At 45.5% G+C, this 101,566-nt stretch overlaps 4 protein-coding genes across 7 annotated transcripts; 2 read left to right on the plus strand and 2 right to left on the minus strand.

Annotated features, from left to right (window-relative positions):
- Positions 1–28,674: 28,674 nt before the first annotated feature.
- On the minus strand, positions 28,675–38,351 carry HIF1AN (hypoxia inducible factor 1 subunit alpha inhibitor). Of its 2 annotated transcripts, XM_021547857.2 has the most exons (8): positions 38,058–38,351; positions 36,857–37,107; positions 35,478–35,626; positions 33,636–33,781; positions 33,044–33,150; positions 32,575–32,638; positions 32,237–32,347; positions 28,675–31,067 (listed from the first exon to the last, which is right to left on the minus strand). In XM_021547857.2, the coding sequence occupies exons 1-8, from the start codon at positions 38,298–38,300 to the stop codon at positions 31,023–31,025; spliced, it is 1,116 nt and encodes a 371-aa protein (XP_021403532.1). In that variant the 5' UTR covers positions 38,301–38,351; the 3' UTR covers positions 28,675–31,022. The 2 variants fall into 2 exon arrangements, with proteins under 2 accessions (XP_021403532.1, XP_021403522.1); XM_021547847.3 differs by lacking the exons at positions 28,675–31,067; positions 32,237–32,347 and having other exon boundaries at positions 32,379–32,638; positions 38,058–38,330.
- Positions 38,352–41,146: 2,795 nt separating this feature from the next.
- NDUFB8 (NADH:ubiquinone oxidoreductase subunit B8) lies at positions 41,147–44,933 on the plus strand. The gene is made up of 5 exons (XM_021547836.2): positions 41,147–41,256; positions 41,427–41,553; positions 42,167–42,266; positions 43,846–44,001; positions 44,708–44,933. The coding sequence occupies exons 1-5, from the start codon at positions 41,157–41,159 to the stop codon at positions 44,798–44,800; spliced, it is 576 nt and encodes a 191-aa protein (XP_021403511.1). The 5' UTR covers positions 41,147–41,156; the 3' UTR covers positions 44,801–44,933.
- A 2,178-nt stretch (positions 44,934–47,111) lies between these two features.
- Positions 47,112–82,054, plus strand: SEC31B (SEC31 homolog B, COPII component). 3 transcript variants are annotated; one of them, XM_021547823.3, is made up of 27 exons: positions 47,112–47,161; positions 51,435–51,516; positions 53,466–53,589; positions 54,390–54,585; positions 55,322–55,417; positions 56,497–56,637; positions 57,127–57,269; positions 57,506–57,605; positions 59,560–59,721; positions 61,572–61,724; positions 62,464–62,694; positions 64,081–64,155; positions 64,719–64,799; positions 65,722–65,830; positions 66,202–66,380; positions 67,024–67,150; positions 68,223–68,368; positions 69,750–69,923; positions 70,536–70,718; positions 71,418–71,631; positions 72,006–72,329; positions 73,377–73,415; positions 76,214–76,269; positions 77,511–77,657; positions 78,080–78,196; positions 79,581–79,652; positions 80,186–82,054. In XM_021547823.3, exons 2-27 carry the CDS (start codon positions 51,438–51,440, stop codon positions 80,363–80,365), a joined length of 3,648 nt encoding a protein of 1,215 aa, XP_021403498.2. In that variant the 5' UTR covers positions 47,112–47,161; positions 51,435–51,437; the 3' UTR covers positions 80,366–82,054. The 3 variants fall into 3 exon arrangements, with proteins under 3 accessions (XP_021403498.2, XP_077640735.1, XP_021403479.2); XM_077784609.1 differs by lacking the exons at positions 47,112–47,161; positions 51,435–51,516 and having other exon boundaries at positions 53,273–53,589; XM_021547804.3 differs by lacking the exons at positions 47,112–47,161; positions 51,435–51,516; positions 73,377–73,415 and having other exon boundaries at positions 53,273–53,589.
- Positions 82,055–86,730: 4,676 nt separating this feature from the next.
- WNT8B (Wnt family member 8B) lies at positions 86,731–98,591 on the minus strand. Its single transcript, XM_021547691.2, has 6 exons — positions 98,456–98,591; positions 92,505–92,538; positions 91,415–91,553; positions 89,924–90,049; positions 87,792–87,934; positions 86,731–87,288 (listed from the first exon to the last, which is right to left on the minus strand). The coding sequence occupies exons 1-6, from the start codon at positions 98,512–98,514 to the stop codon at positions 86,731–86,733; spliced, it is 1,059 nt and encodes a 352-aa protein (XP_021403366.2). The 5' UTR covers positions 98,515–98,591.
- Positions 98,592–101,566: the final 2,975 nt, after the last annotated feature.

Below are 101,566 nucleotides of genomic sequence, written 5' to 3' on the forward strand. Positions count from 1 at the left end.
ACCAGGGCCCGCAAGCCCTTGTACCATCTCCCTGATTTATGGCCACGTTGGTCGGGACTGACGCCCTAATGAAATCTGTGACACTGCATTAATGGGGCTGTTTGTTACCACCAGAGTTCAGCAGCTGGCTGTAGTCTCGGCGCCGTGCTCAGGATGGTACACGCAGAGTCTATAAAACCCACGCAGTGGGCAGCAAACCTACCCTGCTGCACACACCGTGGCACCAGAGCGCAGGAGCTGCCTGGCCGGCCCACTGGACCCTGGAGGGTGCAGGTAGGGGGTCACGCCTCTGCACCTCCCGCCGCAGCTGCACGAGCACACGGAGCGCGTGACAGGCTCGAGGTCTTCCCCGGCCCACGGCTGCACACACGGCCACACGGCTCTCAAGCGTGTAATTAACAGCCAGCCCCCGGTGCGGAGTCATTGAGTTGCACCAGCCACAGCCACTGTGCACCATCAGATTAGCCGCTAACAAGCGCGTGCGTATGGAGTGCATCCGACACACATCCCTTGCACCTGCAGCAGCCCCGCAGCCTCAGCGCGACGCGTGGGCGAAGAACCACTGCCCGCACCTCTCCACCATCCTGCCCAGGCCTGCCTCCCTCTGGCTCCAGAGCAAAGCCACAGGCCAGCACCAAACACCCTCCTGTGATTGTGTGTGCTTCCCCTACGTTTTACAGTGTGATCTACTTCCATCGACTGAGACATCTAAGTCAAATGGCCACCCAGTTCTCATCAGCTCTGATGGCAGTTTGGAGCATGATTCATGTCCTCAGCTCAGAAAAACTGAGCCAGCATGTATGCAACGAAGATCTTTCGTATCCACTGCACAATAAAACACACCTGCAAGACAGTTATTTTAATACCAATATGCCGTGTATAGAGATACATTATCGTGAGCTCAATCTTGGACTTACCACAGCAAGCAGAGAGAGCTCCAGCTTTCTGTAAGCAGGGAGTGTTGGAACCTTTCCTTGGGCCAAGTAATCACCCTGAAGTTTTTACCACAGGTATATGCTTGAGTATCTAGGTCTAGTAATAGACCGATTGAATAAGCCCTTTTTTGTTGCAATCAGCTACCATCAGCATATGCCTTCTCTTGAGTTTTATTTGCTCTGTTCATCTTTGTTTCATTTTTCCTTTTTTAAAATAGTGTAGGAAACTAATGCAAATATTCATGTTCATGCAATGCAGACTCCTATGCAACAGGAAATAAAACATGCAAAAGTGAATATTTTGCCTTAATTCTGCCCTGGAATAAAACTCTGTCAGCTGCTATAACTGTATATTACCTATCAAATAATTCAACACAGTACACACTTTCCTCCACCTTAGGTACATACAAGGAAGAATATTAGTTCCTGTGTGCTTTATTTGACAATTTTAAATGCAGGTCTATTAATTGAACTGAAAGCCTTCTTCGGAAACATTTTGATGTGAAAAATGGCAATGTTATGTAATATATTGTTGTGCCTTTAAAATGCAATGCCTTTTTTCAGGATTGCTTCTGTAGTATTTTTAATAGTCAAAATGCCTTAACAAAAAAATGGGTTCAACCAATTCACATCTTCTGGAATTATTAAGTAATTATATAAATAATAAAGCATTGAGCTTAAAAATGACAATTTAAAATCAGTAATATTGATATGGCTGAGTTTCATTTATACTGGAAAGGAAACAGCTTTGACATGATCATATTTTTTAATAAAATGAGTGTGATATTTTTCTATCAGGTCTCTTTAATTCCAGTATCATAAAAATGTGGTATATCTTTATTGATAGACTTTAGATGGTGCATTCTCTTCTCTACAGCATATATATGTTAATGATTTTCTCAGCACTGACATACAATATGTTTAACCAGATGATTTTTCCTTTCACTCAGAGTTACTTCTCTGAGCAGTAATTTAGTGGGCAGTTCTCAAATGACAACTCTGAGAAATACACACACCATGTCTTGTTAAAAATGTATTTTAATGATATCTTGCTTGACCATGTTTCTTTTTTGTAGAATTGTAAATAATTCCTACTTTTTTTTTTTTAATATGTAGCTGTAGAGACACAGGACTGGAGGAGACCAGCTATGCAATCAAGTCCAGTGCATTTGCAATCACTGCAGCAGGTGTTTAGTCAGAAAGAAACCACAATTCCCTCCCTATGCTGCAAACCTCAGAATAACTCAAACCTGCTTGTGCTAAAAAGACACACACACATGCACACAAAAACCCAAAACCAAATGCTAAAGCCCCTAAGAAAAGTAATAACACATCACAGGAAAACAGCAGAAGATACCTGGAGCCAGAGCATCACCCACTGCTGGGAGCTGCATGGGCAAGGGAGTGTGGTATGTGAATAGGCACAGCTGATCTCAGCACATTGCAAATGTAACTCTAGTCAGGCAGTAGATGTGCTCTCTTTAATGATATTACTGAACAGATTACATAAATGAGTGAGAATTTATGTACAGAATTTGCATGTGTTTGCAACTGATCTGAAACTTATAAATACATTTCTGTATTTACACGCACAAGTAAATTAATATTGATTTCCAACCAGCAAGCACCACGAGAATAGCATTCAAGTGCATGTTTCCAGGTGCAAAGTATTTAGCTGGAGAGCAAAGCAAGCAAGTTTGCAATGAGAACAGTGAAAATGTGGATGCACTTCTGGAAAGAATAACTTGAACTGTTTGTGTTGCAGTGGTGCTGGAGGTTGCAGGCACCCTGAAGATCTCCTGGGCACAGCACTCTGCAATCCTACTGCAAAAGAGCTTCTCTCCAGCCTGTGCTAGTGAGACACGTGCCTCAGTTTAGCAACATGGATCTAACTCCCAAGTGGCTCATTCCCTGCCCAGAGAGCTTTATTGGTGCACAGCTCAAACCTCTGGGTAGGCCATTGAAGGTTTACAAGCCACTGGCCTGAGCTAGCTCTGGGACATTGTGGCTATTGCACATACCAAGTCTGCTCCTACATTGCTTCATTTTCAAACCCCTGCATAGCCTCCATCTGCACACCCTCAGCACCCCTGACCCCCAGCCTCTCACTCCCCAAGCTATAACACATTGATGCATTCTCCAAAGAAGAGACTCTCCTTGACTACCCACATTCCGGAGCCTGTATCCACTCCTTCCCTCATCTCCCAGCACTGCCTCCTTCCTATGCTAGAGCAGGGCCACTACCCTGGGCAGACATGCTGGGTTCCAAGGCACCATTCCTCACTGACCGCCCGCAGAGTGCCCAGTCCAAATTGAGGATTTTGGGCCAGGGCTGTAGAGGGTAGGGGGCAAAATAGCTGTTGGAGCTGCAAGAATCAAGTCTAAACCCTTCTCTTCACCAGAGAAGGCAATTACTTTACCAAGGATTGGGTTTTTAACCAAGGTATTACCATATCTCTCTGGATTTGCTTTTGTTTTTTCCTTCTCCTTTCCCTGAAACTTCTCCTGATGTTTGGTGCATTTTTCTTGGGTATGCTTTGTTGTTTTGGGGTTATTTTGTTGCTATTGTTGCTTGCAGCCACCAGAGAGTTCCCTTCCGCTGGTTAATGGCTCATTAACTAGCTCTCTCCATGCAGGAGTAGGGCCTGGGAAGTGCTGAATTCTGGAAAATCCTCACCAGGAAGGAACCATTTGCCAGCAAGAAAATCCTCTTTTCAGAGGGGGCCCTGTGTCATGGGGCAGCAAGGGGAGACAGTCCGTGGATGGGAGGGACAGGGACAGAGCCCACAGGAGTGTGGGGCACAGGCATTGTTGCTGTTTCTTGAAAAAAGGCACTGCCTCTTGGGAAAAGGGGGGAGAAGAGACAGGAGCTGGATTGTTAGAGGATTCAATGAGCTGTGCCCAATGTATTCGAAAGGTGCTTAAGACAGCCAAAGCTCCTCACCAAACATTCACTGCTGTGAGCAGCACAGCAGTGCCCACAGGCTGCAGAGAGGCAGCCCAGCTCCCCCGCCCCTTGCACAGCACAGCCCAGACAGGCACCATCCATCCATCCCCTGCCCCACACCGCCACGGCATGGCAAAGCTGTCAGAGCTTCCACACATGCTCACACATGCTGGACTTCTGACTATCCCAGAAGAGGTGTCCACCTCAAACCCTCCCCATCCTTCCCATTTGCACCCTTCCAGGTAGAAAATTACTTGCAGCTTTAGATTGCCCCAATCAAGCAACCCAATGGCTAGGCCAGAGAGGAGGTAGAGGATTTTCCATAGATATAAGAAAGAGAATTCAAAGCAAGTCTTGGGACTGACAAGACTAGTAAAACCTGTTTTCTGATAGCTTTGTGTCCTGATTCCTTTGTCCTCCCTCCATCACCACTACAATACCTGCAGAGGACAAATTCTCCAGTGCCTCCCATTGCCGGAGGAGGACTCTCAGCTTGCGTGCTGTCACTAGCTCCAAGCCTCAGTTTGGTCACTGGGCATGGAGGGGTGCTGGGGCAGGAGAGAAGACCGAGTAGTCCTAGTGCTGACATCAATGTGCCAGCTTCTTTACCCCATCATTAATTTAAACACATTTTGTAAGCATAGAATAGTGGTCTCCATCCGTGTGTCAAGTATGGCTGACATTGACAGGTAGGTTAAACATTATGGAGAGGATGGGGACAAGTGACAGACAGTGCAATTGCCTCTGCTGGGTTACCTGAGCTTAAACTTAAAAAAGGTGATAGTTTCATTTCATCAGTGTCAAAAAGTACCCTCACCTACAGCTGCAGAACAAAGCACAGCTCAGGCTCATGAACATTAGCAATCAGTTTGTCACACTTTAATCAGGTAGCTCCCATCAGCAAAACTGCAGAAATCACTTTTCTTGGGGGTCTTGTGGCTCAGCTTCACTGCAAAGATGAATTTTCTTCACCCACAAGGGCTGGCACCTCAGGGCCTTCTGAAATACCCTGGGGCAATCAAAATTGAACCTACTCCCAGAGTTGCTCAGCTTGCCAAGCGAGATCCACAGACACAGTAGAGATGTTAAGATCTTGATGTCACACATGCAGTGACTGTGGCATTGCTTATGACCAAGCCCTGTGGCCATAGTCCCAGCAAGGCCAGTCACCTTGTTACAGGGCATTTTTAGTCTGTGTGGTACCAGCTCACCTACCAGATTACCACACCTGATAAAAGCAACAGTTTCTCACCATGCATTTTTCATACACCTCCAAGTTCATTACAAATGAAGTACTGATGAGTACTGCCATTTTAAAGGCAGGGAAACTGAGGTATTGCATGATGCGTGACCCAGTGTCTCCCAACAGACAGGGAGCAAAGATACAAACAAGTTCCCTAAATTTCAGTGCAGGAACTAGATTATCATGTGGACACTATTCACTGTGTGATGCTCACACTGGTCTCAGGGGAAACTTTGTAAGACCAACTTTACACCCAGGGTGGTCTAGGACTTGAGAGTGGCAGGGCAGGAAGGAGACATTCCCTGTCAAGCTTTTGCCTCAGAGAAAGACTTGAAAAAAGTTCAGCTCAAGGTCCTTGTAAAAAGGACGCCTGCAGGGCCACCTGCACCGCTCTCTAGTTGCTCCCAAGCAGTGAATTCATCTGGCCAAAGTTCTGGGGAAAGTGAAAAAAAGTACATATGACGAGACAGAAGCTAGCCCCATCGACCACTCACACTGTTTGACATTAAAAAGTGCTGACAGCAGAGAGGGAGGAAAGGAATGGACGAGGGGACACTTTCATCTCATGACAGTCTCCTGCCAGCCCCAGCCACTGTGTCTCCCTCTCACCCCCCCCTTCTGGCCCTTTGCTTTCCTAGGCATTTTATTAAATGGGGTCACAGCCTGCATTAGAGTCCCTCCCACAGCCCTGGCAAAATGAAAACACTCGCCCATCCCCATGACCCCCACCCTCCCAGATCTCCGTCTCCTTCACCGTTTCCCCCCACTCCAGAACTGAGATCTCCACCCCACAGCAACCTTGGCATTTCATAGCCAAACATCAAGGCTAAGGGCTCAGGGGAGGATGAAGGTCTCCCCCCTTTATTTTTTTCCCTCTACATTAATTATCTCATTTAGTTGAAAGAAAAGTCCAAAAATTGAGCTTTACCTTGGCAATTTATGACGCTAGATGAATAATTTATGGCTTGATACAACTTTATTTTGTTCCTTCTTTACACACACACACACACACACATACACAGACACACAGACAAACAGACACACACAGATAAACACACACATACATACACTTAAGGAGACACTGAGCTGAATTTATCACATTAAGTACCTGCCTGCTAAAAGGACAGGGCTGGACATAATTTACAAGGCAGGATAGGGAGGGGTTCACATGTAGGGGGAAACATTTAGAAGAGTTAATGTTTGAAAGTTGGGCTTTGAAGGCAGGAGGCTCCTCTAGACAGAAAAAGAAAACCTAACTAATTAAAACTGATGTATCAGTTTCAGAAGAAAAATGTGCTGGGAATGAAACTGTGCATGGGCAAAAACAACAGTCAGCCGGGTTAGCCACGACAGTGTAGATACCCCCAGGGAGAAGGCCTCAATTCCAGCATCAAACCAACAGGGTGTGAGATCTCACTTGCTGGGGCAGTGGCCAAAGCCCCCTGCCAAAGTGGCTGGTCTGATGCAGGACACAACTTAGGTGCAGAAGCAAATGTGGGTCATCTGTAGGGTTTGAATCATGGCCATGGCATGCCAGCAATGTGACCCACTGAGCTCTGCTTGGAGGAGGAGGGAGGGGACCTTGGGCCACAGATGTGCTGCCGGTTGTTTCATTAGCAATCCAGCACTGTGGATGGCCAAAGGAGAGGACTTGCCTGTCCCAGAATGCTGACCAACTGCACAAGCACCAAAAACAAAGGAGGGCACAGAGGGGTAAGTGACTGGTCCAAGGCCAGTGCACAGCCACAGCTGTGCCAGCATTCACACCTTCCCAGCCTCGCTGTGTCTCTCTTAGTGAGTTCAAGCAGGAACATCCTGGCTCCATCTCTGAATTTTACAGTATACGTTCCTGAAGCATCCTCCTCCCACTTAGGGATACCTGGGAGGCCTCTCCTAGCACCTTCCCCAGTTCTCCAAACCTCTGTAACTGAGGTCTAGGGGGGAGGTGCCTCCAGACACTATCCAGGAAAGGTGAATTTCAAGTAGCTAAGTATACTGAGATAAGAAGCACATGCAGAGCATCTCAACTGATGTATGATTCTCTTTTGTGCATGTGAATTTCCCTAATTTCACAATGGATCCCTATCTTCCACATAGGAATCTGAGCCATTGAAGACATCCAGTGACTTGGACCTGGGTCACAGTGCAATTAAATCTGTCAGCCAAGTGCCAGGTGAGCCCCCTGCAGCCAGCCAGTTCTTCTATTCCAGGGACCTGCACCTGATATGGCTGGGCACTGACTTTAACCCCTCTTCCACTGCCTTTGTCCAGGACTGCACACGTTATTTTCTTTGAGTCATACAATTCTATTACTTCTACAATCCTCAAATCCTTTAAATTATTAGGAGGAAAAGTAAGTATGGGTGTGGGGTAAAGAGGCAAAAAAAAAAAAAAGAGAGAGAGAGAATCATAAAAGTATTTCAGAAATGCCCCTTACCTAAATGCAGATTCTTTAATTCTTTCCAAAATGTGTCATGATGAAAACTGGTCAAGCTGCGAGTTCCCTTTTATAGTGCTGGGTCTGTGCATCAGGCAGAGGCACACCAGACAATAAACAGCCTCTGCTTGTCAGTCCACATAGCAAATTTCTGGAGCCCACTGAAAAAAGCCCCAGAAGGTGATTTGTATGTAAACACAGAATACCCACTCCCTTTGGTAGGGAAGGTGTTCTTTGTCTTACAGCTTTCCCTGTAGACATCAGCTTGTTTACAAATCTTACAGCAACCCACAGCCGTGGCATTAAACAGGTGAAGAGAATAACGCTTTTTTCTTATTGATCTAGGGTCGGTTTCATTTGTAAGCAAAAGGGCAGCTGTCAATAGACTGCATGATCTAAGGCACCAATCCAGAGAAATCTTAAGCACGTGAACGCCAGGGAGCAAGGATGGGATTCAGGGTTGTTGAACTGGGGCCAGGAGCCTAAACCAGGCTTTATTTCATGTTGCATCATAATTCTATTGTGTGAATGAGAGGGAAGCATTAATAAATGGGAGGATGGAAGGAGAAGAAGAAAACATGTCTACTTCTTGTCCAATAATGTTAGCAGTGTATTTATAAAACTGAAACAAGACTAATCTTCACTCCTCTGTGCCTCTCAGGGAGCCTTGTCTATGTTGTCTGTTTTGTTTAGATTGTGCACTTTTCATGACAGAAATTATCTGCATTTTGTGTCTCGTAAAGCACTGGGCACTTTTATATAATAGTAATAATCTATAAAATGCACAAATAAAAATATCAGAGGCAACAAATGATGTTGCAGAATTGTTTCTGCCTAAAAGGAGCAGCAAAATTCCAGTTAAAAATACCCATGTCTACCTTGATAATAAAATGTGTGTGATTGTGCATGCACATGCAGACACATAGGTGCATACAATATGGAAAAAGAGTCAAGGAAGGAATAAGTTCATCAAATCTGTAAGTATGTGGCACCTCAGCATCATGCAAGCTACCCTGGGTGCAATCAAAGCCTTCCGACACTCCGAGGGACTCAGTGGAAGTGTGCAGGATATTAAGAGTGACAAGCCATCAGGACTGCACTATCAGACCAGTAGGGAAGGAAAACTGAAGCAGGGTGTCAGTTTGAATTGTTATTATCCCTGTTCAGGAAACAGCATTGGGCAAGGCAAAGTAATCGCAGGAAGAAAGGAGGTTGGGACATCTGGGGACTAATCCCCCATCCCCCAGGAATTCTGCACCCATTCAGGACCCAGAGCTAACTGACCTCTGCATCGCTCCCTGTCCTGCCTTTGTCATCTTGAGAAGGGGGGTGACTGCTCCCGGGGTGCTGGGGTGGAAGAGCAAGGGGGCAAATGCATCCCTGTGCCCAGGGAAGGGTGTTGGGGCAGTGGGAGGAACTCTGTGGTGCAGTGGGAGTGTGCAGCACTGGGCAACACCAGGGATGGAGGGGAGGAAGGGAGGGTGGGGAGGGAAAGGCCTATAATCCCCTTGGTAAATCCATGCCTGAACTATAAAAGGATAATCCATGTGCAACCCTGGCCCCACTTATAGGATTTAGCTCTTAGTGTAGAATACTAATATTTGGCTGTTTGTTTACCCCTGTGAACTAATTTGGCAGATTCTTATGATTCTCACAGGGAGAATTTATTTCGATTTTGATATTACTCAAAGCCTTGGGTCCTGGAGTCATAGGATTATATGCAAAGCTCTGAGCAGACTTTTTTAATCCTTTTTCTTAAGAAATAACTATTTGTTGTGGGTGCAGCAAAAAGCTTGAAAGCTGGCCTGCTGTTCCACAACACAATGGCATCAGAAAAGAAGCCACTTGCTAATTCTCTCTTTTTTTTTTTTTTTTTTTTTTTTTTTTTAACATGGTGATTTTTAAGCCAGTTTTGCAACTGTGAAAGGTGAATGGGGATCAAGCCCATGATTTTTGTAGAGTCGGCACAGTCAAGCCGGGCTCTGCTTGTAGATTCACACTGGCTTGGTGAGCTTCAGTGTCCACTTTCCTGCTCTTAACCCAGTGGCACTGCCTTGGGAGAGAAGTATTGCAGGCAGAAATTAGATCCTTGAGCAAAAAATAATGTGCAGAGTCTGGGGAAGAAAAAGAGTATGTGTTAGGATCAGGAATTCAGCCTTCAATTAAAAAGTAACTTTCTAACATTCGACAATGCAGAGAATGGCTTGAAAATGTGATGCATGCATCCCCTTTGCACAGAAAGCCAGTACAAGAATCCCAACTATGTTATTTTTATAATCTTGCTGGTTTGAGGGCTTGCTCTAGGATTCTTGAACAGTTAAAGTTGTTAATACTAGAGGAGAAGTGTCCTTTATTTACATGCCAGCTTTTTTTTTTTTTTTTCTTTACCAGCCTTTGTGGTAAGGTCTAAAGAAACAGAAGGAAAACAACAGTTTTCTCTAAATGTATTTGTGGCTGTTCCTCTCCCACTCACTGTTCTGAAAGAAATTAAAAGCTGCAAATGTAATTACAGCTAGGATCAAGGCAAAACTGGATATGTGATGAAGATTTGACTCTCAATTTATGAAAATATTTATTTTAAATTCTGTGCCCAAGATAATTTCTTCTGAGATGATTTAAGCACATGCCTGGAGTGGAGTAACTGCAGAGGGAGTCCACCAAATCAGGGCCTTGAGGAGAAAGCTGACAGTAAACCCAAAATTTATTATAAGAAAAAAAATCTCTCCCTCAGTAAAACCAGAAGCAATGCCTAAAAAACCCAAACCTTCATAAATCAGGCAAACAAGACAGGCAGATGAGAATCTTATCAGGCAGTGGAAATGAGGCAAAAATAATTCAAATTATTCACACATTTTGAAACTTTGCTGAACTGAGAAGAAAGGGTGAAATCTTGGTGAATAAGAAAACAAGTGATATTTGTGCCTCACAGTTTAAGCTGGAAATGTACTAGGTACAGATCCTGGAAGTCCAAGAGCAGAAAGTTTTTAGAGGATGTATGTGCATCATTGGTAGCTGCCTGATTTTCCCCCTTCTCAGGTCCTGCTGTGTCTGACTCTTGCACAAGCCCAGCTTCTCGGGCTGCCTCCCTCCCGAGCCGAGCGGAGAACAAGCTCAGCTCCTCAGCTCCGCCAGCTCTGCCACAGAGAGGGGAGGCCTGGGCACTGCACAACCCCTCCTGTAAATCCTGACAATACCCTGATACCTACATGTGCCTAAATACACTGATTTGTTGTCATTTTACCTCTCACTCAGATGCTGATGGCCAGTTCTAGCTCTGGTTATAGCTGTTAATAATTAGTCTATAATTATAGAGATTGAGAAAATATCTTTTAGATTAGTGGTATTTTCCTAAATTTGTTTCAAAGATAATAGGAAGGGAAACAATGTGTTTATGCACATTGAGACAAAGAGAAGGGAAGGTTTGGCTATCTGATTTTCTAGTGGTTTGGACTCATTCCTATGTCCCCCTCTTTCTGTTTCAGCTTGTATTCTGGTAACAGGATAGAAGAACCCCAAACATTACCCATACCTGGGGGGAAAATGCACTGTACCAAAGGGAACCATTTACTGAGTTTATTAAAAGGATCAAGAGGTGACTTGCTTTCTATATATAAATGTATTTCTAGGAAAGAAATACCTGATACTAAAAGAGTCTTTAATCTGCCAGAGGAATCTGTAATAAGAGCCAATGAATAAATGCTGAAGCCAGACAAGTCCAATTAAAAATAAAGTGCTGGACCTTTTAAAATTTTGTTTCACTTTGTCTGAGTAAGTCAGGGTGACTAACCATCAGAGCAGCTGTTACGGGAAGCACCGGAGTTTCCCTTTCTCAACTTCTTTGGCTCAAGACTCATATTCTTCCGGGAAGGAAGTTATTGTATTCAATAAAGGGGTAGCATGGGGACAATCTCTGCTCTGTTTTATGCAGGCAATCCAGTCAAATCATCAAAAAATGTTTTGTAAGCTTAAACTGAATAAACAACTTAGCACCCCTCAGCTTATTTTTAAGCAGGAGGCTTATTTTTAAAAAACTGGGGAAGGGAGAATAAAAATCCTCATCAATCGAATAATTTTTCTTGTTACAGAAAAAGAAAAAAAAAGGTGAAAATTTTGTAGAAACAGAGGTATCTGGAGCAAAAAGGATACCAGGATCTGGGGCAGAGCAAAGCTGAGGGCTCACTGCTGGTTGGGGCTGGTGGGGTTCTCCCCCAGCACCGCGAGCCTTTGGGGAAGGAGCTGCTCAGGCTCCATGGAGAATCCTCCCTCGCTGATTTCCAGCTGAGCAGCTTTCCACACTCAATGGCCGTCCCTGCTGCTTTCATGCAGGGATGTACTGTAGCTCGGAAGAGAGCGGTTCTGTTTAGATAGCCCCCAATCCTAGCTTTACCTCATCCCTTCCAGCAGAGTCACTGTAATTAAGATTTGTTAAGGTTTGGAAGAAATCTCATTAATCAGATAAGATCTGAACTTTATTTTCTTTTTAAAGACCCAATTTGATCTCTCTTGCTTGTGGTAATTGCTCTCCTCTTCTGACATGGAAATTCATTTTCCAGGCACATAAAACACAATAGATTTCCATTGTCAACAGCAGCAACCCCAGGAGATTTGAAAATATTCCTCCAAAGGCTAAAAAGAGTATTGGGAGCAAATCCAGACACAGGCAGGGAGAGGAAGCATGAGACAGGGTGCTGTCAGAGAGATATGGGGCAGAAGAAAGGGGTTTGTATGGTCCAAAAAAGGATGAGGGATGCACCAGGGGCGGGAGGGGCAGCAGGACCCCACTGTGACCCTCAGTAAGTCAGGCTGAGCTGGCAGGGCCCCTGCACAGAGAGGAGAAAAGTTGTTCCTACTCCTGGTTCCTGACCTGGGTTGGTAAAAGCATCTTTCTCCTGAGTTTATCAGAAACCAGTACTTCAAAGAGCCATCAGAAAAGCGTCCTGGACGGCTGACATTTCACATGAGGTAGCACCAGGATAAATGACACAGTGTGAAATATACTCCACCACATCAAATCCTATCCATCAGCAGGATTCCTGGTTTCTAAATGTCAGGTATAGAACGGGAACTCCTCAGGAACATCTGACAGAGGGTGGATTCCTTCTCTGCCACCTACTCCCCAGCTCCCCAGCTTCTCATGGCCTCCACCATGCTTTGGTGAGCTCTGCTTTTTCTTCCAGGCCAAGCCCAGGCAGCTGGGTGCTGCTGCCAGGCCGGGAGATGTGTATGGATAAGGCACACACCCTGAACAGGGCTGGGTGTACAAGCAGCACTTCTCACCTGGGAGACCGCAGTCCTCAGGAGAGACAGGACGGGGACACATGGCAGCCCACTGCTGAATCCTTCAGCTGGGTCACAGCATGTCAGCCCAGTGTGTGGCCATCAAAATTGGCATCACCATTTTCCCCCTGCCCAGGGCCCCATACCCTGCCACCCCTCTCGTTCCCCCCAGCCCCTGCCCTGCTGCTTGCACCACACTATCCTTGGGTTTGACCTGACCAGCAGGGGCTGAGCCCCAGCTGCACCATGAGGCCAGTGGCTACAAACAGCCTCCCTTGTCCTGAACTCACACAGTGAGAATAAAGCTGAGCCACAGTTTCCCAGCACTTTCAGGGGGTCACACAATCCTGCAGCAGCAGCAGTCCCTGTCACAGCTCAGCCTGGCCACCTTCCGGAGATGCTGAAACTTTGGTGAAGCAGACAGAGACAGGAACCACTACCAGGCACAATGTGGGCTCCCAGAAATGGGCAGTCCTGGGCAGCTGCCCCACAAGGATGGCTGTGGGTGACTGGGGTGGCCAGAGCAGGGAGAGTCCCCTGCACCGCCGGCCACGTGGAGGCACAGACTGGGCACAGTGAGTGCATGCAGAGGTACTAATAGAGACCTAGAGCGAGCATCCCAGCCCTGCCTGCCTCTCTCATTCTCTTTGCAGAGAGAATCTGCAAACATATTAATCTCATCTCACACACAAACCCTCCGTCCTGATCCCAGAATCCATATATTAGGAGATTTACATAAATTACCAGCTATCAATAGGGCACATGAGGTGCAGGGGCTGAGAGCCAGCACCCTTGCCAAGAATACAGTACAAGAGGATTGGAAAGAAGGGAATGGGAGGGGGCTGCAGAGGAGGGTTAGGAGCACAGACCTGGTGAGCAGAGGTCTGGAGTGACAGTATCTGGCTGTGCTCTCTGGGTCTCTGAGTAACTCACTGCCGCCACTGTATTGCTTGGCTGCAGTGGTAGGTACATAACTAGCAGGGGAAAAGGTATGAGCTCTTTCACAGCACTGCTTTGCTTTATTTGGGGCTTTGCATTTGCAGCCTAGGTCAGAGCTCACCTTAGCCACTGGCATCCCCAGGTCTCAAGAGCATTTGGGAATCAGAGCTGTGTGGTTCACTGCAGAATTCAACATATCCCTGACTCCCTTGTTTCCGCCTGAGGGGCTTTTCCTCTGCAGAGAGAGGAGGAAGGCACGAGTTCAGCCACTGACCACACCACCTGGCCAGAGTGAGGATGCTCTCTCTTTAGATGCACTGAAAACGGCATTCAGGCTTCTCTGAGCCATCAGAAATACAGGTGATGCTTAGCAAGCATTGTGAGAGCCACGTACAGAGCCCTGGCATGCACACGCAGAGAAAACCACCAAAACGAATTTCCTTCCAGTGTGTTTCTCGGGACAGATCTCCTCTGCACAGTGGGTGATGGCCAAGCATAGGGCAGACCCAGACGTGCTCCAACTGACACCAGGGCGAGGACACAGCCGTGTAATGCTGCGCATTTCTAGATCCATCCCCTTGACATCTACCTGGGGCACAGCCCCATTCCCATGATCCGAAGTCTCAGCCCCTGGGCAAGCCTGGGGCGAGCCCTGGTCCCAAGAGATGGGTCCTTCCTTCCCTAGACAGGCAGTGTGCCTGACCTTTTCCGCAGCATCTTCTGAGCGTCCTAGGCAGCAGTCCCGGACCCCCCTGCCTGTGAAAAACCCCGAGTCGGGGTCCCTTTTGTCACCAGCCCGCGGCCACCTCGGGCTGAGCCCGCTTCTCCCGCAGTGTTCTGCTGCCCTCGTGGGTCCCGAGCGCTCATTGCAGCCCCGTACCTGCCCTGCAGAGCCGGCGCGCAGGGTGTTCGCTCCCCTGCCCCGAGGAGAGCAAGGCGACACAGGCAGGCAGCTCCCCGTTTTGGGTCTGGGCCGAGGGACGTGGGGCAGGGAGCACTGAGAGGGGCCACAGGACGCAATTCCAATCCTGCCGGTGGTGTAAAAAAGGGTGCAGAACAAGAACCCCCTGCACCGGCAACAGTGATCACAGTAGTTAGAGCAACCCCTCATCGGAAGGGCATCACGCGTCACCTGTCCCTCCGCCTTTCCTGGACAGGCAGACATCACAGCTGAGGCCAGTGTGGCCACAGTGCTGGGGCTGTTCATAGCTGTGAGTACAGAGAGGTACTGGAAGCTTTTTCCAAGTTGAGGTGAGGCACACACCAGTGTTTTTTTCCAGTTCAATTTCCAGTGCAGAGAAAGATAGAAAAGTAGCCAGTGGGCCAAAGAAAAAAAGACAATGCAAGCCATGGAAAACACGTCTGGATTTGATTTATCTGCTAGAGAATTTGATTAAACAGAGGGAAATTTGTCTTTTGCTTTATGATAGTGGCGGGGGGGAGGGGGGGGGGCGGGGGGAAGAGGAAGGGTGGAATAAGGAAAATGGAAATAACAAAAATTAGAGTTCACATATACCAAAATTAGATACAAGATCTGGCAGTGTGACTAGAGTACACACAGACCTCAGCAGGTTTGGTTTGTGTTGGTATATGACAACATATGTGGCACAATGAAAATACGACTTGCACCATATGCTTGTATTTGTACAGCATCTAGCACAGCAACCAGCATCCTTCCTAATGCCAGTGTTCAGGTGTAGGCGCCTGGTCTCACGTACATCCCCAGAAACTCTAGGTATGGTTGAGAAGAGGCAAGTCCAACCCAGGACTAGCAGATAAATTCCAAACTGAGGCTGAAACTGGATTCAGATTCATGCCTGGTGTACCTGAGGCGAGGGCTCTGTGCCAAGGGAGAAGATTTCCATGGGAAAAGTGCTCCTAAGGTATCTCGGCTCAGAATTAGGTTTTTGACCCTCCTGACGGCCCAGCCTGAAGCCCCTGCAGCGGCTGGCGCCGCTCGGCAGCCGAGAGCATCGCCGCCGGGCGGGCGGTCCCGCGGCAGCCCCGGGCCGCCGCACGGAGCGCGGGCTCCACGGCGCGGCCGTGCCGCGGCAGCGCAGCGCAGCTCGGCCCGCGCTGCGCTCCCCGCCGCTCCCCTGCGGCTGAGCCGCGCTCACCCACCGCCTGTCGCTGCACGGGTCCCTGGAGCTGCCCGATCCCTGCCCGCTCCGATCCCTGCCCTCGCCGTCTTTCTTACAAGGGGTTGGTTTGGGTTGGTTTTGTCTGTCTGCCTTGCTTTTAGCCGGGTCTTTCCATTGCTCTCCCCCTGCACTTACCTCAGACACCTTCATTAACACCATTGTCCCCAGATTAGATCACAGTCCAGACACTTCAATAACCTGGCCCCTTTGGGTCTGAGCTCTCTTTCGCATGCACAGGATGGCTCTCTATTCACTAACTGATTATTTGTCTGCCGTAAAGCACTTGGCAAGCACTGCCACTGTCAGATCCCAGGGCTTTCATTTTCCACCCCACCCCCTTTCACTGTAACCCTCATGCAGGGCCAGAACATGGGAATTTGCTCACCCAACGCTGCTTTTTTGTTGTCCCAGTATGCATAGGCACTTGCAGACACATCTAGCATCAGGTAGATACATTTTGTCTAGTGCCTGGGAACGGCTGGGCAGCGTTTGTCCAGCTCTGCCTTGGGTGCAAGACCAGTATTTGACAGAACCCTTCCAAGGCAACATCTAAGAAACCAGCAACCACCATCCAGTCTCTTGGATGCAGGAGGCAATCCCAGCATCAGCAGGCATCAGCATCAGCTCTGTCCTGCTGGGGAAGGAGCGAGGGAGTCTGACAGCTGTACAGCAGCTGCCAGAGGTGACAGCAATGCCTTGGCCACTGCACCAAGAGAGAGCTCATCACAGCTGCTCCTGAGGAGTGAAGTCCTCCCTTGCAGACCTGGAGAGTCACTTTGGGAAAGGCAGGTTGTCATCATAGCATCAGAGACTGCAGATATGGAAAAGGCAGCAGCCAGCCTGATGGCAAATTCTCCTGCAGACAGGCCAGGCCAACCAGCAAGGTCTAGCTGCTGTTCAGCAAGGGCAACTGCAGCCCAAATAAACAAAAAATCAGCGCAGCAGCTGGAGCAGCACTCAGAGGTCAAAGGCAGCTTGAGTATTGGGCGCCAGGGGAGTGTGACCCTTTCCATACAAGTTTCAGATGCTGACAGAGAAAGATAAAAGCCTATAGTAAGCACAGACAAATTTCAGTCAAAAATGGGATTCGGTGATGGGTTTTATATAAAGTGACGGGAGCCTTTCACCTCTGCAGCAAATTCTTCAGAGCAGCAGTAGATTTTCTGTCCCAGTGCCTTCAAACCCTGACAGGAGCCCCTTTGGGAAGGAGGGGTTTAGACAAAAGAAACAAGGAGAATTCCCTCAGTTATCCACCAGCTTACACCAAGTGACTGAACAGCTGCTTTTTGACTTAAAGCTCTCTCCCTGGCTGTGCTTGAGCTGCACAGCTCTTTCAGGTGTGACAGGCAGACCTGCCTCAAGTACCATAGCTTCCATGTGAGTGGGGACAATGGGACAAGTGACTCAGGTGGTTTCATAATCTGTCACAGCAATAGCCAGCACATGCACTCTAGCAATCCTACCATCTCTAGTTTGCCTGTTGAGCATCAAACCACCTGCTACAGCAAGCAAGTAAAGTTTGCTGAGGAGTATCTTTCTGTTCTTGACCTGTGTAAATGGCACCACCATCAGTTGCCGGTCTCAGAGAAGTGTTTGAGTCACAGGAGCAGTGGAGATGACTGTACCTACTCAAAGAGAGCAGTCTTCTGGTTCAGCTGATAATTGCAGTGTCTCTCACACAATTACTCATGGCCTTTCTCCCCTCCTGGGGTCATAAAACAGAAGGCAGATCCATGGGTCATCCTTCAAAGGACCTTCACCAGGGTGACAGCAACAATCCTTGGACACAGAAGCAGGTGCCAGTGCAGGTAGGACCTTCAGGGCCAGGACAGATACCAGGTGTCCACTAGGAACCATAAAGCCTTCCCTCTCTTAGTATTCCTCAGAAGCACCTCCCCTTGTAAGCAGCACAGCAAAGGATCTCCCGACTAAGCCCACATTTTCCCAGCAATTCCCTGGGGAAACTGTGCAGGGTCCTGCATCAGCCTGTAGTTCATTTGCTCATGCTGAAGAGCAGTTCCATGACTGAGAGCTCACCTGGAAGCCTCCTCTGATGCCAGAGACCTCTATCTAGGCCAAGGCATGCCTCAGGCAAACACATCATAATAAATACTTACAAGAAAATCCAATCCAGCCATCACACATTTACTTCCATCTGCACTTGAATCCGCTCAACCCGGGACCACAGCTCTGTTTTTTTCATCCAGAGGCTTCATACCTGATCTGACCCAGGGCAGGATGAATGAAATTACCTCTGATGCATCTGAAATCCATCTGAAGCAAACACAAACCAGAGTGGGGGGGCTTTGAGTAGTCCACAGGTCCTGAGGATAAGTTTTCATCTAACACCATGCATGCAAGGTTCACAAGAGTATTTATGGGTAGACAGAGAAGAGAGCAGAGAGTAGCAGGACTAATGATACCAGGGTACCCAGAGAGGGAAAGCCTTAGTGTTCTTTAGTCCTGCCCTTCCCCATGGAAATTGGATGGTACATCTCCACCCAAAACCCAGCAGACATGATCCTCTCTCCCAGCTGCCAGGAGGTAAGGGTTGCTGTTCTCAGCAGAAAGCTGACGTAGGTAGGTAGGCAGGTAGGCAGGTAGGTAGGTAGGTAGGTAGGTAGGTAGGTAGGTAAAGACTTTGCTGCCCTGGACATCAAAGGTACCTGATCTAGGAGACCTCTGCCTCCAGATCCATGTGCAGACTGATGACATCAAGCTGGCAAAGGACAGGGATTAGCAACCCCTTCTTTCATGTGAGGGAGGGAGACTCAAACCCACTGGGTTTAGTGCTGCAGGAGCATGGAAATACCCATGCCAATACTGCAGCTGGCAACAAGCTACAGCCTACAGATAATGAAGCAGAGAGTAGAACAGGCAGACAACTAGTTCAAGAAAATGCAGAGTCTTTGAAAAGGGATAAATCTTGAGAAGAACTTTACATTCAAAACAGACCACAGCAGAGAGCTTTGTGAGTTTCCTGGACAATCTTTGGAGGGCTGGCTTCATCTGATTGTTATAAGGACAGGGGAAATCTGTAGGTAAATGTATCTGCACTCAGTAGTGCTAGACATGCCTCATCAGCTTGATTTCCTAGTTGTATGACTTCCCTATGGTATTTATGTACCAGAAAGAACAAGAATGCTTACAGATGTAAACACCACAACTGCGTAAACCAGCAGGTGACACAAGGCAAGAAATACAAGCTTTCTTTCTAATACACCACATTTAAAGAGATAAGATTAAAACCAATAATGTTTTAAATGGATAAAAACATATACTGAAAATAAACTTTATTTAATAACAATTCATTAAAAGCTTCTCCCACCATTATTTTCACCAATTTTATACAGAGTTGAATATGCAAGTGAGGCAGGCATGTTGCCTTACCAAAATCCAGCCCTAGGCAGCCTGCTAGATGAAGCCAAGGACACCATCACAGCCCACTGTGTTACTTGGATTCCTGGAAAACAGCCACTTATGGCCAAGAAAAACTGATTTTGTCTATTTTTATTTCACTTGGGTTACTCACAGGTTAGTTTGAGAAGATTTCTCCCCAGACAGCATTGGAATCAGCCAGGCTTTGCTGGGCCAAACTGCCAATATCCTTGGTTTTCCTAGTTGGTGCCCTCTTTACCCTTTCAGAAGCTGTTCTCCATTAACTGCTGTGCAATTTTGTCTCCCAGATCCAGGACCTCAGGGCAGTCAGTAGAGCCACCAAAGCTATATTCCTCCTAGTATTCCAGCTACTTTCCTGTGTCCTTTGGGAAAAGTACAGCCAGGTGACACTGGCAAGGTGCTTTCCTCCCCCTACTCACAGGTAACTTTTTTCCTGTCAGAAAAAGAGGAGTCAGCATTTGGCAAGAGAAGAAAAACACCTTTCTGGTACTCCTGTCACTCAGGTAAAAATCATTTTCACATGCTGGCATGTTCCCTGTAAGTGGTGGGAGCAAAGCAACAGGTTTGGAGACAGACACCCTCTTCAGGCAGCGATTCCCATGCTTTTAGATGTGCAAGATCCAAGTGCAGTTCCAGTAGATGACAGAGCTCCTTGGCAAGATGGAAAATAGTTGCCCTGAGGAAGGATTTGGACTGCTGTGTTTTCTGCTGGAAAGGTACTATCCTGGGCAGCATAAGCAGATGGAGCCTGAAGGCATAGGAGATGAACAAGACCCAGCTCTCCCTTTCTGAGGGGCCAAGACAGCCAGTGACCTGCAGTGCCTTCACAGCTCCCAACCTGAGCCAGGCCTGATCCACCTCACCCATCAGTTCTGCCTCATTGACCACACACAACCTCTTCCAACTGCTGCTGTAAACAGCAGGCTCTTGGAGAGGCTGGAAGGTGGCAATGGTAAGGTTCATGAGCCACCTCCTGGCTCTCTCCTCTCCAAGCACTGCCATGTGGAGGAAACCTTTGGCAGCTGTTTTGTGCTGGGAGACAGGGCTTGTTGAGCTTGGCTGAGTAATCCCAGCCACTCCTGTCACTGCAGCTGCATGCATCCTTGTTCTCCCAACCCAAGGATCGCTGCCTCGCTGAATCACCCCATTAAATTGCTAATATCTTATTGTTCTTTAAGATTTTGAAACTTGCTGCGAAACGTTTACAGATAATTTTTTTTAGCCTGCAGTCACTGTGCCTAATGCCCAGTCATTGAGTGCCATATGTGTTTATATGCACTGCAATTTTCCACTTGATTACATTTTACCACAAACACTTTCATCCACTCCGCAAAGACAGCAGCAACACATCCATAATGCTCAGAGCAGCCCAGACAGACAGAGCTCAGACACAAATGTCTCCACTGGATGGACACTGCAAAATGGGAGATTCTTAAAATCAACTGACCCAGTTTCCAATTCTGAAGTCTCCAAGGGCACAAACACCTCAGTCACCTAACAGAATGTGCAAAGTTAATGTCATGCTCCAGCTTTCCCATTAAGCACCAGGTGCTGCTTGTAAGTCTGGAACAGCTATACAACATGGACATGCTTGCCAATAACCAAGGGTATCTCAGATTTTCCAGGAGACAGGGGATGCCTGCTACAAACCCAGACTGCTACAAAGTGCTTAACACCTAAACCTGAAAAAATCCATTGGGACAGCAATGGGACAGCAACGGCACAGCACGCAGCACAGACAAGTTCTGAAATTAGATCCTGAACCTCGAAAAGTTCTCCTTCAGCCTTCAACTAACTGGACATAGTCCAGCTTGTTCATTGTGGGGGATTTCAGCTCCTGATGGCTGCACCTTCCCATTTGCAACTAGGCAAGTCACCTCGTCACCTCAAATAGTACAAAGCATCCTGGCCAGAAGGTCAACCTCTACCTGAGGACAGGGGTCCACTTAATTCTACCTGGCTCAGGGCCACAGCTGTACTGGTGCAACCAGGTCAGTCTTCCAGGAGAGGAGAAGCAACATGATCTACACAGCAACAATGGCATCCCCGTGTGAGCTTGTACTTTTCACCAGTTCAGCACAGCACAGAACAGGGAATGCTGGCTCAGCTGCAGCAGCGAGCCAAGCCTCAATACTGTGCTGATGTGGCAATAGTGCTTTTGCTTCTACAGTCCTTGCCCTGCCATGTCCCACCCTCTCCACTGCCTGGTGTGGGCACTCACTGTGGGGAAGTGGCAAACATCTGCCATGTAATGATCAACAGCTCTCAATCCATTACCATCCACCTGAGCCTGCATTGCTGAGCAGCTCTGCTGACAGACATAAGGCTAGTTTGATGAGGAAGCTCTTCATAACTCTGGAGACAAAAGAAAGTAGCCTACAACATCCACAAAAAAATTTTACATAGAGAAATAGAATAACCTGGTACTTTCCTTACATCCTGGGTTATCTGGGATAACCTCTGCCTTCAGATCTGTGTTCTGCCTTCAGACAGTTTCTTGTGTTATGCCCAAGAAAGAAATGTTACTACCTCTTACTGGATGCAAACTGTTCAGGGACAGGCCAGTTTGCATGTCTGCTGCTAATGAACATCCTTGATCGAACTCATGGGAGCAAACATAACCACCCTACACTGGAGAAGAGGCACTAAAGCTGTTAGTGGTCACTAGTCAGGCAGCCCAAAGCCAGTGTTCCTCACCCTGGACCCATGAGCACAAGTGTGCAGAAAACAAGGCAAATGAGTGAGTCTAGCTGCCAAGAAGGGCCACCATTGTTCTGCCAAGCATTTACAGCCTCTTTTTCAACAACACTGATTAGCACCACCAGCACAAAATCAATATTTACTTGTGAGAAATGCTGGTTGAGAGAAACCCAGCAGTGACCCTGGCAGAGGCCACTCCCAAGACATGGGGCAGCATGTCTGTCAGAGGGAGCACACACTGCCTGCTGGAAAGTGCCTGTTAACTCCTCTTTTGTTTGAGACTTCCTACCTTCCAGACATCTGATTCAGTCAGCCCTCAAGGGGCACATGTGTTTATTCTAGATGAGCTCATTGCCCTCCCTTGGGACTCAGGTTATATCAGTTTTTAGGTCCTTACCTAAAAGGCAACTTTTTTGAGGAGAAAACAAACAACAAGAGGTGTAGGAGTGAAGATTGTGATTTTTTCCTTGGCTGCTTCACTGAACCCATTCAGCATGCTGCTAAAACTCCCATGCCTTTCATGCAGGGCAAGAACTCAAGCTCACATGGCAAATAGTAAGAGGGTCTGAGCTGCCTAGACTCAGTTGAGAGCTACCACCTGCCTGGCTGTGTCTCACAGAGGAGAAGCTGCATTGAGCTTTGGGGTTTGGCCCTGTGTTGTTGCCTCCATCCCACTGCAAGATGTGGTGACTTCAAAGCACAGCTCGTTCTATCTACCACGCTCCTTGGTCTAATAAAGAGTTGGAACAGTCTCATGCTGAAGTCTTTTATGTGGGATGACCCTATTAACTCTCTTCTAGGCTCAACTCAGGGCTTATTGACTTGTTTAATGCACGAGACTAGAGAGGATCCCTTGAGTCACTGTATTCAATCTCCTGCCTTATGATACTTGACCACTTTGTCCCAGATCTTTCTATCACATTCCATCTGAATTCTAGCACATCACCTACAACTTCTTTCTCTCATTCACAATCTCTTCTACTTCTGTAAATGTTAGTTACAATCCATCACCCTGCACAAAGGGTCCCTAGACATCCCCAGAGCCCTAAGGAGAATGGTTATTATTATTTCTCATTCCCACTGTGGAGGATATCAGCTTTCATGCATACAAGGGAAAAAATTAATTCTATATGTACAGCTTCCATGCTGATGGGACAGTGGGTACTGTAAAGCTTGATAACAGCAGATGATAAAATCCTTTTGGGAACATCATGCATCTGATATACCACATTTTCATCCTAGTCAGGTGACAGGGCATTTGCAAGAGCAGGTACTGTGGCCCGTGAGCTTCTCAGGCTGCAGGTGAATAGAAGGCATCCTTGTGACATGACAAGTCCAGGTGACTCATGACAGAGACTTAGAAGCAACTTCCTTCCTGCACATGACAAAAGGGAGTTTTCCAGGAATACTTCCACATCCATCTGCAAAATCATCCCCATCCTTTTTCACTTGATGATCTCAGCCTGCTCTTCTTTCTCTTCTGGCAGCTTTTCCCTCCAGTCACACTGTTGGAGGCTGATATTTTCCTGAGAAGCCAAATTTCTTCTCAACTGCGTTTGCACTGAAACCAAGATTTGAAGGGGAGCCTCAGGAGAGTGAGGGAGCAAAGTATGACACATTCAAGCTATAGTGAAATGACATATTCATCACAGCTAATGGGGGCCCACATGGCACCCCAACTGGATGCTGCCCCACTGGCCATTTCCCAGCTGACTCTGCTGGAGTTTCCCCCCTGCTCCCCTCTCCATGTTTCTGACGGTGTCACTCCAAGCGAAGTGGCTGATCTGACTGGCGAGAGAACACGAGGGGTGTCAGAGAAGGTGCTCACAGACATTTCTTGGCTGCCTCAAGGAAATAAAGGCCATTGCTGAGCCTGTCAAAATGATTAATCGCTTACAGAGAATGAGGGGGAGGAGGGAGAGGGAGGGAAAAGGAACGGGAGGAAGGAGAAGAGATAGACAGATGGGATGGGGAGAGCTATAAACAAATAGCAAAAGCAGGAGACACAGGATTGCTTCTGTGCTGGAGAGGAATTGGAAGCAAGAGGCCCCAGGCTGTGCTTGGAGTGAACTGGTGGCAAATGAATGGGTCCTTCACAGCCCCCAATTCCACTTGGAGATTTCTTCCTCAGGTGTGCACCTCTCCCAAACACAGGCTCAAAGAGCACTAAGGCCTGCTCCACCAGAGCAGTGTCAGACCTGACAGCCCAAGTAACACGGTCCTGTGACACCCGAGTTCCACAAATGTCTGCAGTTCCCGTGATATGACAGACCAGAAACTCATTACCTCAAATGCCAAGCAAGGCCTTGCCTCCAGCTCCACAGCCTGTAGTGGCTGGCATTTGACCCAAATACCCACCAGCACCAGTAATTCTTTGCTGCCAGAAGGATTTTAACCCAATGAAACACAGATGGTTGGGAGCAACTTCTGAACATCAGAGGTCCTGGCAAGGGAGCTTGTAGCAGAATCAGCCCATTGCCTGTGGTACTAATCTCTTCCACAGAAACTACCCCCTTGGATGCTATTATAAGCCTGTGTGCCCTCTCTGTGGACATGGGGACTGTCCTTTTATAGAAGCAAACAATTTGACCTCACCCCTTTAGTTGCTTTTAGCTCCCTACATGAGGCCAGTACGGCTTAAGCAGTTCAAGGGGCACAGAGCATGCAGCAGATCTTGTAACACAGATTACCTACACACAGGAGATCCTCCCTTCCTGGCTTCCCAAGAGGTTAAGTAACATTCAAAGGTCCTCCACATCAAGGCATTCAATGGGAAATCCTGACTATCCAGGAAAAAAAAAAAGCCCACAGCTGACACTGAGACAAAAGTCACACTTGTGCTCCTGCCATCCAGTAGTGACATTTCTTACAGAAAGGGCAATGCCCTGCCATGTCAAAGTCTGGGATTGCTCAGGGTTTGCTTCAAGTTTGTGAAGTGAATTCTGACTCCACTACCTACTACACCACAACTTACCTTCCCTCTCTACAAAGAGCATAAGGTGCACTCCAAATGTAAACACACATTTTAAAAAGTCCTGTAAATGAGAAACAGCCTTCCTCTTGTGTTCAAGAGGGAATAAAAGACACTACCTGACATACCATCCTAAGCAGTGTGACCCTAACTGCTGTCATGATGAGCTCTGGATGAAAAACCCTGTTAGATCCTGTCCTGAGATCTACTGTTTTCTCTTTCATTTGAGTTCCTGTGGTGAACACTAGCCACGGGAAGAGGCTGAAAATCCAAGCTGCTGTCATTTGTCTGAGCTAGAGCCAGAGCCAGCTGGGAATGAGACAACATGGCTTCAGTTCTTCCCTTTTGTTCTGGTTTAGGGCAAATTTGGGAGAAAACCTTGAAAGGGGTTCCTCTAGAAAGCAGATTCAAATAAGCCCCTCCCCCAACTGGTCCAGGAAAATATTTCCTTGGAGAAAAGTGGAAAAAAAATGTTTATTTAACAGGCAAAGTATTCACCAGCACAAAAATGAACAATACTAAACATCAAAACCTCTTGCTGCTCTGAAGAGATGGCAAATTCAGAAAGTCCTCTTCGTGGGGCTATAGCTCAGCTCACTCAGTCTGTTAGTCCCTCCCGTGCTGGAATGCAGTGTCCTGGGCCCCATGGGCCACAGGTGTGAGCTCTGGGGTTTTACCTTTGTATCTGCTTTGATTCCCAGTCACAGAAAGAGTAATCACCCTGATGGAGACCTTCACCTCAAGTAAATGACCCAGCCTTGCAAAGACAGGAACTGCCACTGAAGTCAATGGATCCAGTAAGCTTAAGTCTTCAGACGAACCAACCAACACTGTATGCCCCGCAAATCATCTGTCATGCCCCCTCCCAGGTTAGAGCTGTTGATTTAATCAGAGGCAATGCCTCTTCGTGCAAACTATACCAAAGTTTTTAACCTGACAAGACCATGAATGACAGCTGTAGGAAAAACAGGTAACATACATTTCATAGGTACGATAGTTTGATCAAAGCCAACGAAACCCAAACAAAAGCATATAGTGGATTGTGCATGACTGGATGATAAGACAGCAAATGACAGACACAGAGAAGTCACCATTGCCTTCTTTTCTTTACCTGTCATGTAGTCCATCAGGTTCTTCCTCACTCTTGTAGAAAATGACATTATCAGGAAAAGAGCCTGAAACTGCTTTCATGTTGGCTATCTATCCTAAGCTTTCTGTGTGCCAGTCAGCTTTCTTGCCTGCTCTCTTCCACACCACAAACTGCAGGCAAGATGTGGAGAAAGGAGACAGAAAATGTAAGATGTTGTTTCTATGTTTTTTGCTGTCAGTTTGTGGCCAGGCACCGAGATGGAAGTGCAAGGTGTCAGTGGGGAAAGGATTGGTCTCCCAGATACGCTCTCTCCCTTACTAAGTAGGACTGGAAGGATTTTGCTATGCTGCCTTCCTCCCCAAGCTTTCCAAGCCAGACAAAACCCTCTTTGCTGCTCTGTACCTAGGCAGAGATGGCTCTGTGGAGCAACATGAGCACTTAGTTATGCATCTTGTGGACTTGACTGTGGCTCTAGTGGCTGCCTCCATTGTTTGTGGGATATTCTCCCCCCCTTCCCTCCTAACAAAGATTCTGATTAATGATCGCTCATTCCTAATTGTCAAATTTCTTTTCCTTCATCCTGTGTCTAATCACCAGTGACAGAAGCCATTACGCAAATGAGAGCAGACGACTTCCCACAACTGTTCTCGTTGGTAAAAGCCTTGTAATTTAAAGCTCTGATTTGTAGAGGAAAGCTGCGTTTCCCCAAGGCGTCCGGGCATCTGTTCCACTTACACTCCAAGAGCCTCGACTTCCGCTCCCTCCCCCCACAATTAGTCCTCTGCTTGCAACAAATATTTGACTTTTCAAGGCAGTAATTAGAACTTACTTTGCATGTGTTTGTCACAGTAACAGCATCTTTCCCTTTCCGTCTAGGCAGAAGCAATGCAGAGACGTGCCCAGGGAAGATGGTGGCTTCATGGCTTCCAAGGACATTGATGGGAGAGGTGCTTTCTGTTCCAAAACGGGAACAGAAGATGAAAACAAGAAGCAAGAATGCAAGGAAGCTTCTCGCACGCAGGGCAGAAATGCATTTCTCCAAGTGCAGAAACACATAAGCAAAGGCAGTACCTCTGCTGCAATTGCTGCTATGCTTCCAGGGCTGAGACCGTGCATTAACAAAGGCCTGCTAGGAGATTGCTGAGACCCTGAGAGCACTACCCCCATTCTAGGCTTTACAGCACAGTTGGCTGCGTTCAAGGTCAGCTTGGTCATTGATAAGAGCCCTTGCAAACAAAAGAAGTCTCGGCCTAAGCCTGCCCCTCTCTCTCAAGAGCTGCTTTGATGCCAAGGGTGACCCCTTGCCCTCAGCTGAGTTAGACTGCACTGCAGCTGTGTCTGATATGTCCTCAGCCCAGGCCTGATCCTCACCTCCTGGCATCACCTTGGACCTGATTTATCACTCCAAATTTCCCTACAATGAGCATGACCCTGCTCAACAAGGATGTGAACAAGTGGATCAATTCAAGAACCCATGTGCTTCTTTTTACACAGGAAAGATTCTGCAGCTATGATTTATAAGAATTAAGACTTCTCCTCAGAATAATTCCACTTTTTAAAGAGCAGGGAAATGAGAAGAAAAAAAAAAGAGAAGAAAGGTATTAAGGGACCTAAGTTAATAAAAGAAAACAAGACTATATGTAAAAGTGAAAAATCTTGGCCTCTGACCTAGTTTTCAAATGACAACATTCTCATCCCTCAGTTTCCTCTGCTCTTTGCACCTAAATATTTCTAAGCTCTGTGATGCCACCTGTACATTATCCAAGAGGCAATGCAGAGCTGAAAGGATCAGACATAGCAGAACACAAAGTTCAGCGGAACACAAGCAAGGGTGTTCAGAGATGATGATCCCAGCAGGCACAGCAGGGAAGGGTGAGCACTCACAGTCAGGCTTCCTGCCCTTGCCTTTCCTACTCCCTTCACATTCACCCTGTCCCCCAAGGGTCTGAGGAGAGTGTCAGTTGCAGTGGCCCAGGCTGAGGCATCTCTCTCTCCCACAACACCAAACATCCCTCACCTACTATTCAACTCTTCCCTGTTTTACTACATCTTAGCCATTTGCTCAATTTAGTCAACATTTCACCAATGGTTAATTTCAAGATCGCTGTGGAGTTAATATTACTGTAAAATAACTTCTCTTTACTAGGTAGAGAGGACTCCAGCTCCCAAGGCTGCTAACATACAGCACAGCACAAGTACACACAGGAAGCTTCCCCCACAAAATCTCTATGACAATAATTGAGTTCATTAGGCCTGCTTGTGTAGTTTGCTCTGTCATCCAGTCAAGAGTATGGTGACACCATTCAGGTCAGCAGGGAGAGGAATTCTTCCCTTCCCACCAACACTTCTTGTTGACAGGGTACAAGCACACCATCTTATTCCCAGCTTTCCTTTCAGGCTTCTGAAGTAGCTGGAAAAAGTTGTGAAGACACATAATATTGCAATTGGTATTGCTGTATTGAAGGCAATTCTGGAGACCAACAGCCTTCACCAACAAAGAACACAAGTGAAGTTGTCAGACTGAAAGGTAGCTTTATACACACATATCCTTATGGAACTCTTCTACACAGCCACTACAAAATAAAAGCCACACCATTCTGTTGTTCAACATTGGTTGTATTTAAGAACTACACTTCAGAAGGTACCATGTGTTTGTCACACCCCACCCCCTGCACACACACCCCTAGCAGAGAACACACAGCTTCCCAATACCATGGCAAGGGGCATTGAAAGCACAAGGTGAAAAGGGAAGGGGGAGGGAGTCAGTCCATCAGTGCATTGTAAATGAGCTTTCACAAAGTCAAGTGCAGCAAAACCTGTTCAGACACTTTAAAAGTTAGACCTTTGGCAAATAAAAGAAAAAAAGGGATCCTAAAAGTTCTGCAAGTACCATTCTCTCTCCACATGGGATATAAACTCCCACCCTGAGCTTCAAGAGTTGATGGTGTCTAACAAGCAGTACTGAAGACTACCATGTGCTGAATAAATAGCACAGAAATGGGATTTAATTTGAGCATCTTTTACAAAGGGCATGTGCCCAAGATTCCTGGGAAGGCCTTGCTTTTGGCTAGTCAGAAGGCTCTTCCCCAGTGTCCAAAGGCTGAGCATTAATAAGCATTCAGCTGAGTGACCTTCGTCTGGATCTACCCACAGCTCTGGAGAGACTGTAACATGACAGTCAGACTACTCAGTGACACACATTTCTTGAACAAGGACCCTGTAGCTGCCAACTAAACTTCATTTATTCTGACCAGTAAAGCAGCCAGAAAACTTGCCTCAGGACCTCCTGTTTGAGAAACATTTCACTTTTGTGAAACACAAGCCCACTGCAAGTGGTACATGAACTGTCCCAGCAAAAGATGGGACCTGAGACCAAAGATGGAGCACTTCTCAAGTAGCACATTACACTTTCATCAGAACCCACATCAGAAAAAAGCCCAGCACAACAGGAAAACACTGGGAAAGTCTCAACAACACAAATTTTACATTTTCTGGGATGAGATATGTGGGCTATGAAACAGCTTCTCCCACCTCTAGCTTTTAGAACCCATTACAACCGCATCAAAAGTACAAGACCTTTGCACCACCCCCCAAACCAGGGACAGCAGTGCAGCACACCTCAGGGAATAAAAAGCCAGCTTCCACATGAGCCTAAGGCTTCTGCATGGAAGAGAAGGAGAGCCAAGTTATTTTTCAGAGTGATTACTGAGGACTCAAACAGAGGCTTATCTGGTTCCTGTGCTCTGGTCTTGTCACTTCCCAGTCTGCCATGTCAAGTCCCAAAACACAAAAAGGATCAAGATAAACTTAATCACATTTAAACAAAAAGCCCTGAACTCTTTCACATGACTGTACAAGGAAGAGAACCACACACTGGCATGGATTTAACTGATGGACAGGAGCCTCACAAAATCACACAAACATGTGCACCAGTGCGCAGCCACACACACTTGAGTTCTTGCAGTTTCAGTAAAAAGGGCACTTTCCTGTATTAGTCTCAGGAGCCAGCACCCTGCTGGGGAGAAGTGAGGCTCTGTACCTATCTGACACTGTGTTTTGAGCTCAGCATCCCTTGGAAACTTAATTTAAAAATGTGGCTTAATAATTCAAGACTTGGAGAGTGCCCTGGCATTTATGCATCTCCCTTCATAATGCTACATCCTCTTTTAACCATACTGCAGCTTCAAAAGAGCAGGAGAGAAAGCTTCACTCCCCAGAAAAAGCTGTCAGAAAGGAGGTTTATCTAGACTCATAGAAGACAGATGTTATTTGGACAGCATAGGATTTGGTGCTCACACACAAGATAAATTCATTCTAATCTCTACCCTGTACCACATCCAAAGCATTGATGTCTTAGGTTGAAGTAACTGAATCATTTGTCCAGTTGCTCAGTACACACAGGCCATCTTACATGTTCATTTCCATTAATAGAAAAAGGTGCCAGAGTTGAGCAGGGACAGGTCCTCTAACAACAGAGGACTGTGAAACCTAACATTTCCCACCTTATATCCACTGCCACCACCAACACACAAACCCAGCCAAGAGGTCCAAACCCCATGAGGCTGAGGAAACAATATTGCTCCTGGTTATCCTCCAAGCTCTTCTTCATATGCCTGAAAATCCTGAAGTAACACATCCAAGTGCCAGAAGCCATGCTCCTTGTTGTGGCAAACAGGGCAGAGGGAAGAAAATAAACAAGTTAGTGAGCATGAATCCAGCTTCCAGTAAGTGCAGACTCTTTCTTGGGAGGTTCAGTTAGATGAGAGTGGAGGATGAATAGGGTACTAATGGTTTTGCAGTTCCAGTAGCCCCTGTAATGTAGTGGGGCCAGGATAGGCCAGGAAACCCATCAGTCTGTTAAGTGCTGCGTGCAATACTAGCGCTCAGTATCTTCCATTGCTTGTGAACAAAGCAGCTCCAACATCAGCCAGGGGCACCAGGCATTAGTCATACCGGCCCTTAATCATCATATTCAACAAGGGACCCACCTGTTCAAAGCAAAAACAGGTCATTAGCCAGGACAGTTACACAGAAATGACAGTGCAGAGCCTGCTCTCTCTGCATCACAGAGGCCCAGGATACACCTAATCACTTTCAAAGTATTTTCTAGAAAAACAGTGGGACACCCATGAACACATTCTTAAAATACCCTACCAAAACTGCAGGGTTCTCTGCCAACACCTGACTTCAGGTCACAACAAAACATTCCATCCAGAGTGGAAACATGCTTGAAACATTTTCACTTGCCACCCAACATTTGTGATTTCTAAGTAGATGCTATTAAAAGGAGTCAATAGTCATCATGGGTTGCTTTTTTCAGGGAGAGATGCAATGTTCTCACTCATTGAATCCTCTCTGGTCCCTGGGGTCAGTAAGAGGTGGGGGCTACAACTGATGATTTTGCTAAGGGGTTTTTTTCGGTCAAGACCATTCCCACGTCTCAGGACTGCCTAATCATGGAGGGAAGTTCAGAATACTATGGCAGTAAAATAATCTCAGGGGAGAAGCTAAAAAAGAAGTGTCTTCACAGCGGTAAGGATTACAGACCATGAAAGTATTTCTATCCTTGACCTGCATTCCCACTTTCAGATGATCAGATCTTCAAACACATACTCTTAGTACCTCAGTCTTTATAGACTTAGTACCTCAGGGCTTTTTTTTTTCCCCAGATAGTTAAGATTGCAAAGAAATCAGAGATGAGCAAGAGATATGCTAAAGATGAAGCACATGAATTAATAGAGATTTCTGCTATTTAAGACACTTGGATTCAACAGGTGAAACAATTGGGGTTTTTTTGTTTGGTTGGTTGTTTTTTTTTTTTTTTGCAAATAATGGGTATCATTGCTGCACAGAAGACTAAGGAGTGTTTGAAAACAACACTTTCCTGGAAGTGTCCAAAGTCAAAATACACCTTTTCCCATATACAAGAACAACTACTTCATTGTTTGTAGTGGTCCTTCCCAGAATTATAATTTTAAGAGCTTGCATTTTTGTAAGCAAATGACCTTTAGAAGACTGCAGGAGGAATCAGCAAAAGAGCAATCCTGCTTTCTCCCACCCTCACTGTGGCACCTAGAGAGCCAAGTAGCTGTCATCACAAGTTTTGCATTATGCCTTAACGATTTCAACAGCAGTGACCACGTGGTTCTTTCCATACCTCTTGTGGATTTCCTAAGGCTTCTCCCAGCATCTTCTCAATGTTCCTCATTATTGCCACTTTCTGATGAGCCTTTAATGGATACTCAATTCTCTTTGGGGTTGGGGCACCCTGAAATATCAAAAAGAGCTCATTTGCATGCTTCCTGTATTGGCAGCTTATTCCACTGTACCCCAGACACCCAGTTCTTCACACACACAACTCTGAAGAGGAAAAAGAAGCTTCCAGAAGCAAAGGACTTGGTGCCATGAAGTTCTCATATTGACAATGTGCGCCAATACATCTCTACCTGAAAAAATCATCTGGAACGGAGCTATCCAAGCTGTGCTTGTACTCACCTTGTACCAGAAGTTCACAGTGATGGTAATCCCCCCATTCAGGAGAGACTCAATGTGGTGCCACCTGCATGGAAATCACATAAAAAAAAGAAAAGAAAAAAAGAAACTATTGCTGAAGCTTACAGTGAAATACCTTGGATGATGAGTTCAGACAGCACTAGACAAGTCTGGCCCTATACCTCCTGCATCAAGACCTCAAAACTTCTGGAAAGCTCTCCTTATTCAAATATAGATCCTTTTATCACACATGTTAGTGAGTACATGTACAATTAAAGTAGATGTTAGGGAGAATTACTATTCCCATCCAACAAACAGGAATTAGAAGCATGCTGGCCCAAGATATCACAGAAAATATCACAGTTGCTGGAGAAGTAAAAACAAAATACTCTTAAGAGCCAACCCAGCACTAAGTATAAAACATTTTAAACCTCTGGTTTTTTTCACAGTGCAGTCCTGCCATCCTTCTTACCAGTACATAGGTATGTACAGCACGTCCCCAGGACCCACCACTGTCTCATAGCCAACCACATTCTGGAAGTTTGGAAACTTTTCATAGTCAGGATTGTCAAAGTCCACCTAATAGAAGAAAACATTAAGAAACTCAGAACAATTTCCTGCAATGACAGTCCTCATTATTGGCTCTCAGTGTCAAATCATCCTGGTTTTCCTTACATAGCTTTTACATTTCTGTTTGTATCTAAACTTTATTGTGAGGTCCTGCAGTACCCTCCAAGTACCATGCAGGTAGGATCTTGCAATTTGTCTGTCAGCTAATCTGTGTTTGACCAAATGAGCAATGAAACAGAAGAGAGAAGGTAGCCAACTGCAGACTTGTTGTGTATCAGTAAGAAGGTTTTTATGGCCCTAAAACTCGTGAGTCGGAACCAGATACAAACAGAAAACCACCAATGCATTCCTCACTTAACAAAACTGAGCAGAGGTTTTGCAAATGCTCAGCAAGTGTTTTTACAGCTTTAACTCCAGTGCAGCTTCCTCCCACCTAGCATCTTTACAAATGCCCATTTTTGGCATGGAGCAGAGAACAGATCTGCTACTCTCACCTGGCTCTGTCTGTCACATGGATGGTGCACAGGATAAGGGTAGAGGCATTCAAACTGATCAGGAGGAAACAGGATACACCTCTTGTAACCCTTAATCTGAGCAAAGAAGTTCTGTTGCTCGTCATAATGAGCTGGTGTCACATTCCCTACACAGAGAAAAAAGATAATCAAGACACTTTCAGGTATGAAAGAGAAACAAGTTATATTCCTTGCTGAAGACAGAAAATATACTCCCACATATTAATAAACTAAACAAGGAAAATGACAATAGGAATGTTACAAACACCCTATCAGTCAGCCTTTATTGAGGAGTTGCTACTCCACTTAATTTCCATTCTAAATCCATACTCAGCAATTTATGCTCTACAGGATTAGGATTTCCAGCTTGTTTCAATGAACAGCAGATGCTGAATGTTGATAGGAAGCTTTTTCATAAAGCACTTTGTTTAAATGACAAGTTGTGGAACAGACTGTCTAAGATTATTAGTCTAGAGAAAAGGAGTTCAGTGGTCGGATTTGAAGTCCCAGAAGTTTTTCAAGAAAACAAGTAAACAATCTCTATCACTGGAGCTCCCAATAGCACCCGCTCAAGTCTGATTAACAGTGCTTGACTGTTGCCACTAGATCTTAAATTTAATCAAATCTTTAAATACAGTGGCATCTCTTTTGTACCCCTCACAACTGTTTTTCAGGCTGTTTGCCAATTCAGATATTACTCTCTTGGCCTGCAAGAATTAAAATAACAGCTAACCCATTAACTGTAACTTCATTAAATAGATCATATGATCACATGCTGCTCTAAAGACATTCCTCTTTCTAGCACATGCTGCTTCAAGACAATTCCTTGGTTCTTGTGCTAACCTGTTAATAGGATTTCAGTGATTATATGGCCTGTAAGGAAGTGTTGGTCCACTGATTTTATATTATGTTCTTTCAGCTAGTAAAACAAGTGGCAAAGACAAATCAATGTAGGTTGAGTATGACTTGGTGCAAAGGGAAGAAAACCACCCAAGGTGTGTAACTGAACAATTATAATTGGATATGTTGGCTACATTGAGTATAGGCCCTCCCACTTCACAGAACAGTGTACATTTCTTCCCCAGTTATTGAGATTACTTTCTAAAAGAATGTTCTCCTTGTCAACAGCCTACTGGTACCTCTGTCTTCTGAGGCATCTGCCTCTAAGTCAGGCTCCACATAAATTTGGAATTCTATTCTATCCAAATACTTTTAGAATTTACCCATCTTCAAGTTTCCTACTGTCCTCTAGCCGTTTAAGAAAAAAAAAAAAAAATCAGGTCTTAACCAAAAGAGAATTCTTCCTCACAGTGTACTAGCTCAAATAAAAAAAAAGCCTTCACAAAATAATCAGATTTCCTCCTGGGCAGACATTGGACATACTCAGAAAAGCCCAGAAGTCTAACACTGTTCAACTTGCAAACCTTTCTGCATTTGAATCTGCAGGCTTCAAATCTACAGAGCTTTTTAAATCTATAGTGCCTGAAGCATGCAAGCAGCAAACAGATCCCAAGGTATGATTACCAGCTACTAGAAACACAGTCCCACCAGCATCACACAGAGCCTTTCCACGAGCACTTTACATTCAGGCATTCACAGTACATCCCTGGCAAAATGCAGATTATTCCTTTCTTTCTTTTCTCTTTAAAACCCAAGTTAAGGTGTGACAACAGTCTCCTCCCAGCACAAAGCTTTACACCACCTCCTCTTCAGGAACACAGAGAAACTAGGGGAAAATCCATTTGAAAGACCTTCTGGAACTAAAATACAGAACTGCTGATGCAATCTTCTCTCTTTCTCCTCCAGTCTGAGGAAGCTATTTACCTTCCATGCCAATAAGAAGCAAGTTAGAAGTCAGTTGACCCCAGCCACGTTTCCCTTGCTGCTTGTTAATCCAGTTCCAGTTGAAGCCAAGGAAATCCACTACAATCTTCCTTCCAACTGTGTCATTCAATGTTTGCTGTAGATATAGCCTGAATTGTCCAAGAGAGAAAGCAGAAATCAAGTATTAAACTTTGTCATGAGCACAGACATACTCCGTCTCTTCAGGAAGATTTCAAAACAGAAAAGTACTTCCTAGAGATTCTGTTCTATCACTACACAGCTTCAACACCTGTGGAAGGAAACAGTTTCAAAAAGTCTACAAACTTTGCTGTAAAGTTCCCCAGTACAGAAGAGAACAGATCTTGGTTCAACTTGAACAATTACAAGGGAAAAACATAATTTTAAGGAAGAATAACCCTCTCACAGGGCAGGAGGAGAAACCTCTAAACAGATTGGCCATTATCAAATATCTACTCCCTAGATGAATCCCTCTAACTCATCTGCAATATCAGCTACCTCTTCTAGCAGAACTAAATGAGGGCTGAGAGGGCTCAGGAGAGCCTGCATATTTCAGTATCCAGTTACTTAAAGCCATGGTTACATTCAGACATAGAGGATCAGAGCAATCTAACATCTGCAGCAACAATCACAGTATTACAGACTGTTGTCTGCAATGCGGGAAGAAAACACATTTTTAAGAACAAGGACTGACTTCTATCTTGGAAAAAACACACCCAAACCTGAGAAAGAAGAGAAAGGCATAGATGACAAATGGGCATGGGTACAGTGCTGCTTCCAGTCAAAACACAATTAAGCACCTGTAAGTCCTTTTAGAGGGCTGTGACTGGAAACACTAAGGGTTTAAGTACAGCTGCTGATAGTTATATTCCATGTCCAGTTGAAGCTCATCTCAGTAACCTACAGCTCTGTTAGCTGTGAGTGGCACAGGCCATCACCCCCAGTACATGGCCCGTGCACAACCTGGCCTCGTATTTCCCAAAGAGGGTTAGCTCCAGCTGCCCTGGGATTCTGTGGGAAATGCCATAGCCTACACCCTTTACATCAGACAACAAGCTTCTCTACAAATACCACAGTCTGCCAAAAAAAAGGTGAAGTTTAATTCTTTCTCTATACAAATCCTGGCTCACACAGAGGAAAAAAAAAATCCCACAGCCAGTGTAAACAGTTTGTTTGGTAAGACTTTCCTAATATGGTAATAAGGCTGCTGTCAACTAGAAGCCCTGCAGGAAAAGCAGGATTATTAACAAGAAACAAACAAAAGTCCAAAAAGTTCAGGATACTTTAATCATCAACACCCACTGAAGAGAAACTTAGGTTTGACAAAAGAAAGAAACCTCCAGACTCCACTTATCACTTACCTCTCAGCACTCCCTTTTTGTTGTATTTCTTTGAGTCTGTCCACAAATTCAGCAAACTTCATTTCTTCCCTGCTTGACTTGGGTTTGAAGTTCTTAAAATTGGCCATTTTTTTCTCATCGTAGTACAAAAACTTGTGTGTGCTGGCACTATACACTGAGAAGTCCCCATTGCCAATGTTTTCCTGGAGGTAGTCCAAGTCCCATTTCAGGGCAGGATAAACCAGATTTGTATCTGTCAGCACCACTGGCTCCTGGAGAGAAACAGGAAGTTTATTAATTCAAAGACCTCTTGAACTGAAGAGCAAACACATTCATTACTGCACCCACAAAAACTCCCTTTCAAAATGGGGAATTGGAAAAGGCATTTGAAGTAATCATATACCTTGTTCTGGGGAGAAAACCAAGCAAGACATGATAGGAAATTTTAAGAAAGTGGTGGCCTGGGGCTACAGTCAGCTCCTGGTAGCAATGGGACGACAGATTATATTATCTACTTAGCCAATCTCTATCAGCAAGATTAGACAAACAATAGCTGGCAACACTTCTGGGCCTGCTTGGCCCTGCCACGTAGCCAGGACACACAGGAGATTCTGGCTGGTCACTTCCAGCCTCAGCTGTGAAGGGGTTCGTGCCAGCAAAAAGATCCCTCTGAATCCAGAAACAGGACTCATCTTTTTTCTCACAGGACTGCAAATAACCACCATCAAAAATCTAACCATCTCTTCTACAGCAAAAGAAGAACCTTTGCAAAGGGAAGACAAAGTACATTACCTATGTCCTCATCTCCCTAAGCAACCTAACCGAGGCAGCACTGTGTTTCCATGCTGTGCATACACACCTTGCCTTCTTGCGGATTTTTCTCAAAAAAACCAACTACCAAACCTACCAAAAGGAGATAGAGCTGGTATAGAACCAATACGAGAGCCACCACTGCAAAGCAATATTTACATGTGTGGTCGCTGGCACTTAGAAAACAATCAGTATGTGCCCAGGGCTTTACACAACGTTCCCACAGCTTCCATCCCGATAACAAAGGGCTTAAATCAAACGTTTCCTGCAATTTCACAATTCAACGCTGTAGCACCGAAGAGAAATGTCCAGTAGAGCAGAGGAACGGGAGAGCGCCTACACCAGAGCCCGCGCGGTGCCCAGGACGGACAGGGCCGGGATGAGGAGGTGACCGCCCCCGGGACCCCCTCACCTCGTTCTCGATGAGCTCTTCGGCGCGGGGGTCGCTGTGGCTGAGCCGCGGGATGGGCCGCGTCTCGAAGGAGTAGCGGCGGAACTGGGAGTCGCTCCAGCCGGGCCCTGCCGCCACCGCCGGGCCCTCCCGGCAACCCGCGTGGGCCGCCGAGGAGGAGCAGGAGGAAGAAGAGGAGGAGGAAGAGGAGGAGGATGAAGAAGAAGAGGAAGAAGAGGCGGAGGAGGACGAGGCCGCCGCCATCGCCGCCTCCACCGGAGAACCCGTACCAGGGAAGCCGGAAGCGGAAGTGCGCACCCATGGCAACGCCGGAAGCGGAGGGCGAAGGCGGAGGGCAGAGTGCCTGGAGAGGGAGGAAGGGAGGGAGCGAGGGGCGGCGGCGGCAGCGCCCCCGCGCGGGCGGAGGCTGCAGGGGCCCCGCTGCCCTTGGCCCGCTCCCTTCCCTCGGACACCGCTGGGAGCCGGGGGCGCGGCAGGGCTGGCCCCGCTGCAGGAGCAGAAAGGATGGTTCCTGCAGGGGCCCCGCTGCCCTTGGCCCGCTCCCTTCCCTCGGACACCGCTGGGAGCCGGGGGCGCGGCAGGGCTGGCCCCGCTGCAGGAGCAGAAAGGATGGTTCCTGCACTGGCCCCGCTGCCCTTGGCCCGCTCCCTTCCCTCGGACACCGCTGGGAGCCGGGGGCGCGGCAGGGCTGGCCCCGCTGCAGGAGCAGAAAGGATGGTTCCTGCAGGGGCCCCGCTGCCCTTGGCCCGCTCCCTTCCCTCGGGCACCGCTGGGAGCCGGGGGCGCGGCAGGGCTGGCCCCGCTGCAGGAGCAGAGGATCGTCCCTGCAGGGCGGCGGGGCGGGCGCTCCATCGGCCCGAGGGAACGGCGCTGCCCCGGTGCGCCCGCGGGGCTCTCGCCTGGGAACCAGCGCCGTCATTTACACCTGCTGAAAAACCAATGCAGCACTGCTGCTGCAACCCACACCCGGCCTGTGATAGCGGCTATATCGTTTTAGCAGGATTTCGTGAACTGTGTGACTGAAGCTGGAGCTGTTGAATTATTTTCTTACCGTGAAAAATGCCAATCACTTGGTTTTTAACATTTTTAAAGTTTAATAATGATAAAATGGTTATAAAAATAGTAATACAATTAGATAAATGAAGTTTAGAGTTAGGACAATTGTAAGACAATAAAAAGCAAAGAATTACGGACGTTTGGATGCTCTTAGATACTAAATCACGAAAAGCATACTTTGTGAACAAAGGAATAACTTTAAAAGCAATAGTCTGTTGCATATTCATGCATCTTTCATGGTTATGCATACATTTATTTAAAACAAGAACTCTGTTGCATGTCAACTGTTTCCTTTAATCCCCAAGGCGTCTTTGAGTCTGAACAACGCCTGAAGAAATTAGCTTCTGATAAGAAAACCATAAATTCCTTTTCTCTGGAAGATTTAGGTGTTCTTTGAAACGAGTATCTCATTCCTAAAACAAACAAACAAACAAACAAAACAACTCCCCCCACATACATAGTATCTATTTTGACATTATATTAAAGCCTAAAACTATATTTAACACACTACTTAGGAGAATTAATACAACATAACTTTCTAACATTGCACATATAATATTTATTGTAATATTTACAAAAAGCCAATCACAAAATATACATTTTTCACAATATTATATGTTTAGTAAGTGAGAAAAAGTCTACATTTGGCTTTTAATCTGCAAACAGCAAGACTGATGATCGCTGTTTCCCAAGAATGCGCGCCACATTAGGCATCAGCTCTGGAGAAAATTTTGGTCTCTGGCATACAAGGGTTTTCATCTTACAGTAGCTGGGATTTGTTCTGCCTGCATAGATCTTTGCCTTCATGAGAATAATGCCGTTTCCCTTTGTCCTCGCAAAATTTATTAATATACTTAATTTCTGGGGAAATGAATGCCCTCCCATCTTTTAAATCTACAGCATTTCTGCTGTACAGGTTAACAACATTTTTACTATGTATTTGCAAATATATTTGGGTGTTTAGGAAACTTGAAACACAGCTGTGGAAAACTCAAACATAATTTAGAAAATAAATACCCAGTGGTGAAGAGCTGATGTAACCCCAATCGAGGCACCAAATGCTGCTCCATGGAAAACAGCAGCAGCATCTGCACGGGAAGGTTGGGCTCTGACTTTATTAGATAACTGAGTAACTTCACTGCATACTCGTTTGTAAGGGAGTTGGCTGAATTAAGATACTGTCCCTAAATTGACATCAATAGGCCTTTCTTTGGGGTAAGTAAAAGGATCCTCTTCTTTATCTGCAACAAAGCCCCCACCTCAGGCAAGCTGTATGTCAGCTACAGTTTTATGGTTCATCACTATCTTCCTTCAATTGTTAGGTTTAAAAGTAATGTTGTTATTAGAAGGAATGGCTTAAATGACAAACTGTCTGTGATAGTTTTTGAGCTGCAAAGCTTTATAATGTAAATCGTTATAGAGACATTACCCATAACAGCTGATGCGAATAACTGAAGGAAAATGAGTTCAACTACCATAGAGTTTACATAATGAAGTAAACTGCAAAATCCTTTAATGCTCATATTGATTTTATTTACAAAAATACATCGCTTACATTTGAAGAATCCCATTGCTAAATTAACATGCCATTTCTGCTGCCCACCATGGAGAAAAGACGATTACATTTGGGTATTGACTTTAATAATACTGATGCCGATACAAAGAAGGCGATTTGCACAACGCCGCCGGGCACGGCATCGATCCGATGGAGCATCGGCGCGGCTGCTCCGCAGTGGGCTCCGCGCGTCTGCAAGGCAGTTCCTGCCATACATTCCTGTTGCCCCGCTCCAGACGGTGATCCACAAAGCGGAATATCGCCCCGGTGCCTTTCCCGTCCATTCGGCCCCCGTCAGTGGTACACCCACGGCCCGCTCACAGCCGCCCCGGCGGGGGCGAACGCGGCCCCGGCCCGAGCAATGGCCCCGCAACGCGGCCCCGCCCCGCAACGCGGCCCCGCCCCGCAACGCGGCCCCGCCCCGCAACGCGGCCCCGCCCCGCAACGCGGCCCCGCGCCGCCCGCGGCCGCGCCTGCGCGCTGGGGCGATGGCGGCGGGCGCTCTCCGCGGTGTCCTCTGGCCCCGGGCGGCCGCCGGGCTCCGCGCGGCCCGGGCCGCCTTGGCGGCGCCTGCGGGGGCGCGGGCGGGTGAGCGGGAGGCGGCGGCTGGAGCGCAGGGCCGGCGGCGGGTCGGGGTGTCTGGGGCACGGGCCGGTGGTTGCGGGGTCGGGGCGGGAGGGCGGCGCGACCTCCCCGGCCCGGCTGGGCCCGGCTGCCGGCGGGGCCCGCGCCCACTGTGCCGCGTTGCTCTCTCGCAGCCTCGGAGATGTCCAAGGACATGATGCCCGGGCCGTATCCGCGGACCCCGGAGGAGCGGGCGGCCGCTGCGAAGAAGTACAACATGCGGGTGGAGGACTATCAGCCCTACCCCGACGATGGCCTGGGGTGAGCTCTGTGGTGCCGTTGTTCCGCAGCCGGGAGCGGGCCGGGGCCCGTAGCTCCTGGCTCTGTGGGGACGTGCTGGAGGCTCGTAGCTCCTGCTGAACGTCTGCCTTTGCTGTACTGTGAGCTTAGAGCTTTGAAGACAATTCAGTGTTTTAAAATAGGAACGAATTGAATGAGGCTTGTGTGAATAAAACACAAGAGACTTCGTGAGAGAAACTTGAGACACTTCATATGCTGTTGTACCTTACGGCTAAGTTGGATGAACTGAAAGCCGTGTCTAGAATAAAGGTTTCAGGAGATGTTTAAATGTTGGGGAATACTTTGACATGTGCTAAGATAACTACGGTTCCATATTTTAGTTAAGCTTGCATTTTCTTTCATCTAGTAGAGCCCAATAAGGCCAGTTTGGCGAATGCCATTTGTTATGGTGTCTGGTGTCAAGGTAATTACTGTTGTGCTAGTTGTTCTAATGCATTTCGGAAATATATATGCATAAAAGCTATAAAAACAAAGTAGTGTTTAATTCTATTTTCTGTCTTATCCTGTCTCCTACGAATTATATCTAAATTAGTACAGATCTCTTTATGTTTGGTCTTTTGTTTGTTTCTCATAGGTATGGTGATTATCCCATGCTCCCGAATAAGTCACAATATGAGAGAGACCCCTGGTACCAGTGGGACCAGCCAGACATGAGGCACAACTGGGGGGAGCCGGTAGGAGCAGCAATTCTACTTCTCAAGTTGCTCATCAATACTCCTGTTACTAAATTCTAACATGTGCCTCTCATTAGTGCTTTCTGTTGAATCCTTTGTGTAATTTCATCACCAGTGCTGGTGTGTGTTTCCTGTGCAAGCAGGGACAGTCAGTTCAAGGCAAAGTTAGGCCTTGGCCATCTGGGTAAATACTGTGACAGTACTGAGGACAGTTAGCTATTACATATGAGAAGGGAGACTTTACAAACTTAACTTTCCCTGCAGGAGTAATTTTATTTGTCTGATTAGACTCAGTACGAGAGCCTGGTTCAGAATTGTTTAGCAAAGAAGCCACTGTTTGAATAAAGTCCTTTTAGTGCAATGGAAGTAGCTACTGTTGCTTTATTACTCCAGGGCTTTTTTGAGGTAGACTACAAATAAGGATGTCCTCTCTAAAGGAAGTTTGCAATTTGTCTTTAAGATAAATGTGAATAGATCATCTGTGTTAACTTTGAGCTTAACTTGAAAATCTAAGCTCCTCAAAATCCTTTCAGGAGTAGCTCTTCTCCTAGTGCATGGTCTTTTTGTGAATAACTGCAATCTGACTGCAGTTATCGAGCTTGGTAATTGACTTATGATCTCTTCTACTAAAAACAAGAGTTCATCTAAGTATGTGTGCTTAATATAGCGTAGTAAAAACGTGTCAGAGCATTTCAACATGCGTATCACAGCAAAGTGCATGTTATAATGACTATAAAAGCACATAAAAGAAACCATGTTGATCCTGTGTTGTTGTAGTGATTGCTGCAGGAAGGCTTGTGTGCAAGCCCTTGCACATGGTGTGGCAATCAGGAACACAGAGGACTATACTGGTGTTTTCCAGGTGTCAGCAGATGCCTCTGTTGAGGCAGCTTTGATTTCTGCTCATTCTAGCTCTGGGTTTGATAGGAAATGGCTCTGGAAGAACTAGTGCTGGGAATCTGGAAGCAGTACTTGAGCTGCAAATTAATAAGTTCTCTGCATTTATTAATGTGAAAGGAGACTATGGGCAGAAGATGCTTGAAACTTTTCTATTTATAGTTCTCAGGGCATTAGCTTGCTATTAACCTTGCTCTTGTCCTGGAGTAACAGCAGCAGGTCCTCTCCCTCTTTTGAGGGACCAGCTTCCAAGTGTCAGGTAGTTGCTTCTTTGTTTGAAATAGCACCACTTCTGTTTGGGTATGTGATTGAGCTTCCATTAATGAGGGTTCCAATTAATACCATGCCTTGTGGTAATTAATACCACTGCTCCTGCGGAACAAAGCTGAGGTGGAATGATTGACTACCCATAGAAATAAAAACTGCTGCTAACCTATATTTCAGTATGTTGTGTGGTATAAGCATAGGATTAGGTGTAGAGTCTTTTGGGTTTTACTGTAAGCAACATTTTTTTGTGACTGTAGGTAAACCATATACCTCCTCTGTGGCTTTATCTCTACATTTGACGTGGAGATTAAACAGTTTCTTGCAGTTTTGTGAATGCTGTAATGTGCTGCTTCCCTTGAGAGAAGCAGCTTGACCACTGTTGGTAAATGTGCACTTGTTTTCCTTTGTTTTTTAGATGCACTGGGATTTTGACATGTACATTCGGAACCGGGTTGATACATCCCCCACTGTCGTTCCCTGGCACACCATGAGCAAACATTTCTTTCTCTTTTTGAGCATAATGCTGATCATGTTTGGTCTTGGAGAAATCTACCCATCCTACAGGCCTGTGGTGAGTGAAACTTAAGGGTAAAGGGAAGAAAAGTAGCTGTATTTCTTGTCATTGCCAGTGCCCATAAGAGTGGTTTTGCTGAAGTGATGGGTGTGAGTGCAAAAATGCTGCTGGCAGTGGATTGGCCAAAGGATATCCCTGTGGCCTTATCTAGCCTGAATTGTTCTCTTGACTGGCCTGGCTCAGTTCACAGATGCTGCTTCATAGTGTGCAGTTCCTGTTCACAGGGAACTAATTTGAACTATGCTCTTACAGTATCCTATCTGTGGTCTAGGTATTCTCCTTCCCTATGTGTGCATCTACTCAAGTGAGATGCTTTAATTCTTCTCTTTCTCTGTGTTTTAATTATATCTCATGAGCTATATCATTTGGGAAATGTGCTCTTGAAAAATGTGTCTGAATACACAAGCAGCTTTTGCAATATATTATCCTCATACTGTGAGATAAAATGTTGATTAAGATTAAAAGCAAGACTGCCTTGATGTTTCTGTTAAATAAAATAATGTATGCAAGGAAGCCCATATTTCTGAATTAACTTTCCTTATACTCTAATACTCTAGCTGAAGCACTTAAGAAATAGAAATTTAGGTCATAAATTACAAGCCTTCATTTGGGTGGGGATGAGATGGGATGAGACATTTTCCTCTTACCCCTTAATTTGCTTGGTGAATGTGGTGAATTTACCACTCTTTGTCTCTCCTTATAGGGACCGAAGCAATATCCGTTCAATGACCTGTATCTGGAGAAAGGAGGAGACCCCAATAAAAAGCCACCAGCAGTGATACACTATGAAATTTGAAAGTTGTTCAAGTGCTACATTTCCGTCAGTTCTGCTGGGGAAGAAATCTTGTCTAGTGTTCACTGGCATATGTTAACACTTGTTCTTCAATGTTCATCTGCTAACTGCAGTGAAATATATCAATGACACCTACTGTGCTAGTTGTCTTCTGTTGGTTTGTGACAGCTGAATTATAGCTAATGAAATGGAGTGACTTTTGCTATTTTTCTAAATGAGAGAGTATCTATAGGGCAAAGTTATGAGTGCAGACCTAGGACTGCTGGTCATTTATGTATCTTGTGCACAAACATTCCTCAGCTGTGCCTGTTTATGTAGGCAATACTGCCTGTAACCAAGGCATTTAATGCAGATGCTGCTGGGATTTGAACTGGAGTGTCACTGTATACTGTAAAACGACAGAAATAGATTGGCAAGTGCCAGTCCTTGGGAGTCTGGTACTGTGTCTGCCCTTACTGGGAGCTGACTTTGATCTCTACCAGGTCTAGAAGCCCTCTCAAGTGAAGTTTGCATAACCAGTAGGAAGCACTTGAGAGGCACAGAGCCTTGCAGTGTGTAGATGGAAGCTGCCAGCAGAGCTGTGTGGACAGCAGCTGTATGAAAAGGCTAATGAGCAAGTTCACTGTGGCCAGATCTGCTTTGATACAAGTGTACAGGTGCCCATAATTGTTGCTTTATGGCCTGAGTTCATCCACCTGGCCTGGAGTTATATCTGACCCATGAAATTTGCCTGTTTTGCTGCAAACCACTGGTCTTGGACCTCCTATAGCTTCAGCAACAGTGTGATTGGGAAACTTATACATACAGTTATATTAAGTTCCTAAATTTGTCCAGCTCCACTCTAACATAAGGGTTTTTCCTCTTGTTGCTGGAGGAAACAGTACCTTTAGTACTAATTTACAGTGAATCTTCTCTCAACTCTGCCATGCGATGTCCTAATGCCACTGTTGAGTTGCAGGAGTGGGTGGTCACAGAACGCTGAAGGCTTGGGCCATTCTAGGTGCTTCCTATAAACTGGGTGCTGTGCTCTGCTCTCTGCACCCTGTCACAGCTCATAGTTTTGTGCTTTAAGAGAAGCAGGTGTATAAAGGCAGTGATTCACAGTTTTTCCATCTGTACAGATTTTAAACCCTAAATTCTAAAGAGACTGTTAGCTTGCTTTTGTGTAGGGGTTTTTATAAGGATATATGTTAAAGGGAATTACAGAATTGAATGCTAGGACATACTTTTATTTACACCTAAATATTTACAACTCCTTTGGAGGTGGTGAACAATCAACATTCCTCATAGTTTTTGTAGTGTGTCACCTTCTCTCCTCGTTACAGAAATTCTTGCTTTTAAATTATAGTCAAGGATGTTTTATCTCAGAAGGGGTTTCAAGTGTTTTTTATGAGCTATGGGGACCTTAAAACTGATTTCTGTTTTGCAGGGTAAAACACTCCTTAGGGACGCTTGAGTCGAGAATTACCATTCCACAGCACTTACATGACAGCACTGTATACAATGTTGTGAGAGTGGTAAGAGTCTTAAAGTAAAATGGAGGTGATCAGAGCAGTACTAGGAGCCTTGGTGTGTGTGGTAGTGTAGCACTCGCATTGGCAGGCTAGCCCCATCCAGCTCATTGTGCAGCGTTCCAGTGCTGTTTGCCGCTGTCTGCTTTGGGGACTTCCAATCCCAGTTTGTTCTAAACTGTAGCTTAATGATGGTTTTCATCATGGGGAAGGAATAATGGGTTGGGCAAATATGCCTCAGAAATCCTAAAAAAATTGAGTTTGTAATGTAGGCAATTTTTTTCTTAAAGCAGGAGAGATGTGAGGGAAGAAGGCCTATGTCCTTCTGCATATTTTTTCCTGTCAATTAAAATACTTTTAGAAAAACACGTTCCATTCCTTTCTGCACACCCTCAGCCTGCATTACATTTGTAGCTAAGGCAAAGTTCTGAGGGGGGTCATGGCAGCCGCAGCAGAGCCCGGCTCCAGCAGTGGTGTCCTTGGCCTCCGGCGTGAACCAGCCGGTACCGATGGACGGAGCCGATTCGGGTACCGAAAGAGGGTGAAGCTGCTCGGGGCAGCGCCGGGCCGGGCCGGGCGCGGAGCGGGGCCGCGCTCCAGGACAGCGCCGTGCCGGGCCGGGCGAGAAGCGGGGCCGCGCTGCGGGGCCGCGCTCCGGGGCCGGGCGCAGAGCGGGGCCGCGCTCCAGGACAGCGCCGTGCCGGGCCGGGCGAGAAGCGCGGCCGCGCTCCGGGGCCGGCGGCGCGCAGGCGCGGCGGGGCGGGGCGGGGCGGGCGGCGCTCGGGCTCCCCGCGGCCACCGTCGGAGCGCCGGGCTGCGGAGCGAGCGGCGCGAGAGGCACGGCAGCCAGCCGGTAAGGGCCGCCCCCCGACCCGGCCCCCGGACACCGAGCCGGGACTGGCCCTGCCCCGCCGCGCCCCGTCCCCCCAGCCCAGCGCTGCTGTGCTGCCCTGCCCGTCTCGCTGTCGAGACTCCGCTCCCGGTTCCGTAGCCCCTCCTTGCCCCGGGAGCCGTGGCTCCCCTCTCCCGTGTCTCCTCCGCCGGCCGGCGGCGGGGAGCGGCCGGGGGAGCTCAGCTGTGTGACCTGGGCCGCGGAGAGGCCTCTGGCGTGGCCCGCAGCCCGCGTCTGACACCCGCTGTCCGAGGTCAATGCTTTCCTCCCAGACCCTTGCTCTTTTTCACCGTCCCACGGGGAAATGCTGTTGTGCGGACAAGCGCACTTGAGACGTGTGTGCGCCGCCGTCTGAGCAGCGCTGTGCAGTGGGCAACAGCTGCTGAAACTGCGCAGAGCGCAAGAAGTTTCTTTATATACCACTGGAGCTGTCATGGAGGAATGTGCTGAGCCCTGCCCTGCAACAACCCCACCTTGCACACACCAGTGATTAGCTGAGATTAGCTGAGTGTGGCTCTGCCTTCTGTAATCGGGGTTTATAATAAGCACATACGAAACAGCCTGGCTCTGGGGTGTTGGGGAGCTGCAGAAGGAGCATGTCAGAACAGTGCAAAGGGAAGGGACAGTACAGAGACTTTAAATCAACGCTGGGATGTGGAAACTCTAGGGACAGTTTGTGTCTTAACCATTGTGTCATGGCTGGGAGATGTTTTTCAGGTCTTAGGGTGTCTACTTGTCACCCAGGTGACCTTGGGAAAAAAAAATCTTTTTTGTTCTGCCCAAGTTTCACTTTTTCACTAAGTGTGGGGAGATCAGCCTTTCAGGTCCTTTGTGTGCAGTCCAATATCAGCGAGGAACGGTTGAGTGCCCTGTGGAAGGAGGAGGACTGGGAAAGTCAGTGGGAGGGGATTTCTGATTGACAGTATTTGGGTGGTGCAAGAGAGAGAAGGCCTCACTAGAGTGCTATCAGGGATAATTATTATGGCAGCTTTGAGGGTCAATTAGTTCATACAACAACCATGGTCTTATTATAATGTTCTATAAGTATTTCAGGTTAGCAAAGGTGAGAAATTTTTGCCTCAGATGGCATTATTTGCATGCTCTAATGTAATTTGGGAATTTTCACTGTTTAGCTGCATGCTCTCTATTTCTCAGTGGTGAGGTGTGCTCTGACCTGTCAGGTTTTGCTTTGCAGTCGTTGTTACCCTTTGAGGTCTGTGGAGGAAGCCATTTCTGAGGAAAGCCATAGGGGATTGCTACTTCTGTCCACTCCCTTTGAGGCTGAGATCCATTAATATATTGGATCTGTAATTGGATGGATGTTTGTAGAAGAAGGGTGAGGAATTGTTATGATTAATTAATAAGAAGTCCTGAGAAAAGCATGAGAATTCTTGGAAGTCTTAGATGCTATTTTGAGCGATGACAGCAGGTGGCAACCTCTCCCTAAAAATTCTACTGTGGAAGAGTTCAATACTTGCAAATTTTTCTCGGGCAGCCAGAAGAGTTTGCTAAAGAAGGGTTTTTTCCTTATTTAAGGATTATGAGTACTTTCCTGGATACACATATGCATAGTGTATAGAAGGATCACTTCTCTAAAAGCAAGACTCAAATCAGGCTTTTTTTTTTTTCTTTCAAACTCACTGACTTAAGGAGGAGGTGCTGCTGTATCTCTGCAGATCCTCAGCTGCAGTGGACCTAAACTGCTCGGACAGTCTTAAGACACAGTGTGATACTGTGATCCTTTAGCTTCTTTTGCATCCTCTGTGGGCCTCCTCAAGTCTGTTGGAAGCACTGCTGGTTTGCATTTAGGGCCAGGGACACCTCTTTGGTACCTATGATCCAGCACTTCTGCAGTTGTTCTGTTGACATTGAGCCACTTTAAATGGAGTGTTGTTTGGTTTCCTCCATTTGGGTGGGTTACCATGACCAAGACACTTCACCTTCACATTCTGACCAAAGTTTTCGAAAAGAGAACAGTAATTATGCAGGAATTGACTTTCTTATGTAAAATGCTCTATTGACAAGAAAAGTCAAACAATTGATCAATACTGTTCCGCACAATTTTTGCAGCTTATCTTTATTTGCACATTAAAGGTAAATTATTTCAGGCATGCAGTCAGTCCATCACAGAGGTAAGGAGGGGGAGCTTGTGCCGTTTACCCAATTGAGTTTGTGATAGTTGTATTCTTCACTGATTCCTTACGAGCTAATTTTGTGTAGGGAAGAGGTCTCTTGGCCATTGTCTATTAATGTTATCAGAGAAGTTGCTCTCTCAAAAGCCAAGAAGCAGTGAGGCCTGAGTGTACAGCCAGCTCCTACAACTCACAGGTTGTAACTGGAGGAGGAAGAGGCAAGGAAGGGACTTGTAAGGAACATGGCAGTTGTCCTGTCCCCCATAGTGGTGGAGTCGGCTAGAACCTTGTGCAATTGACTGTTGCTAGAAGATTTGCCTAAATTCTGTGGATATTTTCACTCGCCTCTGCCAGCGAAGGGGGAAGACCTGGACAGGGTTTCTGCAGTAGTATGGGAGGCATGAGTAGGTGCTGGAACATCTAGAGATGCACCACAGAGAAAGTATGGTAGACCCCTAACGAGTACCCCACAAAGTGTGTACTGGAAGATTGGAAAGTAAGCTTTAGAGATTTGTTATAGTAATGAGGAGATGACCTTTCTACCTCTATTCATAGGGGGCATGAAGAAATAGTTGCACTTCACTTTTTTTGTACAAGAGTTCTGTTCAGATTCTGTTGAGCCTTAACTAAGTTGGGATAAGTTTAATGTGTGAATAGCAGTTGGCAGTTTGAGCTTTTGGAGCTACTGCTGCAGACTAATGCTAAAAAAGCATTAAATAGATTTTAGTCAATCAGCATATCCTAATAGTGCATGGAGGACAGAGAGAGAGGATGTCTTTAACTTCTGACTCGTGAGGCAGAAGAAACCCTAAAAAGAGGTGTAGAATTATTAGCTAGGGGGTCCAAGGCCAAGAAGTAATGCTGACCAAACTTCCCCCTTTTGTGGGCCCTGGGAGGCCACTGTTTCTTATAAGCCCTGCATCTGAACAGAGGGCCATGTGATGCACGTTGTAGTTTACAGTGTCAAGTAATCAGGAGAGGTTAATCACAGCAAACTGACAAGATGCAGAGAGTTTTGCTGTGCTGCCTGCTGACAGTTTTACTTTATTCAGCATGGTATCATCTAAGCATACAGTTCTGTTTAGCTAGAGTTAAAAGACTGCAGTGCAGCCAACCTCAAAAAGTTTAGGCACTGCTCATGAGAGTGACCCCACTAGCCTGTGAATGTCCACACATCATTTATGATGCTTAGAAGGCCTGTTTGTAGTCAGGAATGGAGCACAGGATACTTTCTCCTTAGTAAGAATGGGATCTTGCTCAGAACAGTCATTATTTGTATTGTATTTAGTTGACTTTATACTCAGTTTTGCAGCCTCCCAGCTGCCTGCTGTTGATGTTTGATTTTCAATTAGCCTGCTATATTGTTGTCCAACTAATCTCTCTCCAGAGACTTGGGCAAATTTTGGTCTTGTTTTACAGGTGTCACTCCATCTATCCTGAGTAAATAAAGAGTTGCTGTCAGTGCTGAGATTGAAACTCAGTAGTTATTTGTGGATTACTTCTCACCTTGTACCATTTGCTGGCTTAAGGAGAAAGTCAAATGATTTTTTTTTTCCTTTTGCTTTTTGGAGGAGCAAGAACAAAGTACATTAACTGAATTGGCACACGATAGCATTGCACTTTGTTTTCTGTTGCCACGTCACTTTTCTGCTTGGAATTTAGCCTGCCCTGAGATTCTTTCTGCTCCCTCTTTGCTGATGTATATACATAACATTAGCTTGTTTGGAGAGAGCAACTAGTGCTAGATCAAAATACATTTGTTTAAATAATTTCTGCAGCTGATTTAAACCAGCCTGCAGTGAAGACTTGAGTATGTTAATTTAGATCCCCTTCTTTTTTCTGAAACTCTCCTGTAAATGGGACACATGAAAAAGAGAGCTGTAAAATCTGGAGTCAGACAGTGGGATTTTGGGTGGGGTTTGGGGGGGTTTTAAAGAATTCTTAAATATCCTGATTTATTCCAGTATTCGCTGCCTCAAGAAGTAGCAATTAACTTCACTGTTTTGAGAGCAATGTGTTCTCATCATGTTTCTGATGTGAATATCTTCACATCAGCTGTATCTCACTGTTCTAAACTCTGTAAAATTTCTTTCAGAGTCTAGAAAATGAAGCTAAAAGAAATTGAGAGAACAGCTGTGCAGGCATGGAGTCCGGCAAACAACCACCCTATTTACCTAGCAACAGGTAAAGTTCTTCACAATTTGTGAGTATTAGAGTATGAATCACAGAAAAATTTTATGTAGAGTTGTATGGATGTTAGCTTTCAACAGTTTCCACCTTGATAGTCTCTGGAAAACTTACAAGCAATATACCAAAAACATTACAGCTTTTATGTTTTTTTAAAGTAAGTGGTAGAGAATTACTTCTATGCCCAACTTTGACATTTTAAACATGAGTGATTTTTCAAAGGTTGAATACATGATTTTTTGATTTCTAATTAAGACTGTATGGACTCCAACACTGTTTGCTGTTCTGTATTACACATATCCTGTGCCTGTGGGGGAAAAATGTTAACACAAGTACTGTTTGTTTAAGGTCACTTGTAGTTGTCTGTCTTCAGTCATAATCATGTGGCTTGACAATCAAATACTATATACCTCTTCTCCCCTAAAGTTGCCTGTTTTGGTTAATATTCCATTTTCAGTACTTTTACAAGACTTCAAGTTTTATTTTGTTGATTTCATTAATTAATCACTCCTCTTACAGCAATTTTATTTCCTGAAGCAGAAAATGAGCCTGTTCACTGAGTTGGCAGTGGGCAAGTTTTTCTGTGTGGAGCTGATGGCCCTGGTGGTTTGGTTGGGTTTGCATGGTAAGGCTTTGGTAGCTGGGGTGGCTCCTGTAAGAAGGTGCTAGGAGCTCCCGCTGTGTCCACTGGTGCCAGTGCCAGCCTCCTTCCAGATGGACCTACTGCTGTCCCAGGCCGAGCCCCGCAGTGGCAGTGCCTCTGGGATAACATAGTTAGTAAGAGGGAGAAAAAATGCCATGTGCAACTGAAACACAAGAGAGGAGTGAGAATATGTGAGAGAAGCAATGCTGCAGTCACCAAGGTCCATGGGCTGGAGGTGCCTCAGGTGCAGAGCAGAGATTCCCCTGCAGCCCCTGGTGAAGACCTCAGTGAGGCAGGCTCTCACCCCCACAGCCCATGGAGGTCCATGGTGGAACAGATACCCAGCTATAATCCACCCCGCTGGAGCAGGTGGATACAAAAGGATGCTGTGACCCCATGGAGACAGGAGCCCATGCTGGAACAGGTTTGCTGGCAGGACTTGTGACCCTATGGGGAACTGAGGTTGGAGCAATCTGTTCTGAAGGTCCACCCCATGGAGGGGAACCACACACTGGATCAGTTTGTGAAGAATTGCAGCTTCTGGGAAGGATTTACATTGGGGAAGTTTGCAGAGAACAAGGCCAGGGTTTTGGTTGAACCAAAGGTCTTGGCTTCAGTTTGCTTTAGATCAGAAGCTGTGTGGTTTCATAAATTGTACTGCTTTTTAATAGTCCTTTGGGCACTTCCCATGCTGTAAGCATCCCTGTGGTAACTGGGGGACAGTTTGCCTAGCAGTGTCCCACTAGGTAATGTTAAATCAGCTTGTAGCTTTTACTCCATAAGAATAAGGAGAAGGAAGGAAGCTACCAGTTTGTGACTGCTAGCTGTCTGTGGGTTGTTCAGGCATGTTTAGTTGGTCACAGTTGAAGAACTTACTCTGTAGAGTAGGTTTGCAAGGTCTGATTAAGACATGTAATGATTGAGGAACAGTATGCAGAAGTACTTGGGATGATAATTGTAGCTGGATTTCATGATGTCAGTGCATTTGTAATTTAGAGAAGAACTTAATATCAAAAGCCATAGTTTCTTGGAGGAGGGTGCATGAGTTGCATCTATACCAAGAAAGTTATCTGTGTAACAGTAACCTTGGTGACCAGAATTTTTTGAAATTAAAAGTTCTTTCAAAGTCATTGTCTTAATTGTTGATTCCTTTTTGTGAGGTGTTCAGACATGTCCTCTTTTGAACTAGTACAACACCAAGATTGTGTTGACTATGAAGAACAGGTTTTCAGTGCTTTTCTCTTTTTTTATCTTGTGCTCTTGGTAAAAATGCCCACTTGTGTTGCCCTTGTACTTCTGCTAGGAACATCTGCCCAACAGCTGGATGCATCCTTCAGTACAAATGCCACCTTGGAAATATTTGAAGTTGACTTCAGGGATCCCTCCCTGGACATGAAGCAGAAAGGAGTACTTCCTGCCTCAAACAGGTACTAGGGGCTCATACTGATGTATCAATTAATGAAACTGAAAAGGGTTTTCTGGTGCAAGAAAGGAGAGGAGGAGATGATGTTTACAGCATATAATGTGATCTTTTGAATCAGTTGACCTCTCTTCAAAAATGGAACATTTTTGTTGATACAGATCATATTGGGTAAAAAAGTAGAGCAGGTAGACTATTAGAGAAATCTAAAATCACTTGTATGGTAGTCAGTCAGTAGAGACATTTTGTATAATGTGAATTTGCTGGGGCTAACAATTCGCCCTGAAGAGACCATAGAGAGAGTGAAACTTACTTTCCAGCTTTTTAAAACAAGATGATTTCTTGGGCTTATCAGTGGGTGACATCTGCCCCCAGCATAAAACACAGCCTGGATTTCTAACTGGCAGGTTTTAAAGGGTGTAAACATATTTTTCAGATAACAGCTCTGGAAATGAAGGCACGTAGATCTCTTAATTAATTTTCAGTAAAGTGTAGGCTAGAGGATTTCACCCATCAAATCCCATATGAAGTCCTAAAAGTTTTAAACAAACAATCAAACAGCCAAAAAAATAGAGATAAGCTCTTCCTTTTTAAATTACCTTGAAAAGTCATTGGAAGGAAGCTTATTTCTTGTTTTTGCATGCGAGAGCCACAGTCCTCTTCTAAAGGAGATGATTGTTTGAAGTGCAGACTCATGGATGTGTTTGATAGGTTGAAATGTGGATGTGAGTTTTGGTAATGAGGAGGGTGTTTTGCTTACCACCGAACATCATGGCCTATGCCAGCATTATTTTCTTCTTATTTTAGGTTTCATAAGCTGATCTGGGGGAACTTTGGAAATGGGTCTGCAGAGTGCTCTGGAGTGATCATTGGTGGAGGGGATAACGGAGTGCTGACAATGTACAGCGTGCACCGCATCTTGGCTTCGAAGGGTGACCCTGTCATGGCCCACACAGAGAAGCATTCAGGTCCTGTTCGAGCCCTTGACTTCAACCCTTTTCAGGTGTGTAACATTAAGATATTAAAGCGAAGTTAATCTCCATGTTAGAAAATACATTCCTCTGTGTATAGATTCATAAATAAAGGAACAAGTTTTAACTTAAGAGGTGCAGTAGTTGTTACACAAGACAGGTTTGAGACTCAGATTTCTGTTCTTTTCACAGCTTTGCCTCTGAATTCCCCTGTATCTATAAAAACATGTCTTGTAATATTGTTACATGTCAAACCATTGTCCTTTCAAAATTAAAACTTTCATTCTTTATTTATGCAGTTGGTGTTTAATTCAGTGGGGCTCTGATCATATTTGAAAGGACTGCAACATAAATGAGGAGTGAACAGAACATGTTTCTTGTGGTAGCACAGAGGCAAATGGAAAATTGTCTGCAGTCGGTTGTGGAAACTTGCATCTTCACAGAAGAAATGTCCTTGATGCCACGCAAAGGCTCAGCTGGCCAGAGATGGTGGCTTCAAGGCCTGTGGCAGAATTTCATCATGATTAACAGCAGCCATCTGCACAAAATAGACACATTTTAGATGTGTTTGTACTATGCTGCAGTGGATGGCACAGAGGCCAGAGCTCTGCTTGGCTTATAATCCACTTAGTATCTTTATGTATGCCCGTGACTGTGAAATGCAGCTCTCATCTCACTTTGGAAGATTTTGGGGTTTTTGCTTCCATTTATTTTTAAGAAATCTGTGATCAGGAATCTCAGCTGAGCTTTTCCTTTGTTTTTCTACAGAGTAATCTCTTGGCTTCCGGAGCCAATGATTCTGAAATTTTCATCTGGGACTTGAATAATTTCAGTGTGCCTATGACTCCGGGGACTAAATCACAGGTAAATGAGTTTTCCTCTGGGCAATACTCGTGCAGTTTTGTATCTCAGTAGGCAAGACAAAAGGATGTGTGTGGACACATCCTAGCCTAGTCAGTCTGTGAAATGGGAATGACTTTGAAGTCTGTCAGGAGAGAGATGAATCAGAAAAGACTGATTGGTTTCATTCTTGGGGGTGGAAGAAGTGTTGTAAAGGGAGGGGAGGTAGACTGGCAAGCTCTGGAAGGATGCGCTTTGCATGGATGGGTAAGCTCTTTGTGGATTTGAATCAAGTAACTGACCAGTTTATCTTGTGATCCAGCTGGGGCATGTGTGATGGATTAAGAAGGTTTATTGGACCTTCTCTGAGGAATGAATTTATTTCAGGCTTCAGCTGAGGCTTTTCATATCTCATGAAAGTCATATCCCTAGCAGAGCCAGTGAGCCATTAAATGCATCTTGGCTATTGCTCCTAGGTAATATTTCCCGAGTTTGAAGAGGAAGAAGTTTCTGATCTTCTGATGCTTATTATATTATTCAGGGCAATCAACTCCTGAAAGTAGAAAATTTATAGTAAACTTCAGTAAATGCAGGCCAGTTTTTTCCTCCTGTAAGTCTCCTGTTTGTTTCCTTGCCTATCTCCTGCATTGCAGTAGATACAGTAACAGCAATTAGTCATGAATACTTCATTGTTTTCCGTCTCACTTCACTCCTGAAATGTTGCACAAGGTCATTTTTCCATTTAAGTTCATCTGAGAAGTTTGGGTAGAAACATATATGTGTGCTTAGCTGTAGTTCTCTTTGGAGTGATTTATAACACATTTGGCCTATGTAGAATCCAGTGCCTGTTCCTCAAATGCAGAGGTACTTTTCCAGGTGACATTCCCCTATAGAGTTTTACTGTCCACTGTACTCTGAGTAAAGGACTTTCCCTAGTCTTTCTGGTTAGTGCTGCTGGTATTTCCAGTTAGATGATCAGCAATTGAAGAGAGGAATCTATGTATCATCAAATCCCTAATCCCTCAGTTAAACTATTGACAGACTCCTGTGAGTGTTCCCTCAGCTTGGGAATAATGGATGTGTGGCTTTTCCTGTCTTGGCAGCCACATGAAGACATCAGTGTGGTGTCCTGGAATCGGCAAGTGCAGCATATCCTGTCCTCCGCTCACCCCAGCGGCAAGGCTGTGGTTTGGGACCTCAGGAAGAATGAGCCCATCATCAAAGTCAGTGACCACAGCAACAGAGTGAGTGGAGAAAAGGCTGCATTTCTAACTAGCTTACAATGTGCCACATGTGACTACAAAGCAGTGGCACAGACTCTTGGGACAAGTGTATTTATTCTAGGAACTGTTGGAACTAGTTCTCTTGGAGACGTAGCATCAAAGCACCTCTTTTTCTTCTTTCCTGAGTGACATGGGGAAACAAGACCCCTTACTGTTCTTAAAATTCATGCACTCTTGCATTCCATTTCCATGTTCACAACTCATTTTTGAGAGGCCTCCCAGCTTTCTTTCTAGGTCAGCTTTGGAATTTGACTTCTGTGTGGTTAGTGGGGTTTCTTTTGCTGTGAAGAGACAGTAGAACTACTTGCTGCCTGGAGCAAGACATTACTAGACTTGGTTTATGTCAAGCATTCTAGGCGAGTTCAGTACAGAATGACATGGCTTTGGCCCATTTGTGCTTTTGCCAACTTGCATTGCTGAATTTCCAGCCTGTGCTATTTTTGTCCCTAGATGCATTGCTCAGGAATGGCCTGGCATCCAGAAGTTGCAACCCAGTTAGTCCTTTCCTCTGAGGATGACCGTTTGCCAGTGATCCAAATATGGGACTTGCGCTTTGCTACCTCTCCTCTTAGCCAGCTGGAAGGGCACACCAGGTGAGGACTTGCATGTTGTGTTGCATCTTTTCAAGGCAGATAGCTGGGATTCTAGACTTTGGGGAGCTATGATTTTCTCCTGGGCCTGCTTTCTTTCCCAGGTGAATCTGGTTGAAGGTAGAGATGAGAACTAGCATTTCTGAGCCAAGGTGCTGGTGCATGGTGCTTTCTTAGTGACTGGATGGCAGAACAAACTATACAGGAAATATGACTGATTTCTTTCTGATCTATTTTAGGGGAGTTCTCTCTGTTTCTTGGTGCCAGGCTGACCCTGAACTGCTGTTGAGTAGTGCCAAAGACAACCGGATCTTGTGCTGGAACCCAAGTCTGGGGGAGGTGTGTAACCACAACTATCAATACGCATGGTCTGCTTTATATTGTGTACTTTGTTGTGTGTGTGTCCTTCCCTTTATCCTTGTGGAGTGCCAATGTAATTCCCTCAAGCATGTCTTGTACACTCCTTTCTGAAGTGAATGAGTGTGGTCCATATCCAGACTGAAATAGGTTTTTGCTGATACATCTTTGTCCAGGTATCAGAGAGGGAAGAAAACTTTTAATTAAAATTTAGTTTAAACAATTTATGATTACTCTTGCTATGCTCACACTTTAGTGTTCTCTCTTTCCATGTGCTTCTTCTTTTTCCTTCTCCTAGAGTAGCAAGTTCATTTGGGAGGAAATTTGAAGCAGACCAAGGAGCATATGTTAGAGAGGGTCACTGAAAAGGGAACAGTGTAGTTAAACAATGCATGTAGACTTTATTTGTAGTAAAATGGTTTCATGTGTATGTGCTTATCCAGTCATGTATCTCAGAATTACCATACTTGGTATATTTATGTATCACCTGAATTTAAGGGGGGCTGTTTAAAATTTTTTATTGCACACCCATTCATTCAATGTGGAGATCCTGGATAAAACTGAACTTTGGACAATGCAGTTGATCTTGATGATAGCATGGGGAAAGTGCTCTAACAATACTGAGCAAAGTCCAGATGGGAGCCACATGCTAGATTAATTTAATGGGACAGTATCACTCAGCTGACCACTTTTGCCTTGGAGACAAGGAAAAAAAATAATCTGTTTTCCTAAAATGCATGCAATGCTGCTTTTGTAGTTTCATGGGATTTGATGCTCACTTAGTCTAGATCTCTAGTGGTTAGAAGAGATTCAGACTCTGAAATGTTCCTGATGTCTAATTTTTATGAAAATATTTGCATTGTCTTTTAGTAGAAAACTTAAAAAAAATTAGTGTGGCTGACTAATTTTTATGCATGCTGCTCTAGATTTGCAGAATCCAAATTAAAATTAGACTTTTGTGTATAAACTACTTTTAGGGGGTTCTTTTTGACTTGGTACCAATGAACAGCAAATTTTCAAGTGAAAAAGTTGGGAAGCTTTGCAGTATTAAGGATTAATATAGTTATACAGAATGGCTGATCTCATAAGTTTGAGGGAAGTATTGGTTACTTTGGGTTTGGGGGATGTTTGGTTTCTTGGGATTCGTTTTTAGTTTTTCTGTTTGGCAATCTAGATTTTCATATAAGCAAATTATATTAATTTGCTCCTATCTGGAACAGAAAACACAGATCATGTTCCCACAGAAAATGAAGCTGTGATTGTCTATGCTTTGTTTCTGTAAACCATAAAGGAAATATGTTCATTTTACATATGGGAGGTTTAAAATCAAGGTTGTGTTAATGAGTTGCTCAGCATCAGGCAGGAAGTCTGTGACTGGGCCATGAATTGAACTTTGGCTTTTTGCATGCTGAACCATAAACTTGTTGGCTGCAATGTCCTTCATAGTTCATGTGCAGCTATTACATTCCTCTCATTCTATTTCTTTTTCTTTAGGCTCTTTATTTTCCTTGTCACATTTGTTACTCCACACTATTCTTTCTGTGTTCTTGCTCATGACACATTCTTGCCTCTTGACTTCTGTTTTTATTGTGTTATTTTCTGGCATCTCTCCCTTGATTAACAGAAAATGTGACAATGCTATAGTACTCTGATACAGTAGTACTCAGAAAGCAGAGCAAAAGTGACTTCTCACTTTTGGATTTTTGTTCTACAGTCAGAGAATATCCAGTTTAACATGAGTTTTCTGTGATTTTCAGCTATTTGGACTCAAGGTGTTATAATTTGGTTTCAAATGCACCCTTCAAGAAGCAAAAATAAGAGATTTGTATGCAATGGTGACATGTAACCAAAGTGACAGGCTTGCTGTGAGCAAGTAATTTGGAAAAAGCAGGAGACTATTTGTGTTGTGCTCCTATCTTCTCTCTTTCTGTGATAGGTGGTGTATGAGTTGCCCATTCGGAGTCAGTGGTGCTTTGATGTCCAGTGGTGTCCTAGGAATCCTTCAGTCTTCTCTGCTGCCACTTTCGATGGGTGGATCAACATTTATTCTGTTATGGGTGGGAACTTAGAAGCTCAGCAGAAAACACAGGCTGACAAGGTAAAGTCCTGTGACTGTGTTAGACTTTGACAGACTGGCAGTTTCTCTCATGACTGCTCAGAGTGGTGGAAGCACACATGTGTAACAGGGTCACTTTTAAGTGATGTAGTCTCTCCACACCCCTGGACCTATAGCTGTATGGTGTGGGAACCAGAAGCTACCTGTGTGGGGGTTTAATGATCCCATCAGCTGCCAAAGAGAGACCATGTTGCTTCTGACAAGGTGTGTAAAGAGAACCAAGAGCAAGTGTAGTTGTGATGTTAAGATACATTTTATTGTTATTACTGTTAGACTAAAAATAAAACAGTACACAAGCTTTTCTTGTCATTAGGTTAACATTAAATACATTGATACTAATTAATAGGATATGCTATTCTTCATTAGTTTAGAAGGTAATTTTATAAAGTGACTCATAAACCACTATTAGCAATTTTTCTCAAGTCTTTTGACTACAACTTTGAGCATGTTAATATTTTTGATATTGAAACCCATTACTTAGCTAATTAATAGATGAGCAAACTCTGAACAGATTAAATGTCACTACTGTCTAAAATTTTAGTTTTAATCTGCTGTCTAGTCTTTTAATTCCCTCCCCTCCCAGCCAACAAATGCCTTACAATACAGGTTTTAAGAGAATACATATGAACTGGCTTAAGTGTTATTTATGTAGTCATTTACAACTGACTGAGTTCAGTTTCATAGGATTTGCAAGAGACAGAAAATACTTTATCAAGCAACAGCTGCAGGAGATTAAGGATTTATTTAACCCATGGAGAATTTTCTTTCTCTGCATTCTTCATGCGTATGCACCACAATTCCACTGTTCAAAATTGGGGAACAGTAGTGTTGAATAATTCCTGAATAAATTGAATGTCAAGAACACAAGCAGGAGATAATGACAGTTATGGTGGCAGGGAGTTCATGACCAAGAGGTCTCTCTCTTATGAATTCAATAGTCTCAGGGCAGAAACTCTATTGCACACCTGGTTGTGTATATTTTTCTTTAAGGTTTAGGGTATTTGATATGTTGGATATAAGCTATTCCTCAAGAACTATTCTTTCTTTGGAATTGGTTTCCTCTGAAGAAAGACAAAACATTGCCTGTGATTCTAAGATTTGGCAACCTTAGCTTGATCAGCCTGATGTTGCTTCTTTTCAGGTATGCTGGTTAGCTGAATTATAAAGCTATTCCCTATGGTCCAGTCAAACTTGAACTGGATTATCTATAGCAAACAACAAATCTATGCAACCATGGTTAAAAATGAAAAATGCTTGTGAACAGCATTGTATGTATGTTCACTGACTCTCTAAATTTAAGAAATCTGGCTCAGGGGCCACTTTTGATACTCTTTTGTCTAGACAAGAAAGTTTTTCATCAGTCTCATTGAAGCCAAAAAAGCTTGAGACAGTCCTTGAAACTAACCCATTTGAAAGACTCCAGCACAAAAAGGGAGTCAAAATTCCTTTGTGATAAAAAATAAGAAATAAGTTGGAAAACTTTTGACCACATGTTGTCACTATCTTGCATAAAGCAAGTAATTTTGCAACTCCTCTGTTTGAGCTGGGTGCTAGGCCTAGCAATGTTTTTTTAGGAAATTTGCATCTTGCTAAGGAAAAACCACTTGAAAATCTCTTAGGGTAAAACTTTCTTGAGAAACGATTGCTGGAACTGTTTTGAAATGCCATTTCTCTTGCACAGGGACTTGGTGGTATTCCAGAAAGAGGTGCTGTACTAGCCTCATTTTTCATCAGTGTGGAAAGTAACTAGTTCCTAAGCAACAGTTTTTTGTACTTAATCCATGCAGAGAGGAATTGAATTATATTTTCTTCTCATTTCCATCTGATTCTAGATCTCTTCCTCCTTCAACAACCTGGATCCCTTTGGCACAGGACAGAGCCTTCCTCCTCTGCAGGTGCCAGAGCAAGTAACTCAGACCACCTTGATTCCACCATTAAAAAAGCCACCCAAGTGGATTCGCAGACCTGTGGGGGTTTCATTTGCAGTAAGTGAATGGAACATCCTTAGCTGAAAATGCAATACATGTGTTGTCTTGTGACACAATCCTTTGCTTTCACTGGAGAAACATGTATCTTCCTGTTGCTAGTTGTTTTAATGCCTGTTTAAGGTGCATTGTGGTCTCCCATGAAGTGAAGTTTGTTTACTCTCAATATTCAGATATATTTCCAACAAGAAAGGGTCCTGTAGCAGAGAATGGGAGATTATAAGTAGAAGTTAACAAAATCAAAGAAAAATTTGTAAAAGCTGTCCTTGCAGGCTGGCATGTATTCCCATTCTCCTCTGTCTGTCTCTTTCCTATCCAGGCATTTAATTTTCCTCACATCTTTGCTCCTAAATTGGATGGCTGAATTGTTCTTTTAGCCTGTTGCTTGACTTGTTCTTTGTTTGTCTAGTGCCTGCTCTTCACCTGATAGTTTTTATCAGTGCAGTCTGCCTCTCCATGTAACAAAAGAACTAACAGTTCTGTTCAATGGCACTTTTTCCTCTGTGCCTCTCTGGCACTTGCAGTTGGCTAGGCCTGATGGGATACACACAAGTGTCAAATTTATCAGTGTTCAGTTCAGCCAAAGGGCTCATAGTGAGACCTCCCTCAGTGCTCATCCCATCCATGCACACTAAACTCTTGGGTTCCTTATGATCACTGCTGGAGCTTGGGTCTGCCTTGCTAAATGAAGAACTCTGTTTATAAGAATACTTACTGTGTCTCCCTCTGTCATTCTCAGTTTGGAGGAAAACTGATTACCTTTGGTCTTACCAAAGCTCCTGGACAGCAAATGCAGCAGACTTACCCACACCAGGTATTCATCAGTCAAGTCACTACTGAAACTGAATTCCTACTCCGATCCAAGGAGCTGCAGATGGCTTTGCAGTCAGGGAACCTCCTTGATTACTGCCAGGGCAAGATCCAGACAGCCAAGTTGCCATTTGAGGAGAACCTTTGGAACTTCTTGAAGGTAGGATGGCTGTGGTGAAATACAGAGGTCAGTTCTACTATGATCCTGGGATAGAATATGGTCCTCTCTAGCCCTTTATATTCCTGTTCTTTAAAATATAAAATGGATTTGAATGAATATGCTTATTATTTTTCTAAAGAAAGTTGAGGTGCTGGAGATTGTCTTGGTTTTCATTAGGAATGGTCTTTTCAGTGGACTTATTTGGGCTTCCTGAAACAGGATCTTTTCATCTCAACACACTACCAAAATATATCTGCCTGCAACCTGTGGAGCTGTACATTATTATTATTTTTCAAGGTGAAATCTGAATGGACAATGACATGCCCTAGAACTAAGGAGAGAGCTGTGCTGGCATGAGGACTGACTAGCCTTCATGGACAATTTGGTAGCATGAGAGTTTGGTAATAAGAAGTTGTCCTTCTGAAGAGGCAGAGCTTAGTCTTGGCAGTGGGTTACAGACACTTGTAGCAGACTGTGTGGAGGGCAAAATATTGAGATACTTGCCATTTTATTATATTTGAGTGGGGAATCTTGAACAGGATGGCCAGCTGTCAACCTAGGTGGTGAAAGTGGTCTCCATTGCAACAATGTCTTCAGTTGCATTAAATGAGACACATCAATCTGTCATTTTTTGTCACCTTTTATAATCCATCTGGTGTGTGCTCCTGAGAGACTGCTTCAGCACATAAACATGTATTACAATTGACTATCTTAAACTATAAACTAGGCTTCTGTAGAAAAGTGTCCTGCAGCACATTCCTACTTCTGCAGGAACAGCTTCTGAAATGGACTCTTTACAAGTATCTTATACATGTACAGTTTGATCATTTATGTAGAAGAAGCAGCATGGGACTTAACTGAGACAGATTCTCATTGCAGAATGTAAATCATGCATTAAAGCATATAAATAGTGCCTGCCATTTTGACTGTGTGCTGCCTGTGGGAATTTTGGGGAGTGTCTGAAATCCTCACCCAGGGAGCTTCTGTAACAGTTAACTAATTCTTGTGAAGCCAGCTAGCAATTCAGGCAACCACCTTGTCTGAGTTTCATCCAGATTCAAATCAATCAATTTTCTTTATTAAGAGATTAGCTTGGCAATTCCTAGACTATCCAGGGAATTAATGACCAAGTACACTAGGTATGTATACAGTCATGGTCTTGATACACAGTTGTACCTCAGTTGTAACTGTGGCAAACTTGAGTTTTGCCCTTTTATCATGATTGTAACTTAAATTCCATACATCTTTACACAGTAGTTACAAAGTGGACTGTTCATAGTTGAATTCTTTATCTATAAACTGAGCTCTGAACTTTGCTGCTGTCAGTGTATAGATGTCTATGATTTTACATATTTTTTTGTCTTTTTAATATCCATTGGCACTCAGGTGAATTTGGAGCAGGAGGCAAGGGCTAAACTTCTCAAGCTGCTGGGCTACAGTAAAGAGGATCTGCAAAAAAAGGTAAGGGGTATTTTCAATAGATAGAAACCTTTACAGGACTAAAGCTGCTGCAGGGGAGTTGTAGGGTCCTGCTGGAACTGAGTAGGTGATCTCATAGCACACAAATGACCAAAGTGTGTGAAATTTCAGCTGGGAGTCACATGAAGTATACCCTACTACAAAGCAAATGCAAGCACTTGTAAGGGTGTAACTGTAGCTGTACTGAATCAAGCCAAAGGGATCTTGAGCCCAGTTATCTTGTTTTCAGTTGTTGGTGCACTGGGCAGTGTTCAGCAACAGTGCAGTTGTGAGAGCTTCTTTTAGCATTCAGCTCTCTATCTCAGGGGATTCTTCAACCAGGAAGAAGGTGACAGGTGGGGACAGTCTGGCATAGTACTGATGGATAATGCTCTGAAAAGGATAAATAGTCACTGATAGGCAGCCAGCCAGGAATAGGGTGAGGTGGAAGTTTTCAAACAGGTGAAAGAGTTCAGGGAATTGTGTGTGAGACTTGCCAGTCTCTTGGTAGTTTTGCTGTCCAGGTGCTTACTTTGCTTTATTCTATGTGTGTCTTACTTTTCCAGATTGCCTCATGTTTGAGTAATGGGATCCCAGATAAACAGCCCCTTCCTGAGGCAGGTGATACAAATGCTGCACCAGATCAGGTATGTCCTCTACATCTTGCCAGCTTGGGAGAGCAGAGGAGGGCAGAATGAACTGGAAGGTCTAATTCCAGCCACAACTCGGGCTCAATGCTGGCATTGCAGAGGGCAGTTCACAGGCCTGTCAGACCCTCACAGGGTCAGCCTAAATGATAATTTCCCTTCTGGCTTTAAAACTAACCAATGAACAATGAAAAACTCTTGGCTGTTATTCCTGCAATAAGGTTTGCTTCACCTGTGTTGATTTCTTCAGTGATACAATTAGCCTCACCTCAGCTTAACTTGAATCTACTGTTCTGGATTTCCTCTGTGCAGCTTCTGCTGTGGTTTTTCTTTCTTTTTCACCTCTATCCTCTGGAATGAATTTTCACATAATTTTGGGATGTCAATCTTCAGATGCCTTCCAAGGCCTGGTTCACTGTAAATTTTTCTCCTCTGAGGTATCTAAAATTTATATCCTCTGATTAGTAATCATCTTCACAAGCCTCAAACACTGGCTGAGATATTCTAGGAGTTGCAATTGTGTTCTGCATTTCAGTAAAGTACCACACTTGGCTGTGATCCAACCTGTTATTTACAGATTTTACTTGTTGTTCTTGTCTCTGTTCCATCTAAAATAGTTCAGCTTGCTCAAGGGCTGACTGTTGAGTTGACGAATGCTGCCCAGCAGTGCTGTTGGTATTGCATGTCTTGCACCATCAATCTCCTAAGCTTTGCCAATTGCAGCACTGCTCTTGTTGCTTCCCTTGTGAAACTGTGCAGATTTATTGTGCAGTGACAGGAGTTTCCAAATTGAAATTAGATTTATATGAGCATGCACAACCAAATGGAGAGCAGCCCCATCCCACCCTGTAATCCACTGAACTGTTTTGGGTAGAATATATGTGTGCAGTGAATGAAATAAGCTCTTGCACTTTTTGCACAGCTTTTGATGAATTCCAGCGATGATGTAGCTGCTGTTTCTTCCTCTTCAGCCTTTTTTGATAACCTCATCCCACAGAATATGAGCATATTGGAGATTCCTGTCACAGAAGGTATGTTTCATAAAGAGTGTATCTGCCCTTTTAAGAAAAGGGGAGAGGAGGGAAGCCCAGAAAATTTAGAGACCAGAAGGAATCTTGTTCACTCCAGCAGATGGATACTTTTAAAACATATGACCCCTTCAAATGTTATGCAGCATATCGCATTGAGCATAGAAACACTTCTCCCAGGTGAGAGACCCATTAAAAATATAGAAGAATCTTCTAGATGATGGAAGACTTAGAGTCAATTCAGTGGCTTTTTTTTGAGTTTCCAAATTTTCTTTGCACTGTTACTGCTTTTTACTGACTACTCTTTAAAACAAGCATCATCAATGCTTCTGAGTGATGACTCTTGGGGTTGACTTTGCTTCTCACCTCTGTAGATACAGATGGACTCATCAGCCAGGCCCTTTTGTTGGGGAATTTTGAGGGTGCAGTGGAGCTGTGCATGCGAGCAGAGCGCTTTGCTGATGCCATCATCTTAGCTATAGCTGGTGGGGATAACCTCCTAAAGGAAACCCAGAAGCGCTACTTTGCCAAGCGGAAAACAAACCTCTCTGTGGTAAGTGATGGTTTTGTGTACACAGTGAGCAGGGGAAGGTGTGCACTGTCTTGCCAAATGTTTCTCTGAATATATGTGGAAATGCTTTTTCTTCAATGAAGGAAGTAGAATGTAAGCAGAATCTGTGCATCTCCTATTGCATTTACTCTAATATCTTGGTAGTTTTATGACAATCTTATCTACACAGTATGTCTTTGTACTCTATTCCTTTTTTTTCATGGTTTCTGTCTCAGCTTCTCATGCTTGCAGCCTGTGGTGCATATGGCCCCTTTGCAACTCAACTAGGAAGTTCATAGCTTGTTAATTTACAAACAGGGAAGTGTAACAAAGGTTGGGATATCTTAACACTGTACTCCCAGTCATTGATACCAGCTGCTCTGAAACAAGATATGCGTTAGATCTTGATTCTTGTCTAGTGCGGCTGTTTCCATATTCTTTTAAGTGCTTTCTTGGGCTTTTTTACTTTCCTTAGAGGCATCAGGTTCCAGTTACTGTTAACATTGGGATGCTGAGATTGTTGGGCCTTAATGTACAGTGAGGTAGTCTCTGCATGGTGGAAAGCATGTTTGAAAGTGAGCTGTTGTTTAGACTGTCAGCTTATCTTTTTCTTCAGTGACTGTCAGGCCTTCTGCTTCCCTTACAGCTGCTTTCCTGCATTGTGCAGCAGAACTGGCAAGATATTGTTTGCACGTGTGATTTACAGAGCTGGAAGGAGGCACTGGCCATCTTGTTAACATACTCAAAGCAGGAAGACTACACTCATCTCTGTGGTATGCAGTATACTATGTTTTGATATAATTTCTCTTGCAGAGGGTACCTCTGGGCTGCTTACAGAAAGAAGTGGATAGACTTAAGAAAAGGAACCACTTCTTAGTCGTTACAGTTATCTGGAACTTAAATAAGTGTGGACTGTTGAGTTAGGAGAGTGATAGGTGCACACTGTAGTTGAGAATCATGGTGTAAACTTGTCTGTGTGGGTATTTTCTGTGACCTCTAGAAGTAGCATAGAAAAAAAACAGGATAGGTGCTATCCCTAGGCTGAGTCATGAAGAGGGTGATTTTTATTCCATAGAGTAGGGCATTTCATTTGCAGTAAAAGGTCCAGCGGGCTTAATTCCACCTAAAACACGTTTCAGCACCCTACAGTTGCCTGGAGATTCCCACACCTCTTTTGGAAATTGAAAAAAAAAGTGTTGGATTTTTTTTTCACTAAATTCTTTTGTCATTTCTTTCTTTTATGTGTTTGGGCAGACATAAAAATTGGCAGATGTAGAAAAAATTTTTTTCAACCAGGTTTGCTCTTGGTTTCCTTCCCATTTCTCTGTTATTCAACAGTTATGCAATGGAGGTGGTGAAGGGTCTAGATCCCAAGTCTTATGAGGAGCAGCTGAGGGAACTGGGGATGTTAAGCATGGAGAAAAGAAGGAGTGGAGGGACCTTACTGCTTTCTACAGCTACCCAAAAGGAGGTTGTACTTCTCTGAAATAGCAAGTGATAGGAGAAGAGGAAAACAGCCTCAAGTTGCACCAGGGGAGGTTTAAATTGGGCATTAGGAAAACCACCTACACTCAACAGGTTGTCAAGCTTTGGAGCAGGCTGTCCAGGGAAGTGGTAGAGTCACCATCCCTGGAAGTTATTTAAAAAACAAGAATATGTGGCACTTAAAATCTTGATTTACTGGGACTTGGCAGTGCTAGGTTTATAGTAAGACTCAATCTTAATGTTCTTTCCTGTTCTAAATTATTCTATTATTCTAATTAGGTGCATTTTTAAAGCACTGGGGTTAACGAGCTCTTCCAAAGGAGAATGTGTTAAGTGTTGGCTACATCTCTTCCTCTCTAGACATGCTGGGTGCCCGCCTGGAGTCAGAGGGAGATGCAGCCCTGTCCAATGATGCCTGCCTCTGCTATATCTCATCAGGCAATGTGGAGAGGCTGGTGGAATGCTGGGTAAAAAACCATGAGACTTCATCACCCCTTGCCCTACAGGTACAGGCACTATGATGTTGGTTTGACTCCTCTTTAGGCCAGTCTGGTAGCCCTGAACTGTTTGCATTTTCCCATTAGGGTATTTGGCTTCCAGTGGACAGGTCTCCTTCTCGACTGGATTATGGGCCTACTTTGAAAGGAGGCTTGCACTCTGAATCAGGGTTTGTGTGTTTACTTTGCACATAAATCCAGCCGTGGACAGGAGTTACTTGCCTCACATACTGATGCCATCACTGAGCTTCCTCTTGGTCAGGGAAGTTTGAGCTATACCTTCTTTTTTACCAGGATACATTTGCTGCTGTGCTTGTCCTGTATAACTTAATGCTGCAGTTACCAGCTGTACCTTCAGAGCAGCCTTAGCAAAATAAGATGAAGTCTGGATCATGATATTCCCACTGCAAGTAGAATGATCACATATGGGAAGTCACACCTTGCAGATAGATCAGGACTTCTAAGTCAACATTGTTATCTCCCTTTCTTCATTCCTATTGATTATTTCACAGAATCACAGAATAACCCAAGTTGAAAGGGACCCACAAGGATCGAGTCCAGCTCTTAAGTGAATGGCCCATATGGGCCCATATGAATCCCATCTACCGCACAACCTTGGTATTACCAGCACCATGCTCTGACCAACTGAGTTAATCTCAGTAATCTGTTACACTTAAACCAGTCCTGGCTAGGTCACTAAGTCCAGTCCTGTTGTGTCTGTCACTTGCTAGACAATGAGCTAGACTAGTTTTACACTTGGATATCTGCAGATTATGCCCTCTGCTACAGAGTTCCCAGGTTTTGAAATCCCACTACTGAGTAAAAGCAACAAAAAGGCATCTTCAGCACTCCTGGTTGTTTCTGAAACTGGCCTCCTCCTGATTCCCATATATCAGCATGTTTCATTCTACAGCTGTAAACACTGCTTTCATTTCTATGATTTGAAGGAGTTTTGAGTAACTAAAACCCTTCTGGTCCTTTTGCCAGCAGTACTAGTTTTTTCTAGTGAATTTCTCTTGGTATGGTTTTAAGCCTTGCTCTTCCAAGTTGATTGCCTGTAACAATAGTAGCTTCCTAGTAAAATGACACAGTTGTTTGAAACAACCTTGTGGCTTCTGATTTTCTTTTTTTCCCTTACTATTAAAGAAGCAATGTCTTCTTTAAGTAAACCAGGGTTTGCTTCCTGGTTCCTGTTTTTCTCCAAGTGCATCTGAGGAAATGGTCATCAGTGACAGTATTTGGTGCAGAGGGGGAGTAACTTCTGTCCACATTGGCCCTGATGTTACTGAAAGTGGGGAAAGCCATCTGGTATTGTCTCAGCATGAGATGGACCAGTAAACTAGTCAGATTCTGAGTAATCTTATTTCTTCCTTCCCCCTGGATTATTCAGGATCTTATAGAAAAGGTGATGGTGCTGAGCAGGTCCACTGAGATGCTCCGAGGCACAGCAGGACCAGCACCAGGCCCTGTCTTGGCAGAACAAATCACCCAGTATGCCAATCTCCTGGCATCACAAGGATGCTTGGCAGCTGCAATGAATTACCTACCCAGCAGCTCTAAAGAGGTGAGTGAGCAGCAAGCTGTTGTGGGAAAGAGTAATATAGGGAGGGAAATTGTATGAGAGAGAGCTGGGTTTTTGTCATGCATCAGGACTTAAAGTTTCACCTTAGTTATGCTAACTTGAGAATAAAGGGGGAGGGGAGAAGGAATTCCAGGATATGGAATATTTGCATTTTCTTTGTAGTGCTTTTGATTCAAGGAAAAGGAAAGAGTTATAGAACTGTAAAATGGTTGATGGAGAACAACATTGGGAACCAGCTTGTTAGGGAAGCTGCTTCTCTTCTTGAAATTAGATGGTAGAGGAAGGTGCTGTGTTTCCCCCAAATGAGGAGGTCACCTGGCAGTTTGAAATAAATTCATCTAGTGCCTAAATGTGGGTAGGGGTTGGGGAGGGAATAATATAAAGACTGGGGGAAGAATCAGGGAGCCTTCATCTGCCTGATAGTATGGCAGGTGATGTCCTGGATTGTCATTTTCCATTTGTTGAGGTTTTTTTCCTCATGACTGTTGGGGACATGGTTAGTTTTGCAGTTTGATTCATGGTGCTTTAGGTCAGGGTCTACTTTAAATGCCTCCTCAGTATTTTCCAATTCTTCTAAAGCATAGTTTGTTTCAGCTCCTGATTGAACAGCTCCGAGACCGGCTCTTTCATGCTCAAGGAGAGAACATGGGTAATCAGCAGCCACCCCCTTTTCCCTACACTCGTGTCAATGTAGGGGTCGTTAAACCCACAGCAGCCAAGGGTGGTTCCGTCCTTGAAGGAGCAGCCCACAAAGCAGGTCCCAGACATCCAGAGAAGGTAGGCCCTAAACTCAGGTATTCATGGCTTGGGAAGAGGGAGGAAGGCTACTGGGTTGTGGAAGGCATATGAAGTAGTATGAGATGACATAAACTGTAGACATTGAGGAATTCTCATTGATGACCTTCACTGGAGCAAATGCAAGCTCTGTGACAATCCAAAAGTAAGCTGTCTGGCATCTTTTCACAAAGCCCTGTCCTACAAGCAGTCACTGGAAGAGAATGTTATAGGTGTAGTGATGCACTGAGATCTCAGATCTTAGGGTGAAAGGGGCTGGGGTAATTTTCCTGTGCTCATCTTACCCTGATATCTTAGTAAAATTAGTGTAGTATGGCTTCATGGCTTCATCTCAGTTCTTGCACAAGATTTTGCAAAGTTTTGCTTCCAACCTCTATTATTCCATAATTGTTCCTTCATTATTTCCTCCTGGTTGTGCTTCCAGGAAGTCATTATATGTCATCTTGCTCCTGAGGACTAATCCTTTTGAGAGCTGGAGGGTACTCTGAAGAGTGTGGTGCTCATATTGTCGAGCAAATTATGTGATCGGAAAGGCCTTTGATCAAGTGCATTCAGGGCACCAACAGCAGCAGCAGCAGCTTCTGTTGCCTGAAAAGTGACAGGGATAGAAATTGCATCTGCCAGTATTGCGTATGCATATGAATGTCGGCCATTTGCATGTTCTTTGTTTTTTAATTGCAGCCCAACTATCCATCATCCTTTGCCCCTTCAGCACCACCTCAGCCTTCAGTGCCTTCCCTCTTCACACCTCAGCCAGTGCCAGCCATATCTGTGACACCTCACCACGTTGCCCCTCCCCAGGCCAGCACGGGTCCACAAACAAGTGTCTATTCCAGAGGGCACCCTTATCCACAGTACAACTTGGGCTTGAATCCAGCACCTGTCTCAGGGCCAGGTAAGCACTGTCAGATAGTTTTCTCCATTTCTAGGTTCTCTGGGACTAAAGCCTTCAATGTGGGTGGCTGCTCTAGTTTTTTCTTCACAGGCCTATTGGGAGCAAGTCAGCTGTCTAAAAGGCTTTCTCAGTGCTTCTGACAGATGTAGTTTTAGTAACTGTTGCTGCATATGTGCTGATACTAAGCATATATTGGGGTGGAAAAGCCACAGCTGGTTTGGTGGCAGTTTCACTGATACAGCCTGGGCTAGGGGGGCACGGATATTAAAGGGCATGGCTTGAAGAAGGGAAGGCTTATTACCAAGAAGGATAGTGTTATGAGTAGTTGGCACGTGAAACAAGTGATGCTGATACACTCTCTTTGTTGTCTGTAGCTGTGTCACAGTCTCAGCCATTTGGACCATTGGGAGTTAGACCTGTTGGTCCTGCTCCTTTCTCCAGCCAGCCCTCTCTGCCAGGACAGTTGATGCCCATGACATCTCCTGGTGTTCCAGCACCCAGACCTGCCCTCTTCACTCCAGCCTCAGTCCCATCATCTCAGCTTCCTGCAGCCTGCCCTCTCCCTGTGGCAAGCCAGTCTCCTCTAGACTTCTCTTCACCACCTTTCAGCTGCCCCATGAACATGGGTTATCCTCAGGGAGGTCCAGGAGCCCCATCTACTAAACCACTGCCAGCAGCCATTCCTCCTCCTCCCACGGGTAAGTACTGCTTGTGTGACTTGTGTGTCCAGGACAAGCCTAGCTGGGGTTTTCAGTGTGTAATGGACATGGATCTTCTGAGGTCTGGTCTGTCTCCATTAAGGCTGGATGTGATGTTGAGGCAAACCTTACAGGCAGAGAGTGCTGAGTCTTGCTGTGGTGGTGAAAGACAACAATGGTGACAGCTTCTTTCAGCCTGCTCAGTTGCTCTGAACAACACAACACCAGGTTGTGTTTGCAAGATGATGTCTCTTCAGGGCCTCAGAGCACCCTGAATAGTCATCTCCTCCAAAGGCATCTGCTCTGATGGAAAGGGGTGGTGGTTCCCATGGAACGCTTGATGGAAGGTTTGCTCATCTCGCCCTTGCTCAAGCAACTTACATTAGAAGTGTAATGAAATGGTGGGAGAGCTTTCCTGTCCATGAGATATTCTTTATTTAGCTTCAGGATTAAATTCATCTGTCTGCTGTGCTCTAGTGCTACCATTTTCTTCCTGTTGTCATAGAGGGCTTGATTTGGGAATCACTTCTGATTCCTCTCTGCAGTGTTTTAGACCCCTCTGCGTCTATAGTTTGAGTCCCGTCTATTGTGTGAAGTCCTTGCTAGCATGATGAATAGAAAGAGTATTGTTGGACCTAGTTCTCCATGGATAGGTATTCCTTCTATTTCCTAGAATAGCTGGTGTTTATTAATTCTCTGTTTACTGTCTCAAGGGACAGGCTTAGCCAGGCTATGGAAATCCCTAACAATAAGGCTGATAATCCATAGATTTTTGAGTAGATGCTTCTCCAAGCCACATGTATGCTGAGAGTGAAGGAACTGAGGCTATGATGTTTGCCTTCACCTGAAATCCTTTGCTGACCTGTGTTATCCAAGAATAGCAAATCCCACTGTGTGAAGTTTGTGGGGACTACACACCAAAACCTCTAAGCTACAGCTGGACAAATTCCTTCCTGAAAAGCTTTTTGGTATAGTAGTCCAGTGAAATTACTCACTGAATTGATGCTGTTGGTGATTATGCCTTTTCCACCCTGCCTTGATTTTCAGGTTTCTTCCCTTGGCTAGATCCCCACACGGATCATGCAGGTAGTACCCAGAGAAACCTCCAGACCTGTGGGGAAGGCAATGTTGCTGCTTCCAGTGAAATGCATGTTTCGTTGTCTGTGCATGCATGCATGCTCACTGCTGTTTGTTGTTCCCTGCATGCCTAGGGAGCTATACAGGTGGGGTAGGGAACATACCTGTCCTGAGGACTAGTAAATGACAGCTGGGGATATTGGAAGTGAAATAAAAGTACTGTGCTATTTCTCATGATTTTGGGTACAGAAAATAAGGTCTCCCACTTCTTCCTTCTCTATTTCCCTCCAGTTCTGGAGGTATTAGACCATTTTCAGTCTCTGTCTTTTCAGGCAGTTGCTGGGCCAGCAGGACAGGGAAGCAGACAGTTTTCCTGTCTTGGTTCTCTAGGTAAGGAGCAGGCCAGTGGTTGTAATTCATCTCTCCCTGTCACTCTCCCAGCCTTGTGCATGGTTTTGTTTGTGCTTTCCTCCTGTGGTTTGGAAGAGGTGGAGTCCCAGCAGAAGCAGTGGCAGAGAAGAGCTTCCCAAGCAGAATCTGGGGGCTCTTTTCCAAGGGAAACTGGAAATCCCTTTTGGCTTTAGTTAAAGGGTGAGGTTTGGCTTTGAATATTAGTTTGACTGTAGGAGAAAATTTGGACCCAAGGGGTTTTCTGACTGATACTTTGTACTGATTTCTCTCCTTGGGATTCATTGGTGTTGGAAGGTAGTTATGTTCTACATTGTCAGTGGGGTAAGGCTTAATGTCTTTGTGGTCTGTCATTGTTCTGATTACTGCTCTTTGGCACAACCATCTACCAGGCACAAATCTCACAGCTTTATTTAGGAAATCCAAGTACTTACAGGCACTTACATCCCCAAGCAGTCTGGCTGCGTGGAGTGGGAGTTGTCCGTTCAGCAGAGAAACAAAATAGCTCAGTTTCTCCCTGGTAAGGGAAGATGATTCCACGGCAGTGATTTCAAGCACTTCTTTAGGCTGAAGATGCCCTTCAGGAATTCACTACTGAGAAATTCCCTTCTCCTTGGCAGCATGTGCCCCCAGTTTTAGCATCAATGTATGGCATGCTTGGTTCAGCAATGCAAACCTGCTTCCTTGAGAGTGCTTTCTTGCTTGCTATTATTGTTCTGGTTTTGATTTGTATTTTTCTTAATCTGAAAAGGGACAAAGGGACTGTAAAATCACTCAATCTGACTAGCTAAAGTTGCTTGTTTTGGAAATTCCTGAACATAGTATCTACAGCTTATGAGCGTTATTGCTGACACAATGAACAGACACTTCCACTTGCAGAAATTCCAAGATCCTGAGAGTGCCAGGGACAGGGAGAAGGACAACATGTTGGCTCATCTCCTTTCTGGCTGGGATAATCCCTGATTCCAGCCTCTGATAGTCTTGTTTTTTCTAGGACAGGCATTGCTGGAGACTGCTGCCATGGGGCACTTATTTCAGGGATGGTGATAAATCCTATTTCACAACTAGCATAGGGAAGATAGCATTTCACTCCATCAAAATGCACCAGGGTCTGTTGTCTCTCATGTCTGATGATTAAGTGCCTGGCTTAAAGAGTATAATTTAAATAGCTGTTTCCAGTGAGGATACTGAGTGCCACTGGGTTGGAATAGTGCCAAGGACTGCTGGGCCACAGACTGAGTGGGGGCCAGCTGAGTTCTAGGGCACAGAATCCCCAAGCTAGAAATAGGTGCCAACTTAATTAAACTTCTGATCCAAACTCATCAGAGAGCAAGTCTTGAAATCATGGGAAAAGGGAGGGCAAAAAGAGGCTGCCAAAATTTTAATAATAAAGGTAATTAAAGTAATGAAGCACCTTTTCCATCTTTCCCCTGTGATTTTTAAAGCTCAGTTCAGGATCAGTAGCTCATTAAGTGTGGCTCTGAGCTCCAGCAATTCTGATATTGCCCCCTTAGAATTCCTCTGTTTTCTCACAGATTATTCCTGTTTCATGGGTTTGAGGTTATTAATACTGGGGTTTTGTCTAAAGATGCGGGCACCTTTACAGAACAGCAGCAGACAAGGTAGTTGCAATTTGACCTTTGCAGAATGAAGAGTGATATCTTTTGATATCATGTTGTCTGATGGATTTTAAATTACCTGGAGTGAGGTTAGAGTACCACAGAAGCATCTGCTGAGACACCCCTCTGCTCCGAAAGCATTTACTGGTTAAATCTATTTCCTTCTATTTCACAGTCAGCAAATTTTGCTAAGCTTTGGTTCTGAACATAATTTTAGAAAGGAACCCACCCCTAAATCTCTCTGCCTTTATCAGAGCAGCCTGTATTGCTTTGGACTGCCACCATGAGCATTCCTGTGAGAAACCCTCTCACTGTAGCATAGCTCTTGCTGTGCTACCAGAGTGCTAGATTCTCTGGGGAACCAAAGAACTTCCTGAAATGTGAGGTGCATACTTATGAAGGTCCCCACCAAGGTTCAGGCCAGACTCTGAGACTGACTTCTGCAGCTTATACAGAATCTAGAAAGCTTCAGGTAGTTTAGAAAAAAGTTTCCTGTATGGGAGTGGGTATGTTCAGTCTGATCAGACATCACCTCATAAAGGCTGTGCACACACTAGGATACTAAGAATGAAATTAAGAAAGGGAAGGGGATGCAAGAGCATCTCATGAGCCTGTGAGCTGGATTTGAAGTTCCTCAGTTGAAACAGTCTAAAGATGCAATGACAAGGGAATTGGAGACAAAGGGCCTTCTTCTGAAGGAAGTTCTAAACCATACATGAATTGTTGCTGCAGCCAGCTGCTCACAGTCTGAGGTTTGTGCTTTGTCCTCTGTCCTGGCAGCTCAGGAATCCTGGAGTGACCCCTTTACTGGAAGAGGAGGCCTTCAAAAGAAAAAGGTAAGTTTTCAGCTACAATATGTTGGTTGTCTTTTAGCCAGGGAGTTCCATGTGACAGATACATTGCTATAAATGCTCGCTGTCAAACTCTGCAGGTCTCTGTCCCTGTTGCTCTGTCTACGTCTGCACTGCATGCATGGCTAGGACTGGAGTCTAAGTAATCTTGACTCTTTGCCATCCAAAGTCACGTGCTGTTCTGCAGGGTGGCTGTTTTGTAATATGGTTATCAGCTCTAATGTTGCATCCTCTGTCAGTACTTCCCAGGCTGCCTACAATAATTTGTTGTTAAAAATATGGATTTAATGTTATGCCCTTGCCTACACAATTTTTTTGATAGTGGCTGAGGAAGTCACATTCTCTTCACACCTGACAGCTAGGGGCATCATTTTCCCTTAGAACAGTGAGACCAGCAGTGATTTTCCTCAGATGCTGATACCAAATGATAAGGCACTTGTGCTGAGAGAAGTTGGGACAGGTGTAGCTGTGAGCTACCTGCTGTGTTAGTCCTGCAGCTCTCTGTCTTTTCGTGATTGCACTGGAGGGCCTGTGAGCTGAGCTCTTCTGCAACAAATGCTCTCAGTACCCTGTTTCTATCACTGGTGCCTGCTGGCAGGTGTGATGAGAAGCTTCTTTGGCATCCTTCCCACCCCCCACCCCTCTTCTTTAGCTTGGAACAGACTTCTCGCCCTTTTTTCTGGCAGCATAGCTGGGAACCTGCTTCAGGCTGTGCTCACTACAACAGGATTAGCCTCTTGTTAAAGCCATCTCCTTTTGATCTAGCCCTGTTGGAGAGAATCTGTCATGACTCTCTGGCTTAGCAGGGGCATGATGAAGTGTTTGCAAGAGGAATCTCCCCCCCATGTCGTGGGATTTTCCCCAATACTTGCTCAGTTGGACACTTTACTGCTGCTAATCTCTACATTCAGGACTCGTGCCGCTGCAGAGACCAAGCAGCTTTCTGAGGACCAGTGCTCTCAGGGGTAACGGATCTGTTTGATTGAACAATTCCAGAGGGCTTTTCTTGCTGTCGCTTTGACTGTTCATCTAGGATGGAAGAGGAAGGGCCCTATTCTCTGAGTCAGGGGGCTGAAAGAGCAGGGATCTGTCCTTTCATCATCTTGAGAACTGAAGATTCTTCAAGTTAGAAAGGATGTTGAATTTTTCTGTGGAGAAGCAACCAACCTTTCTTCCATGGACTTGGTTTTCTTGATTTTTTTTTTCTTTCCTTTCTTTGCTGACAGTTGTCTGAGAAATTTACTCCTCTGGCCCCCATCACAACTCCAGTAATGGGTGTGCCTGCTGAACCCCAAGGGATCCATCCTCAGCTATCCAGGTTGCAAGAATCTGGCCAGTCACCCCCAGGAGCACCCAAGGAAGGCAGCCTACAGGTACCAAGGAAAGTGGGGCATTCCCCAGCCACCAGCATATTTTCAAGTAGAAAAGCTCAGCTTTTGAGGTTCTTACTACTCAGCAGCTTCAGAGGGCTTATGCTGCTCCCTAGCCTCTACAAGGCATCTCTGCTGAGCATTAGAGAAGTTGCCAGGTTGGAAAAATGGCACCTGGGTATGGGTGGGAGAGAGCAAGGGAGACCAGGCAGGCTGTCAGCCTGCTGGGAGTTGAGAATCCACAGAGGCCTGGAGCTGTATCACAGTCTGACGATAACCTAACTCTGTGCTTCCAGATACTCTCTAGGTTTAGGTTTGTGAAGGGGTGAAATTCTTTCTGTTCTCTAGTTTGAAGAGGGGAATCTAACTGCTCCGGCCTTTCATGCTCCTGTTGCATTCATGAAGCTGCATTCTTTTTCTGTCAGTATCACCAGCTACCTCGAGAAGTCATTGAGAAGAAGGAGCTGCCCCCTGAGCACCAGGCTTTGAAGGCTACCTTTGAAGGGTTGGTGCAACGCTGCTCGGCTGTTGCCACTGATCCAGTAAGTCCTCCCTTCTCTGATATTGCACTTTTTATCACTTATAGATGTTTGACTGGTGTTTCCTTCTTTTGGTTGGGTAAAGAAAGGAAAAGTCTTGTCCCTATAACCAAGTTAATCTGTATTTGCCTCTTTCCTTTAGGCTGCAGGCTTGTTCAACTTTGGGATCTGAGATGCATTCTCTAACTTTTAACCCCTGCTTCTCATTGCCCTCTTGGAGCAATGATTCTGTCCTCCTGGCGCTTTCTTTTAAGGAAAGTAGAAGAATTTACTCAGCTAATTCAGTTTCACTGGCCTGATCTGCAGATAGTTCCTGCAGAGCTGGTATTACCAGCTGTCTTTAGACCGTAGAGAGAAAGGCTGAGATATGCCAGGTGGAAGAGAAAGCCAATCAATCTTTATGTCTAAGTAAATGTAATTTCTCCACCCTGGTTCCTGAAAGGCTATTGGCACATCACACTGGGTGAATGTGTCAGACCAGACTGTCTGGAAGCAGAAAAGCAGTGTTTGCACATGGTGTTAGGTTGCTAAGTTTTCCAAGGGCTTGGGGCCACTAAGAAGCTTCCCAGAATACCTCTGCTTGATAGGTGTTAGGACGAGCACTGAGCCCAGACTGCTATGCCAGAGTCAGGCAATTAGAACAGCATCTTCAGTGTGTTTGCTTGTGCTTTCTAAGAGTGCAGCATAGCAATTTCTGGGAGCAGAATCTAAGGTTCCCTCTATGGACAGAAAGGCCTGTTGGTTTGGGCTTAAGCACTTAACTCAGGTGGTGGTTGAATAGCTGGCTCTGTACAGCAGTGCAAGGCACCTGAACTCCTGTGGCTTCCAGGCCTATTCCAGTAGTGCCCAGAGCCAGGCATTTGTATTCACGGAATAAGTTACCCATGAGTGGTTTATTCAAGATGGGGGTTTATGAGGTCAGTCTTATCAGAGCCTCAGTACTCACTTCACACACTTTCCTTGGTGGTTACCTAGAGTGGGAAGGATATTCCCTCTTTTCACTAAGGAGACCAGGAAGAAGCTCTTTCTTGGGCTGGTCAGGGTGAGGCTGTCTGAACACCCCATGGGTCAACTAGTGGTTGTCTCTCACACTTTGGAAGTCATCAGTCTATCCTGTGGTTTGCAAATACCGGCAGAAGGGAGGAATGCTTGGGCTGGGAGATGGGAAAAGGGGCAACCCATCTTTCTGTGTTGGGGAAAGAATGTGTATATGTGTATGTGCAGAGTGAGGGCATGGCTGGCTTGTGTCACAGACCCTGGCTGTCAGAGGCTGAGATGCAGCTGAATGGTAAGGTGCTGTGGAAAGACAGAGGAAGGGAGGGACTGAGTGAGAGTGCTTTGGCTCTGGAGGGATGGCTTTGAACAAGCAATGCCTATTTTGCTTCAGAAAACGCGAAGGAAGCTGGAGGACGCGCTGCAGCGGCTGGAGTGTTTGTATGAGAAGCTGCGCGAGCAGGCGGTGAGTAGCTGCCACCATTCCTTGTGGTCCTGCTGGGTCCCTGAGCCCACCTTGGCACTGGATTGAGGGTCTTGGTGTCTGTACCAGTGTAACCACCACATATTCTCTTGGAAGACAAGGGGAGTGCCAAACCTTGTAGTGGTCATTAATCCAGCCTGCCTTGTATCTTCTTTCTTAACTTTGGCCTAGACATAGTGTAAGGAAAAGTTGAGGAGGTATCTAAAAAGTGCTTTTGCCCTTCAAGACTGGCACATAGATCCTGGATGAGAAGGAGCAGTTGGGTGTGGTTAAGTGTGAACATAGTGTAACTATCTTGGAAAACTCTGAAGCTGGTGATGCCAATTGCTGATGCCAGCTGGCAGTTGTAGTCTGGGAAAGCAAGGGGAGAAGCAGATATCCTTCTTGCCATTGCTTGACTGTATAGGTGCTGTTTGGTGAAGATGAAGTGGAGAACAGTAATGAAGGGTGTGGAGGAAGAGAGACCTGTGTTATATCACAGAATATGCTGATTCATTTCTTCTCCCTCTCCACAGCTCTCTCCAACCATCCTCATGGGTCTCCACGAAATTGCCCGATGCATTGAGGCTAAGAACTACCCACAGGGTCTCCTGGTTCACACCCAAGTTGTGAGCAGCAGCAGTTTCAGTGAGGTGTCTGGTTTCATGCCCATCCTGAAAGTCCTCATGACCATAGCAGGCAAGCTGAATGTGTAAAGTGTGGAGCAGCTGGAACAGTGCACACCAGGAGCTGGTGGACTGCCTCACCTATTGATGTGCTGCAGGTTGTGGACTCTCCTTCTGACTCTGGAGAAATAGGTCTGTGCCAGTGCCTGGAACTGTGCTAAGCCAGCACGCCTGGCCCCATCCACTTTCCAGATAGCCCACTGGTGCCTGCAGTTCCTAGAGACTGTTCTTTCTCTCTTCTTTCTTACTAGTCTGAGGCCACTTTTCAGCCCAGGGATCTCAATTTCAGGCTGTCCAGGTAGCACAGAGGTCCTTCTTCTTCCCTATATCCCCAGCATAAAGGGGAAAATCTTTCCCTTCTAGGTTGATGTTGCTTTTTATTTTTCAGGAAACAAACAGGGCTGGTACCTGCAGCACCACCACAGAAGAGCCTCAGGCTCTGTTCCCTGCTGCAGAGTAAACTTCCTGAGTGGTAGCTGGGCTGCCTTGGGAATCTAGGCTGGTGTGTCCTCACTCTGCTGGGCTGCAGCAAGGATCTCTCCTGGCTCCTTCTTTCTTTTCATTCTCATCCTTGACTCACCCTTCTACCCCTCTGCACCCATATCCTGCTACAGCTGGGGCTAACTACTAGTCTATTCTGGGCCAGCTTTGGTTCTCTTTCTTCTTCACCCAGCTCTCTTGTTTTTAAAAGTCAAGTCTCCTGTTTGCCCTCTATCCACCTTCCTTTATATCTTTTCCCCCATCATCTGCAGGCTCAAGCCCATAATGTTTCAGACCCAGGGATGATTTCCATTTCCAGTTCCTGGGACTCTCCCATTCAGGAATGTTGGCAGGTTGTGCTCTGTGCACTTCTCCCCAGAGCCAGTCACATCCTGTCTTCGGGCTAAAAGCTGCCCTTTCTGGCTCTTGGCCTTTTTCACTTCTTTTACTTTAGCACAGCTAGACTTTTACCACTGGTATTATCTAAAGGCTTCCTATTTCAGGTTTTTCAGATGGCCTAGGGACTTTAAGAGCAGCAGGGATTGTTAAGACCCTTAAAGGTTTCCCTTGAGCTACCCTGACCAGCCCAGACTTGAGCAGGGAGAGACAGCTCATTGCTGCCAGTATGGTGCATTCATACTACCTACAGTTACAGATACATGAAAACGTGGTTCTTAAATGTCCATTGGCACTGTAGTAGTAGGAATATGCTGCAGGAGGTGATCTTGTTAGGACTTGAAGATACGGATTGTGCTGAGACTTGTCATCACTGTGGCAATCCTCTGGACGTAGATGGATGAAAAATATCTGTCCTGAGGAAGAAGTCTGGGAAGGCAGATGGGATTTTAGGGCACATCTTTCTGTGTGTTTATTTCCTTCTCTTCCTCCCTCCTTGCCTTCTCTCTCAACATCCTTACTAACCAGGCAGCATAATCACTGATCCATAGCTGAGAGCAAGGCTTATTCCCAAGATTTGGATGCAGCCAGCCCCTATTTGCTCTTCTTGCTGCTTGAGTGATAATGCTATTGTGGGCCTGCGGTTCTGTGACGTACACGAATCAACCTAGTCTACCATGAGACTTAGGAGGGAGGAGAATCACAGAAGGGAGGAAGAGGACATGTCTCATTGACTCCTTTCCAGGTCAAAGTGCCTCCTTGTTGCTGCTGTGTTGTTTCTATTGCTGCGGTTTGATGCACTGAGAAATTACAGAACAGTGAAATAAAAGCTGTGTTTTGTGATGCTTTTTTTCATTGGTTTGTTACCTCTGGCTGCATGGGACTTCTTCACTCTGCATGGCCACCCACAGAGAGGGCAGTTGAGAACCATGTGGGGCAACCAGATTTTGGGCTCTGCTGCTATGGGTGGTATCCATCCTGCTGTGGTGAGACCTCAGGTTTTACACACTCCCTAAGGCTGCAGGGTCAGAGCACTGATCTCCAGATCACCTGCATCAGTTGTGACTGTTCATCTGCCTCAGACACAAGAAGGCCCCAGACTCAGGTTGTCTTGAGGAATCTCAGCAGTGTTTGAGATTTTGCACTTGACATCAAGAGTTGGAAGTATGTGAGTAAACCAAGAGCCCTTGATGACATTGTCTCCCATTGGAAATAAATGTTGCACCACTGAAGCCATGCAGCTTGAACGAGGATAAGGATTGGACCTGTGTGGAAATTTATACCCTTGAATTGTCAGTTCTTATCATTAGTTAATAACTTAGGAATCTGTTGGCTGATTTAATCTTTTAAGGAAGTAAGAAGGGCTGAATTGAAACAGTACTGAGATAAAGGTTGGGGAATTAAACTTCTTTCTTACAAAAGAAAGAAATTCTGGGGGTTTTTTTTCTGTCAGCTAGCTAGTATGTATGTACAACCCTGCCAGTCAGCACATATGAAACTCTGAAATATGAAGGACTGTATTACATGACCCAAGGCTGGAGGACTTTGGAGGAAGCAAAGGCTTGAAAAGATTGTTTGAAAATTTGAAGGGCTGTTGCTGAGAAGGGCCCAGGGTTTTTGGAAGTTATGGGTGTTAGGGACACACCACATGCATTCAAGGAAAAGAAGCCTTTTGTAGTTCTGTTGCTGGCAGAAGCAAGCACCCAGTTTGGAGTCTTGAAGAGCTTTTGGTCTGGAGTAGTTAGCAAACAGCCTGGCCTAACAGCTGTCCCCCAGCAGGGACAAGCAAAGCTGATTGTCAAAGGTAACACTGGTGCAGCATCAGAATGGGGTTATTACACAGCCCAGGTGGCATACATTTGCTTAATGAGTATATAAGGGAAGCCCCAGCTTTCTGAGATCACTTAACAAGCCTGGCATTTCTTAGATTCTGGCATTTTGGATTCAGTTATGCTACCCTTTGCCATCCAGCCCTTTGCTCTCTTTAACTCTGGCCACTTCTGCTGCTGAGAAATAAGCACAGATTTTCCACATATCTCTCAGATACATATGACATTAGTTCCCTCCAGCACTCATAGCTACTGCTACCCAGTACTTGTGCAGAGACTGGCTGTTTATGCTGCCATCCCACCTGCCCCTCTGTTGCTCTGTTTTGCTTCATGTTTACCCCTGTAAGCACCATCCCTGAAGCTCTTTGCTTTGAAAGCAAGCCGAAGGGGGAAGTGAGGTGACTCGCTTGAAAGTCTTGGAGAGGCTTGTGGCAGAGGCCCTGTCCCTGGTGTGGTATATTACCATTCAAACCCCACTGGAAAGTGCTCCTCTGTTTATAGCACCATCTCTGCTGGCTGGCAATATCTCAGCCTACGGGCAGTGAGCATTGCTCCATCCCGTGTGGGCACATGGCTTCACAGCACCCGGGCACCAGTGAAAGCATTTTCAGTTGTGTGAGAAGGCCTTTGGCTTGACAAAGAATTTGGGGGGGAAGGGGGCAGAGGAAAGGATCCCTGGGCACAGAGAACAGAGCTCTAATCCTGTGGCAGATAACATCATGTCTGCAGGCTAGGCTTGTGTGTGTTTGGGGGAGCTGGAGGGGCAGAGATTGTTAGGCAGTATTTGTTTGTAAAGCCACTTGCTCTGAAGATAATGCTTGCACTAACTTCTATTGAGGGAGCAGTGTGAGTCCCCACAAAGTCCTTTCCCAAAGTGTCTTTGAAGCCAAGAACCCATTGAAAGGAAGAAAGGCCAAGAGAGGGGATTAGTTTGTTCAGCAGCTGTGAATTTCAGTGGGAGGCTGATGAACTCCAAAGTCTTTGTTGAGATGTTTTTTGTAAGGAGCCCTGCTGGAGGGAGAGACCCACACCGGGGCCGCGGCCTTAGACAAGAAGGAATCTGAAGCGGCGGGGAGCTGTAAACGGGCCACAAGGACTTTTCCCAAACACTTTTCGGAAAAGGTGTTGTAAAGAGATCGGAGGGGGATTAGCATGTGAAATGACACTTTCCATTGACTCCACTGAGGGGAGGGGAAAAGGGCTGGCTGGCTGATTTATTAGCATTTTGTTCCCTTCTCTATTCTGCTCCCCCAGCAGCCCCCCTCCGTTGTCTCCCCTCCTCCCGAGCCCTCTAAAGAGGTTGGATTGGAAAAGGGAGCGGGGGGCTGCCTGTTTGTGTGTCATCTGGGCGAAGGTGACCACCTGGGAAGCTGAATGTAAATATTTCTCCTCTGAGGAATGCGCCTTCATTAAACCGAAATGAATACATGGAAGCATCCAATCCTGCCCACAATGGCAGCAGGGCCCGTACCGCTGCGGGCTCCGTGCGCCGGGAGGGGACCCGCTGCTGAGGTCAGCACATTCTGCAGCTGCGGGCCGCCGCTGCCCCGGCGGAAGCGGCGTGGGGCGGCGGGGCTCCCCTGAGCCGCCCCGCGCGTCCCCCTCGCCCGCAGCCGTGCGAGTGGGAGACAGCGCGAAACAGCCCTACAGCTTTTCCAGCCGACTGTGGAACGGCGAGAGCCAGAAGGAAAAGGGAGGCCCATGTTGGAGCTTTCCCTGGTGGTCGAGAGGCTCTTGCTTCCTCTTTCCTGGCCAACCACAGGGATAGGGGAACTGTGCTGTGGATGCAGGAGACCTTTGGCAGGGTCACCGTGCTAGTAAGAACTTCTGTGCAAACAGTGGTGGTTTGTGTGTGAAGTGGAAGTGTTTCAGTTTTCACTGAGAATGGGCCAAGGTTTCTTGCAATTTTTGAAAGGCCAGATTCTTGCTTGACAGGAATGCTCTTGCTCTGATGAGACCCTAGGTCCAAATTCCTGCTCCCCTGTGAGGTAGTCCTAGAATCAAGGGACTAATTGATAATGAAGAGACAAATATAGGCTGCTGAGTGTTGTTAATATATCTGCTGTGTACTAGACAACTGGGCCCTGTCTGCCCCACTCCCACCCCATTTCTTCCTGGTAGTTGCATTGCAGTTGGATGCATCATCAAGCAAGCTCAGGAGAGAGCACAGCCTTTTCCCTTGTGGTAGAGGCTGAGGTTGTGCTGGCTGGAACTGGTTGAGTCTTCCTGAGCTCAGATGGGTAAGCAGTGTGTTTTAAACTCCAGGAGTCTTAAATTTATACATACACACAAAATGGGGCAAAAGAACACCCAACCACTTAAGACACAACAGCATTTTGCAAGCACTTGGCTACTGATTTATTGCATTGGCTATTGGTTTACAAATATTGTCTACAAGATTAGTCTAATGGCCAGTAACAGCTCTGCTGGCTTCTTGTCTGGCTAAAGGACACTTCAAACAGCAAAACAGATGATATTATCGCAGCTCAGGGGAAGATTGTTGTGATGGTACAGTGAGCTTCCCCAAGTCCCGCAGCTGGCAGCTTCTTACCTCCCTCCCCTAGCCTTAGCAAGGGAACAGAGATGCATCAACCAAGTCTTCCTGCTGCTTGCTTAGCCTATAGAATATATACAATAAGTGGTAGAGGAAAAACTGTTATGTATACATCACAGTAACTGTGCAATAAATTAAACTTCAAAGTGCTTCACTTTCCTATTTACACCACCATTAAATACCAACTGACATTTTTTCTCAGACTAGGAAGAAGTAGTTAGTTAGCTGACAGGGTAAGAGTGCTTGGCAAGTACACCAGGACATGGGGAATAGGCTCAACTCAGCAGCTCCTCTCTGGGAATGATCTGGGAGGAAGGAGGTAGTGGAGAAGTACGAGGGCATCTTTATGGCATCAGTCAGGGGCTTTGATAGGAATGCTGGCCTAAAAAGGGGGACCAGACCTGGGGAATTGAAAGACACAAAGAAAGCGTGTAAAAATCAAGTGATGGGACCCTGATTTTGGACAGTTGTGTAATGGGCAGGTCAAGCAGCAGTTTCGATCTTACTGCTGCCATTTCAAATGCAAAGTAAAGCACTGGAGAGCTTAGCAAAGCTGTCAAAGTGTGGGAAGCAAAGCTGTGGGATCCCTGGAGGCTGGCTTGCTGAGAAAGGAGTTGCATGTCTTTTGTATTTCCTCAAAGTGTAGGCCTGAGGCAATAACTGTTTTAGTACCTCTGTTTTTTAAAAACCTCTTCTCATTTACTAATCCGAGTTGCCCAATTGTTGGTGCCATCTCAAGTTCCTTGTACTTTTCATCTCACTTACTCAAAAGCCCAGAGCAGGTGCTTGTTTGAGGAACAGATAAGCTCAAAACCACAGGAGCCACCAAGACCTCCTGTATTTTCAGAGATAATGCCATAGTCACTGGATAGAGTGACACTGAGCTGAAGGGACCCAGTCTCACTTTGTTTTGTGAACACTTGAAGGTCTCCCCAGAAGACATTGCCCACTGCACTAATGCCCTTCACCACTGCAAGGCCTGAGAGCTCATACAAGGCTCTTTTGCCTTGCCCAAGCCCCAGTGAGGCAGCAGTGGGAATGAGACAAAACTATGCCAAACAGAAATGGTGCCAGGAGCTGATGGGAAGGGCAGGAGAGGAGAGGGGCAGACAGAACTGTGGAGGAGCAGAAGCAAGTTAGAGCTTTCTCTTGAGCTTGCGGCTGGCTCCGCCACCTCCGCTGCGCTCCCGCTTCTCCTTGCGGACGCAGAAGTACTTGGTGACGCGTTTGCGGCACTGCTCGCAGCGCACAGCACAGCACCAGTGGAACTTGCAGTTGCAGCTGGACACCATCTCGGCTCGCCTCTCCTCCACCGCCAGCCCGCAGTCCCCACACAGCCGCCGGCAGCTCCGCTTCTCCCACTTGCTGAGCGCCTTGCCCCTCTTCAGGCACTCCCTGCCCTCCGTGCCCAGCAGCCCCAGTGTCTTGTTCTCCAGGCAGTAGTCGGGAGAGTCTTCCAAATGGACCAGTTCCTTCTTGGAGATGGAGCTGAAGGTCTCAGCAATCGCACCCCGGCTGGCAGCGCTGTTCCCGGCTCCCTGCAGCAAGTCTACCTTCAGGGCTTTGTGGTACCTCTCCTTGAGGTAAGTGCCCACCTCCCGAAACTCGGGCAACTGCAGCCAGCAGGTCTGGGTGGTGCAGCTCCCTGACACGCCGTGGCATTTGCAGGTCCGCTTCATGGTCCCTTTCACTGCCTACAGGGTGAGCAGAGAGAGGGGCTCAAGAAAATAATCCCAGCGGGATTATTATATATTGTTATGTATAAATAAATTTATTATTTATATTTTTATAAATATAGAAATAAATTATATACTTATTATATATCCAGAGGGATAATTATAAAAGGATCACTTCTGTTTCTGTGCTGCAATGCATGCAGAAATATGGCTCCGGGCCTGCGGAGGAGTTTGGCATCAATTCTCCATGCACAGTAGTCCTAAAGCTCACAGATCTGCTTTTCCACAGTGCTCCCCTCATTGAACTGGGAGAAAGAGTACTGCAGACAGTCATTAACACCGTAACACAGAAGCTTTGCTAGCTTAGAGCAGACACCATTGTACTGCTGCCATGCCCCCCCCCAAGAAGTTGTTTCTTCTGGACATGTGTTTTTAGCTACATCAAATTGTGACTCTCCACAGTGAATCCTCAGAGCCAATTTGGTATGCACTGTCAGCTCTGGAGGGAGAGAGGCGCTCACCTTTCTACCTGCCTCGTTGTTATGCAGGTTCATAGCAGCTCTGGCATCTTGTCCAGTCTCCAGGGCATCCACAAACTGCTTGGAAATAGCTTCCCCAAAGCCCACGTTATCGCTGCAGCCTCCCCACAGCCAGCCTTGTCCCCCTAAGAAAGGAGATGAGATGTGTTCTGTCAAAGAACCAGAAGAGGTTTCAGAAGTGATGGGAGGGAATGGAGGCTGTGGGGCAAATCCAGCCTTTCACCACACAGTACTCCTAGATTCCCTCCCACTGAGTTCATGACATTTCTTCTGAGGCCTGGATAGTAAATGGCTCAGGCAGGCAGCAAAGGGGTATGTACAACAAATTCAGGACTTTCCAGATTTTCTATGGAGCAGGATTTAGAAGCTGTCAGTTATCATGCATTAGCAGACATGCAGATAAGCCTTTGGGTCTCTAATCACTTCTCAAACCCTGACTTCAGCTGATTCAGTGTGGCTTGCAGGGACAACATCTTGCTAACTTGGATTAACAAACTGGTGGAGGCATCCTGGTCAGAGGCAAAAGATTCCCCTCTGCCTAGAGCAGCCCAAACCTGGCACAGGTGCATCAAGGAGGCCCTGGTTTTGGCACACCCAGAATTCTGAGATTATGTTTGGCATTTTAGAAGGGTCTGATTTTCTAGTTACCATCAAGAAACAAGGGAGTCAGCAAAGAACTGTGAAATTACACAAAAATATGTGGAAGGTACTTTTCCTAACTGAATGGGACTGGAAAGGCATAATGCATTTTTTTTTTCCTCCTACAGAAAGATGCCAAAGTTTTAATGAAGATTTGAAATCTGGAACATTCTGACCCTGACATGCCACATTGATACATCTTGGGAGTTGTGGTTTAATGGCCTTGTGCCTGTCTGGAAAGGCCTGGCCTTTGCCTGGACTTCCCCAGGGCATTGTGATTCCCTGTCCCAGGGAAAGACAGGATTGTTTCATGGGAGGTGGGTAGTTGCAGTGGATGATGTAGTCCAAATCAAGGACTGGGACTGAAGGAAGTAGGAAAACCTTTCACCAGCTTGGATTCAGTCCAATGGCTGAACTGAATCATGCTTTGGTCAAGCCGAAAATTTACATGTGCCTTACAAGGCTTTTAAGTCCACAATGGAAAGTTTTTTATTAAAAACAGATATATTTGGGGAAAAGAAATGTAGCACGACTAACTTGGTTTTCCAGAGAAAATAGAATTTTATGTGTTGCTGCCCAAAAATCTTGCTCTGCTAGAGACAGGCATTCCCAAACCTTGGACACCTTTGCAGTAGTGGCTATCAGCCAGGACAGTAAATTACTAAATACTGGACACTCCAGAGGAGTTTGTCATAAAGTCATACATACTGACTGCCTAGTGTGGCTGGGCAGGGCATGGCTTTTAAAAGATTTTGATCATTTTGATCATTTGAAATTTGACCTCTTTCTATTCAAAGCAAAACCCCTAAATGTCTGTTTTCTGTGAAAGCTGAGCAGAGCTGGAGTGGTGCAGCCTGGAGTTCCCCACCAGGGGTGCTTGGTGGCTGAAGGCCTGGATATCACTGTCATGTGGAGGGTGTGATGGCTGTGTGCTGCCACAGTGATTCTCCTGGTTGTGCTCTCGTGCTCTAACGCTCTGTCATGCTGACAAGTGTTAGAGAAGTTTATGAATGCCACCCTGCTTTTTCTCATGGTCATTCTGCTGTGGGGCCAACCTGGTCCTGCAGACCCTGGGAACCCTGAGGTCCTTGACCTATGCTGCTATATCAGGATTTGTGCTGTTATACCAAGATCATTTAGGTGCATGGCACAGATCTACTCCTCAGCCTATATGATATAGTCATTCTCAACAGCAGCTTAAATAGAGTTCTTGATTTGAAGCAGGGAAACTGCAACCCCTTCTACTTTCCTGCTCATTTAGAAAGTAATGGAAAGCAAAAAGCGCTTGGCTGGTGTAAACTGGAAGTGGCTCCATTAGCTTCCACAGAGCTACTTTGGTTTGAATCAGGGAAAGCTTTTCTCTGAGCATTATTGCCAGGTGTGGGGACCAGGATGGGGAGGTGTTTCTACAGGCCTCAGTGGAGGAGAGACAAGCTTCTCCTGCCACCTGGGATGAGCAGCTCATCCCTCCTTACCCAGCTGTCCGTTGCGGGAGTCGTCACAGCCACAGTTGTCAAAATCCCCCAGGCTGCAGTTCCGGGTCAGCGTGTACATGACACCTGCAGAGCTGATGGCGTGGACAAAGGCTGTTTCTCGGTTTGCTGCCAGGGGGGAATACAAAGAGAGCAGATGTGCAAAAGATTTCATGGCAAGGGCAGTGCTAGAAATTGTTCCTACCGTGCAGGAGTCTGCACAGGACATCTGTAGTGGGGAAGACTTTGTGGGGTGGAGAAGAGGCACTACATGTCAGATTAGCTTAGTTTTGGCTTGAACTGCATGAAGATAGAAGCTCCCAAATATGATCCAGACTGACTCATGTCATTTGAAAGGGTGTGGAGGAGACAGCACCTGGCTGTCCTTGTGGGAGCTCAACAGTGGTGATACAGCACAGACTGCCAATGTCCCCCACTTCTCACTAACACCCCCAGCAAGAAGGGGTCCCCTCCAAGTATTGAAGAGCTCCTTCCCCACAGTCCCCTCAAGCCATATCTTCTGCTGAAAAGGCTCTGAGCAGTGACCATACCTACCCACCAGGATAAGTCTGGGAATCATCAGTTGGCTTCACTGAGCCTTTAGCTTTCCTTTAATATCAGCAAGGTGTGGATCTGAGCAGATAACCTTGACAGGAATGGTCCCAGGACCTGCTTCTGGTCTCAGAGCAGGCCTTGTGCTGCAATTGTCTCCTCAAGGTCCCGCTTGAGGAAACCTTTGTCCATGTCTCCCTGGAGCTCTGGTCTCTTGTCTGCTCCTAGTCCCACCAGAGGCCTGAGCTCTCCTCCACACCCAGGTCCTGCTTTTACAGAGCAGGTATGAGCCCAGGCCAGCATCAAACATAGGTATAGAGGGCAAGATATACACTGAAATATTTCCTGACACCTGCAAATAGGTAAGGAATAGGATACAGTGACAATGACCACTGCTCCATGCCCTACAGTGGCAGAGGTCAGGGATGCTAGATATATGCCTAGAGTGATTCTGACATCTGGAAAATGTAGAAAAGCTTTTGTCCTGCCTCTTGGCCAGAGCACAGCCACTGATGAATTTTCCTGCTCCCTTTAGCTTTATCTTTCTGATTGCTATCTAGCCAGCCTGTGCTGGTTCTTAGCCTCCCTGGAATACCCTGGGACACCATCTAGGCATGGTGTCCAGCAGGCTATGTACAGGTCAGGGGGGTGCATCCTTGTGGGGAGACAGTTTTGTAAGGGCTGGTCCTGTGTCAGTTGGAGTTCAGCAGGTCCATGGGCAAAGCTGGCATTGCAAGGAGGCCTTGGAGCTAGATCCCAGTGTATCTGGGAGCTAATGGGTGAAGGGGTCTCCTGGGAAGATCCCTCTGGGGGATTCCTGGGAGAGGCACTTCCCAGGTGGGAATGGGGAAGAAAAGGAGACACTTGGGAAGAGAGGAGGGGGCTATGGGCTCTAACCTGTAGCAAGGGGGTCCCAGTAGTGGTATCCAATACTTTCCTTACCACTGCGCAGCCCACCGTGGCTGGAGAGCTGCAGTGCCCTCTCCGGGCAGTTCCAGCGGTCCCAGGCGAACTGGAACTTGCATTCCTCGATGCCGCTCTGCGCCCCAGCTGCCACACTGCTGGAGTAGATGAGATAGGCCTAGGAGCAGAGCTGGGGGTCAGCACGGGGACGATGCATGTTTTCAACTGAAAGTAACCTGTGTGCCATCTTACAAAGACAGCACATACAGAGCTCAGAAGGTCTCCCTGGCTTGGCTTCCTTGGGAAGCTCACCACCACCAGCAACAAACCCATTTCCTGCTGAGCTGGGTCAGAGCCTGAGCCTCCTGTGGGAGAAAGCTCAGCTCTTGGCTGTTAGCCACAATAGGGAATGTGCCAGTCCACTTCTGCCACAGGGAACCCTTTGTCTCTCCACCATGAGAGGAGACAGAGCTTTCTGCTCAGATCAGGGAGCTCCAGGCTAGCAGATGCCTCAACCTGCCTTCTTCTTCACCACAGCCCATGGGGGAGAGCTAGTGCATTGGGACAAGCTTGCTCCAGCAGTGTATTGGGAGCTAGATGGGCCTGGAAGTGTTCCTGGGGAATAGCCAGAACAAAATCTGGGTAAATTTTACAACTGGTCATGGCTAAGAAAAAAAGGCCTCTGAAAGAGGAGCATAAGGATGTGATGGGTCAAAAATATAGAACAAAGTCCTGGCAATGCTAGTTGTGCTCCTTGAGGAAGTATGTTTTACAGGGCCTACAGAAAATACTTTCCAGCTGGATCAGTGTGGGCCCTGATGCCAACCTGATCCTCAGGAAGCAATAGATGTCAGGTGAGAGCCTTGGCCAGTGAATATAGACACATCTTCAGAACCTGGCCCCAACCAGCTTAAAGGAACCCCTGGACAGCATTGCTCAGGGCTCATGCAGCCCAAAGAACTCACAAGTTCCTGGCCTTTCTCTGCCTTATTGCTGGAAACCTGGGGGTGAGGGGAGCTCTGGCCAAGGCTGGGTGGAGAGGAGTGGGAAGCAGGAGCCCCTCTCTCTCTCTCCTTCCCTCCCTGGGTTTAGTGGAATCAGGGACAGAGATCAAAGGGATTTCTCTTACCTTGGGGCCCGTCATCAGGAAATTATTCACTGACCTGGAAGATAGAGACAGTGTCAGCAGGGAGGGGGTGATGGTGGAGGGGTCTGGGGAATGCCAGGCATCCCAGGGCTCTCCTCTCACTCCCCCACAGTCTGCCTGTCTCCTGGCTGCAGGCACCTCTGGTCTTTCCCCCATGTCCCTTTGCTGCTCCCTAAGGGACAGGATAGTGCAGTCCCCTTCCCCCCACCCTGGTCCCCTCAGTCAAGCTGTACTGGGCTACAGTTCCTTCACTGCTCCCTCCTTTTGCTTTCCTCTGCTCAGCTATCCTTTGTACCAATCCACCCCTTATTTAGCTTTCTGGTTCCCCTAGCCTTGCTTTTTACCTCACTTGACTAAACTCCGGGTAGCATTTGCCCCAGCCCCAGGAGTAGGACCATGTTGAGGGAAGGAGGGCATCGCACCACTGCTCCTTTGCAATATGTATCCAGATGGATCTCTCCACATCACAATCTCTTGTTTTCCTGTGGTGCCATGTCTGACTGCCCATACTCTCCTCAGGTTATGGTGATGGCTGAGCACAAATATACCTGTCTTTTCCATCCTCCTGGACACTTTGCAGGGGACCCTGGGGGTTTGGGGTAGGTGGAAGGTCCTAGACAAAACGAAGCTTTCTGCTGTTCCCACTGACGGTGTGGAGGGATCACCTCCAAGGGTCAGGCAGTGTGGCTTGTCTCCAACACTGTCCCTATGGCCTTGCAGAACTGATGCTGTCTGGTCTTTCAGTAAGAAAGACTGTTTCTGTGCAAATGGTCAGTCAGCACTGGGACTCCATATGGGCAATGACCACCTGCAGAATTTGGAGAATGGCTGGGTGAATCCTGCCTAGCTGCATCATGGCAGAAAGGACTGACACTTTGAAAAATCCCAAGAGCCAACTCAAAATATCCCAATTCAGAAATGAAGTAAGAAAATAGAGAGTCTCCTAAAAATACCTAATTCCACTTTCTCCCAATTTGTAAAATAACACTCATCACTATTTCTGGTGAGTCTGTGGAGCATTTTCCCTGCTGGAACCCAGCACTTCAGAGAAATGGGTGACTGCTGTTATCACCCAGGGAGGACACTGGGGCCAGAGAGGTGGAATCAGTGGATTGAGATCTTGCAGTGAGTGACTGATTGGAAAAATGACAGAGCATGCACTGATAGAAACTTCTTCATCTTCTTCTCGAGATTATGTTCTGCTTCAAATGAGCTACAAGTATTCCCTCATAAAGGAGATAAAGATACTGTCTGTGCTACAAATCCAGCAGAGACACTGTGGGGGCATCCCAGGGTGGGCTCAAGCACAGGAGGAAGCAGGCAATGCTGTCCAAAGCTGAGGGTCAAAGTGCAGCCCTGCTATAGACACAGGGACAGACAGGGTGGCAGGACTGGTCCACAGACATCAGACACATGAGAGATTGAAAGAGGATGCTGTCCTGCCCTGGAAAACCACTTGTGTAGTTAGCAAGCCCACTTCACCTCCACTAGAACTGCACCCACAGAGATCCTTTCCAAAGCACACCACAAAAGGAGATCTCATTACTTCAGCTTGGTCAAAATCACAAGAAACCTGATCTTTGCTATTACAGTTTAGAGTTCGGAGAAATGAGTTTGCAACATTTCATTCTGGTGAGTCTAGCTTTCTTTTGTTTTGGTTTGGTTTTTGTGGGTTTTTTGGTGAAAATGGGTTTATATTGATGAAGCTTTCTTTGGGAAAGATTCCCCTGGGTCAAAACAGGAGTGGGCTGTGAGAACAGGAGATTCTTTCCCTTTGTTCCAGGCTTGGGATTCAGACACGGCTGTGCTCCAGCCCCCATGGGTACTTTAGCACGAAGTCGATGGTTGTATTGCAGAGGAATTTTCCTTTGGAAGCTGCTTCTGCATTGTACAGCTAATTAAATATTTCCTGGGACTTGGAGAGACGGCATCTGTAGCCGAGTGATTAGAGCATCGGGTGACCTGAATCACACAGGGCCATGAACCTGGGGCTAATCAGACTGTGTAAGCTCCATGGGTCCCCATCCTAACGCAACTGGGTAGCAGCATGAACAAGTCATTTTTCCATCTGGTTTCCCTTCTGTCCATTGCCTTGACCTTAAGTGCTTTGCTATGGGGACCACACTCAGGATGGTGTCAGTGTGAATCTGGGCCCCTGGTAGCAGCTGTGAGAAAACTCTGGTAAAATGCTCCTGCGTAGGCAAGAGCTAGAAAATTGCAAGTCCTCTCTTATCTTGTTTTTGTCACCAAAAGAAGATATATATGCTGTCTGCATTGCTTCCCATGTGGGTAGGAAAGCCCAGTTTCACAGTGTATAGAAGGGATTTGCCTCAAACACTTGGATTAGGAACATATGAGAAGTTGCAAGGACAGCTTTAGGAGGAGGATGGTAATCCACAACATCAGTTTACAGCAAACCAGCCTGTTAGCAGGAGTCAATTGACATGACTGCATTGAAGCAGAGGATCTGTTTCTTCCAGGATAAACTTCAAGGTTCACAAAAAGGCCAAGTTCAGGATATGCCAATTCTCCATCTGCAGCTGAGCAAATGATACAGTAGCAATTTCCCAGCAGGATATTCTAAACCGTTAATAAAGTCAGAGAGACAGAAGGCATTTTCCTTGAGCTCTCAGATCAATATGCAGGCATGCTGCTGGCTGGGTTTATAGGACTTAGACAAGTGAAGGATTCACAAAGTTTCAAGTGTTTTGTGCACTTGACACCCCAACATTTAACTCTTGCAGTTTCCCTTCAGGAGAAGGGAAGACGGGACTATCATATGGCTGGAGGCTGGCTGAAATTTTTCTTACTTGTGTTGAAGGGGAAGGAAAGATATGAATGGAGAAAGAATCTATGTGCTTTTCTTTGCTCTTATAATTTAGCTAAGAAAAATGCATCTCCGTTCTGTATATAGTCTCCAGTAAGGGCAGACAGCAATTAAGCCACTACTTACACAGATGTAGTACAATAGTGACAGTGTCTCTAGAATCATCTCTGTGCTGCAAATAGGAATCACTACCAAAACCTCTCTTCATTGTTTTCTCTGTAGTGTGATTTTTTAAAAGAAATTATGTATTTTTACTACATTTTCATTCCATTGTAAAGGAAAGTAGAATGTAATACTAAACTAAGTAGCTGCATTCATAGCTGGTGTTAATCAGCCCAATTCCTATGACATTGGTGATTTTTTGTATCACACACTTGTAAAGAGACACTTGAAGTAATTTCTCTTCTCTGAGAAAGCTCAGGGAGTTTCTAGCTGTGTAAACCTCTTTCCCTCCATCTTCAGACCCCAGGACAGCATTACACAGACTGAAGCAGAGCAGGCTCATAGCTGGGCAGGTAGGGGGAGGACACCCTCGAGTTCCTCTGCCCCCTCCCCAGGCTGTGCAGGGCACGCTGCTTCCCTCAGCCCAGCTCCATATCTCCAGGTAAAAAGTAAATCCAGGGCAAGAGATTGTAATTGGATCCAATATTAGAAAATTGTCTCAAAGCTAGTGAATATCTTCAGCAGGAGTTTTCTATCATAGTTTTATTGAATCTGAAAGCAAAAAATGCTGCCAAGCAGCTGTCCCATTATATTTTATTCATATCAAATACTCATAAGCCTCTGATAATTCTGTCTCAGTTACAACTTTAACCAATAACATCACACTCATCAGTTTAGCATCACACTTCTCAGTTTAATATGCCCTGAGAGCCTTACCTAATCTGTCATTACAATATTTGTCTGATAGCTTACCACCCACTCAGGCTACTGTGCTGTCGGTTCTGCTCTTTAGAAAATGATAAAGCTGGATTTACGTCTTCACTGTCATTATTGTAAATAGAGAAAAAGGATAGAACTTCCTTTTGGATCTGAGTTTTGTTCTCAATATGAGCTCCCCAAGGTTATTAGAAAATCAGGGAGACTGGAAACCAAAGGCAGCTGAAGTGTAAAAAATATATTTAGGAGAAAACTACTGAGTAAGAGATCTTTATGTTATTCCCACAGGAGAGGAAACTGAACAGCAACTCAATAACATTTGTATCATTACTTATTTTTCCTTCATTTTTCTCTATTTTATTATATTTATTTTGAGGATTTTGTTCCTAAATGCAACCCTGACATTTTGATCACCTAGAAATAATACACTGGTTGAATGGTCCATTAAATGGTAAAAGCTAATCCACGTGCAAAGAAGGGAAGTGGCCACATATATATATAAAACCACTTTTTGTTGTTGTTCTATATGGCTCCCCGCTATGCTCCCACTCCCAATTCTTGTGATTAAATCACAGGAAAAAAATAATGTTTTTTTAAATAGTTGGATGAGATAGAGAAAACCAACATAAATTTCAAGTAGAATTATTTTACGATTCCCACAAATTTGTCTTTTTTTCTCCTCAAGAGTTAAGGGACAGTGTCTGCAAAATGATAATTTCAAATAAAGGTTGCAATTTTCCTTTCTCTATGGAACTCATGACCTATTAGCAACATACAGAGAGAAGCGGGGTTGTCTTGATCTATAAACTTTTCTCTTAGATAAAAACTTCTGAGAGACAGGAATTTAAACATCCAACTTTGGACTGAAAATATCTTGGATTTCTATATTTAGCTCTACTTCGTGTGCTGAAATTTCTCTCCTGTGTACTGTTTCTTTAAAATGTTAGGTTTTTTTCTTTTAATGTATTCTAAACCTGTTTTTATTGAGGAAAGCAAGACAAGTACACAGGAAGAACAGAAAAATAACAATAAAATCAGCATGAGTTCTTTCTTAGCCTTTCTGTAGAACATACATATTACCCTTGTTCCAGAAGGGAGGTTTATCTTGAGTTTGCTCTTTTATAGTATTTAGATATATACAAATTGTTGCGTATTCTTTTAATGAGGGGAGTAGAAAATCTCTGAAATTCCACACTAACAGGAATGAGCTCCCATTTACTCTTTAGTTTCTCTTTTTCTCCATCCGTGGTAATAACCCTAGAGATCTGCTATGTAGAAGGCAGGGGATTTTAGTAATTGAGTGGTAAGAGACTTTCCTTGCCGTTAGAGATAAGTCTGTAACCCGCTGAGCAGATTCCCCAGGGCATCACAGCAACTGAGAAAAAAATTTTGGGTACTCAGTAAAAATCACATAGGAAAAATACCTGCAGAGACCATTTCACTTTCGGAATGGGACTGATATATCCCACAAGGAATGATACAAGATTTGATGCAAGCATAATCTCTTTCTGTTCACCCTTAAAGAACTTTTAAGAAATAACTATAACACTGCCCTCAGGACAAAGCAAGAGGTCCACAGGAAATGGCCACAGATTTGTGCACAGCAGAACTGGTCTGATGGGACTCAGGTGGTTGGAAACCGAGCTTTAGCAATTGCTGTAGCAAAAGCAGCTCCCCAGGAAACCCTAATACATGAATTTCAGACAAGTAATTCTGCCCCTGTATGTGCCAAGGAGCTTGGCTGTCAGGCTGCTCATCCAGAATGACACTCCTGTGGGTCTAACTCACCCCTGTGGGCTCTGAGCTCTTAATCACGGACTGTCCTCTTTGGGGAGTGTGAGAGAAGCCCCGCTTGATTTAATTAAGACAAGAGACGAGCTGACTGGGAGCCTTTGGAAGAACAGAAGTCTCTGACTCTTCCGTTGGGTTATCTTCCCACTTGAAAGTGAGGGGCTAGGTCTCAGCATCCACTCTCCCCTATTTTGCCCCAGCTTACAACCTGGCCCCTAGTTATTTTTGAAAGGTGCAGGGGAAAAGAGAGACTTTCATAGATCTAATCTCTCTGCTAGTGAGTGTGTAGGGACTTGGTTAAATATCTATTCCATTAAAGAGAGAACTGAGGTAAGTGAGAAAGAGGAGACATTTAGGAAGGTGAAGAGGAATTTCCTTAGGGTATCTGGGAAGAGCACCTGCCTGTGACACAGACTGTGATGCTCTTGATACTCACCAGGCATAGCAGGACTGGAAGAAGGGAGTGAGGAAGAAGATGCCCAGATAAGGGTCCATGTGAAATATAAAATCCAAATAAAGAGGGAGAAAGGAGATCCTAAAAAAACCCCAAACTTGGGTACCACCACCACCAGAGAAAGGGAAAAAAAAAAAAAAAGAAGCACAACTAATTTAGGGAAGGGATGGAGTTATATTCCACCCAGCAGTCCTGGTGTGATGAAGAGGCGGATGCCTCCTGAATCCCACCTTCTGCGAAGGATAACCAATCCTAAAGTAAGAGCTAAAGGGGGCTGGTGAAATGGAGCCGCAGAACTTCCTAAGAAGAGATTATCTACTTAATTAAAGATTTTTTTTCCCCCTAAGTCCTTCAGCCAATCAGGACTCAAGTGCCAGAGAGAGATTGAACTGATGAAAAGAACACCCCAGGTTCCTCGAAGACAAATGCACCACGAAAGGGATAAGAGGGAGGGAAAAGGAGGGGGGAAAGAAAAAAAGAAAGAAAAAAAAGAGTGAGAGGGATAAAGAAAGAGACAGCAAATCCCTTAAAGTAATCACTAGATTCAATCTCCAGCAGCACTGCCCTTGCTCTCCATTCCCGGCAAAGGCAACTGGAAGGGCTGCTTTTGAAGTGTCCTCTCCTTCTCCTGCCTTGGAGATGCTGCTGAGCTGGGGTGCCCTGGGTCCTCTGGGGTGGGGGGATTGGGTTCAGGCTGTCTGCATCTTCGGCTTGGGTCACAGATATGAGATCATTGTCTCTGCCTCAGTATCCCCCGGAAGTTTAAGGAGGATCAGGGACAGTTCCTACCTTCATCTGCTTCTCCTTCATCATGGTGACCTGCTCTTTCTTCCCACCTCCTGTTTGCATCAGGCCATCCTCTCCCCAGAAGAAAGGCCTCTGGCTAAACCTTCCTATTCCGCCTTAATTTTTTGCTTTTGGCATTTCCTATAAAGTCCATAGGAGGGGGTCTTTGGTTTGGGTTAACAGTCTCTCACTAAGGGCTTATCCCAGGCCAGCGGCTGCTGGAGCTACTTAGAAGTGCCTCCAGCCTGTGGCAGCTGGCTACATGGGACATCCCACTTACTGTCACAGCACCCACCACAGATACCCTGACTGGCCCTAAAGCAACATGAGCAGTTGTGTCAGCATGTCCCAAAGCCATAGGAAGAGCTTCTCCACATTATGCAATTGAATTTTGTGCTGTGGACATGATCAGCCAAAACATGGGCTGAGACCAGTAAAACTCATTTCATCCAGGGCACAACTACCAAGCAGAAGTGCTGGACCCAGGCAGGATTTGAAGAGGACTGAGATGGTGTGGCTGAGCCATCAGGCAGGGCTGGCAGCAGGTTGAGCTTTGCTTGGGGACGCTTCAGGTGGACGAAAGTCCCTCCTGGGTTGCAGAGTCTCAGGAAAGGAAAGCTGCTCAGCAGAGATTTGCTCTCTGATGGATTTTGGCCGTCTCACACTGAGCCCAGCTGTGCTGAAGTCAGGGAGCCCTGGCCAGGCACAGCACGTAGGACACTGCTGGCAAAACATTGCCTTTGCCCAGGGCGCTGCCTGTCCAGCCAGGGCGCTCCCTCGCCCCAAGGGTGGCTGGGCACTTTCTGGACACCTAGAGGAGAAGGAAATGCAGGTGGCAGCAATTTATCCCAGGGCCAGCTATGCCCCCAGCTGTGTCCTATTACAGCAAGACTGATGGTATTTGCACTCATTAAAGCCCCAGGTCTTGGAGCACTGAGCATTTTAAAAACTAAGGTGTTATGTATGCTGAGAAAAAGCTTGAGAATTTGTCTGGTAGAAAATAAAACCCCAAAAACGGAAAGGTGAAGGAAATGAGCCCTTTATTTATTCTTAAATTATTTTTTAAGAATACTATTTAAAATTGTTAATTATATTGAAACAAAATTTCAATGCTTAGATGTTTAGCACAGTTTAACAATTTTGATGATCTAATTCAAGTAGTGGAGGTAGCTGTGCTCCCACCCCTAGGCTGTCCTGGACTCAGTGTAGAGAGCAGCTGCAGAGGCTGATGCTGCCTCAGAGGAGTTGAAGGTGTGCCAAGGGGCTCAGTCTCACTGGAACAGCAGTGGTGAGATGCAGGAGATGCCACCATCCTGCATTTGGCATCTATTTCTGATGGTAGAAAGGGGAAGAATTTTTAGTTGTTTTTTGTAAATCTCCAACTACCTATTTCAAGATTCTTGAGCTGAAGTTTTCACATTTCTCAGGTCCGGCAGCAACAGCATTTTGAAATCATGCAACTCTTCAGATATTTCTTGACCAATTGGAAAGGAAAGGCTCCATTGGGTTCACTGGGGTGAGCTGTTTTTGTTACTCCACAACAAATTAAGTAAGAAGATTACAAAAAGTAGGAAAAAAATAATAGTAGGTGGATCCAAAATAAACAGATGCAATTAATTGTTTTTATTTGCTGTTGCAAGAAGCACCCAGGCCTTTCTCTGAGCTCACAAAAGCACCACCAGCTTTGGAAACATCAGCCTCCTCTGTCAACATCTAATTTCAATTAAATGCAATACTCACTTTCCTGGAAACAAGCCTGTTTTTCAAACCAAAGGAGCTGGAGGCAAAGTCTGAAACAAAACTGTTCCAAACATGTTTCAAAGTATTTAATTACAGTTCTAAAAAGCTATTAAAAAGATTCTAAGAAGCACTGTCTAAAGAAGTGAGATGGGAAATTGTTTATCATGTTCCTAAAATTTTGTTATTGTTACTGACAAAAGCTCTGTAAATTTACTAAATGAATGCAGAGAGAAGTAAAACACATTTTATAGCCAGATCTGGAACCTTACCTCACTTGACCCGCTGGCCAATACAGATCTTTTCTGACCTTTGCACTGAGTACTGTGATGTGTGTTTGAGTATTTGTTCATTTCCCAGAATGGCAGGCAGGGCTTGAGGACAACAGCAGATAGAGAACCTGCCACCATCTGCAGTAATTACTTCCAGTTTATTAAAAAACCAAAAAAACCCCAAAAAACAGCAACAACAACAAAAAAAAAACCCACCAAAACAAAAACACACCAAATTTTAATATAATATGTCTAAGTTTAATTTCCAGAGTACAGAGAAAATCTGAACTATCCTAAA

This window comes from Lonchura striata, chromosome 7, assembly GCF_046129695.1.
Source record: "Lonchura striata isolate bLonStr1 chromosome 7, bLonStr1.mat, whole genome shotgun sequence".
NCBI classification, from domain to species: domain Eukaryota; kingdom Metazoa; phylum Chordata; class Aves; order Passeriformes; family Estrildidae; genus Lonchura; species Lonchura striata.

Coding starts and splice junctions, on each gene's coding strand:
- SEC31B (XM_077784609.1), top strand. CDS start 53,333: ATGTCCTCTTTTGAACTAGTACAACACCAAGATTGTGTTGACTATGAA. Junction 62,695..64,080: donor ACCTTTGGAACTTCTTGAAG/GTAGGATGGCTG, acceptor ATTGGCACTCAG/GTGAATTTGGAGCAGGAGGC. Junction 70,719..71,417: donor GTCCCAGACATCCAGAGAAG/GTAGGCCCTAAA, acceptor TTTTAATTGCAG/CCCAACTATCCATCATCCTT.
- HIF1AN (XM_021547847.3), bottom strand. CDS start 38,300: ATGGCGGCGGCCTCGTCCTCCTCCGCCTCTTCTTCCTCTTCTTCTTCA. Junction 33,782..35,477: donor GCTTCTTATTGGCATGGAAG/GTAAATAGCTTC, acceptor TTCTCTGTGTAG/GGAATGTGACACCAGCTCAT. Junction 32,639..33,043: donor CTGTACATACCTATGTACTG/GTAAGAAGGATG, acceptor ATTTCCATGCAG/GTGGCACCACATTGAGTCTC.
- WNT8B (XM_021547691.2), bottom strand. CDS start 98,514: ATGGACCCTTATCTGGGCATCTTCTTCCTCACTCCCTTCTTCCAGTCC. Junction 92,539..98,455: donor TTCCAGTCCTGCTATGCCTG/GTGAGTATCAAG, acceptor TCTATCTTCCAG/GTCAGTGAATAATTTCCTGA. Junction 91,554..92,504: donor TCCTGATGACGGGCCCCAAG/GTAAGAGAAATC, acceptor CTCTGCTCCTAG/GCCTATCTCATCTACTCCAG.
- NDUFB8 (XM_021547836.2), top strand. CDS start 41,157: ATGGCGGCGGGCGCTCTCCGCGGTGTCCTCTGGCCCCGGGCGGCCGCC. Junction 42,267..43,845: donor GGCACAACTGGGGGGAGCCG/GTAGGAGCAGCA, acceptor TTTGTTTTTTAG/ATGCACTGGGATTTTGACAT. Junction 44,002..44,707: donor ACCCATCCTACAGGCCTGTG/GTGAGTGAAACT, acceptor CTCTCCTTATAG/GGACCGAAGCAATATCCGTT.